Source organism: Suncus etruscus, chromosome 1 (assembly GCF_024139225.1).
Source record: "Suncus etruscus isolate mSunEtr1 chromosome 1, mSunEtr1.pri.cur, whole genome shotgun sequence".
Lineage (NCBI taxonomy): Eukaryota > Metazoa > Chordata > Mammalia > Eulipotyphla > Soricidae > Suncus > Suncus etruscus.
Window position 1 is genome coordinate 198,017,409 of NC_064848.1, and position 143,223 is coordinate 198,160,631.

Sequence of the window (143,223 nt, forward strand, 5' to 3'; positions counted from 1 at the left end):
TAGAAATCGGGGGTGGTAGTTTTGCTTTATTAAGAGCAGAATGTGAGGGACCAGAGTGATAGCACCAGCAGTAGGGCATTTGCCTTGCACATGGCTAGCCCAGGACGAAACCCAGGATTGATTCCTGGCATTCCAAATGGTCTCCAGGAACATGCAGTAGCAATTTCTGACACACAGTGTGACACAATAACAAACAAACGAAAAGTCAGAAGTGAATGGAAGAGGACACAAGGGTGGAGTTTCTAGAAATTTCTGGATCTGGGTGAGGGAGGCCAGAGCATTCTTGTTTGTAAAGAATCTTCAAGCTGTTTCCTCTTTCCCTCTCTCTCTCTCTCTTTCTCTCTCTGGGCCTCTGACTCTGTCAAGCTTCAATGAAAACGTACTTTCGCCTAAAGAACCAGCCTGGTTCAGAAATCGCACTAAGGAAAGATCACTGTTGCAGCGACACATGCGAGCTTTGATCTTTTAATAACAGTCCGACTCTTTCAAACACGATTCTCTCATGGTTGCGCCGATCTAAATTCACGTGGCAAGCTTCACTTTTCAGGAGCCGCACACGCAGCTGTGGCCTCGGGGGCCCCATGCTGGCCAGTCCTTTGTACCGACACTTCTGTTCTCATGGCCAGGCCCGCTCTGCTCAGCACCTGTGGTCCCTGGGAACCTCTCTGACTCCAGCCTAGTAGTGGGGGCCTGGTTTGGGTTGAGCAGCGGGGGCGGAAAAAGCCCTTTCCCCTGATTGACAACAGTGAAGTCTGTAGAATTCAGGACTTAGAGTCGCTTTTCATGCCATTAGATTGTTGGTTTCACTTCTCTGAGCCCCGATGTCCCTCTTACTAGACCCATTGTCAGTCATGAGGACTGACAGTATTGCTAACTTGCCAGGCAGCAGCAGAAGCATCAGCATCAGCTTTTGCTTCCCCTAGTGAATGGGAACATGCATTGGTGCTATTGATAGCCAGACGTGAAATGTCTGGAAATTTTTCAAAAAATAAGGACCATTCTGGGGCCGGAGCAGTGGCGCAGCAGTAGGGCATTTTGCCTTGCACTCGGTTCGATCCCCAGGCATCACATATGGCCCCCCAAGCCAGAAGTGATTTCTGAGCACAGAGCCAGGAGTAAGCCCTGAGCATTCCTGGGTGTGGCCTCAAAACCAAAATAATAATAATAATAATAATAATAGTAATACTAATAATAACCATTCTATTACAAAGCAAAAATGAAAAGGAAGAAGTATGAGCTATAGCCTCAGGGGGGCTGAATGTTTGCCTTGTACATATCCAACCCCAGAAATAACCTACTGCATAGTAGGTAGGGATGCTTTCCTTGCACAAGGGCTAGGGATTCGGGTTCAATTTTCAGCACCACAGTAAAAACTTTCTCCCTGCCTCTTTTGTCCCTCATTCCCTCTACAGGTCTTATGGGTCCAAACTTCCATTTCTTAGAATCCCTTGACTGTGGGGACAATTCAGATGATCCATAGCCCCTCAGAACCTTTCTGGTTGGCTCTTGAGAGAGTTACACTCAAGATTATTTTCTCTAATCCTGGCAGCAGGGATGGTCTCAGACATTTCCCCCCACCCAGGTCCCATTCAGATGCCCTCCCTCTCCTGGCCACCCTTTGGTGGGGTGTGGCTACCAGAAACTTTAGCCTCTCTTTTGTTATCTCAGCCTGAGACCTTCCTAACTTGTAAGTCCTGAGGACTCTCCTTTTCCTCAACTTTCTAGTTCTCTTTTCCACTTTTCCACTCTCTCCACCTCACATCCTTTCCCAGAGGCCACAAGCACTCCAGAGCTGATCTTTGATAAGGAGAGTGGGTGGTAAGAGTGAAAAATAGGGTCAAAGGAAATGAAGATACAAAAATATCCCTTCAGTTTTCAAAGAATTGTTCCCATACCCTGCAGGCATGTATGTACACACACATACACACACACACACACACACACACATTCCACACTCAGTCTTCTTGAACTATAGTTTCTAAATCAAGGGAATAAACTCTCTAAGCTCAGTTTCTTGATGTATAAAAAAGCAGGGCAATGCCTCACAGAACTGTTGAAAGATTAAAGAAGACAATATAGGTAAAGATATAAAGTATTCAACAAATGGACTGAAGAGAGGAGAAAGAGGAGGAGAAGAAAAAAGGAGAAGAGAAGGAAGGATTGGAGAGAAAGGAGGAAAAGGAGGATGATACAAGCTTGTGCAAGATTCCCCTCTTTTCCTTGGGTTGATTTTGTTTCAAAACAGAAATGCTGGGTTAAATGATGTTTTTAGCATCTCTAAAGTCTTTTGACAAATAATTTCATTGATGCCTCCATGCGTACAGTTTCCAGAGATTCTTTGTGGCGTAGGGGGCGCCCCTATCTCATTCTCTGCACCTTGCCTGCAAAGGGCACCCAATTGCTCTGTTCCCTAAAGCCTTGATAGGTTGCCAGAAACCTAGGAAGGGACCAGGAGGATGAGCCAGCCCCCTAGAGCAGACCCCCAGCCAATGACTAACTCGTATAGCCTTTGAAGCGCAGCTAATAGCAGGCTGGCCTAGAGTACCTCTGACTTCAAACTCCTGACTTCAAGATGGTACAATCTGGGAAGTCCCACTCAAGCAACTGAGCCCCACAGCTAGTTCAGATTAAGACCAGACTCTCACTGAGCGATAGTTCCTGCTTCCTCTCCATTTTTCAAAGTCTTTTCTCCTAAATCTTACCCCCTTACCCCAGAATCTCACGGGAAAGTTTAGCTCCTTAACTTGGCTTGAACACCAAATCTGGGAGTATCAACACCAAATGTGATTGGTGGGCCAGAGCAATCTGGCTCCTGACTTTAAAAACAAAGGGCAGGGGTCACAGTGTCCACGGAGCCAGTGTCAGAGTTTGACCACTTCGGCCATAAGGGAGTCAGGACCCTTCACACCTAAGGGAAGAACACAGACCTAAAGGGCATCTCATGCCAAAGCAAAAAGCCAGATTAAGGTCAATGGAAGCCTTTACCAATGACACTCTGGGGCTGAAGAGATAGTACAGTAGGAAGGACACTTGCCTGGCACCAACTACCAGGGTTCGATCCCTGAATCCCATATGTTCCCCTGAGGACAGCCAGGGGTAATTCCTGAGAGCAGAGTCAGAAGTAACCCCTGAGGACCATTAGGTATGGCCCCAAAGTAAAGAAAAAACAAATAAAAAAAATTGGTAAACACCAGACATGGGCCTATCCTGTCTGTGTGAGTACCTGGGACTGAATTTGGGCTAGAAACCAAACTCTGTCTCTGTCTGTCCTCTCTGTGTCTCTGTCCTCTTTGTCTCTGTCTCTCTGTTCTCTCTGTCTCTTTGTCTGTCTTCTCTGTTTCTCTGTTCCCTCTGTCTTTCTCTGTGTCTCTGTCCTCTGTCTCTCTTTCTCTGTCTTTATGTCCTCTGTCTCTCTGTCCTCTCTGTCTCTCTGTATCTGTCTTTCTTCCTCTCTGTCTCTATTCTGTCTCTCTCCTCTCAGTCTTTTCTATCTCTGACTTGCTGCCTCTGTCTCTGTCTATTTCTGTGTCTCTCTCTGTCTCCATCTCTCTCTGTCTCTCTCCCTCCCTCTGTCTCCCTCCCTCTGTCTCTGTCTCTCTGTCTCTGTCTCTCTGTCTCTCTCTGTCTCTCTCTTTCTCTCTGTCTCTCTCTCTGTCTCTCTCTGTCTCTCTCTGTCTCCCTCTGTCTCTGTCTCTCTGTCTCTGTCTCTCTGTCTCTCTCTGTCTCTCTCTCTTTCTCTCTGTCTCTCTCTGTCTCTCTCTGTCTCTCTCTCTGTCTCTCTCTGTCTCTCTGTCTCTCTCTGTCTCTCTCTGTCTCTGTCTCTGTCTCTGTCTGTCTCTGTCTGTCTCTTTCTCTCTCTCTCTCTCTCTCTCTCTCTCTCTCTCTCTCTCTCTCTCCTCCGCCCTGGGCGGCCCTGTGCCCAAAACCCCACTGGAAATGGTGACAAGACTTTGATGTTCTCCTCATTCAACAGAATGTGCTTGAGTTCAAAGTGGAGAACAGAGGCCGTTCTTTGCTTTTAAATGATTAGCTCCCTCCGTCTTCTGTAATGATCTCGTTTGACTGAAGTGTGCAGTTTATTAACTACATAAAGACGACATTATCAGAGCAGAGAAAGGCCGCAGCGAGGCTTGCCTTTCAGCCTCGCGGCGGGGGTTCTAGGTACTTTGATCTCTGTCAATGCTAAATGTCTTTGTGAGATAGAGTTGGGGGCTGAAATTATCTTTGGCGTGATGGCAGCATCAATTATTCAAGCCCTTTCCCTTCTGAATTAAAGTGTTCTTCAACTTCTAGCCCACTTGTGGGGTTGGATGGTGGTGATGTTTTTTATTTTCTTTCTTTCTTTTCTCTCTCCTCCTTTCATTGTTGCCTTTTTTCCAGTCAGAAAAGGCTCTTGGAATAAATCCCCAAGCGTTCATTCCCCCACCACCCTCCAGCTGACCTTTGAAAAGCCACATCCATGCTGCCATCATCTTCTCCTCCTCCTTCTCCTCCCCCCTGAGGCATCTCCTCACCCTCAACTCCCTGCCCTGATCCTCTCTGAGGTGACCCCAAGAACTTTCCAGAGAAAAGTGGGGGCATTGTTACCACTTGGCCTGATGCCAAAATGGCCAGCACAGGCCAGCAGAGCCGGCCCTGGACAAGAAGCGTTGACTTGAAGCTGATGTAATAAGGGGCTTCCACAGCCTGTCAGATGCCAGGCCTCCGATTTCAGCTGCTCACAGGGCTTCCCAGACCAAGATTTTGGTGATCACATAGCCCATGTGATGAAAACCAAATTCTCCAAAATAATTTGGCTCTTACTCAAGGAAGGTGGTTTCCAGGCTGCAGACTAAGAGAAGTTGTGTGAGGACAGTCCTCAGATCCTTTGAACAATCCTCTCTGGTAGAATGGACTAGAAACCATCCACTTACATTTGACACATGAGGGTGAGTAGGAGTTCTCGAAATACTTGTTTCTGGAGATGTCTTTCATATCCATAGATTATCATTACCCCCTTCTTGCCACAGAGACTCCAAGAGTGACTCTAGGCAGACTTTGAACTCAACAGCAACTTTTCTGGATTTCCAGCCTTCCTTCCTTCTCAGATTGGAAACTCACCCAATTCACCTAGCTTGGACCATCATGTAAGCCACTTGTTTAAAATCTCAATCCATATCTCTCTATCTCTCTCTCTCTTTCTCTCTCTCTCTCTCTCTTTCTCTCTCTCTCTCTCTCTATCTGTCTGTCTGTCTGTCTGTCTGTCTGTCTGTCTGCCTGCCTACTGTCTCTTTCTAACCTTGTGGTCCTGTTTCTTTAGAAATACCAGATCATGTGGGGGGTGGGGAGGAGGGAGATCTAGGAAATTGGTGGTGGGAATGTTGCACTGGTGAAGGGGGGGTGTTCTTTACATGACTGTAATCATACAACTATAATCACATTTGTGATCACGGTGTTTAAATAAAGATAATTATAAAAAAAGAAATACCAGATCAATAGCAATAGCATTCTCCTTTACACTTATCCTTTGATCCGCAGAGACCTTGGTTCCTTCACTTTGGTGGCCTAAGGCATATTTTAAAGATGCTGACAACCTGGAAAATAAGAACTTGACCATGCCCTGGTTGACTTCAAGGACTGGACCCACAAGAGAAGTGGAGCCAAACTAGAGGCTGAAGAGGGAAGGAGGATCCATCAAATCTTCCCAGAGTATTTCTTGCACAAGGGGAGTCTTGAGAAAGCAATTAGTATTAACAGGGCAGGATAGCGGTTCCAGAGCAAGAGAGAATATTGAGGGAGGATGCATTGGGTGTAGGCAACAAAACCATTGTACTAAGCATATAATTATAAAATAAAATAAAAACCATTGTACTTTACTGAATGCAGAGCTTCATAAGGTTCTACCACTTGTGGGCCCTTTAGACCCAAGAACTTTGCCAGAAACACCTTGTGTAAGGAACATACTTTGTGTTCTAACGTTGGATAGAGATATTCTTCTCATAGTAGTAGCAGTTTAGTAGAGGACTGGAATGAGCAATGGAAGCATTGATTGTCTAAAATGGGAGGTGGATCTGATTTGGCATAAATGACTGGATTACACACTTTCATGAGTAATCATACTCAATTTGAGTGGCTGAGAGAATGTTCCCTCTAAAGAGAGTCCTCAAAAAGCAACACATGGCCAACAGGCACATGAAAAAATGATCACCATATTTATCATAGGGAAATCCAAATCCAGACAAAAATTAAATATCATTTATGCCAGTGAGGATGGCACACATCAAAATTATTAAGAGCAATCTGTGTTGTCGGTGATGTCATGGAAAGGGAATTCTAACTTACTACTGGTGGGAATGTTGTCTGGTTCAACCCCTATAGAAAACAGTATGGAGAATTCTCAGTAAACTCAGAATCAACCTACCATATGACTCAGAAATTTCACTTTTGGAATTTTTTATCCCTAGGACAAAAAGACACTTGTTTGAAGTATGCACATCACTATTTATTGCATCAGTCAGTACAAGAGCTAAGAGTTGGAATCAACCTAAACGTCCAATAACAGATGAGTAGATCAGGAAGATGTGGTACATATATACAATAGAATATTACATACCTGTAAGTAATGATGCCATTTGCTGCAATATGGATAGACTGGAAGATAGCATGTTAAATGAAATAATGAAAAGAATAAATATAGGATAATATCACTTATATGTGGTATTTAAAATAACTGCAGGAAGGAATACAAATGGTTTACATTGGGGTTTTCAAGAACACTGTTGGCCCCATAGTATAGTGAAGAGAAGGAAAGAAACTGATCAGAGGAGGAGAAAGACAGATGTGAAATAATGGGGACAGAATTCAAGGTGACTCAAGCACATTGGTGGTGGTAAGGAAATGCAGACTTATATATCCAAACCATGGAGTTAACAGAACTGAAATCATGAGAACTGAACTTGAACAACTACACTTAAAAAGGTGACAGACTGGGGCAAGGCGATAGACTCTGGGAGCATTGGTGAAGGGATGATGACACTGGTGGTGGTATTGTATGTCTAAAACTGAATGATTTTGTAAATTGCAATGCTTTATTTAAATATAGATACTATATTTAATAATAAGAAAATCAAAGACTATTTAAAAATTGATCAAATTGCCAGAAAAGTTAAATAAAATAGAATTTAAATCCCTCAACAAAATTCTTCAATTTCCCTAGTAGATCTGTGGACAAGTGAGTTGAGAGGATGTTAGCATGACATGACAAGTGTCAAAGACACCAGGATAAAAATCTATACTTTTTTTTCTTCCTATATTACCCAACTTTCTCTTTCTACCAGTTGTAGGAACTGTATCTATAAGTGTCAGAAGTGGGGATAGCTCTTAAGCAAGAAACTCTATGTGATACAAGTGTATTTTGTTTTTGTTTTAAGGACATACCCAATGGTGCTCAGGTTTACTCCTAATTCTGTACTCAGGAATCACTCTTGGCTTGCTTAGGGATCACTCATGGCATGCTCAGGAGACCCTATGCAAAACAAGGGGATCAATCACATGCCAAGCAAGCACCTAACCTCTCCTGTCTCATTGGCTCCTGTAACTATTTTTATCATCTTTAGACCACAAGTCCCAAGTGCTTGGTCAGTTAACTTGTGACTTCAATAATCTGGAAAAATTGGTGTTAATTGTGATAATAGCTATGTCGCTTCATGGTAGAAAATGCCCACTAGTTTTGTATTTATCTAACTTAGTCCTATTGAAGTGATAGCAAACTGAACGAAAGAACTTTCTTGACTCACACTGCTGCTTGCAAACCAGACAAGCACAGTGGTTGAACTTAATGTCCTTTCCAAAGGTGAAAAGTTTAGTTATAAATGGAGAGAGAGAAGATTACTTACAGGGTAAATGGATAAATACATGTTTCCTAGAATGAGGGTTTATATTTATACCTCAAAAGCGGTTCAGAGCAAGAAAAGTTGCCTCTTACCTCAACGAAACCAGATGTCTGCCTTGTATAGAATGTCAAATCATTATGTTGCATGCCTAAAATTAATATCCTGTTGTATCTCATTTATACATCAATGATTTTTTATAATCTATATATACATATACAAAGCACACAATTGGCTTTGAATTTGTTGCTCACTGCATATTCAAAAATCTTTTACTGTGGCCAAATTTTTCACAACCTTCACACTCCCATCCCCTATATCCCATCATGGGTCACAATGCACAGTTTACAAAGCTGGAATCTAATAGAAAGGGTCAGAGATAATATTTTGGATCAGTGAGTGGGCAGGAGCATGCTTTGGGAGCAGTCAACCTGGGTGTTACTGCAGGACATTTAGGCCCCTACCTGTTGGCGGTATAAAACTATAAGATGATTTTCAAGACATCAAACAAATTTTCATCAAAAGATTAGTGCGTCCAGATCAGTATTTTGAAATTTATGGTGGTGGTAGCAGTTGGAAGAACTTATTTAGGAAAGGTAGAGGCAGGGGGTCCAGAAAGAGACTGAAAAGTCTGCCACAGGGAGTTAGGGTCAAAGGAAATACACTTTTTAAAGTGTTGTACCCACAGGAAGTACCAAAGGTGCACTCATGTTTCTTCTGAGAGTTTTCTCCTGAGTGACAAAGGAGCAAGAGCCTCAGAAATGTTCTTCTCATTGACATACAAACTAAAAGCACAATGGCATATGGTCTCGCAGCTGTGAGACTAGCCCATTTCACCAAGAGCAAAGAAAAGTATGGTGAAGATGTGGAGAAAAAGAAACCCTCAGATACTGTAGGGGGCGATGTCAACTGGTCTATACTCTACAGAAATAGGTATGAAGGTGTGTCAAGATACTAAGAATAGATTGGCCATAAGACCCAACAATTCCACTCCTAAATCTCTACCCTGAAAGAAAAACATAAAATATTCATCCAAAAATACATATGTAATACTAAGTTCTCTGTAGCACTGTTTATTTATAACCAAGCTCTGAAAGCTTCCTTAATGCAGTTATAGGTAGCTGAATGAAGATATGAAATATATAGGGATATAAACACATAGAGTGCTACTCAATGATAAGAAACTCTGTATTAGATTCTTAACTATTTTAATGACTGTATTTGACTACATTATTTAATTTGTACATGTTTCACCATTTTTTCAGTATCATAACTTAAGTACCACCTCTTCAAGTTATGTTTTAAAATCTACAGGTGCCAGCTCCCTGTTTTCTATTTCTTCATTCTAAGTTATTTTAGCAACACATATCTACATGCGTTCATTATCAATATGTAAAATACTTGTTTCAAAACCATTCAGCGTTAAAAATACTTTGGAATAATTAATACTCAGCAAGTTCCTCCATTCAGAAACATAAAACCTAATTTTTTTTTGTTTTGGGGCCACACAGAATGTCAGGGGTTACTCCTGGCTCTGTACTCAGAAATCAATCCTGGCAGTCTTGGGGTACCAAATGGAATGCTGGGAATCAAACTCAGGTCTATTCTGGGTTGGCCGTGTGCAAGGCAAATGCCCTACCACAGGGCTATCTCTCTGACCCAATATGACAGCTTTCAATGATTCTTTTCAATATTTTCATGTTTTAGACTACATTTTATGATAGTTTTTAAAATATTACTTTATTTAAACACATGGTTACAAGAATGTCCATAATACAGTTAGTTTTTTCCCACAAAGCTGTTCATAATTAAGTTTTAGTCATACTATGTCCAACACTCTTCACCAGTGCACATGTTCCGCCTCTAGTGTCCCCAGTTTCCTTCTCGCCACCCCATCACTGTCCTCTCCCCTGTCTGCCTCTGGGACAGACATGTTAAATGCTGGAGAATTCTTATAAATATAATCTAATCTGCTCATATAGTTTCTTACTGATGATTGCTACTTGAATTCATTCCTCTATTGTGTGATTATTCCACACAACAAAAAGGTCAACAAAAGAAACCAAAGGCTCTACACCTGTGAGCATTTATATCCACCTCCTACAGTAGGTCCAGCTGCAATTAGGTTTCTCTTTGGTGAAAGGCTTGTGTGAGCTGGACTGGGCCCCAGCTTTCAATTTAGTTAGTTACATGTACTCCATGTGACTTCATTTCCCAGACCTTGTTCAAAAATAGGGAAATCGGGGGACCGGTGAGGTGGTGTTAGAGGTAAGGTGTCTGCCTTGCAAGCGCTAGCCAAGGAAGGCCTGCGGTTCGATCCCCCGTTGTCCCATATGGTCCCCCCAACCCAGAGGCAATTTCTGAGCTCTTATCCAGGAGTAACCCCTGAGTATCAAGCGGGTGTGACCCAAAAAAACAAACAAACAAACAAACAAAAAAAAAAAGGGAAATCAGGCCAGAGAGACAGCATGGAGGTAAGGTGTTTGCCTTGCATGCAGAAGGACGGTGGTTTGAATCCTGGCATCCCATATGGTCCCCTGAGCTTGTCAGGAGCAATTTCTGAGCATAGAGCCAGGAGTAACTCCTGAGCGGTGCCAAGTGTGACTCAAAAGCCAAAATAAATAAATAAATAAATAAGTAAATAAATAAACAATCCCCCTAACGAAAAACTCCAAGGTTCCATCATTCTCTGGGGAAAAATCATTTAAATCATAGAGAATAATGGAGCAAGCCAATGTACACCCACAAATAGTAAACATGTGCCCAGTAAAGAATAGAATAAAAACTATTTAGGGTCTTTTAGATGGAGAAAGCATCTGGGTCAAATTAGAATAGGAAATTGTCACAACCAGATGCTTTAAAGGTGCCTGCTGATTGGCTGTTGAAATATGCCATCCTCTACTCAAACTATCCTAATGACTCTGTCACTTTGATAACTTATATGTTGGAAGCCAAATAGGGGATATTCTGAAAAGATAGGAAGAGCTAAGAATCGTTTATTAGAAACTATCTAATTTTCAATGAATGAAATAGGAAGACACATGAAAAAAATAAACTTACTTTTCAGGTTCCTTTTCAAAGTTTGTCTACATGGGTGGAATCCAATCATAAATTAAAAATAAGTTTTCTGGTACAAAGTTTAGGAAGCACTGAGCGACAGATGAAGCATTAATGCTCATAAATATGTATGAGGGAAGAAAAAGTCCTATTCCATGTCCCTCATTGTAGTGTTAAGTAATTAATGAGGGTGCTAGATGGAGATGGATGGATGGGAGGGACCTTTCTCTACCATCCCAGGCCATGTGGCTCTGCGACCCCCTTACAGCCTGGGTCTGGAGGTTCATGAGAGCAGCGGGTAGAAATCTCACTCACAGTCAGGCTTCAGGAAGTATCAGCTTTATTCATACCCTATCCACCACATGTGTGGCCTATATCATAACCAATTAAGCATTCAGCTATTCTTAGCTAGCCCTGCATCTTAACTCCTTTCAGCCATCTTCCCTTTGACCTCCATGCTGGCCAAAGATCAAAAGGCCTGATCCCCTGGGTCAAAGCCCTTATCTAACCTCTCCAAGACCCCTCCCAGGATATGGGAGGGTTCTAGCAGGTAAAGATAATGTAATATCTGCTTCCCAAGAACACCCTCCCTTCCCCAGAAATGGGCGGGTCTCAGGTAGATACAACACCTAAATCCAGGGTGAGTTACACCTCATTACACCAAAAGGTCAAGGAGGTGAAGTACCATGTAAAAGAAAAAGTTGTAAAAAAAAAAAAAAAAGAAAAAAGAAAGAAAAGTTGTTTAAGAATAATTATTTTTCCTGCAGAGTTCATAAGAGTGAATTTTTTTAGTATCATTTTTATTTGAACATAGTGGCTTACATATTGTTGACAATAATATTTTAGGTACATATTTACATAAAATCAGGAAGATTCCCATCACCGATTTGTCTCCCTACACCTCCGTTTTCCGTCCTACCTTCCAAATCCTCCTCCCCTCCCTCACCACTGGGCCTGCTAGAAAATGTGGGTCCCCTCTGTACCTAGTTTACTACTTAGTAGTCCTTGCACCCTGTTTGGTCTTGGTGCCTCCCTTATTTCCCACCCCTTACTGGGAGGCAGGACTAGATAGTTCAAGTTATGTGGTTTTGTTTAGAAGAAGAGTAAAGTAATAAACTGGGGTTAAAAGTCTAATATGCCAAAAATGGGGCATGAATCCTTCTAGAGGCTCTCATCATCAGTTTGAGAGATGAAGGAGCAAAAATAAGGTGAAACACCCCAAACAGTACAAAAAGAAGTGTCAAATATCAGTGAGCACTCCAACAATAACAACGATAAGCACCACAAAAATAGCCCATGGTCTTGAGAATAAAAAACATGGCAGGGGCATATAAAGAAAGAAAAGAAAGAAGGAAAAAACATACATATAAATGGGGACAAGAACTTCAATTAACCACACCAAAAACAAGGAAATCAACAAGAAATAGATAGGTAAATAAAAATAAAAAATAATAAAAAATGAGTATTTTAAAAAATAATATATATAAAAAATGTTTTGTGCTTTTTGCCCCTTTTTTTCCCTCCTGCAATGGCACAGTAAATATTGGGGGTCATTCGAAAAGGAATTCATTGGCCTAAGAGAATGGGGTTTCTCCACCCTGGAGTATATTGTCGTGGGATTAACTATAGACTTCATTCAGTTTTATTTACTCTCCCCTTGGTGCTTTCGTGGTGTTTGGAAGGCTTCTGCTCCTTCCTGGTGTGAAAAATCAGACCTCTGTATCTAGAGATTTTCAGTATCTGCACCAGGTCAGGAGTGGGATTTATGATGAAGTCTTTCTTTGTGGTTCTAGAAGTTCTGTTCCCTCAGTGTCATTTTAATCCATCTTCTGTGGTTGGTGGTCTTTGCACTGATCCTAGGATGGAACCTAGGATAGCATCTTTCATTGTGTTTCCAGAAGCCCCGTTCCGTTGTAATTGTCTCAGCCAGACCTTTGGAACTGGGGATCATGGTTGTTGTGCAGGTCGTAATTCAAACCCTAGACTGGGGCTTTTTTATTGGTCCCAAGATATATACAGTCCAGTCATGGTTCTAGTAGCCAGTCATCTGTAAATCGCGATCTTGGCTTTTGGACCGACCAAAGGGTGACAAGTCTTCTGATTTTGTCTTATCGTTAGCTGGTGAGGTAGGATAATCTGCTCTTAGGTCAAGTTGTTCCCATTTTCCTCGTTGTCAGGATATCGTATTAGAGCTGGCACTTGTTGGTGGCCCAGAAGTATTAAGGATGTACCGGTTGGGATTTGTTTCCCATAGCTGTTGTGAAGAACTTTGTCGTTTCTGGGGCCGGGCGTGGGGGTGGCGCTGGAGGTAAGGTGCCTGCCTTACCTGCGCTAGCCTAGGAGACGGACCGCGGTTTCGATCCCCCGGCGTCCCATATGGTCCCCCCAAGCCAGGAGCGACTTCTGAGCGCGATAGCCCAGGAGTAACCCCTGAGCGATACCGGGTGTGGCCCAAAAACCAAAAAAAAAAAAAAAAAAAAAAAAAGAACTTTGTCGTTTCTATGTCTGGGATCCAGGGTTCAAGGCTGGACGGGATGGTGTTTAATCACCTGGGATCTAAGTTGGGTCCGCATGATGTACTTTCAAGGTGGGAGATATCCCTGTATTGTAAACAAGTATGAGTTCTTATCCCTAGTAGATAAGAGCTCGTTTTTATATGTAGGATTTCCCCTTTTATTAGTGTGCCTTTGCAAGGAGAAATGGTGCTACATTATATTGTGGGTGCATTTGGGGGTGGACAGAGAAGAAAACAGAACCAGGTCACACACCAAAAAAGATAAAAATAGGAATAAAAATATATGTGTTCACCTATGTATATGTAGAACAAACATTTTAAAAAAAATGAAATTAACAAAGTAATTAAAGAACAAAGTGATGCAAGAGACTACTTTACTTTTGGGACTAAGCAGGTAAGGAGGTGGTGTAATACAGGTCTTATACTTATGTTGAAAGTTTAGGATTTCCCCATTGTCTTTTGGGATTTTCTTGTGGTGTGTGGGTTCCCCAGGGCACCTTTCCATCACAGCCCCTGACCTCTTTGAGATTGGTAAAGATTTGCGGCAGGGAGGTCTAGGTTATACCTTCTTTTAGGATTTGAAGCACGTGACCAGTCAGACCACCGAAGCAGCAACTGTGACGTACAGACTTATACTACAGGCCCTACTCATCGAACACAATCATGCAAACTAGCATTCCCCTTGCTATTTTCTCCTCTCTTCTCACTACTTTCTTTTATTTTTTCTTTTCTTTACCTTCTCTTTTTCCTTTTTCTTTCCTCTTCTCCCTTTCTTTCTAATGTATTTTCTCTTTTCTTCCTTCCTTACCCCTTCATATACTTTCCCCTTCCACCCCCTTTGGAAATCCAAACAATCCCTTCATCCCTCAACCCCATCCAGACCTCCTACCGTATTAAAACTCTTCACCCTCCAGTTCTTAATCCATTAGGCATCAAGACTGATCTCCTACCCCAACGAACCAGTACCCAGTACCCAGCGAAGGGACACCCAGTTAAACCCACAACCTCATCCCCTGCAAGAAAAGGCAACCCAACTCCCCCTGTGGACTCAGGCTGAGCGGCCCCTCCCTACCAACTCCCCCTAATCGTGGACTGTTACTTGAAACCGGACTTAGCTCTAAAGTATCCCCAACTGCAAGAGCTCTCTTCATAAGAGTGAATTTTAATTATGTCTTGAAAGAGAAGAAGGGGTTGAAAATCACTTGAAAAACTGTGACTTGGAGATCAAAATCCAGATCAAATATGTTCTGTGAGTCCTTCAGAGAGAATGAACTAAAGGATGTACCTGAAACCAAAGTTAACAGTGGGGCTGAGGCATTTGCCCTCTGAAAACCGGTGACTTGAACAATCTACATCTGGGAACTCAACCACTCAGAAGCCTTTAGTAGAATCTCTAGCTCTCTAACCACTGGACTCTCTACACAGCTGAGCAGCAGCCCCCGCATCATCAACCTTCCTTTGACCTATTCTCACTTCCACTTCACATTCTTCCTTTTTTGTTTTGTTTTGTTCTTTTGTTTTTTGGGTTTTGGGCCACACCTAGGTGGTGTTCAGAGGGTTTACTCCTATCCTCTGATTTCGAGAATCACTCCTGCATGGCCTTGAGGAACTAACCATATGGGATGCTGGGGATCGAATCTGGTTGACTGCATGCAAGGCAAATGCGCCTACCCCTCTATGTTATTGTTATGCCCCCTATAAGTTCTGCCTTTTTTTTTTCTTTTGGGTCACACCCTGTGATGCTAAGGGGTTACTCCTGGCTATATGCTGCTCAGAAATCGCTCCTGGCTTGGGGAACCATATGGAATGCCAAGGGATAGAACCGTGGTCTGTCCTAGGCCAGCCACAACAAGGCAAACGCCCTACTGCTGCACCATCACTCCAGCCCCATTCTACCTTTTTGAAAAATAAATGTTTTTATTGACTCATTATGAGATGCAACAATCACAAAGTTGTTCACCAATTGAGTTTGAGTCACTACAATGTCCAACACTCTTCAACCAATGCACATTTCCCACCACCAATTTCCCAGTCCCCCAGTTTCCTCCTGCCCCCCCACCCTACCCTTCCTCTATAGCAGACATCTTTCTCTCTCTTTTTCTTCCGCTCTTTTTTTTCTTGTAGATACTGGTTTAAAATATTGTGATTGAAGAGGGGACCATGCATATCACTTTATCTCCTTTCAGAACCCAGTTCTTGTCCAGTGATCATTTCCAACTTTCATTGTTCATTGTTCCTTCTCTGCTCTAACTGCACTCTTCACTCTTTGTGGCAGCTTCCTCCCCATGGATAGGACTTCCTGACCCTCATTTCTATTGTCTTTGTATATTATTACCATATTACCTTTTAAAAATATATCAAAAATGAGTGTTGATCATTCTGTCCCGCTCCCTCTGACTCATTTCACTCAGTGCAATACTCTCTGTATCCATCCATGTATATGCACATTCATGAATTTATTTTCTCTTTTTTTGGCCCTTTGGGTCAAACCCGGCAGCACTCAGGGCTTACTCCTGGCTCTTATGCTCAGAAACTCGCTTCTGCTAGGCTCAGGGGACCCATATGAGATGCCGGGATTCGAACCACCATCCTTCTGCATGCAAGGCAAACGCCTTACCTCCATGCTATCTCTCTGGTCCCCAATTCATTTTTTTTCTAACAGCTCTGTAGTATTCCATTTTGTAGATATACCACAGTGGGGGGTTTATTTGTCTTTCTATTTTCTTCACATTCTCCTTCAGTTCCAAATTTCCATCTTTATTCTACGAGAGGACATGAGTACCTGTCTGAACCTGTTTCACAGACGTCTCTCTCCACACTACTGCCTTACCCACCTCCCAGACCCTTGTAAAAGCAACTCCAAAAGGCCCCCACTGATGCCTGGATGCTCTCCTTGCCTCTGCCGTCATTGGCTCTGCTCCTTCTCCCTTCTCATATCAGAGTCCTGGGCCCTTACTATTCTTTTTTATCCCATTATCCTCACACCTGCCAGTGCCTCTACCTCTTCCATTTCATGAAGGTTTTCAAGCACTTTGTATTCCTGAGAATTCATTTTTCTTACCCATCTCGAATGCCCCATTTTCCTAAAGAACAGCTCTAGCAGCCTTCATCAGCATCAAAAGCCTCTCCTGAATCCCCTTTTTTGTTTTGTTTTTGAGCCACACTCATCAGTGCTCTGGGGTTACTCCTGGTTTTCACTCAGGAATCAATACTTGGCAGTCTATGGAAACCTTAGGGATGCTGGGGACCAAACACCAGTCAACTGCATGCAGCCAAGTGCCGTAACTGCTGGTCCTATCACTCCTGCCCCTTGTTTTTTTTTTTTTCCTTTTAGTTTGTGGGGTCACACCTACCTGTACTCAAGGCTTACCCCTGGCTCTGTACTAAGAGGACTTTTTGGGAGTACAAGAGATCAAACTTCTGGCCAGGCACATGCAAAGCAGTCCAACTTACCCTCTGCACTGCCTTTTTGCTCCCCACTATCCTATCTTCCCCTCCCCATACTACCTCCCTTTACTTCTTCAATGAACCTCTAAAATCTAATGAGGTCCACCCTAGTATATCATTATTTCTTATGATCTCTTTTTTCTAGAACACACCCCTCTATTTCCTGTCCATAAGGGTTGCCCTTGTGCCCTCCCCTCAGATGAGCATGTTTTCCTTCTCTCTGTTCATCTTCAACTTCCACTTAAAACTGCAAACATCAGGGGGTGGGATGGATAGTGCAGTAGAGGGCGTTTGCCTTTCATGTAGCTGACCCAGAATAGATCTTGGTTAGATCCCCCAGCATCCCATATGGTCCCCCAAGCCAGGATCAATTTCAGGAGCGATTTCTGAGCTCATAGTCAGGAATAACCTCTGAGCGTTGTGACTCAAAAACAAACAAAAAAACAAACAAATAAAAAACATGCAAACATCTAGACTATCTCGGGAGGGAATTCTTCCTCAGAAACTTCATATTGTCTAGAACCCTGATCGCAACCTGCTGTAGAGTTTTCTAAAGTGTTTGAGAGGAAGTGAGTAGTAGAGCCTCCCAAACAGAACACCAGTGACAATTCTCAGCCTGCTGGGCCATTGGTTCAGTGCAAGGCCTGAGGTTTCAAAATCACTCAGACCCTGCAGTACCTTGGAAACCTGATGTGGTAAAGTGAACAAAATCAAAATGGCAGCCAAGGTGGGTGGAAGAGAAAAGAGATTATTCATGCAAAACTGGACAATTTACACAAGCAAAATTGCAGTTAAGGCTACTGTGGCTTTGAAGGACAAAGGGGTCTGGCACTAAGCTAACTGTTTTTGCTTCAGTTTCTACCTCTCTGGTGATTCAGGCTTTCCTTGTGCCTCAGAATTCTTCATCACCTTCCTCCATTCTACCTTATGCCCACAATTCTCTGCCAGTTTCCCTCATATTCCCAGATTTACATCAATTTCCCTCACCCCAGGGGACACCCCCAGAAGCGTTCAGGGCCTTTAGATCTACATTAGGCTAATGCCTTTGAAGGGCCACATGATGCTGGGAATGAAATACAGATAAGCACATATCTCATCTGCACCATCTAGTGGGCCCTTAAGTGTTTGAAATGTCCTGACCAACCTGGAAAGATTTCCCTGAGACACAGTTCTTTCCCAAAACAGGTCCTGAGTAAATACTAAAAGCCACTGAGTCCCCCCTACAACTGGCCACCTCTCTTGGTTAAGGCACCAAAGCCCTGATCTAGTGACTGAAAACATTCCCAAGGGTGTCTCATTTGCTGTCTCATTTTCAAGTCCAGTGAGGCATATGCATTGCTTTCCTTTGAGGGACCTTCGTCTGCCTAAATTCACTTCACAGCACCTGAGAGTTTTAAAAACCAACTCTTGTAGACTAGAAACTTCATTTTACAAATTTACAGCTGATGGGTGAGGGCGTTGCTCTGTCTTCCTGTCCTCAGCTTCCAGCTTCTGGACAATCCGCGGGCCCCCAGAAGCGAAGCCGAAGCTTGACCCCCAAGGCAATGTCCCCCTCAGAACCAGCCAAGAAACCCCTAACACTCTCAGCATCAAAGCTCTGCGCAGCCAGATCACCAGGAGCCTATTGCCACGCTGCTATGGCAACATGAATTTTAAGCAGATGTCAGCAGGCTGAGTTGCCTTTTTTATTGCAACCACCCTAGAGTCAATTCGATCCAGGGTGGGACTCCCCTCAAGGAGGATCTAGAGTGTGTCTGCAGCACCTGAGCCATTTTTCGGGGATCAGGACAATTCAAGCAGCTAATTGACATCCTGAAGTTTGATCCTGCACAAGAGGGAAAGGAGGACATGAGGCCAATTCACGTGTATCTCCAAAGTGATCCGAAGGTAGAAAGCATTGACAGAGAAGATGACATGGGAAAAAGGCAGGCAGCCCTCCCGGCAGGACCCCCAACAAAGAAACCGAAAATAGTTCCTCCTTTCTCTTTCTCCCCTCCAGGAACTCAAGTTCTTTTCATCAGCATCCTCACAAAGATGTCAGGTGTGGTACCCAGGCTGAGGATGCTGATTCTCTCAAAGAACTACATCAATGGGCCAAAGCCATAGCACTATCAATAGGGCATGTGTCTTGCATGCGTCGGTCTGTGGTTTGATCCTCAGCATCCATATGGTCCTCTGAGCCTGCCTGGAGTAATTTCTGAGAGCAGAGCCAGGAGTGACACCTAAGCGCAGCTGGTTGTGGTTCAAAATCCCCACTCCAAAAACAAAACAAAACAAAACAAAAAGAAGACACTATAACACAGGCTGATGTTGGTACCATTAGTTTGTGACTGAATGCATAGCAAAACAGTCCCTCTTTCCTGTGGCATTATACAATGGGATGGGTGGGGGGGGGGGGAGAGGCTAGTGGTAGACTAGGTGAATGGTATGTGGAGGGTCTAATATGAAATTAGACCAAATTAATATCCAACACCCATCACCCACCCCGAGTACTCCTGGCTCTGAGAAACACTCTGACAGACCTTCACACTGAGCTATCAGGCCAACATCATTGCCAACCATCTCAGGCTGTAACCCTGAGCTCCCACATACAAATATAAATAAATGAATAATGAACTGATGGTGCCAAGAAATCTCAAACACCCACAGATCAGTGAGGCTGGGTAGGGTTGGTAGAGGCATGCTGGGTCTTAGGAGGTATATTTGGGGAAGAGGGTGCCCCACCCAATGGTGCCTAGGAATTCATGTGGTACAAAGGGTTAAATCTGAGTCTCCATATGCAAAGCATGAGCTCAACCTCTCTTTATTTATGATTTATTTTTATTTATTTATTTATTTATTTTGGTTTTTGGGTCACATCTGGCAGTGCTCAGGGGTTTACTCCTGGCTGTCTGCTCAGAAATAGCTCCTCGGCAGGCATGGGGGATCATATGGGACACCAGGATTCGAACCAACACCTTTGGTCCTGGATTGGCTGCTTACAAGGCAATTGCTGCTGTGCTATCTCTCCAGGCCCTCTTTTTTATTTTTGAAGATATCATATATCTTCATCCACTTTTATAGATAATATCTATAATGTTCTTTGGCACTTTTTTGTATATAAGCATGTTAAAGTTTTCCACTTACCACTCCACCATAAATATGCAGTCACATCTGGACCAATCATCCTTATTATCATGTCCTCTTTTCTTCAATATACTCCTTTAGGTTTTTTGTTTGTTTGTTTTTTTTTGGTTATTTTTGGGGGGGTTGATTTTTGGGTCACACCAGCAAGCACACTTGGCTCTATGCTCAGAAATTGCCCCTGGTAGGCCCGGGGGGACCATATGGGATGCTGGGATTCGAAACCAATGTCCTTCTGCATGCACTGGCCCCCATATACCCCTTTGTGTGTAAAGACCAGTCAACATTCATCAAGTATTTTAGAGGGAATTTACCTGAGCTTTTTACACAGATCATCTCATCATTTTCACACTTCTCTATGAGGTAGACATTACCCCTGATCCTCAATTATTATGGAGGTCAGAACTGATTTTTATCCTCAGTTGTTTTAAGTGGTCATGCTCTGCATTCCAAATGCATTAGGTTCTACTTCTTAGTCTAAAGCAGGATCTCAAACTCGCGGCCAAAAGGCCGTTTCGCGGCCCTCCGTACAACATTTTGTGGCCCCTGCCCCTAGAGGAATCTTTTTTTTGTTTTGTTTATTTTTAGTTGTTTGGGTCACATCCCCCAATGTTCAAGGCTTACTACTGACTTTTGCACTCAAGGATCACCCCAACTTTGCCTCCTGCGGCCCCCAGGTAAATTGAGTTTGAGGACCCCCTGGTCTAAAGGGATTGCTCACCAGGTAAACGGTGGAATTCTGGAGAGCAAATTTCATTTCATTTATGACAGCATATTCAATGCCTAATATGTCTTTTATATAATGTGGACAGTGAATGGCTGACTGACTTGATAACTGGATAGATGGAAGAATTAATAAATCGATGAGTAAAAAAGAGAATAATGGATGGATGGAAATAAGGTTGGATGGATGAAAGGGACAAATAGATGGAAGGATGAATGAATAAAGGGGTGGATAGAAGGATGTAAATAAGAAAGGGTGGATGCATAAAAAGTAGGAAGGTTGGATGGATTGATGAATGATGGATGGATAGGAAGAAGGAAGAAAAATAGGAGGGAAGGAATGAAGGAAAAAGGGGAAGGAAGGAGGAAGGGAAGCAAGGAAGAGAAGGCTGGGGGAAGGGAAAGAAGGAAAGAAGGAACAAAGGTAGGAAGAAAGAAAGGAAAGGAGGGAATAATGAAGGAAGGAGGAAGAAAGGAAGAGAAGAAAGGCAAAGGTGAATAAGATGGATAAAGAATGATTCGTGGCCACCAAGGCTGGCAATTCCTTGGAAAGATCTAAGGATATGGTGCTGCTCTGTTCTGTGGTGCCAGAGATGATAGCCTCAGTGATCAGGTGTATCATTAAGTGGTGCTCAGAGACCTCCATGGTTACGCCCATTTTCCTCAGGAGACCATGTGATGCCAGGGATCAAACTATATGCATGACATACGTTTCTCTTAACCCCTTTATCATTTCTCCAACTTAAGAGATTTCTTCAACAGCTCCAGAATATATAATCATGACTGTGTTCTACTAAAACTTACTGCACCCCAGTCTCCTTACTTAACCAGCAAGACCACCCTCCTCCCTACAACGTCACAGGGGAGAGAAGACAAGAGACAGCATTCAGAGACACACAAACTCTCCAGGACTCATCCTTGTGAAGTTGTCCATGTGCATTGTAGTCGCCAAGCTCCCTAGAGAGGAGCTGTAGTGCTGGGGGGTCACAGTGGCCCCCTGAAGGCACAGGAGAAGGAAAGAAATTGAGTGGAAAAGAAAGAAAGATGGGCAAGAAAGATGGGGACTCAGGGGCATTGGTAGTGTTAAGGAAGGATCGAACTCAATATCCAAACCTCAGAGTCAAAAGCACTAAAATCATGAGACCCAAATTTAAACAACCGAACTTAAAAACAGTGCCTGTTATGATAGCAGATTTAGAGGAAGTGGTGATGACATGGGATGGACTCTGGAACATTGATGGAGGGAGGTTGGCCCTAGTGGTGGTACTAGTACTAAGACATTATATGTCTAAAGCACAACCATGAATAATTGTAAATCACAATGCTTTAAATTTAAAAAAATTTTTAAATTACATTATAAAAATTTTTTGAGAGGCTGAGGACAGTACTCAAATTAGCAAGAGGCTTTCTATGTTTCTTCACTTAGACCAGCTCCAAGGATTATAGTGCTAAGGATTAGGGAGGACCAGAGGACAAAATATCGGGACTCTAGTTCCCACTGAAAACCCAAGCCACCAGAAAGCCTCCCCAGAGGCCCCTCCTCTGCAGCTGGAGTCTCTGTATTCCCTCAAGGGAATCTAGTGACCTGCTCTGGGGATCTGTGAACCTCCATCTCCCTCTCCTGGTGAAGGTTGAGGAACTGCCCAGAGCAGAGTGCCAGGTCTTGGGCCTGGGGTGGTGGGGAAAGGCTCTGAGAAACTGTGACACACAGACTCCTGGGCCCAAGAGCCAGTAAGGCATCCCCTCCTGAGCAGGTCCCCTGTGCCTTACTCCAAATTCTTTGCAACCCTCAACACAGGATTAGATTTTGGGGGCAAGAACAAGGTAAGAACAGAATTCCTGTACCTGTGAGCTTGCTATTGCTGGTTGATTTGATTTTGCTTTTGTTTTTAAATTTTTGAATTCAGCTGTTTTTCTCTCTCTCTCTCTCTCTTTTTTTTTTTTTTTTGGTGATGTTAGGGAGCCACTCCCATCAATGCTCAGGACTTTTATTCTGCACCCAGTAATCACTCCTGGTTCAGGGACCCTTTGGGATACTAAGGATCAATACTAGGGATCAGCCACATGTAAGTCTAACTACCTCTCTGACCATTCAGCTATTGGGGGGGGGGGTACTATTACTTTTCTTTCTTTTATTCCCTTTCTTTCTTTTATTCCCTTTCTTTCTTTCTTTCTTTCTTTCTTCTTCCTTCCTTCTTTCCGTCCTTTCTTTTTTCCTTCCTTCCTTTCATCCGTTCTTTCTTTCTTCTTTCTTCCTTCCTCCCTTTTTTCCTCCCTCCTTCCTTCCTTCCTTCCTTTTTCTTTCTTTCTTTCTTTTTCTCTTTTTTCTTTCTTTCTTTCTTTCTTTCTTTCTTTCTTTCTTTCTTTCTTTCTTTCTTTCTTTCTTTCTTTCTTTCTCTTTTTGGTTTTTGGGTCATACCCAGTGGCACTCAGGGGTTACTCCTGGCTCTGCTCACAGAAATTGCTGCTGGCAGGCTTGGGGGACCATATGGTATGCCGGGAATTAATTGGAGTCTAGTCTGTGTTGGTCGCGTGTAAGGCAAATTCTCTATCACTGTGCTACCTCTCTGGCCCCTAATATTACTTTTGAGACAGACAAATCATCATACAATGATTAGGGGATAAGTTAGCAGAAATATATTTTTTTATTTTTATTTTTTATTTTTTGGGGGGTTTTTGGGTCACACCCGGCTATGCTCAGGGGTTACTCCTGGCTCTATGCTCAGAAATTGCTCCTGGCAGGCTCGAGGGACCATATGGTATGCTGGGATTTGAACCACCATCCTTCTGCATGCAAGGCAAACACCTCACCTCCATGCTATCTTTCTGGACCCCTATTTTTACTATTTTAATAAATGTCTTATATTTTGTACTTATTTTATTATGTTTTATAATAATTGTTTTTATATTTATTATTATTATTATTATTATTATTATTATTATTATTATTTTGGTTTTGGGGTCATAGCTGGCAGCACTCAGACTTTACTCCTGACTCTGTGCTCAGAAATTGCTCCTGGCAGGCTCTGGGGACCATATGGGATACCGGGATTCAAACCACCATCCTTCTGCATGCAAGGCAAATGCCCTTCCTCTATGCTATTTCTTCGGTCCCCTATTTTTATTAGTTTTTAACATGTTTTATATTTTAATAAAATTTTTCTAAAAACTAATAATATTAGTCTCTGGATTTCTTTCTGGTGTCTTCTTGGCCTCTGCATTTGATGAATATGAAAGAGAAAAAAAAACTCCCTTTTTTGTGGGGAGAGGTACACCGGTGATGCTCAGGGATTACTCCTGGCTATGTGCTCAGAAATCGCTCCTGGCTTGGAGGACCATATGGGACGCCGGGAGATTGCACCACGGTCCTTCTTAGGTCAGCTGCATGCAAGGCAAATGCCCTACTGCTGCGCCATCGCTCCAGCTCCAAGAAACTCCCTCTTATCTCATCCCTTCAGTCTCTTCCAGTGCTCTGTTTATGCACATTATCCTGAATCTTCCCAAATCCATCAAGGAACTTGCCAGAATCGGTCACTTTTTCTCAGGGTTCATTGAGGCATGTTTATCTTTAAGACCCTAGGAAGACATCTAGAATGTCCAGAGTTGAGATGCTCCTTCTAGATATGCTGAACGGAGGCCAGAGCATGGACAGCTGGATCCTGAACCTCATTTTAGAGGTTGGGAAACACACAGGAGCTAGGGTATGTGCCTCGCATGTACCCAACCTGGGTTTGATCTCTGGCTCCACAGTCTCTCCGAGCACTGACTGAAGACTTCTGAGCATTGCTGGAGTGACTTGATGGTCACCAGCACCTCAGGGTTAGAACAGCCTAGCTCAGTCTGGCTCAGCACTGAAAGACCCACTTGCTTGTTTGAATACTGCTGGGAGGGCCCTTCCTTCCCCTGAACACCACTTCAGTCTGAAAGAACATCTAATTGACTTTAGTCTCCAGAATCCACTCCTTGGACTCCTGGGATTCATTTATCTATTAATAGAGACAAAAGAAGGATTAAGTACAGTAAGATCAGGGATACAGCCCTTCCAAAGTGGAATCACCCAACATGGAAGTCCTAGAGAAGCCCAGGGAGTGCCTGATAACCCAGATGACCAAGTTCCTGCTGGATTCAGTTTTATTTTTTGTTTTCTGTTCTGGTTTTGTTTTTGTTTTTTTTTGGGGGGGGGTGGTGGGGGTGGGGGGGAGCCATCAGCGCTCAGGGATTACTCCTGGCTCTGCACTCAGAAATCATTCCTGGAGGCTTGGGAGACCACATGGGATGCCGAGAATCTAACTAGGGTCCGTCCTGGGTTGGCTGCGTACAAAGCAAATGCCCTACCATTGAGCTATATGCTCTGGCCCCAGTCCTGTTAGATTCAGACACCATAAGAAAATCATCTCAGCACCTTCTACCTCTTTATAGTGATCAGCATTAACCAGGATTTTTTTGGAGGTAATGAGGACGGTGGGAATGCTGTCTAGTACAACCTTTATGGAAACGATATGGAGATTCCTTCACAAACTGGAAATTGAGCTTCCATACGATCCAGCTATACTACTCCTAGGAATATACTCGAGAACACAAAAATACAATACAAAAATCCCTTCCTCACACCTATATTCATTGCAGCGCTATTTATAATAGACAGACTCTGGAAACAACCAAGATGCCCTTCAACAGATGAGTGGCTAAAGAAACTGTGGTACATATACACAATGGAATACTATGCAGCCGTCAGGAGAGATGAAGTCATGAAATTTTCCTATACATGGATGTATATGGAATCTGTTGTGTATGTAAATATTTTAGGGGATTATTACGTTACTGACCCTACCCTGATCGGTGATTATGCCCTACCCTAGGGTGTGACCTGGCATTCTGCCCCCACCCTACAGTAGTACCTGATTCTGCTTCCACCATTGGGTGGTATCTGATCCCACCATTGAGTGGTACCTGATTCTGGGGAAAAAACAAGGGTCTGTGGAAGGAAAGAGGCTTTTGCAGGAACTGATGCTGAGGCTTTGGACTTCAGTCTTGTCCACCGAATAAAGCTAATATTTCCACAAGCCTGACTGTCTGCGAGCTATTTACCCGCCGCTTCACCTCAGAACCGTTGGCTAGACAGGGTGGCAGACGCGTGCTCCGAGCTGAAGGGGAAAGACCTCATCCTCCATCCCTCCATCAGTCAACCTCTTCAGGGGCTGACTTGCAACAGAATCTATTATGCTGACTGAAGTAAGTCAGAGGGAGAGAGAAAGACACAGAATGGTTTCACTCATCTATGAGTTTTTAAAAAAAAATGAAAGACATTTTTAACAGTATCTCAGAGACAAGAGAGATGAGGGCTGGTAGGTGCAGCTCATGACATGAAGCATCACACAGAGTGATGAGTGCAGTTGGAGAGATGACTACACTGAAAACTATCATAACAATGTGAATGAATGAATAAGGGAAGTAGAAAGTCTGCCTCGAGTACAGGTGTGGGGGGTGGGGAGGAGGGAGATCTGGGAAATTGGTGGTGGGAATGTTGCACTGGTGAAGGGGGGTGTTCTTTACATGACTGTAATCATACAACTATAATTATATTTGTAATCACGATGTTTAAATAATGATAATTAACAAAAAAAGAAAGAGAGAGTAATGAATTTAAGAGAGATTATGGCCTTCTCCAAAGGCAGAGAGAGCCCCAGTACACAACTTAACATGAAAGTAGGAAAGCACACACCTCAAGAGGGGAGATAAAGGTAACATGTGCTCGAGTTTCCCTGGATAGTCAAGTTAGCAAGTCCACAGCAGGACCCTGCAGTCAGAGACCACTTCTTTTGACAAAGGACTCATTATCTATGGATCAAATATGGCAGTTTATCTATCACCAGAAGCTCATGAAGGGCTCTTGACTCCTTGCTGAATTCTGAGGAACTTGGGTGTTGAGATTTGGGGCTTCCTCTCATGAGTGGCTTCTTCTCATGACTTTGCATATCACCTGAAGAATATTTCAGGCCGAATCATTAGGAAAAAAAAATGAAGTCCTGAATTTTTATGATACATGAATGGACCTGGAGAATATAGGATGAGTGAAATGGGTTAGAGGGAGAAGACAGACATAGAATGATGATACTCATTTATGAGCTAGAAAGAAACATAGTAGAAGGAAAAAATACTCTACTCATAGGAGAAAATATACTCAAAAAATACTCAAAGACAATAGAAACAAAGTCCAAGAAGACTAGTCTTTAGTAAAAAGCTTACCACATGCAGGGTAGGAAGGATTGGGGTAGAGTAGGGACCACTATGACCATGACAATGGAAAGTGACCACTCTAGACAAGAACTAAGTGCTGAAAGGAGGTAACAAGATATGTATGATACCCTTTCAGTGATAGTTTTGCAAACTACATGCCAAAAAAAAAAAGTGCCTACCATTGAACCACAATGATAATACAGGAGGTAAACATGCGGTAGACACCCCATATGGTCCCCACCAGTAGTAATTTCTGAGCATAGAGCCAGGAGTAACCCTTGAGCACTGCCAGGTATGGCCCCAAAATAAACAAAAAAGTGTCTGCCATAAAGGCAGACTGAGAGATGGGAGAGAAACCGAGGACATTGGTGAATGACAGCAGACACTGGTAATGGTCACCTTGTAGGACTATAATTCAAACATAAACAACTTTGAAACTTTATATTTCACAATGACTCGATATGTTAAAAAAAATTTTTTTTTTGAGCTACACCCCAGTGACGCTCAGGGGTTACTCCTGGCTATGCACTCAGAAATCTCTCCTGGCTTGGGGGACCATATGGAATGTCAGGGGATCGAACTGCAGTCTGTCCTGGGTCAGCCACATGCAAGGCAAACACCCTACCACTAATCAGGCCCCACATTAAAATATGTGTTAAAGGAACAAATGTTCAGGCGGAGCCATAGTATAGCAGTTAGAGTGCTAGTCTTGCATGTTGGATCCCCAATATCTAATAGGGACTCCTGAGTGATCACCACCATGAATGGTTCCTGAGTACAGAGCCAAAATTAGCCCCTGAGCATCACTGAGTGTGACCAAATAAAGAAATTTCTGTCCACTGTGGAATCCTCCCTCTCACCAAAGTCCAATTCTATTTAGAGCCCAGTAGGCCCCCGTGAGGCAACAATTCAGGACTTTGGGGAAAAAAAATAATGACAGTTTTTTTGACATTGACATTAGCGCAGTGTATTTTGTGTCAGGATCTCTCATTGGTAGTTCTGATTCTTCTGAACTGATCCCCTTCTAGGTAAATGAGGTCTGTCCAGTGCCTGGAGGGATCATCCCTGGCCATGTAGCCTTATCCCTGGTTACTAGGTGTCAGTAGATTTCCTGCCCTGTTCCAAACTATCAAACAAGCATACTAGACTCCAGTTTTCCCCAGATGAAAACCTCTGTGATGGGCAGATTGCATGAAGCCAAGGATCTTACCCACAAAGCTTCTGCAGGGCCTATAGCATGTGGCAGGACCTCAGTAACTGCTGTGGAGTGGGAGACCAGAAGAAGTGGGGGAGCATCACACTGAGGTCAGAGACCTCCAGAAGTGCCCACTGAATAGATGTAAGTGCACTACACGGAAAATGCAAGCTCAGATCTGCTGAGAAAAAGCAGACAAAGCCACCAATGCATCCAAGGTGGGGCCAGGCTTCTAATGGCTGGAGAGATAGCATGGAGGTAAGGCATTTGCCTTGCATGCAGAAGGACAGTGGTTTGAATCCCAGCATCGCATATGGTCCCCTGAGCCTGCCAGGAGTGATTTCTGAGTGTAGAACCAGGCGTAACTCCTGAGCACTGCCGGGTGTGACCCAAAAACATATATACGTATAATATATGTGTGTATATATATATGGAGAGAGAGAGAGACAGAGAGAGAGAGAGAGTTGCCTAGGGACAAGAGGCAACAGGCAAGATAAGATTAGAAAAGAAACATTGCTGAATATGACTCAAGAAGGAGCCAGAAACTGCACCCAGAATATACAAAACATAAACCTCTCTATTTTTCTGTTCTTTGTCTTAAATCTGACAAAGAGTGCTTGGCCATCTTCCTAGAAAAGAGAACATAAAAAGAGAGAAGGCTGTCCTCGTTGCTCAGGCTTCCTCCTTAAAGAGACCCCATTCCTCAGTTTCCCTGCCCTTCCATTTCTCTCCTCCAAGTTTTCTACTAAATTCAGCCAGCTTGTTTTAGCTCCTCTGCTTTCAATGTTGACTGACTGAGGACAAGAAGCTATAGACGCTATAACAACCATTTCTGTGAGAACCTCTTTGACTTGGAAAGAGATACTATTCATGGATTCTACTTGGTTTCCACAATTTCCTTTCCAATTCCCCTAACTCTGATAGAGAAAAAAAAATCTTTTGCGTTGAATACAGCTAATCACCTATATCAGTGCACTATCATAATCTTACATTTGATATTTAGCTCTTCTTTTATAAAATTAGAGCTCATAATAGCAGTATGTACAACTTCCATAATTCTGGGTTCATTAATATTATTTTTGTTTGTTGTGCACCATACCTAATGGTATTGGGTGTGTAGAGGTATAGATCAGGCTACTATCATTTCTGTGCTCTAGAGTTTTTTTTTTTTTCAGAAATTCTTGGAGAATTATTTTGTACAGGAAGTTGAACCTGGGTCTTTGAATATGCATAAGATTTTGAATATGGGGCCGGCGAGGTGGCGCTAGAGGTAAGGTGTCTGCCTTGCAAGCACTAGCCAAGGAAGGACCGCGGTTCAATCCCCTGGCGTCCCATATGGTCCCCCCAAGCCAGGGGCAATTTCTGAGCGCTTATCCAGGATTAATCCCTGAGCATCAAATGGGTGTGGCCCGAAAAAAACAAGCAAACAAACAAAAAGACTTTGAACACCTCAAAGTCTTTCTAAAGTCCACTTGCAGCTGCCACTGAGACTCTTGCTGCTGAGGTCTCCTTCCCCATGAGATGCCACATCCTCCCCTCAGAGGCCCCCTTGCCTAACTCTCTAATTTTATCCTTTAGGAATTCCCAGGTTGTCACCTGCTTCTTGTTTAATCTGAATCTCATACTTGGTCTTCTGGAAGGATGTTTTTCTCCATCTCTGCCTCCTACATGATGCAGCACCATGGAGCATGCCTTGTCCTCATCTTGGCCAGAAACTTATATACACAAACCAATTTGGTATTGAAGGTAGTTATTGAAAGTGATTCCGTGTCTCATCATCCAGAAAAGAAGTCCTCAATTTAATTTATGTATAATAGCTCAAAAATCATCAATAAAAGCAGACACACTCCTATTCCTTTTCAAGAGACTTTTAGAAGTTAACCTTTTATTGGTTTTTAAGGCAGCAAGTCAAGTCTTCTGGTTCACATGCCTTTCTTCTGCCCAAGGAAGGGGAGGCCAACAAGGGAAGGGTTGGGAGCTCAACAGGACCATTCTTCCCCATAATCCATCTCATCTTGTTTCTCTGGCCCCCCAAAAAGAATCTTAATGCACTTTGGTTTGAGAGCAAGCATATCCTATGGCCCCATGCAGCAGAGTCTGCCAGGAGCAACTTCCTGTGTAAGGCTCCTGGCTCAACCTACTTTTCCCTCTGCCAGGCTCTCCCAGGGGCAGATGACCCTCCTTCTCCATGGCCTGGTCCCCCTGATTCTCCTGTGCCAGTGTCTTCTGAGTCCACCAGACATGTCCCGCTGTCCATAGGCACATCCATTTTTATCTGGAAAAAGCTTCAGGCACAAAGGAAAGCAAGTAGGATGAGAGTAAGAGGGGCAGAAAACCCTCACTTTCCCCTGACCCCCATACAGAGTTATGCAGTTGCACTTGCTAAAAGCTGGGGGTCTCAGCCATCAACACATAGCTCCATTTTATTGATGGAGACTTGAAGTTAATTGTGTTTTGAGGGCATTCAGAAAAATGAGTTTATTTCATGACCAAAAGGCTTGGAATTTTGTGGGTTTTGATGAGTTCAGAAAATTCCTGGACAACTTTCCAGCACTTTATCCTCAACCCCTTTAAACTGATGGTGTAACACTCCCCCCAAAATAGAGTCTTTCACAAGTCCCTTGCCCACATAAGAGGTTTGATAGTGGCTGCAAAGCTAGGCGTGGCCCTCACTATAGCTGGTTGGGAAAAATCAATAGACATATCTGGATTCTGGGCCTGGAGAGATAGCACAGCGGTGTTTGCCTTGCAAGCAGCTGATCCAGGACCAAAGGTGGTTGGTTCAAATCCCGGTGTCCCATATGGTCCCCGGTGCCTGTCAGGAGCTATTTCTGAGCAGACAGCCAGGAGTAATCCCTGAGCACTGCCAGGTGTGGCCCAAAAACCAAAAAAAAGAGACATATCTGGATTCTGACTCACACTTTCTTTCCCCTGACAGAAACAGGCACGGAGGTGTTATACATTTTGTGCCCAGCTGTTCCTCAAAAATATTGCATAGCAGAAATCATATACTCAGGTACCCATAGAAACCTTGGACCTCAGCAGACACCTTCCTTCTTAAGACAGGGTAATGGGGCCGGAGAGATAGCATGGAGGTAGGGCATTTGCCTTGCATTTAGAAGGATGGTGGTTCGAATTCGGCATCCCATATGGTCCCCTGAGCCTGCCACAAGCAATTTCTGAGCTCATAGCCAGGAGTGACCCCTGATACTGCTGGGTGTGACCCCCCCAAAAAAACAAACAAACAAACAAACAAACAAAAAAGACAGGGTGTGAAGCCTCAAATCTCCATTCTCCCTAGGTAACTTGATCTTACCTGCAAGACCCCGCCCATTCCTGGGAGGGGTCTTGGAAAAGGTAGATAAAGCCTTTGACCCAGGGGATATTGCCCCCCCCCCCTGCTCTTTTGGACTTTGACCAGCATGGAGGTTAAAGGGAAGATGGAGTTAAGATGCAGGGCTAGCTAAGAATGACTGAATGCTTAAAAGGTTATGATATAGGCCACACATGTGGTGGATAGGGCATGAATAAAGCTGATGCTTCCTGATGCCTGTCTCTGGATGAGTCTGATTCCGCCGGTCACCTAAACCTGGGACCCGCCAGCTGGATGGGGGTTGTGGAGCCACGTGGCCTGGGATGGCAGAGAAAAATCCCTCCATCCATCCACCTCCATCCAGATCCATCGTTAATTATTTAATGCAACAAGGGTGAGCCAAAACCCGGAAGAAACAAAGTGGTACCAGGGTAAAGACTTCCTCCCACTGTCTTCCCTGAACCCAAATAAAGGTGGGAGTGTTTCTTTCTAGCCTTGTCTACAACTTGTGTTTCTGCCTTTGGTTTGGCAGTCACCCAGCATCTCTTGGAGCCGTTGTTGGGAACCCAGAAAGCTATACTTCAGGGCCCAGAGGTGTCAGAGTCAAACTTGCAGCCCTACCAAAATGAGACGCCACTTCTTGGCAGAGCAGATTTGCACCCTCTTCTTTTCCAGAAACTACTGCAGAAGGATTCTTCAGGTACACACACCAGAAACGCATGTACATGCCAGACTCACATGCACACTGTAGACTGATATGCACATGAGACACGCATGCACACCACACCTGTGTACCTATCCCATGTACAAGACACACATGCAGGCCCCCACCGTGCACACCACCCTGGCATGCTCTGTCTCTTACTTGGGCACTCTCCTGGACTTCAGCCTCGGAAGCTGCTGACCCACTTCCCCCAGGGGCTGCACCTTTCCGTGGGACACAGCTGGGCACTTGGGCGAGAGCCTTGCAAAGACGGGTGAGGACAAGCAGCCTCGCCTCAGAAACCGGCTGAAGCTCAGAGCCACACGGGCCTTGGAGGGGCCCCGAGCTCGGGGGCCTCCCACGGGGATGTCGCTGCCCTCACTGGCCTCTCCCTTCTGCTCCGAATCCTCCAAGGCTGCCCGGATGGGCGATGGACACACAGTGCTGCTAGGCCTCCGGATGAAACGCGCGGGCGAGGGGAAGGGCCTCCTCGGGGATCGGCAGGAAGGGGAGAGTGGAGAAGGCGAGGGGGGGCACGCAGGTGCCCGTGTATACCGTCAAATGGGGACTGGGTGCCGTGTGCTGGCCGGGCTGCAGAGAGGAGAGAACGGGTGTGAGGGGGCTGGGCACCTCAATAACGCCCCCCCCACCCAAGAGGCTGCCCAAATTCTCTGCATCACTCAGTGCTCAGAGGCCATCTGCACCCCAGTCTTGGACATGGTCACAATCGAGACAGGGGTCTCAAACTTGCGGCCCACGGGCCGTTTGAGGCCCTCCGTACAACATTTTGTGGCCCTGCCCTAGAGGAATCTTTTTTTGTTTTGTTTTGTTTTGTTTTAGTTGTTTGGGTCACACCCCCCAATGTTCAAAGCTTACTACTGACTTTGCACTCAAGGGTCATCCCGACTTTGCCTCCTGCGGCCCCCAGGTAAATTGAGTTTGAGACCCCTGGACCTGCTTGCAGACCCAGAATGCTGGGGTGGCAGAATATACCACCTATCTCCCCAACATTCATCCCTCCAGAGGCCCCTGCCCAGCCTCAGCCTCCCAACACTTTTGCATGGGACCGAGATGCGGCAGGAGGTCCCCTGGAGACCCAGATCCAACTGTATCCAAACTGACCAGGGCTGACCTCGAGATGGCCAAGCCCTGCCAGTGCCACCTCGTGTCGTGCATGGGCCAGATGTGGGCCTGGAGGTGCCGAGAAATGAGCTGAACACTGAGGTAAGGCAACATATGGAGCTTCCCCTGTTCCAATCCACCTTCCTTCCCTGTGGCCTCTGGAGCACTGGGGCAGGAGTTGAACCAAAGTCAGGACTCACAGCATAATCTGGGGTGGCCTGATAGGTCTTTTCTTCCTTCATGTCCTCCATAGACCTCAAGAACACAGCCACGGCCACCCGCAAGAACAGAGCAAAGGAGGACCTCCTGGAAAAGTGGCTGAGCCCGATCCCATCAGACAGACCCTACAATCAGAGTCTACATATCCGAGATCCAAGGCAAGATTGCAAAATAATGTTAGGGACTCATGGAGGGAGAAATTCTCCAGCATCCATTTGGAAGATAAGGAGCTGTAATTTAGGGAGCGTTTAGAAGTTGAAAGCAAGTCAAGACAATCATGAGACACTTGGTCCTACAGTGAGGAGCTGGGTGCTCTCCACAGCTTGAAGCTGGGAAGCAGATTGCTCCCAGGAAACGATCCAGGAATAGTGTGGAGACATTTTGAATGTGGGCCAATGAGCAGGGCTCCTCCCTCCAGCCAAATTTTACCTTGGCCATTGGAAGCACCTCAATGGTTATTTATACAGACTCAAGACAAGGCCAGGGACTTGCAAGAGTGACCAAGAAGGATGATGGTGTCATGTCTGAATTACCCAAAAGCCCTTCATTCTCTGATCAATGCTTCCATCCCATTGCCTGCAGGATTCAGCTAGGACTTGGGGTTCTAGAGAGTGGACTAAAACAACTAAGGTAGAAAATATAGTTTGTGAAGAGAGACATTCTTCTCCCTTAACAAACTGACCAAGAACACATACCCCCCACAATTCATGAACTTCAATGCTCCTTAGTATCTGAGAGAAATTCCTGTTCTAGTTCCCTCTTGAGAGACCAATCGAGGGCCATGGAGGCATGGCACCTTGACCAAAATCACACAAACAATGAGATCACAATCAAAACCTTACACCCCTCTAACCATCCTGAGCCCTCCTGCTCTCTGATTCTCTTCTCCCCTATATCCCCATTCTAGCATCTTCCCTTCTCTGGGATGAATCCCAGAATCATGAGAGAGGTGCTTCACTTACCTGGCCTGAGAAAAGTCTTGCTTGTGGGCAAACATCCACCACTAGCCTAATGGGCCCCAGAGCCTCTATGCAATATGTCTGCTTCCCCCTCCCTCAAGGCCCTTGGGGGGGGCAGCATACCGACCACTGGTGTGAGGAAGCAAAGCAGTGGCATGCATGACACATGGCAAAGAAATGAGACACGACAGAGACACGGTGACAACGAGCTTGGTTTGGTCTTTATTCTGCAGAAGGGCCAAGAAAAGAGAAGAACAGCATTAAATGAAACAAAAACACAGACATGAGATGATGGTCACGGGCAAAGCACCAGACACAGTGGGGAGCAGAAAGGTAGGGTCTAACATTTGGGTTCACGTGCAGGATGAGGAGTTCACAGTTCCCTCCTCCAGGACCTTCCCACTCTCCCTTTCCTGAGCACTGCCACCAAGCAGATGAGTACAATAGGCTTCATGGATCAATCAATACCCATGTGATTGGTAGAAAGGTGTCTCCAGGGGGCCGGAGAGACAGCATGGAGGTGGGGCATTTGCCTTGCATGCAGAAGGATGGTGGTTTGAATCCCAGCTTCCCATATGGTCCCCCAAGCCTGCCAGGATTGATTTCTGAGCATAGAGCCAGGAGTAATCCCTGAGCACTGCTGGGTGTGACCCAAAAACCAAAAAGAAAGAAAAGAAAGAAAAGAAAGAAAGAAAGAAAGAAAGAAAGAAAGAAGAAAGAAAGAAAGAAAGAAAGAAAGAAAGAAAGAAAGAAAGAAAGAAAGAAAGAAAGAAAGAAAGAAAGAAAGAAAGAAAGAAAGAAAGAAAGAAAGAAAGAAAGAAAGAAAGAAAGAAAGAAAGAAAGAAAGAAAGAGAAAGAAAGAAAAGAGAGAAAGAAAGAAAGAGAGGAAAAGAAAGAGAAAGAGAGAAAAAGAAAGAGAAAGAGAGAAAAAGAAAGGAAAGAAAGAAAGGAGAGAGAAAAGGAAAGGAAGGAGAAAAAAAGAAAAGAAAGAAAGAAAGAAAGAAAGAAAGAAAGAAAGAAAGAAAGAAAGAAAGAAAGAAAGAAAGAAAGAAAGAAAGAAAGAAAGAAAGAAAGAAAGAAAGAAAGAAAAAAGAAGGAAGAGAAAAAGGAAGGAAGGAAGGAAGGAAGGAAGGAAGGAAGGAAGGAAGGAAGGAAGGAAGGTAGGAAGGAAGGAAGGAAGGAAGGAGGGAAGGAGGGAGGGAGGGAGGGAAGGAAGGAAGGAAGGAAGGAAGGAAGGAAGGAAGGAAGGAAGGAAGGAAGGAAGGAAGGAAGGAAGGAAGGAAGGAAGGAAGGAAGGAAATGGAGTTTCTGGCCTTAGAGAGGATAATATAAGGAGTTAAAGAAGTTTGTAAAACTACCTGAATAAGCACTATTGTACGTTAAAGGACCGTAGCTATCCCCGCTGCTATCTTGCTCATCAGGACTCAGCTCTGACGGCGAGAGGAGGAGGCAGAATAACTCCCTGGTTTCACGCTTCTTCAACTTTCCCACAAAAGTAGGCCACACAGCGGGAGAGCCGGATAAACACTTGCTCTCTCTCCGGAGTTTGAGGGCAAAGCCTAGGCCTGCCGCCGCCAAGCATGAAATGGCTTTGATGTCTCCATTTTATCTTAAAACATTCATGGACATTTCACATTTGAATGCATCAGCTAATGTCTGATTCTTTGAGTGTGAAATCTGTTTAATTACCTAATATTCCTCCCATCCCAGATCTTCAAAAAAAAAAAAAGGGGGGGGGGTGGAGGATGTGGAGGAAGGGGGAAAGATGCTGATTCCCTCGGAGTTAAAATCTGATTTGAGAATCATGGCTTTGGTCTCAGTCCCTCAAGCCACAAACGGGAAAGCAGAGAAGTTAAGTGACAGGCTCCAGCCCACGGGGTGAGTTGCAGAAACAGAGCCAGAACCCATGGGGATTGCTTCAAACCCCAGAGTTTCTCCGTTCACTCATTCCTTAATTCACTCATCCATCAGTTCATCCATCCATCTGTCCAACTGTTGTAAAGTATGCAGAACTTTTCAGGCCTTGGTTATTAGGCTGTAAAAGTGAGTGAGAGTCTATTGACAAGGATTCCTTGCAGAGGAATACCCTGCCCTCTATAGGACTACCGTATGCTTCAAGAGTGATCATCCAAGCTTTTTTTCTGGTAGCTCATAGAACACAAGGCAGCCTGTGACTAGGGAAATGGGGACATAATGGGACCCCTTTGCTGATAGGAAAAATAGACATGAAGTCCTGAAAAGGTTCCAGAAAGTCCCAAAGACCTCACCTAGCCCAGTTTCTGTGTGTCCAACTCTCCCTTCTCCTCAGCTCCTCTGTCTTCTAATCTGCCCCATCTTCCTCTTGCAACTGTTGGGCCAGAACTTTGGGGTGCTGCGGATTGCTATGAGACTCCCAGTTCTTTTTTTTGGGGGGGGGGGGGGCCACACCCGGCATTGCTCAGGGGTTACTCCTTGGCTGTCTGCTCAGAAATAGCTCCTGGCAGACATGGGGGACCCTATGGGACACCGGAATTCGAACCAACCACCTTTGTTCCTGGATCGGCTGCTTGCAAGGCAAACGCCACTGTGCTATCTCTCCGGGCCCGAGACTCGCAGTTCTTTTCCTCTCCCTCTCTCCTGGCCTTTCATCCTCAGGCTTAAATTCTCTCTCTAAAGAGAGTATCTCTAACCTGATCCCTCCATTCCAGGCTGCATTTGCAACTGGCTTTAAACAAAAAAATCGAGCTGAAAGCAGAGTCCCAGATACATCTCAACAACTGAACCTGGGGGTCAGGGGTGCATCTTTAGGAGTCGGAGCACATGCCTGGCATGTAGGAGGTGATCCCCGAAAGCTGAGTTCCCATACTGAACCCTCATATAGCCCACACATAGCCAGAGGGATCCTGAGACTTCATTCCACTTGTCCCAGCTCCGGGCACTAATGTTAGTTCATCCAGGTAAATAGACTCACCAGGGATGATGCTACTGGCATGAGCAACAAGGCCTGACCATACTGCAGCAACAGCCTAAGAGAGTTGTGTCCACTCTATTGGGAAGGGACATATCTGTTTGATTCCCCAGTGCCCATAAGGTGCTCAGTGAGCTTGTCAAAAGAAGGGGGTCATCTTCCTGTGCAAAGGGGAATGCCTGTTCCCTGGCTTCTTGTCTTCCTGGCTTTGGTAAGTCATGTCCAGGGCAGACCAGACTCCTAGAACTCCCTGCATGGTCTCAAGGTCAGAGCAGAAACTCACCTCCCTGTACCCCTGACCATAGGGCCAGACAAGCTGGAGGGGGAAGACCAATGATGTAAGAATATTATAGAACATTCTAGAATGTTCCAGATTGTTCCCCTGGCTACTAAGCTTGCCAGTATCACCCAGAAAGGGGATCTTCAGAAGGTCATGTCATCATCCCTGAAAGTCACTGCCATGAGTCCTCCGCACACCCCAAGTATGAGGAGGGATGGGGGGACTACAAGGTGGCACCAGGCACTAAGGAACAGCTCAAGAGAAAAAGTGTGAACATGTGTCTCTTCATGTATCTATATGGGAGCCTAGAACCCCACTTCAGGGAGGGATTCCCCTAAGGGTTTAGACCTGAAGTTTCCATAGGAAAGATGAGGATACAGCTACAGGAAACAAAAGGTCCTGAAAGAAGTAGGCTTGAGGGAATCTCCTGAACCTTCCAAAGATCTAGTGGGAGCACAGAATCCAGTTCTAATGACAAGAAAACCCCACAACCACAAGAGACACTTGGCAGGACTAGGTGGGGCGATAGGAGTTCAGCACATAGGGACAATAGAACCTTCTAGAATGTTTCCCACCCTCTCTATCAAGGAGCATGCCCTGCCCAAACCCCAGGACTCTGCAGCCTTATTTTGGAGGCAGCTCTCTCTGGAGCTGGCTCCTACGGTCCAGCTTGCTCATGACCTGGGTGATGTCCACGGTGTTGGCAGCCTCACGGGCCCTGGCCTCCTCCTCCAGCTGCCGCAGGACCACGGGGCTCGGGCTGGAGCGTAGGTGGCGCCGCATGAATGGAAGACTGGAGCTGGAAGGAAGAAAGGACAGGGCAGCGGTTGGCAGTGGACATGTGGAATAACGTGGGGGAGTGGGCCAAGGTCAGGACCTGCTCTCTCCTTGTCTCTGACAAGCTGGTATGAGGACCCCAGAGTGGGGGGAAACTCAGCTCTCTTTACCCCCAAACATCAGGGAGCAAGGAAAAATGTTTGCCCACCACCATCAGATTGGGGAGGAGAGGCCACCACCAGGCCTTCCGTAGGGTTCAGGAGCCATCTTGTCACCAGAGGTACTAAAAGAAGGGAGCAAAGAGAGTTGGGGGTCTGTGCTAAGGATCCTCTGTGTCATAAAGCGTTGGCTCTGGAAACAAAGCACAGGTCTGGCCTGTCTTAGAGTTCTGAACTGGACACAGAAGGTGAGGAGAGAAGGGAATAAGGCAGACCCAGGATAGAGGCCAGAAGGGGCTCTAGGTAGGAGGAGGGATACGGGCACCCACCAGGCAAAACCCAACCAGACCCTCCATTCATGATCAGTATTATGATTGGGCAGGTTAACCCTCACAATTAGTAAGCAACACCCAAGTGCTTATAGAGCAGGCATTCTTCTGGGGATACAAGGGTTTCCATTAAGACCATCACCCCTACACGGGCATTTAGTGACTATCCTAATAACAGTCTTTGCTGGCAGAGAACTAGCTTCTTGGCATGGTCTGGCGGGGCCCAACCACTATAGCACTCACCTTCTCTTCGTGGTTTCCTGGGGCTCAATGGCTTTGGCCAGCATCTCCTTATAGATGGGGGATTTTAAATAGCGAGCATAAGAGTCCTGGGGGAGCGAGAGGAAAGCAGTTCTTAAGGGAGGGAATGAGTTTAATTAAGTGGGTTCCCTGGATGCTTTCAAGCCGTCCCTCGCAGGAGGGTGGAGAGGTAACCAGCATCAGTTTCCCTGAGCACAAGAACATATTGATGGATGTAAGGGCTTGGGACACAGTGGGAAAGTGTATGCTTGGCATACAGTTGACCTGAGTTCAATCCCCAACATCCTATATGGTCCCCCAAGCTCTAAGTGCAGAGCTAGGAGTAAGCACATCTGGTTGTGGCCCCCCAAAGAAAAATACAAAAATAAATTAAGTGGTGGTGCTCAGCTATGATTCCCAGGCTTTGGGGAAATCTGGGGAACCTCCCAAATATCTAGCAGGACCACAGTTGGCAGATGGCTTGAAAGTAGCAGGTAGGAGACAAATGACCTTGCCTGAGATCCAAAAAAAGCTGGAGCTATGTACTATGAGTTCTCCAGTCCTGCACCCCAAAAGTGACTCTATCTCCTTGGAAGAAGGGATTGGGGTGTCAAATAATGGTGTTACTGGTTTCAGATTACTTCACCCAAGACCCCTAACGTGCTCTTTTGTTTGTTTTGTTTTGGGGTCACACCCGGTGGTACTCAGGGGTTGCTCCTAGCTCTGTGCTCAAAACTCACTCCTGAAAGGCTCAGGGGACCACATGGGATGCCAGGGATCGAACCTGGGTTGGCCACATACCAGGCAAATGCCCTGCCCACTGTGCTGTCGCTCCAGTCCCCACCTCCCCTCGATATGGCTTTTGCTTGAGGAGGGTTAAGACCATTTTCTCGAGTCTGGGAGGCTTTTCGGGGAGCAGGGAAGGGAAAGGGCTTCTGGGTTCCCAGCTCAGCCCCCTTACCTTCTTCATGAGCATATAGATGTGAGTCTGAGCTGCATCCAGCACATAGCGGTGGGGGTGCCTCAGCCCCTTGACCGTGATGTCCATGGTCTTGCCATCAATGTTGATCCACCGCCGGGCTCCAGGGGCCAGGAAGAGCCTGCGTTGGAGGGTGGGGGCGACACATGAGCCAAAGAAACGTGAAACTGAGTCACTCGTGAACGTTCCCAGCTGCTTGGGAGGGACATGAGTGGGTGGGTCTGGCTCAGGTCCCCGGATGAAGGGGCCATGATTGTGCGAGCCACATCCTAGAAGCCAAGAAATAGTCTTACTGGGTCAGGATTGGGAATGTTTTATTTGGAAGTTCAGACCTCCAGGAGAGAGAGCCAAGGGTTGGAGGAAAAGGAAGCACAGTCGAATTAGGCATGACTCCACCCCCTGAGGGTCTAATCTAGTCTTCTGAGTGGGTACAATTCCAACACCACATAGTCCCTCCAAGCTTCACCTATTGTATTCCAGCACCATTGGGGGAAAGTCCAGATAACTTCAGCATGCATCTTCAGGCTCTCACATTGAAATTCTAGCCTAGTTGGCCAAGAACCCTTGGTGGAGCCCCCCCCACCCCCAGTCTCCTGAATACTGCTCGAGAGCACCCAGCATAAAGAAAAGAATTTGGGTCAGAGAGATAGCATGGAAGTAGGGTGTTTGCCTTGCATGCAGGATGGTGGTTTGAGTCCCGGCATCCCCTCTCCCCACCCCGTGCCTGCCAGGAGTGATTTCTGAGCATAGAGCCAGGAGTAACCCCTGAGCACTGCCAGGTGTGACCCAAAAACAAAAGCAAAACAAAAAGAAAATAATTTGGTTTTTGACTTAATACTACCTGCCCTATTTATTGGCAAACCAGGATCCTCTTAGAGCCATGTTGAGAAGCACCCAAACCGGTGCATTGGGGATCCCCTGCTGGCTTTTGAGCTCTGTGGGGATGTGAGCTCAGCCCCATTTCCTGAATCTGGGAGCTGTGCCATGAATTTGGGGTGCAGGAATATTTCCTAAGCACACCCACCCATCCAAGTGGGTGGGGAGTGAGAAAGGAAACGCTCACAGGAGACTTTTCCCACTGACCTTTTGAGCCTGCAGAGTCTGGAATTCAGGTGTTGGACCTATTTTGAGGGTCCAGTGAAGGGGGTGATAGGAAAGCACAGGAAATGGGGTTAAGTGCACATATGTATGGAATCAGGACAGGGTGTGTCGGATATGGCCACCTGTATAATATTCTAGGGAAAGCTGGCACAGGATCTTCCTGTACCCCTTAACCCCCTATTCTCACATCTGCTGAACAAGAACTCTGTGAGAGGGAGATGCGAAATTTTAAGAAAGCACAGGCACCCCTAAGCCTGTGGATTGAGCCTGCAAATCCTTCTCTTCCAGCACTGCTCTGAAAACTTGGGGGAATGGGGGCAGAAGAAAGCATGCAGTAAGCGCCCAATAATCCACATTTAAAAGAGAGGTCCCAGCTGATATGACCAGAGTTTAACCCAACATGTGGGCTGTAGCCAGCTCAAACCAGGCTTTGGGAATAATTCTCAGTAGTGGGAATAAAGATACTAGGCCCACCCACTGAATGGGAGAAACTATTCACCCCATACCCATCTGAAAGGGGCTAATATCTAAGATATGCAAGGTACTTGAAGAATTTAACAAGAAAAGAAACATATAACCCCATCAAAAAATGGGGAGAAGAAATCAATAGACATCTTCTCAAAGAAGAAATACATATGGCCAAAAGGCACATGAAAAAATATTCCACAGCACTAATCATCAAGGAGATGTAAATCAAAACAACAATGTGGTATTATTTCACACCACATCACAACAATAAGAACAATCAGTGCTGGTAGGAATATGTTGAGAAAGGAACTCTCATTCACTGCTGGTGGAAATGCTGTCTAGTCCAGCGTTATGGAAAACAATATGGACATTCCTCAAAAAAAAAATGGAAATTGAGCTCCCATACAATCCAGCTATACCACCTAGGATATACCCTAGGAACACAAAAACACAATACAAAAATGCCTTCTGCACATCTATATTCATTGCAGCATTATGCAATAGCCAGAATCTGGAAACAACCCAGATGCCCAGCAACAGATGAGCGACTAAAGAAACTTTGGTACATCTACACAATGGAATACTATGTAGCCATCAGGAGAAATGAAGTCATGAAATTTTCCTATACATGGACAGACATGTAAAATATTATGTTGAGTACAATAAATCAGAGGGAGAGAGATACACAGAGAATAGTCTCACTCATTTGTGGGATATAAAAAATAATAAAAGACAGAATGGTAATAATAACCAGAGATAATAGAGATGAGGGCCAGAAGGACCAGCCCATGATATGAAGCTTGCCACAAAGAATGAGTGCAGTTGGAGAAATAACTGCACTGACAACTACCATGACAATGATAGTGAGAGAAATAAAATGCCTGTCCTCAAGATAGGCAGGGGACAATTGAGGAGGGAAATGGGGGACATTAGTGTAAGGAAAGTTGCACTGCTGAAAGGTGGTGTTCATTCAATGGCTGAAACCCAACTACGGACATTTATTTAGCCATGGTCCTTAAAAAAAAATTATTAAACAAACTAACAAAAAGATGAGAGGCACTTAGGTCAGTGTGAGAATGAAGGGAGACCCATCAGGAGAATGAACCAGGCTAACCAGGAGGCCCCAAGCTAGGAGAAACACAGACCTCGGCCCTGCTCTCTGCTCACACCAGCAGCCTAACCCTATGTACCTGGGTGTTGTGCCCAGGGAAATTAGAAATGGTGGGTCCTGGGGGGTGAATAGCACAGTAAGGGATATGCAACAAATGGAAGCTTGGGCCAGGAAGAGAAAGTGAGAGATGGACTGTTTGTATCCAAACTGGGCCCCCCCCTTAGCAGTCATATGTGTGGAGTCTCCTGTTTTCCGGCGTTCACTTCTCTAAGGTGCCAGCAATCCTACTTTCCCATATCAAGAAATCTTTTTTGCTTCTTTGGGGGCATCCCAAGTATTTCTGGGTGGGTTGCAGCATGTGAGGGGCACTCGGTAAATTTTGTTCAATTGGGCAGAGGTCCAATACATATGATTGGGGTGCAGTTCTGCTTGGTCTTGGGGCATCAGGGACCACCAGGGATAGCATGGCTCTGTTAGGGAGTCTGCAGAGCTCCACCCGGCAATGCTCAGGAGGTCAAGTGGTACTGGGTTCAAACCCAGGTCAGGTGCATGCATGGAGTGTGTTTTATTGTCTGTGCTATATTTATTTTTCTTGAGGGGGCCACAACCAGCAGCACTCAGAGATTACTACTGGTTCTGCACTCAGGAATCATGCTTGGCTCAGAGACCATATGGCATGCTGGGGATTGAACCTGGATTGGCCATGTTCAAGGCAAACACCCTACCCAGTAGGGTATCACTCTGGGCCCTCACTTTTCTCTTTCTCCATGCATGTACATGTGCACATGAACACACACATACACATACAAACACACATCTCAATATCTGGGGTTTTGTCCAGCCCTTTGCACAGGAAGTCAACAACTCTTGAGACACTTGCACTCACCTATGGGGAGCCATAGGAGATGCCACAGGACTCCTCTAGCTAAGCTTCCCTTAGAGGAACCCCCTTAGAGGAACAGCCCTGTCATTGCCACAAGAAACCCACTTTCTCTTCCCCATGCACACGCAATGGATGGCAACCAGTCGTCAACCCCAACCCTGGCTCACTTGTAAATCTCCTCCGCCTTCTCCTTGACCTTGGATTGGTCTCCGTACTTCAGATCCTCACAGGCTTCCCAGAACCCCAGGTTCTCCCCTGCTCGGCAAGCCACGGGTCCCCACAGGCAGGAAGCAAAAGAGGAGAGGCAAGAAAAGGGATCAGGTGAGCTGGGCATGATCCTGTTCCGGATGCAGTGACCCTATTTCTCCTGTAAACTTGGCAGCCATGTCAACATTTCACAGCCAACCTGGTCACACGGTTACGCCCAATCCCTCTCTGGTCCTGGGAGTGTTAGCACCGGGTACATTCTTTGAAAGGAACAAGACAAACCCAAGGGGGCCAGATGATAGCCCAGCAAGGAGGGCGTTTGTCTTGCATGTGGCCGACCCGGGTTCGATCTCTGGCATCCTATATTATCCCGAGTCTGCCAAGAGTGACTTCTAAGTACTGAACTAGGAGTAAGACCTGAGCACTGCAAAATAAATAAATAAATAAATAAATAAATAAATAAATAAAGATGGGCCAAAGAGATAGCATGGAGGCAGGGTGTTTGCCTTGCATGCAGAAGGATGGTAGTTCAAATTCCAGCATCTCATATGGTCCTTTGAGCCTGCCAGAAGCAATTTCAGAGCATAGAGCCAGGAGTAACCCCTGAGCACTGCTGGGTGTGACCCAAAAACAAAACAAAAAAATATAAAAAAAAAAAATACAGGGCTGGAGTGACAGTGCTGCAGTAGGGCATTTGCCTTCCATGTGGCTGACCTAGGTCAGACCTGGGTTTGATCCCCAGCATCTCATATTGCCTGCAGAGTTTGCCAGGAGTGATTTCTGAGCACAGAGCCAGGAGTAATCCCTGAGCTCCATCAGGTATGGCCCCAAACTCCCCACCACCATCACCACCAAAAAAAAAAAAAAAAAAAAAGCAATAATAAAATAAAGGGCCAGAGAGATAGCACAGTGATAGGGTGTTTGCCTTGCACTCAGCCAATCCAGGAAGGATGATGGTTCATATCCCAGCATTCTAATTGGGACCCCATGCCTGCCAGGAGCAATTTCTGAGCACAAAGCCAGGAGTAACCTGAGTGCCACCGGGTGTGACCCCAAAAAATAAATAAAATAAAATAAAATAAAATAAACAAGCTAACAAAAAGACTTAGAGGTCTGCAGCCCAGAAAGCTCCATGCTCCTACCCCCCAGAACACACACATTGAGACTTGGCCCCACCCACAGAACTCTTCTTGCCCTGGTACTCGATGGAGTTTGCAAACTGCACTGCTAAGTCTCCTGGGAGACAGCCCCAGCTTTCTGGGGCCACACAACTTCTGCTTTCTCTGTGTAGATTCAAACCGAATCCCTGGGAGGACATCACAGGTATATTCAGCCAATGGGGCTGGCAGGCAAGTACAATGCAGACGGGAGGCTTGGCTGCCAAGGAAAGTCATGGAAGGTAATCCCAGCCCAGGAAATAGGGGAGAGGGAACAGATTTAAGGTCCCCTTAACCCTTCCTTTCTCACTACTTGCAGTTCTCTGACCAGCTCTCCATGGTATTCAGGGCTGGTGTGAAACTTGATACAGATGCACTCTGTGAAATTTTCTTTGAAAATAATAATAAGATTGTCACATCAGTACTGAGAAAATTTCTATCTGCAGGTATGTGTATGTATGTTAGTGTATATTTGTGAATACACACATCATGTGCATACATTTATGTTCATGTGTGTTTACAAAGGTCAGTGTGTGTTTGTGTGTGTGTGTGTGCAGATAACAGACTGCTGTGGTGTACTTAGATGGACAAGCACATCCCTATCCCTGCCTCTCCCCACAAAGTGCTCCCTAGAAAGCTCCCAAGTTTCTCAGACCAGAAAAGGCTGCACATTGTATAAACTTGAGAACTTTTGTCCCATAGTCCTTCACAGCCCTTCCTCTTCCACCAGGACTTCAGACCCTTCCAGCCTGTATGATCACAGGTATGAATAGGCCCGGGCACAAGCCTTGTCCATGAGTAGGAAGGGTCCATGGCATAGGATTGAAATACAACAAGCCATTTGTCACAAAATCCAATAGATGGACGATACCAGATGTCCCCCAAGGGTGAATGAATAAGCAAAAGGTACCCTCCGTGCTAGGAAAACCAAAAATTTTTTAAATTTTAAAAAAGCATAAAGGACCATTGCATGGAAAAAATGATGGAAAATGTTCAAGTAAAAAACATAGTTGTCTGTTATTAGAGTACACCCAAAACAAAGACATTTTCCCAACCTCCTCTTTCTTTTCACCAAGTCCTTTGACTTAAAAATGTTCACCTGGGGGCCTGAAGAGATAGCACAGCAATGTTTGCCTTGCAAGCAGCCGATCCAGGACCTAAGGTGGTTGGTTCAAATCCCGGTGTCCCATATGGTCCCCGTGCCTGCCAGGAGCTATTTCTGAGCATACAGCCAGGAGTAACCCCTAAGCACTGCCGGGTGTGATCCAAAAACCAAAAACCAAAAAAAAAAAAAAAAAAAAAAAAGCTCACCTGGATCTTTCTGAACCATCCTCCTCCTAGTTATTTGTACTGGTAGAATAAAAAGAGATTTCAGTTTGGCTTGGCATGGTGAAGTGAGACTATGAAGCTAGAAGCAAACTGACTCCATGATTCTCTCCTGACTAGCTTGTTTTATTAATTCTTCATGGGTACCCTGCTTCAAACTTGTTCACCAGAGTTTGGAAATAGAACATGTGGCAGGGTGATTTCACAGTCTGGGTTTGTGCCCAGAGATATCTGGAAAAGACTAGTTTATGAAGAAAGCACATTAATGGCCGCCCAGGGCAGGCCAGAAAGGGCAAAACACAGAGGAAGAAAGGTTACAGTGACCTCTGAGAACTAAAGGTTTTCTTTCTGAGGTGGTAAAATTGTCCTATAATGGCCACACATCTTTAAGAATAAAGTTCCTGAACTGTATACTTGAAAAAAGTAAACTGCATGGCATGTGATTTTTATCTTGGTCAGAAACATTTCAAACCAATTCATCCTGTTCATATATAAATCTTCAGGAGATCACTAGCAGTTCTATCATTATTATTATTTGTTGTTGTTGTTGTTTTATTCTGTTTTGGTTTGGGGGCCACATCCAGCAGCACTCAGGACTTACTCCTAGCTCAGAAATCACTACTGGCAGACTAAGAGACCCAGACAAGGAGGCCTGGGGCTGAACCCGAATTGGCCACATGCAAGGGAAATGCCCTACCCACTGTGTTGCCACTCCATCCCCTATATTATGTGTTTTTATATGATCTATTATATAAAAACGTTTTTCTAAATGGAACTTTTCAGTCAGGCGTGGGTGAGATAAATGGCAGTGCCATTTGCCATGATGCCACTAGATGGCACTCTCTCCCACTCATTTACTGGTGGCTTCCGGGGGGGTGGGGGGGGGGGGAGTGGGGGGAGGCCTAGCTCAGAGCTCTTGTCTTTCCGGTCTGTTCAGGGCTTTATTACAGGGAAGACCATTAGATTTGATTAGATAGAAGGATCTCCAGGAATCTCTATTGTAAAGTGAAGTGTTGCATTGAACAAACAGCTAATCTGTCCCATGGAGCCAACTTACAGTGAAGGAGCTCGAGGCCCTCTGAATCTCAGCCTCATAAAACTGATCCTACGTGAGTTTTTGGTTTTCCTAGCTGCTTCTTAATGTTGGATATTTCAGAAGTTGCTCGTTCAAGCACGGGGCTTGGGACACAAGCTTTAATGTGTGAGGACCCTGGATCTCTGCCAGTTCCACTGACAGCTGGAGAAAGGAGGCCAGAGCAGAGCTGGGGAGGCCCTTCATGGTATAACCAGATTACATGACCTCAGAAGCTTGCAGAACTCCAGTGATTTCATCCAAATCCGATTTAAAGGGCACCTCGGGATGGGATCCAGGTAGATGTGTTTTAAAGTAACCCCCAGATAAATGGCAGAGAAAACATGAGCTGAAGAAAAGCAGGCTAAGGAGCTGGAGAGAAATTACAGTGGGTAGGGGCCTTATCTTACATACAGCTGGACCCAAGTTAATACCTGGCACCCTGTAGGGGCCCCCGGGCCTTTCCAGGAGAGATCCCCGAGAGCAAAGCCAGAATTAAACTCTGAGTACTTCCAGGTTTGCTCCTATAAAAAAAAATAGAGAAGATGGAAAGAGAAGCAAGGAGAGGAGAGGAGAAAGGAAGGAAAGGAGGGGAGGAAAAGGAAAGGGAGAGAAGGGAGGGAAGGGGAGGACTGAGAGACAAAGGCAAACAACGTTTTATGAGATAATGCAATGACCCACCACTAAACTCTTTCTTGAGAAAGTACTGGAAGCTCTGCCGGCCCTTAGGGTCTCGGATCAACTCACTGAAGTTGAAGGCCCATCGCTCTACTCGCATCTTGGTTGGGATTTCTACCCTGCAAGGAGGAGGATTTGTCAGTGCATGAGGGACTGGCCAGGACCTAGGACTAGCAGAGTGGAAATATGTAAGTTTGGCCAGGAAAGACCAGAGAATGAGTGAGGGGTCGGTAGTGAGAGGTTTACCTCACTAAGGTAATATCCATTAGTCTTTCTAGTCCACCTACAGCCCAGACTTCCACCAAATTCTTCCTACCCACACCATCTTTCCCCCTAAACACACACACACACACACACACACACACACACACACACACACACAGCAGCCAAGTTCCAGAGGCCACACACTAAGACTCTGGCTTTCCTAAAGATGGGAAGATATTGCCCTACCTCCCTGACTTTTAGTCCTCAGGGTAAGAGAACCCCACTCCACCCTGAATCAAGAGAAAATTCCATTCCAGAACATCCTGATGACAGGTGTTGTGGCCACCCCAATTGCCTGCCCCATCCCTGAGGGAACATACCAGCACTTGTGAGAGAGGTTGTGCCACAGCCCTGAATGCCAGGTGCCCCAGGTCAAACCAATCATCACAGTACATGTATACACACATACACACACACACACACACACACACACACACACACACATTGAGCTTTCTCTAATGCCCCTTCCATCTCCATGTTTATAAAGGTCACCCTGATCTCAGGTAGACCCATCAAACAAATCTGAGGCCTAGCATTCCAGAAGACCAGAAGAATCAGTTGCTCTCCTAGAACCCTTTTAAGCTAACACAGTCCTCGGGAAACCAGATTTCCAAGTCCAGAAGCCAGCAGTAGAGAATGAGTGAATAAAGTTCATTCACATTAGCTCAGCAAAGTGAGCCTTCATAACAACAGCATCAAAGCAATGAAAATGCCAAGGAACTCTAATACAGATATAAGAACTCTCACAGAGATGCCTAAGAACCCTAACACTTAGCATCTAAGAATTTTCACAGAGAAATCTAAGAGTCCTGATACAAAACACCTAAGAACCCTAACACAGAACACCTAAGAACACCAATAGAGAAATCTAAGAACCCTCACACAGAACAGCCAAGAACCCTAACAGATATCTAAGAACCCTCAAATTTAACATCTAAGAACTTTAATGAAGAAATCTAAGAACCCTAACATAGAATACTTAAGAACCCTAAGAGAAAAATCTAAGAACTCTAACACAGAACACCTAAGAACTCTAACAGATATCTAAGAACACTCACACTTAATATCTAAGAACCATAGCCAAGTAAAGCCAGGAACCATAGGGCTGCTGGGGAACCTTTGCAAGAAACCTAAGAACTGTAACAGTGGCCATGAACATGAGCATCCCCCCTCACAAGTCTGTGCTAGAAAGACAACCCTCGGGTCCGGAGAGATAGCACAGCGGTGTTTGCCTTGCAAGCAGCCGATCCAGGACCAAAGGTGGTTGGTTCGAATCCCGGTGTCCCATATGGTCCCCCGTGCCTGCCAGGAGCTATTTCTGAGCAGACAGCCAGGAGTAACCCCTGAGCATTGCCGGGTATGGCCCAAAAACCAAATCCCTGCATTCCATATGGTCCCCCATGCCTGCCAGGGGCGATTTCTGAGCGTAGAGCCAGGAGTACCCCTGAGCACTGCCGGATGTGACACAAAAACCAAAAAAAAAAAAAAAAAAAAAAAAGAAAAGAAAGACAACCCTCCACTTCACACCACGCACTGCCCACACATCTTCGTTAGAAAGTCACACCCCTGAAATCATCATGGCCAGGCAAGTCTCAGGTCCTCAAGTCCAGGATCTTCCTTGTATACTCATCAGACAGCCAATATGCAAGGCCTATCAAGAGGACAGTCTGCTTCTTCAAAACAATATTTGTCCCCATCTGACCCAGCTGTACTGCTCCAGGAGAAATGGAAACACAAACACACACCCACACACCACTTCCCATGTAGCAACAGCATTGTAAGAATGAGCAGCAGAGCCTCAGTAAGCAAAAGCTGCAAAAAGCCCCCGCAAAATAGGATGAAAAGGGGGGTTGGGGAGAAAAAGCACAGCCGATAAGGTGTTTGCCTTACATGCTGCCAACCTAGGCTAAATCCCCAACAACCTATATGGTCCCCCGAACCTACCAGGAGTGATCCCTAAGTACAGAGCCAGGAGTAAGCCCTGAGTACAACCAAAACCAAAAAATAAACAAAAGAGACTGGGGGACTATAACAGAAGATGGCTCTAAGAGCAGAGCATATACCATGACACACAAGGCTTGGCACAACAAGGCCTCTGGAGCAACCTGGGGAGCCCTGATAGCACCCAGCATTACTGTGAGACCCACCACTCACTCAACAGAAAGGTCTGAGTTCTACTAGCAGTGGCAATATGAGCAAGCATAATATTGGGGCCAAAATCTCATAAAGAAGACACATCTGTTCTATATGTCCAAGACTTCTGGATTAGGCACATCCAGAGGGCCAGCCGGAGAGAAGTTGCACAAGACTGGAGAGCAGAGTAAAGATGAGGGGATAGGAACGGAGAGCAGGATCTCTTTGAAAGGTTATGGGGTTTCCCTATTGGGGTTACGAAAACCATATGGACTGGACTATGGAGAGGGTGGCCTAGCTCTACCAATACAGGAAGAACCTTGGAACGATGATTTGCATAGCAAATAATTTATATAGAAAAACCCCTTCCTCCCTCCACCAAAAAGAAATTCATAGAAAACATACAATTTGGCATTGAGGTCCCAGAACTGGGTGTCGTCTGTTATCCAGGGGTTGCTGGGAAGGCAGCCAGACATGATGGCGTCATTGGACGAGAACTGTTCACTGTATTTGATTATCCTAGAACAAAGGGGAAGATGGGTTCCTGAATTTTCAACACCCAAGAAGCAAAACCAACGCCAAGGTCATGGACTAACCTGGCACCCATTTCCTGCAGCATTTAGTACATATATGCTCATGGCCTCTGTCTCCATTGACCAACATCTTCTATGCTCTCTTAGGTGAACTGAGGGATGTGCCAGGCTCTGTCATAATCCTTGTCAAATGCTGTGTCTCCCTTGTCCCTTAGTGAGTCCCCTTTGCCCCCTTCACTCAAGCTCAAGCAATGTTTTATCATGCTGAGGCTAGAGATCGTTGGGCTGGGCATGTCTATGTGTCGAAGTCTTCCTGATGAAAGGAAACATAATTTGCTGTGGACTCACTGAAAGTCTGGCCCATTGTCAGAACCATGATTAGTTCGGGTCACAGAGCCCCATTTTTCTATAGAGAACACCACCCTCCCAAACATAAACATGAGTTGATCTTTGCAAAGAAGTCTTCTGAGTCACCCACTTCCTGGTCTAGGTGGCTGGGGAACCTGGAGAAGGAATCCACACACCCATGGTGTAGATATACAGCACCACAAGACAGCTACAGACTAGAACCCACCCCAAGCAGATGGCCCTGCATACTGGGTTTGCCTTTTGTACCAAATTAAACCACTACCACCACCCCAGGATGCTGTCTACCACCCCAAAGCCTCTTCTCCTTCCATCACAGCTTCACAGTGAAAAGCAGAAAGGGAGTGAAAAAAAATCAGCCCACAGGCCAAGTCCTGACAATAACAAAGCATGGTGACAGGTAGGTACAGGAGACATTTCTAAACATTTCTAGAGACCATGGAGTGAGCACAGTGGTCAAAGGCACATGACTCGTATGCACAAAGCTCGAGTTCAGCCTCCAGAGCCACCTAACTCTCCCACTAGCACCCTCATATGTGGCCCTAGTGACCCCAACACCATAGCACCTGGCCTGAGCATTGAACTGTCCCATCTGCATGGTCAAGTATGGCCAGGAGTGTCCCTCAGGCACCCTGAATACTACTTGGGAGGTTTCCCAAAAAAAACTTGGCAAGTAACTCTAAGACAAGTCCAATAGCTTTGGAAGTCTGCCAACATCTTCTTGGGTAAAATTGGGCTTCTGGAATATCAGGTTTTTCCTTTATTGCCAAGCACTGTACAGTGGGCACCCACAGTTGAGAGGCTACATGTCCCTAGGTCCCACCTCCTCTGGGATCAGGGCTCACGGGTACATTGAAGAACGTGGAAGATGCCTGGCACATCTTCTTGGGCTGCCAGTAATTTTGCCAACCAGGACTTTGGGAAGGAATAGAAGAATATCAGAAGATCCTTTCCTGAGGCTCCCCCACAAACAACAGTGGAGACTCCTAGGTCTCTCAGGTCTCCGGAGGTCACATCCAGACTCTTAGGCTGAAGAAACTGCCCTCACCTGGGACCCCCAAAATTCTCCAAGGCAGAAAGAGCATCCTAAAATATATCCCACACTTCCAAAAGATAACACAAATGGGATGAAGAGCTGGACACTTTTATGTCTGAATGTTTAATCCATCAAACATAAATCCAACATCATCTGAACTGAATTTGATTTTCACTGGGGGTTGGCATGGTTTGGGCCATGTCCTGCAGAGCTCAGGGGCTGTGGTTCTGTGGTTCTTGCTTGAGGGAGAGTGGGGTATGGATGAGGACTTATATGTGGTTCTAAAGTTTAAGCCAGAGCCAGACACATGCCAGGCAAGTGTTTGCCCTCCTATGCCATCACCTCAGGCTCCCAACTGGACATTTAAACAGAGATTGCCAATAGAGATTCCAAAGTGTGTTGAACCTGCAAACATCACCCAATACACTTCCACAGTGGCTGAATTTGCAAAATATCCCCAATATCCCTAAGAAAAGGGATGAGGGTAATTTTGGATACATATGGGGCCTAGTCTATGAACTTCTCTACCTCCTCCCACCTTTCTATCTACCTATTAATGGATTTCAAGAAAAAGGATAGATAAAGAACCCCATGTTCCCCAGCTTTGGCTCAAACCTCACCTACTCTGCTCTAGCCTGGCCCAAGGGAAAGTCTGTAAACATTCAATGGATGAAGAAGAGGTACCTCATCTCTGAAAGACTGAGTTTGTCCCTTGAGTCCTTCAAGCTCTGAAATCAGTTCATGAAAATGAAGCTGATCTGAAGGTAGATATCCCATTTCTTATCCTCTAGCGCTCAAACCTCATCAAGACTAACAGAGCAGACACTTACCCTCCCAGGGATACAGAGGACTTGACTGTAGACCTCATCAGGGCCTGCTGGTAATACATGATCTGGAAAAGACATGACTGTGAGCACACACCAAACCTGCCCGCAGGGATTCCTGACAAGGAAGCCTTTGACCTGGAACTAAATGCTGGATATCAACTCCCTACCCCTATTTTCACTCCCTCAAGTCAACTATATTAGTATCAGTGGGGCTCAGGCCCACCAGAGCGGACTGGTGACTTCGACCTCTAAATTAGAGCAGCTCATTATTGGTGCATTGGGGATAAAGTATCAACTGAAAAAGACGGGTTTTGTAAAGCACTGAACCCACAGACAGAGATTCTTAGCTTTTCTCTCCCCAGCCATCATGCCCCAGAACTCCATCTGCAATCCTGGATTCAAGATTTGCCAAATGAGGTAATGTGTCCACTGGCCATGACAGGAGCAGACTTCAGCTGGGGTATAGACCTCGTGAAGTGAACCTTTCCCAACCTACCCCAATCCTGTAGCTGTGCTCCCTGAATCCCAGCTCTCAGGTGTCACTATACACTTTACTCTTGTCTTATGAAAGCAGCTTTCTCTTCTGGGCTTTCCATGAGCTCAGGAAAGACTGAATATTACACACTGTTGATTTTTTTACAAACAACAGAGAATCAAGTCAAAGCATCCACTCTGTATTCAAGGATCTAATATCCAACTTCTGCTTTGACTGAGGCTCAGTGACAAAGTGCCTTGAAGGCAAGAGACATAAATTCAATCCCTGGCAAAGCAAGAAAGAATAAATACACACATATAAATGAATCAATTGAATGTCCCTAAAGCTGGGAAGCTAATTACCTCTTTCTTAACAGCAGTAATGGTTTGTTTCTGTAAAAACAAAGAAACAACAAAAAAAAATTACCATTGAAAATCATGACAGTTCAAATAAACATTTGAAAAAAATAAAATCTTTCCTTGGGAGAAAACTGTCCATTTCTTTTTATTTACAATTTCTCCTTCTTTCTCAGCTCTGCCCTTTCTCACCTCTACACAACCACTGGAGGATCCAGTCAGCTAAGAAGTCTGATGAGGAAAGGGGTGTGATTTGGTGTCTAACTTTATCTGACACTGTGAAAAATCCAGGTTCATGAAAAACTGTATTTGGGATGGGTTCCAGTTAACCATTTCTGCTTAAAAATCATTTTTTTAAATGAAGCAAGATAGTTTTTATTAACCCAAAACCTGCTTAGAAAGACATGAGAGGAAAGGTAGGTGAAATTTGTGCTCAAGAAAAAACACAAGGGCTAGAAAGATTGTACAATGGGTAGAGCACTTGCCTAGCACACAACTGACCTAGATTCAATCCCTGACCTAAGCACCGCAAGGAGTAATTCCTGAGTGCAAAACCCAGGAATAAACCCTGAGCACTATCCAGAGTAATTCTGAGTTCAGAGCCCATGAGTAAACCTTGAATATCATGAGGTGTAGCTCACACACACACACACACACACACACACACACACACACACACACACACACACACACACATCTCCAGAATGGGGCCTGGAAAGATAGCACAGCGGCGTTTGCCTTGCAAGCAGCCGATCCAGGACCAAAGGTGGTTGGTTCAAATCCCGGTGTCCCATAGGGTCCCCCGTGCCTGCCAGGAGCTATTTCTGAGCAGACAGCCAGGAGTGAACCCTGAGCACTGCCGGGTGTGGCCCAAAAAACAAAAAAACAAAAACAAAAAAACAAAAAAACTCCAGAATGGAAATATAAGCTAGCAAAGAACAGACAAGCAAACAAGATATGTGTTCCAGGGAGAATGATCTTAAAAGGGCAGAAAGAGGTACATGAAGGGAAAAACTTTGGGGTCTCCCTATAGGAGAACTCTATATGGACAATGATATGGGGTCCTCAGTTAACAACTCAATGTCACAAGTTGGGGAAAACCTCCCCTTGCCACACATACAGCTCACAATGACAAGACTGAAGATCTGTCTCATGGAATGCCCAGAATGGATCTATCTCTGGAAGATTCTATCAGAATCTCCACCCTCTCTCTGAAACTGCAAGACCATGTGCAGGTAAGTTGCTTCTCTTTCTGGACTGAGTTTTGAAGGGGATGCTTCGAAGAGAGGCCTGATGCTTAGACATCTGGAAACCATTCAGACTTGGTTCCTTCTAGAATCTTCTATCTGACTTGCCCCTTTGAATGCCTCTTTGGGCCCCATGCAGCCTTAGGAAGAAACAGGACAGAATGACAGGATGCATTTCCTCATTTGGGTCCCATCCTGGACTGCCTACGTGCTTTATCTTCCAGCAGGACTTCTTGACCTCCTAACTGTTCATATCCACAACTTCTTTGGTACCACCGAGTCTTCATGCCAGAAGACAGAATTTCCCTTTGCTGGTTTTCAAATCAGGCCTGGCTCAGGGCCACAGACAAGAAATGAAGGAAGTGTCCAAATAGGATCACAAATTGGACAAAAGCCCTTAGAATCCAAGCTAGTTTCATTTCTTTTGTGAGATGGCTTTGTGACCATTGCATTTGAAATCTCATTTCCTGGGTGGGGCAGTGGTTATCTCAGACAGGTAAAGCTCAGGTAAGAATCTCTGGGACTCTCCCAAGTCTGACTTCCTCTTTTCATGATGCTCATCATAATGGTAATGACATATTTGTCAGGGAGACTGCTTATGCCACCCACAAAGACCATTAAGGGCAAGAAGACCCTATCTCCTTTCTCTAGAACAATTTCTGGGACCAGGGAGTCACTCAACAAATGTGAGGACAGCTGATGGCCTAGATGTTCTTTGGGACTTAGAATAAAAAAATAAATAAAACAGGAGCTGCATTCTAATCTCAATAGAATATGCTTCTGTCAGAACACTGGACAAACATTTCATTTCTCAAAAGAATCAGATATTTTGGCCATCACAGTGGTTCTTTGTACCCCATATAAGGCAGTTTTTAAGATCACCCATTTCAGGCAGAAAAGGAGGCTGGAGTCAGAGTGGATTTGCATTGAAACCTGAGAGACTCCAGGAAGAATCCTGCAGATATGGCTCAACTACTGATATGTCTTGGGTCGAAGTGGAAGCCAGACTTCCCTGCAGTGAAAACCATCCAAGGGGCCAGAGAGATAGTACAGTAGGTAGAGCATTTGCCTTGCAGGCGTGTGACCCGGGTTTGAGGCCAGGCATTCCCTGAGACCTCCAGGAGTAATTTCTGAGTGTAGTCAGGAGTAACCCCTGAGCACAGCTGGCTGTGGCAAAAGAAAAAAAAACACACACACCCACTGGGTCACACCATTCACACCTCTCTGAGCCCTCCCAAAATTTAAGGAGATTTTATGGTTCTGATTTTCATCCAAGGAAACGGAGGCTTTGAGAGGTGATGGGCAAGTCCTGGTTGGCAGTTGACTGAAGCAGGATTTGGTTTGAAGTCCACCCTTTGGGGAGACCTGAGGGGTGATCATGAGAAACAGACAAGAGCCCCTCCTTTCCTTCCTTCCCTGCCCTGAAGCTGAAGGTGCCATCCAATAGGGTATCTCTGTCCAGACACTTAATTTCAAAATCCACCAAAACAGAGAGCTCCAGTTGCTATCACGAGATAAGAACATCCGTACAGGCTACGCCCTTTAATTAACACACATGATGGCAAAGCAACCTTCTGACTCTTAAGATAAACATGATTTATGGAGGCCACACAGAGAAAGGAGGAGATGGCTAACAACACCAGATTACAGACTTACCTGAGAGCTAGTCAGAGAACAGATCTTAAATGTGATCACATGCACAAAAACACAATAACTAGGTGAGAGAACTGAAGTGCTAACAGACCTTCCAGGGTCATTTGACAAAGGACACACACCCCTAATCATCACATTGTACAGCTGAAACTCAGTTGTCACATGTCATAATATAGCAATAAAACTAGGGAACCACTAATGACAATAAGATTGTCTCAGCAGGCAACATGGTGAACACCCCTCCGTGTACTCTGGGCCCTGATTCTGGAAGATGTAACTTCGGGGAGTGGTGGGAATCGCTGCATTTGTTCATGGCTCCTGACAGAGAGACCCAGGAAATAAGACAAATTCTCAGCCTGCCCTTCTGTTCTCTGAGCCCCTGGAATTTTCTTTCAAGTCAGCCACACACACACACATATATATATACACACACACATACTCACCTACACATTCACGTTCTCACAGATTCTTAAACTCACTCACAAACACACACATATTCTCACACTCATTCATATATTCCTAGACTTCCTCACTCACACATATACGGCCGACCTAGGACAGATGGTGTTTTAAATCCCGGCATCCCATATGGTCCCCCGTGCCTGCCAGGGGTGATTTCTGAGTGCAGAGCCAGGAGTAACCCCTGAGTGCTGCCGGGTGTGACCCAACCCCCCCCCTCACCAAAATTGTGGTCCATATTTCTGGGACCGCAAAGAAAGACTTTCTCTTAGGCTTCATTCTAGGATCTGTGCAAAAACCAAGATCTCCAATTACAGAAGACTGATTTTGACAACACAACTGAGCAGAACTTTTTCTGGCACCATAAAGAGACCTTGGGGTTGGACAACCAACATGTCCAGAGCCTGTAGTCAGTCTTTTGACAGTATGTTTTATGGGTGGAGACACCCTGTATCTCTTATGTCAATAAAATTTTCTTTCTAATTTCCCCAACATTTGTTGTGCCTATACAAAAAAAAAAAAAAAAAAGCCACATCTGTTCCTTTCCCTCCTTTTGTTTTCTTTCCTTAGTTTAATTTTTTTAATATTCTAGATAGGGGCTCCCGCCTTTTTCATAGAACCTTAGAACTTGAATCATTTTGTTCTGCCTCATATTTCTTCTTGTCTTCCTACAAATTGAGAAAAGAAAAAAAAAAGTGAATGGGGTCCAGAAGCCAAGTGGTCTCAAGAGCATTGAGTGAAAAAAAAAATGGTCAGATCTAAATACCCAAACCAAAGTCAATGACAATATAATTAAAAGACCCAGATTATAATAAGCAAAACACAAAATGGACCTGTTATACTAGTAGTCCTAGGGGTTAGTGGTGGAAGTATGGGATGCATGTTGGAAACTCCAATGAAGGGAAGTCAACATTGGTGGTGGGAATGGCACTAATTCTCTGTCACTAAATGCCTGAAATACAACTATGAAAGACTTGTAACTCACAATGGTGTCAATAAAAAAAAATTTTTTTAAGTGGTCCAAAATTCAGCATTTTCCAGATGGACAGACTGAATATCTCTGGCTTTGGAGCTGGAGAAGGGGGAGTGTTGGATGATATGGCAGAAGATTCTAGACTCTTATAAAAGAGAGGGTAAATTTTCTCCTGGAAGATAGAGACAAGAGGTGGCAGTGACTTGGGAAATGCAGTAAGGGGTCAGAACAAGATCAAAATGCTGGCGCTATTATTAAACGCATTTGTGAACATCTCAAAGCCTCTTTCCTTGTTTTATCAAAGGGGACGAAAACAAAGGCACATTCAGTGAGCTAGAGAGCCTAGAGGCTGTCATGCATTTGCAGCTAGTGGCTAGTAAAGAAGCACAACCCTGCATCCCCTGACCACCAAATGAGACCTGGGGTGCCTCTCATTGTTGATAAAGTTACTCACTGTTTATCTGAAACTCAGGTAGAACTGGGCGTCCTCTATTTCTGCTAAAACCCCACAAACCTACTCAATATCTTTATGATTCAGCCCAAGACCTGAGATACTTAAATATTTAAAAAAAAAAAAAAAAAGTGAGGTTATTTTTAAACATAAACAACTCACATTTCTAAGTGATTCTCCTTAGGACAAGCAAAGCAGGAAGTGCTTTTTGACCCTAGAGCTCAGGCACAAACCCCGGATCCTGGGGCCCTGCTTCCTCCCTGTGACAGTGATATCATTCCTGTGCACCGATCTCGGGGACCCGCTTGGCTACAGTCAGAATTCTTGGCCTCAGGAGTCCTCAAATGCTCCACATTCCTGGAATTCTCAGTCACTATTTTTTCCCCTTGCAGAGCTGTCCAAATAGGGTTACATGGAGGATGTGTGGACAATAGTATCTGGCCAGCTTGCTGGACCTCAAATCTAGACACAGCTGCAGCCAGGGCTAGGGGTGTGGTCCAGACCACTGGGGGTCTCAAACCATTGCAGACAGGAATGTGGGGACATCCAACAGAGGGAGGTCAGGAGCTTGCCCTTAAACCACCAGGCTGGAGCCAGTACAGAGAGACAGAGATGAGGGAGGGTCAGGCAAGCCATGGACTGAGATGCAAAATGAGAGACGTGATGAAAATTTGAGGGAGACCATGAGAATCAAGAGATTCAAAGAGATAGGACAGTGGGGAAGGCATTTGTCTTGTATGCAGCTGACTCTAGTTAAATTCATGGTGCCACCTATGGTTCCCCCAAGAACTTCTTGGGTTCACTCCTGAGGATAGAGCCAAGAGTAAGTTCTGAACACCACTGGGTGTGGACCCTAAACTGAAAAAACTGATCATTTTTGTGGTTGTTTTCTTTTGGGCCACACCCAACAGTGCTCAGAGGTTATTGCTGGCTCTGCACTCAGGAACCACTTCTGGCTGTCTCAGAGAACCTATGGGAAGCCAAAGATTGAACCCTGAGTTGGCCATGTGTAAGGCTGGTGCTCTATCCACTGTGCTATCTCTCAGGCCCCAATAATAATAAATTAAGAGGATGAAGTCAGAACCTTAGAGCAAATGCAAGATGCACTGCCTAGCTGGACAATGGGCCTCCAATTGGTCTAACAGCAAAGATATGAATGAGGTTGGAAGCCTAGAAAGGGGCAACCTGTATCCTGCCAGCAGGGACCAGGTATTCTCTCTCTGTCTCTTCACGTCTATCTTTCTGTCTGCCTGGCTGCCTGCCTGCCTGTCAGCCTGTCTGTCTCTATCACTTTGCCTGGATTAGATGCAAGCCACCCCACTCTCTTCCCCAGGCTGCATGGAAGACCAGAGTACTCTAGCCACCAGCTTCTAGAAGGCTCTAAGCAGACAGCAGACATTTGAACAGGCCAGGAGATGGGCTGAAGTCTTCTCTCCTGGGCCCCCAGGTTCCAAGTTTCTGGGCTGCATGTCTCCACTACACCATCTGACACTTCCCTCTGAAGCTGCTGAGTCTTAACTGGGCTCCCTTGGGAGCTCTAGACCCCAAAATGACAATTGTGACCCTGTCAGGATTGGGGAGCAATGGCTTTGCTGCCACCACACTGTCAATGATATCCTATCACCTATCACAAGCGTCTCCTCCCTCAGAGCCAAACTGTCTCTCAAAAAGGGAAGGGGTGCCATGGGATTCCCCTACACTGATCTAGCATTGGGGTTACTTTCTCTGTATAAAAGAAAACATGGGGAGTCTGGCAAGGCAGATGCCTTTCTTCCAAGCTGCTTCAGAGGCTCCTGATTGGGGGGGGGGGGGGTGCCTGGAAGCCTTGGAGACCCTCAGGGTCCCACCTTCCCCACCCCACCCATCAGGCAGACCAGCAAGGAAGGTCCCCGGGTCTGAGTGTAGGAACTCCAGTAAGCCTGAAATTTAGTTCTCCCAGCCCCCCACAGAGGATCTGAGAGGTGCCCCCCAGGCTCAGCGGACACTGGTTGTTCCTGGATCTTCTCAGTCAGCCACAGGCAGGAAAAAGAGAGCTGGAGAGAAAGACAGAGACACCGATCAGGGTAATGAGAGGGAACACTCACCTGCCTGCCCCTCTGTCTGCCTCACATGTACAAGGTAGCCAGCCTGCACCAGCTAGAAATGGCAAAAGCACATCCCCATCAATATGACCTCCAAGACTCTGGGTTCATGATCCAATTTCTGCAAAAAGCTGACTGCACACCTCAGGGGTGACCCCAATATAGCATGGGGGAGGGCAGGAGTGGCTACCTATTCTTGCGCCCTTAATTCTCCATCAACACACACAGAAATGAGCCAAGTCCCTGAGGGGCTGGTGAAATTAAAGGGTGCATGTTCCCTCCCCATCCCCCATACCTTGCCCACCCACCAGAAAGACTCTGGAGCTGCCAGTTCTTAAAGAAAACCAAGAAAGTGGCTTCCGTCGGGTTCCTGACATTGTGTTTCCACAGCAACCAAGTCTGCACGCCCGGAAGGAAGGCTGATGATGGCTGAGGGGGAGGCATGAAGTCCTGTGGGCACATGGGTTTGGGGTATGTGGCGTGTGTGTGTGTGTGTGTGTGTGTGTGTGTGTGTGTGTATTGTGGGTGTCTGTGTGTCTGGTGTGTGTATTTATAGCATGCAGCATACATATGTTTTATGTGTATGGCGTAAGTGTGTAGGGGTATGTATACATATGTGTGGTTTGTCTATGTAGGGTTTATGTGTCTATGTGTGTGCTTGTTTGTGTGCAGAGACCTTACACATCACCCCAGACACTGCCTCCTGGGACCCAGCTTCCTCCCAACAGAACACCCTCTCTCAACCTGTGGTCCCAGTCCCATGAACAGGTATGCAACAATCTTTTCCCACCTCCCTGTGCCCCTAACACTTTTCACTACTTCCTCACTCTCTCCCTTCCTCCTCCTTCCTGACATTCCTCCTCTCAGGCCATCAGGCTATTAGAGACCCTCTAGGTTGCATTTCTTTCCCTGGGCCACATGGGATATTCCATGGGGATATGGGGAACCATGGTATGAGACTAGGGAGCCAAGCAGTAGGTGGGGGGGGGGGGAGGTTTCCACAGGAAGGAAACAGGGTCAGGATGGGGCCACCAAGGAACAGAGGTCAGTGAATTAAGTTAAGGAGACCCCTGGGGCTGTTATGGGGAAGCAGAGACCGGAAGCAGCAACCATGCCAGGCTTGCTTAGTGAGATTTAGGCTTCCGGGGGACAGAGGGCCCCAAAAGGGTTGCCTCTTTCCCCAGGGTATGCATATGGCCACCACTACCAGGATAGACAAAGACACTACTGGCATCATAGGGCCGAGGGCTGGGATGCTGTCAGACAGACCAGCCTGTGTCCCCCTCCAAGGACAAGTTCCCGTCTATAGAATCATTCGGCTCCAGGATCACTAGTGCTGCCACAGATCCCCCTGATGTGGATGTTCACTGTCTCCACCACACAGGGATTGTGACAAGACAAGCCTTGCCAGCCAGCATGAACGGTGGCCCATCTGAAGGGAAAGGGTCCTTCTCAAACAGATACCAGAGGCCCAGAGAGTTAGAAAAGCAGGGGTGAGTGATCCCTGAGCACAGAGCCAGGAGGACTCCCTGAGTACAAGTGGGATGCTATCACACACAAAAACAACAAATTACAGAAAACTAAGAGCCCAGGAGAATCTCAGCAAATTTAAAGCCAAAGCTGACTAGAGGGTTTAAAATCTGGGGTAGGGTGGAGGGTAGCTAGAGACACCAGGGAGTCAGGAATTGGGTGAAATTGCATGTAGATTGCAAAGTGTGGTGGAACCAGTTCGTCATTATCATCAGATTCCAAAATCTAAAAGCAGCCATCCATACCCCCTTGACCTTCAACTTGCCATTCTTGACCCAGCACCCTTGGCACAACCTTCCCTATGTCTCTTCTCTGACCCTGATGCCATAGAGCCTATGGTCTTCTCTCTTAGACAATATCCACAGAAAGAAATGATTGTTCTGACAGACACATATAAACCATGGAGACTTTCTTGACTATGAGCCTGATCTGGGTCTGTTCAAGGTATGAATCAGAAACCTACCTGGTTTACCTGAACTTCGTTTGGGTTTGTCACTCGATCCAGTCCATAGTCCAGCACATTATTCATTCCTGGCTGAATGGTAAATAAAATAAAAATCACTACAGGGGATGACACCATTTTTAACAACTTTGGGTTTTGGCCAAGATGTTAATTATTAAAGGTTTGTGGTCTAGAACATAAGGCACTATGAAAGTGTGTTATGCTCTCTGAATAAGATGATAAGTTTCACAGGATCAAGTGAGCTTCTAGGGGCATTCCAATAATTTAAAATGAGATAATGGATGAGTGCAAGGATGGGGTAGGTGGATGAATTGATAGAAGGCTGACAAGGATGGATGGATGGATGGATGGATGGACAGATGAATGGATGGATAAAGGGGGTGGGGTGGATGAATGGGGAGGGAAGTAGATGGATAGATGGATAGATGAATGGATGGTGGATAGATGGATGGATGGGTGGGTGGGTGGATGGATAGATGGGTTAATAGGTAAACATATAAATGGAGGGAATGGGTAGATAAGTGTGGGTCAATGGGTGGGTGGATAGATGAATGGACAATAGATGAATGGGTAGATAAATAAATGCACAGATGGACTGTAACAAGCTAACCACAAAATGGACCTATTATACTGGTAGACCAGGGAGCTAAAGGTGGAGTTATAGGATGCATGCTGGGAACTCTGGTGGAGGGAGGTCAGCACTGGTAGTGGAATGACTCTAACTTACTGTCACTATATGTCTGAAATACAGCTATAAAAAAACTTGTCATTCACAATGGTCTCAATAAACATTAAAACAAAGATGCACAGATGGAGAGGCAAGTAGATGGATGGATAAATGGATAAGTTGGGTGAATGGATGGGTCAATAGATGGATGGATGCTGAATAAGCCAATGGAGTGAATGGATAAATGGGCAGGTGAGTAGATGAGTTGTGGGTCAATTGGTGGGTGGGTATATGGATGGAGGATGGATGGATTGGTGGAATGGTAGGTGAATGTATGGGTAAAGAGTGAATGAAGGATGAATGAGTAAATGGACAGTGGTAGGTGGATGAATAGATAATATGAGGTCCAGATAGCTTGCTGAGATTAGGACACAGAAATCTCAATCCTACTCTAGGGTGCCTTCCCTACCCTACAATGCAGTGCTGTGGGGAGTCTCAATTAGGCCTCAATCAGGCAACCCAGGAATACAATCCTGAGGAGGTTCCCTCCTGTGAAGAATATTTTGGAAACTCCTCCTCTTCCTTCCTTCTCTATACTGACTACACCTTCTGAGAAATGGAGATGATCCTTACACACACACCTTGTGAGGTTCTTATGAGGATTTAACAAAAGGGGCTGTGCAACTCACAACAGAGGGTATCTATCTATTCCAGAGCCAAGGAATGGCATTCACTCTAATATTAGGTAAAACTGGTCCAAAATTGGGTCTTAGTCCTTAGCAGTTCCCTTTTGTGTCAGAGAGCCCAACTCTCCAACCCATCTTTCTTGGTCTCTCTCAATTCCATGAGGCAGCAATTTGGGTCTTCCACTGGTCTCTCTGTGACTCTGGATCCAAGAACCCAGCAAAAACTCAACACAAGTGATGAATCAAAGTAGAGAAAGGAACAACAGGGCTCCCCACCTCAACCCATCAGATCCTGTGTGAGGGAAACACCACATTTTTAGCTCAGAGGGGTTAGGCTGTCAAATAAATTATAGCATTCCCAGTTAGATTTGACTTCCAAATGAACAAATAATTTCAGTATAGAATTTGACAGGAAAAAATAGATCCCATATGTCTTTATCATAAACACACAATCAACATAAAAACATTGGAACATGAATCATTTGCTGTTTACCTAAAGTTCACTTTTATCTTGGCATCGTCTTTGATTGGCTAAATATGGCAATCTAGCTCTGTGGGCCCCCATGAAGGCAAATACTGGGCATGTCACTCAGCAAAAAAGGGGAGAAAGAACAGGGAAATAAGACAGGAGGAAGGAAGCACTATCCAATACCTCACTGTCAAAACTTTGACAAACACTATCAGGAATGTCTTATAGTGGTCATTGTGTTCAGCTCAGGTTCCTTCCTGCCTGTATGCCTGTCTACCCATCAGTCACTTTCAGAACCTTGGAGGAGAGACACAGAAGAGAAATCACACCTGGGACAGTGCAATTTTAGTTGTGAGATTGTGTGGTTGGGGAGTGGAGAGGGATTTTGATGGGCTAGAGCTCATGCTTCGTTTATGTAAGTTCTGAGTGTGATCCATAACAAGGTATGGACCCCTCTCCTGGAGCAAACTCAAGCACAGAGCCAGGAATAGTCCAACAATGCCATGTGTGGCTGTAAAACAAAAACAACAACAACAAACCTTCAATGGGATGTCACTGAGTACAGGGTTGGAGAGCACTGGAGAATCAGTGTTTTGACCTAAATGAAGGCTCAAATAATGAATGGCTCATTTAGCTTGTAGAAAGAAAACCCTCTGTTTTTTTTTTTCTCAAATTGTTTCTTCAATTGAAGAAACAGAAACATTCCCGAGCAGTTTCTATGAAAATTACATCACCCTGATACCAAAACTGACAGACATCACAAAAATAATTATAAGCCAATATTCTTTTTTTTTTCCAGCCCATTTGATGCTCAGGGGTTACTCCTGGCTAAGCGCTCAGAAATTGCCCCTGGCTTGGAGGGACCATATGGGACGCCGGGGGATTGAACCGCAGTCCTTCCTTGGCTAGGGCTTGCGAGGCAGACACCTTACCTCTAGTGCCACCTCACCGGCCCCAAGCCAATATTCTTAATTAACACAGATACAAAGATCCTCGACAGGGGCCAGAGAGATAGCATGGAGGTAAGGCGTTTGCCCTTCATGCAGGAGATCATCGGTTCGAATCCCGGCACCCCATATGGTCCCCTGTGCCTGCCAGGAGCAATTTCTGAGCATGGAGCCAGGAATAACCCCTGAGCACTGCCGGGTGTGACCCAAAAACCACACACACACACACACACACACACACACACACACACACACACACACACAAAAGATCCTCGACAAAATACTAGCAGGGGCCAGAGCTATAGCACAGCAGGAAGGACGTTTGCCTTGTATGTGGCCAACCTGGGACAGACCCAGGTTCGATCCCCAGATCCCATATGGTCCTCCAAGCCTGACAGGAGCTATTTCTGAACACAGAGCCAGGAGTAACCCCTGAGTACTGCTGTGTGTGGTCCAAAACAAAATGAGACTAAACAAAAAAAAAAAAGGCAAAACAAAATACTAGCAAATAGAACCCAAAAAGTTATCAAATAGGACCGCAAGAATCAGTGCCTTCTAGCTTGCCTGGAGCCTAGAGTTGGTCTTGTGCCAGGAAACTTCAGGGGTCGGGTCTCTTTGTATTTAGGCCAAGGTTATTTCTTTCCATGTCCCTCATATTTTTGGTGGGCCTATGCAAACAACAATTGCCACTCTAACACCATTTTTATTGTGCTCCTTTGACTCTAATCCTTAAACTCACTTAAAATTTGAGGTTAACTTAAGCTAATATGCATGTATATGGAAATGTAAGAAAATACTATGCCTGTAATGTTTAAGGAGTTACGTAAGTTTTATGGCTTTGGATTGCCTTGTGTGCTGTTAAGAAATATTATAATGTGTTATAATCTGGGGACTTGAGGGACAAAGTAATTGTACATGGATTCTGTCTTATTTATCTTAATGTTCTTTGGCTGAAATTTCAAAGTTAAGATATCAGCAAGGGGACTTCTGAGAATTATGTTATGGGTGATTGTCCTTCCACTGTAACTTTACCTTGTCCTCTTTCTTTGCATCCTTGTTCTCATAATTAAAAATAAAAATTAAAAAAAAAAAAGAATCAGTGCCTATCTGCTCAAGATGGGCCCATGCTGCTGGAGTCCACTGGGCCTTGCAAATGAGACTCTGACAAATATCACAGTATTATTTATTAGAGAAGCCCAGTGACCTCTGACAAACCCCAAGGCCAGGAGAGAGATAAAGAAGGAAAGAGAGCTAGGTTTGGGACCATTCAATTGTCTCCTCCAACTGCCAACAAACTCTCCAACTGTCTCCTCCAACTGCCTTCAACTCTCCTCTTGTTTTTCCAACTGCCACCAAACTCTGTTTCTTCTAACTACCATCCAATCTCTCAACTATCTCTCCTTCAACTGCCAACCAACTCTCCAACTGTATCTCCTAACTGTCAACCCTGGGGAGGGTTTTATAGAGTCAGCAGCCAATCACGATTAGAGTCTTATTCAAAGGGGTAGTGTCTTATCTAAAGAGGTGGACCCCTCTTATGGCTGGCTGGTGCTAGACCTTACAACTAGCTAGACCCATTGACAACCTCCCCGCCAGCCTGGGGGCTGTGGTGTCAAGGAGCAACTTGCACTAGAGACACTTGGCTAAGTTCTTAAAATTCAGATTTTGGTTTTGTTTGTTTGTTTTTGCTCTTCTTGTTTTTGTTTTGGGGACCACACATGGTGGTGTTCAGGGGTTACTTTTGTCTCTGCATTCAGAAATTATTCCTGGTAGTGCTCTGGGGATCATATGGGATGCTGGAGATCGAACCCAGATAAATGCAAGGCAAATGCCCTACTCGCTGTGCTATCACTCCAGCCCCTGAAATCCTGAATCTTTGGACAAAACTAATCAGAGAGGAGAGAGGGAAGTGGACTCAGCATGCTGCATTCAGAGGCTCAGAGCTCTGACAATCCCAAACAGATCCAATGTGTCCTCCAGGTGGTAAGCTCATAGGTTTCGCCCATCCCTCCAGGTCATGCCAAATCCCCAAGTCAGAAAAGCCAGGCCAGATGCCTATGCACTGAGCCTGCTTTCTCTTCTGCCTGGAGTGACCTGGAAGAGAAAATGTTCATGGGCTAGGAGGTTTCTTCTCTCCAGAACTTTGCTTTTCAGGAGTTCTGGTGGTTTCCTGGGAGGTCATTTCTAAGGTATCCATGGGCCAGAAAATATCTATGTAAAAGTCCCAAGCCCTCCTACAAGACAACACTTTTGGGTCAGATAGCACAGCAGGTAGGGTGTTTGCCTTGGATGCAGGTGACCCAGGTTTGATCTTCAGCATCCCATATGAATGATTCGTGAGCCCACCAGGAATGATTCGTGAGCACAGAGCTAGGAGTAACCCCTGAGTACTGCTGAGTATGTCCCAGAAACAAACAAGCAAACAAAAAAGATAAACTATCCTTAAGTGATTTCATCAAGCCCCAATTCTATAGAGCAGTAAAGTCCCAAAAAGCTACCTCTTTTCCTTTACCCAAGAGATGCTTCCCACTCCCCATAAGGCTCCTGGGTTCTTGCTATTGATGGGGGCCCCTGACAGGGAGGAGGTGCAGGAGAACAGGAAGTGGGAAGTCATGCTTACTCACAGGGCAGCGGTGCACCAGCCAGTATGCCTTCTCTTGGCAATCCAGTGCATACCTGTCTGCCTTGGGCCTTTCTTTTCCAGTCCTGCAAAGAAAAAGTGATGGGAAAGAGTGCTGAGATTCCGCATCCTTAGCAACACAGAGTATGATGGACCCCATTCCTAAAGACCCAGATCTCTCCCACAACTGACCAAATGTTGTGCGTTAACCTTAAAAAAAAAATAACAAAAATGGGAGCCAGAGTGATAGTACAGTGGGTAGGGCATTTGCCTTGCACATAGCCAACTCAGATTTGATCACCAGCATCCCATATGGTCCCTTAAGCCTGCCAGCAGTAATTTCTGAGTGTAGAGCCAGGACTAACTCCTAAGTGCCACTGGGTGTGACCCAAACACAAAAATAAATATAATGAGGACAGACATGCTATCCACAATGTATTTTCAAACTGTATGCAACCCATATACCCTGCCAGGTGCAAGCCCTCAAGGCCCCCAAGCATGGCCAGGGTAGTCTGAGTCATCCTTATATTTCTAACCTAGAGCTGTTAGCCTATTTGGCCAGAATCACTGGAAGAGGACCCAGATCTCCTGAGCACTGCTTGGAAATGACCACTTACCCACCCAAAAAAGAACCAATACTAACATCACCCAGATGTTCAAGGTCAACCCATGCTCAAAAAACTCAAGAACAAAGGGAAACTAAGCATGTCCTTCCCACCAACTCTCCACATTCATCAAATGGCCAAAATGGCACCTGAGATTGAAGGGAGCCCAGCGTTCAGCATCCAGCTTTTCTGGGCCACAGACGAGGGGAGTTCAGCAGTGCTCCGTAGGATTAGCCTCAGAGTATTTGTTCTGGATGGGGGGTTGGAGCTGACATTTGGACATTTGGGGCCTTTGTTTTTCTCTGCCTCCAACCCACAATCCCAGTCATAAATCCTATTGAAATGAGTTTGGACCCAAAAAAAATAATGCAGAAATGCCCTCTGCATGTCTATGTTCATCACAACACTATATGCAATAGACAGAATCTGGAAACTACCCAAATGCCTGAGAACAGATGAGTGGATAAAGAAATTGTGGTACATCTACACAATGGAATATTATACAGCTATTAGGAAATTTGGAATCATGAAATTTGCTTATACAAGTATTAATATAAAAAGTATTATGCTGGGCCCCGAGAGATAGCACAGCGGCGTTTGCCTTGCAAGCAGCCGATCCAGGACCAAAGGTGATTAGTTCGAATCCCAGTGTCCCATATGGTCCCCCATGCCTGCCAGGAGCTATTTCTGAGCAGACAGCCAGGAATAACCCCTGAGCACCACCGGGTGTGACCCAAAATCCAAAAAAAAAAAAAGGTATTATGCTGAGAAAAATGAAAGGGAGAGGGATAGAGATAGAATAATTATAGTCATTTGTGGGATATTAAAAATAAGATAATATGGTAATAATATCCAAAGACAATAGAGAGCAAGGCCAGGAGGACCAGTCCATGGTGTAAAGTTTTCCACAGAGAACAGGGGAAGGTAATTAGGACAGAGAAGGGACCACTATAACAACTAGAGTTGGAAATGCTCACTCTGAACAAGAATTTGGTTCTGAAAGGAGGTATAATTATGTATGATACCCCTTCAGTAATAATATTGCAAATTATGATGGTTAGAAGGGAAGAAAGGAAGAAGAAGAAAAAGAAGATGATGATGATGATGATGATGATGATGGAGAGGGAGAAAGAGAAAAGAAGGATGAGGAGGAGAGGAGAAAATGAGGAGGGGAAGAATGAGGAGGAAAAGAGGAGAAAAAAGAAAAAAAGAAAAGAGAAAAGAGGAGGAAGAAGAAAGATGAAGAGAGGAAAAGAAGAGAAGAGGAAGGAGAAGAAAGAGGAGGAGAAGAGGAAAGAGAAGAAGAGAAAAAAGGAGAAGAGGAGGAAGAAGGAAGAAGAAAAGAAGAAAAGAAGAAAGAAGAAAAGAAAAGAAGAAGGATGAAAGAAGAAGAAGAAGAGGAAGAAGAAGAAGAAGAAGAAGAAGAAGAAGAAGAAGAAGAAGAAGAAGAAGAAGAAGAAGAAGAAGAAGAAGAAGAAGAAGAAGAAGAAGAAGAAGAAGAAGAAGAAGAAGAAACTGGACATTGGTGGTGGCAAATGTGCACTGCTAGAGGGTGTTGTAAATTGACTGACTGAAACTCAACCATGAACAGCTTTGGATCTGTGAGAAAAAAAAACACAACAACCATCATAAACAACCTTGTAACCATGGTGCTTAAATGAAGTCATTTTAAAAAATGACATTGGAGATCTCGAGAGAGCTACACATATCTGCAGAACCCCAGTTGCAGTGGAAGTTCCAGGCTCACCAAAATGGGAAGCCTCCAGCAGTTCTGAGGGGTTGCTTTGAGCCTGGGAAAGTTCAAGTGGGTCTCAGGAAGATCTTGCATTATCACACACACACACACACACACACACACACACACACACACACACACACACACACACACACACACCCTTTTCTGTGTTTGCAATCTTGCAATCCACCCCCTTTTTCTGGTTGGAAAAATGGGGTGCTTTAGTTTGAGGCCCACAGCAAACAGTTCTGGACAAAACCTGACAGCAGGCAAGACCTTAACAGGTGACTGGGAGAGGCAGGCCCAGGGAGAAGGGGCAGGAAGGGGCCCTTTGTCCCTCGCATCACATCCATTCTGTCTTTTGTAAACTGAGCTCCATCACAGCCTGGTCTCCCGCACTTTCCTTCCTGACAGAGGAAATGAGGGGGCGCTTCGGAGCAGGGAACAAGGTACCCTTCATTATCCTGCCCGACGCCACAAAGCCCTATTACCAGGGTGACCTGCACTCACGCCACTAATGACTGTTTCCCACAGTGACGCACATGACACAAAGCCCTCAGCAAGACCGCCTGCCTGGCATATCTCTACCCCGTAATGTAATGGAATAACATCCCAGCAGCCTGGGGAGGGGGGAACAGAGCTACACCATCTGCCCCTGGAAATGCAACAGAACTGGCTGTTGGCCCAATGTCCAGGGCTACCAAAGCAGGTCTTCTAGCAATTCACTTAGTTCGAGGTTTAGAGAGGGCAGGCTGGACGGGGCTTGAGGGCAGGTACTATGTCCAGCAGGCCTTGGTGTGGAGTCCACAACTCAGTTTGGGTTATTGTGTTGCTTTCTGCTTGTTTGGGGGCCACACCCAACAATTCTCAGGGATTACTCCTGGCTCTGCACTCAGAAATCACTCCTGGAAGGCTTGAGGGACCCTATGAGATGCTGGGGATGGAACCTGGGTCGGCTGCATGCAAAACAAAAGCCCTCCCCTCTGTGCTAGCGCTCCAGCCCCCAAGACCCCAAAGAACCATCCTGGCTTTGCTCTGCTCTTTTTTGGGGGGCGGGGGAATCACACCCGGCAGCACTCAGGGGTTACTCCTGGCTCTACACTCAGAAATTGCTCCTGGCAGGCTCGGGGGGGCTATATGGGATGCTGGGATTCGAACCATCGACCTTCTGCGTGCAAGGCAAAGGCCTTATCTCTGTGCTATCTCTTCAGCCCCTTTGCTCTGCTCTTGACTGAGAAGCCTGACTGGAGGCAAGTCAAGCTGAAAGGCTTTTGAGAGACAGGTACTCGCTTGTGTCCTGGGATGGTTTTTTGGTCCATAAGCCTTTTCTCATTTGTTTTGCATATTCATTCATTTACCCACTTCTTTATCTCCCCTGCTGTGCTCTAACTCCAAGATAATAGGGCCAGAGAGATAGCATGGAGGTAGGGCATTTGCCTTGCATGCAGAAGGATGGTGGTTCGAATCCCAGCATCCGACATGGTCCCCTGAGCCTGCCAGGGTCGATTTCTGAGTGTAGAGCCAGGAGGAACCCCTGAGCGCTGCCGGGTGTGACCCTAAATAAATAAATTAAATAAATAAATAAATAAAACCAACAAATAACACTAGGATAATGAACTAGTTTAAGCACCAGGACTAAGCAGTATAGATAGTCCCTTCATATTCCCTCCAATGACTACATTGAAGCTGATTCCAGCTACCAGGAACTCTCTTCTGCCTCCCCCCAACCCTGACTCTATTTCTGTCTTCTTTTATTTGGGTCACACCCGGTGTCTTTCAGGGGTTACTCCTGGCTCTGCACTCAGAAATCACTCCTGGCAGGCTTAGGGGACCATATGGGATGCCAGGAATCAAACCCTAGTCTGTCCAAGGTTGGCAGAGAGCAAGGCAAATGCCCAACCACTGTGCTATCACTTCAGCTGTCTTCTTAGAATATCCTTCCTGACTTCTCTCCTGGCCCTGGGCAAACTTCAGCCCAGCATCTCTCCTCCAGCTTCTGCTGCAAATTCCAGATGCAATTCCTACTGTACTGCCCCCTCTTAGCTGTCCTGTCCCCTCTTAGCTGTCCTGTCCAGCTGATCTGGCCCACCAGACTGGGACTTCCTCTCCCCTAGACCCATCCCAATGTTGGCCACATGCATGCCCAATAAATGTTTCTTTTACTAAGAGGAGAAAAGGAAGGAAGTGGGGAATGGATGGGCTCCAGAAAACCAAGGGCAGTTCACACTTACCTGTATTGTTCCTTGGCCTGCATGATGACAAAGTCCCACTTGTAGTTAATCTTTTTGTTCAGGAAATCGTAATTTTCCTAGAGGAGGAAATTAAAATGTGAGCACTGAGTCCCCGAGACAGGGGCTTAGAGCAGAGAGTGCTAACTCAAAGAGGGTTGATATATCCCTGGCTCTGTGGCAGCTGAAGGCCCAGCAAAAAGATTTGTCTCCCAGACCGGCAAAGCTAGGCTTTTCCATTGTACTGAATTCTCCCAAAGCCCAGGCAACAGAGCTGTAATTTGGATTGGATCATTTTAATAAGCCATATCCTGAATCTGATTAGAACAAGGGCATGTGGTAATACAAAACTGAACAGCACAGAACATCAAAAATTCATAAAGAGAAACCCTTAACCTTCTCAAAATATGTTTTTTAAGAACAATAACAAACACACAAAGAAAAAACCAGCAGAGCCATTTGCATCAATCTAGAAATGTAGCCTTTTGAGAGTTAGGGTGAGTTCTTTGAGAATGATGACTCATCTAGCCGCTTAGGAAAGTCTATACTATTGTTTTTCCATCACAAATTCAAGTTCAAGTGTTAAATAGGAAATATCTATGATCATTAAGATAAATTAATTAGTTGTTTTGGAACAACAAAAGGAAATTGATAACCACGATGCCTCCAAAAGGGACTGGGGCAAAGGTTTATGGTAGAGCTGGAGAAACTAAGGCTTGACTTGGGGAAAAGAATTTACATGAGAGCTGCTTCTTGGATGGATGGATGGAGGGAGGAAGGGAGGCAAAGAGGGAAGGAGGGAGGGAAGAAAGGAGGGAGAGAGAAAGGAAAGAAGGTAGGAAGGGAGGAGTAAAAGAATGAATAGATAGATGAATGAATGGAAAGAGGGATGGAGGAATGGATAAGTGGATGACTAGATAGAAGAATAAATGAATGGATGGAGGAATGGAGGAAGAGATATAGATATGGAGGAAGGCAAGAAAGGAGGGAGTGCTAGAAGGAGGGGGGAGGGAAAGCTGGGTGAGTGGATAGAGGGAGGGATGGAGGGAGGAATTAATGGGTGATAAGTAGTGGATAGATGAATTAAGGAATGGGTGGAAGGCTGGAGAGATAGCACAGAAGTAGGGCATTTGCCTTGCAGCTGACCCAGAAGGAAGCCAGTTCCAATTCCTGGCATCTCATATGGTCCACCAGCCTACCAGGGGCAATTTCTGAGTGCAGAACCAGGAGGACCCCTGAGCTCTGTGACCCAAAAACCAATCAATAAATCAATAAATTAATCAAAAAATTTTAAAGAAAGAAATGGGTAGATAGAGGTATGGGTAATGGTTGAATTGATGAATGAATGGGTAGAGAGATGAACAGATGATGGACAGGTAGATGGGCAGGTGGATGCTATAGTTCAGTGGGTGGGAAATAAAAAATGGGTGATTTGAAGGATGGGAACTTGATGGGTAATTGAATGGTAAAGGTAGTGATGGGGAATTCTTTTTTGCTCTGTTTTGGGGCCACACCCAGCAGTGCTCAGGGCTGACTCCTGGCTCTGCACTCAGGAATTATTCCTGGTGGGCTCAGGGAACTATTTGGAATGCTGGGATCAACCCCTACCCACTGTTCTATAACTCTGGTCCTGGAACAAGTATTTTATTGTTTTGTTTTGTTTTATTTTAAAAAGCTCATGACTACATTCCACTCAATTCTAGCCCAGAAATCCTCTCTGTACCTTTTCATAATCTTCCAAAATGCCTTTCTTCTTGATATTCCGCTTGGCTAGATAGATGGCTGGAAAAGAAAAAAAAACAATATTTTCCACCATCATCATATTTTAAGACCATATTCATTCAGACCATGCTTCTGTTGACGCATGAGGCTGCTGTTCAGGCCTTTATGGGGCGAGTCATCAGCAGAGTCTGCCACTTCCCCCAGCATCACTCCCCACACAGAGGTGATCCATCAGAAAGGTCACAGTGACAGCAAGACAAATGTCACCCACATTATCGGGTAAACAAGCATGTTAAGCACAAAAGGCATGAGGACAGGAATGTTACCATAGTCTGTGTCTTCAGCAGGCCACTGCTGGGTGGGCCAAAAATAGGGTGTCTGCAAAGAAACCAAAAACCAGGCTAAGACAAAGGGCTGGAACACCCAGGTCCTATGACCCCATGACTTAAAGAGAATGTCATGGGGTCTCTTAAAGGTCCCCTTGGTCTTCTTCTCTGTCTCTAAACCTTGATGTGGACACATATGAAAACAACAACTGGAAGCCAGAGTGATGTCACAGCTGTAAGGCTTTTGCCTTGCATGCAGCCGACCTGAGATGGACCTGAGTTTAAAACCCCAGCATCCCATATGGCCCCTGGAGGCTGCAGGAGTGATTTCTGAACACACAGTCAAGAGTAAACCCTGAGCACCACTGGGTGTGCTCCCCCAACATAAAACTCACAACTTTGTTTTCAGATGACAGGAAAATCCCACAGGAACCCCCGCGCCCTCCCCCCCCATCAGGCCCATGCTCACCTGGAATCGGTAGAGGCTGTTATCAGGCTTCAGGATGAGATTCTTGGGGTCCTGAAGTGGGTAAATGTAGCCATACTTGACAATGAAGTTGCCCAAGTTCTGGGCCTCTGGGAAGAAGAGGGTGAGATGAGAGAATTAAAGGCAGAGCTCTTGGGAAGAAGCTCTGTTTGGTCTCTAGCACTGCACCCCAAAAGTGCAAGAGTGGTGGGGCCGGGCGGTGGCGCTAAAGGTAAGGTGCCTGCCTTGCCTGCGCTAGCCTTGGACGGACTGCGGTTCGATCCCCCGGTGTCCCATATGGTCCCCCAAGCCAGGAGCAACTTCTGAGCACATAGCCAGGAGTAACCCCTGAGCGTTACCGGGTGTGGCCCAAAAACCAAAAAAAAAAAAAATAAAGTGCAAGAGTGGTGCCTCCATCCTAGCAGTGTTTCACCCAGCATGATAGGACAGTGGACAAGTATTGGGAGATAAGCATGCTGCAAGGGTTTCCAGCCTGACCATTGACATAACAAAACAAGTACCACCTCCTGTAGAAAGCCACTTTTTTTTTTTTTGGTTTTTGGGCCACACCCATTTGATGCTCAGGGGTTACTCCTGTCTTTGCACTCAGAAATCGCTCCTGGCTTGGGGGGACCATATGGGACGCCGGGGGATGGAAGCGTGTTCCGTCCTACGCTAGCGCTTGCAAGGCAGACACCTTACCTCTAGCGCCACCTCTCCAGCCCAGAAAGCCACTCTTGACTGACTCCTTCCCAGTGAACCATCAGTGACAGGTATTCAATATTTAAGATGAGACAACACAAAGGATTCTGTCCCCCCAATTGTCCTGCCTTCCAATTAGATGCATATTACATAGGGAAACTTTGTCTCCTGGTTTAAAGGTCAGATTCTCAGAGACATAGGCTGTGTCCCTCTGTTTCAGGCCTTTCAGAGCATTCTGTGGAATGGCTGCAGAGCTGTGCTCAGTGACAGGGGCTGGAGGAGGACTCACCGAGGTTGGAGACCCAAAGCCTCTGAACGATCCATTGCAGAACATCGCTCCCTGCAAGGAGAAGGTCTTTGTGAGTCTCCCAACACCTCCATTCCCCTCCATGTGGTTACCCAACTATTCAACTGTGACTTCATCCTCTTCTGGCCAAAATTTTCAGGCCCCTCCCCAACCACCACAAAATTCAATCCCAACTTTATAGCTCAGGACCATCCTTATCATGGCCAAATTTCTTTCTTACCCTCCCCGTCCCCAATAATACAGTATTTCCCCCAGCAATATCTCCAGGGAGATATGTAACAGTTATTTGAAATTGACCTTTGTTGATCTAAGCTCTGGGAATTCTATTTGCCTTTGTACCATAACAAATATTATGAGGCAAAATTTTTGTGCCTGCAGGGGAGCAAGCTAGAGTGGTGGGTGGGAGATTAGGGACACTGGTGGTGGGATGGGTGTTGGAACATTCAATATCTGAAATGACTGTAGTATGAACAATTTGGCAAATCATGGTATTATAATGTAACATTTTTTTTAATTAGAACACTATTTGAGTGTTTTTTTAATGCAGTGGCAGCCAGGGGGAATAGCAGAGTTGGAGAGAGAAATGTACTATTTCCAATTCATGTTCCAGGGATGTTGATGACCCAAGAATTAAGGCAACCCAAGACCCAAACACAGAATTGAGAGTCACTGCAGGACCCCCTGCACCTGTCCAATAAATTGGTGTCCCTCCTCTCTCCAGCCCTCCAACCTGTGTCCCTCAGTCCCAGACACAGAAGGAAGAAGAGGACAACATATCAGAAGGAAGGCAAGTTGTTCTGGAACCAAGACGCCACCTCCACAGGTACCCCCAACTCAAACACCACATCCTATAAGAATCCTAACTCTGACAGCACCAACTATATGTATAGATAGATAGATAGATAGATAGATAGATAGATTTCATCTCCAAATATCCAGCTCAGACACCACCTTGCAATGCCCACAGCCATGTCTCTTGGTTTGGTTTCAGTGCCACACCCAGCATTGTTAAGGACTTAGTCCTTGCACCTTGCTTAGGAATTATTCCTGGCAGGGTCCAGAGGACCAACTAGGGTGCCAGGGATTGAATCAGGGTCACCTGCTACATGCAAAGCAAGCTCCTTCCCCCAATATACTGTCTCTCCAGTCCCCCAACAGCCAATTTCAAAACCACTTTAGCCTGATTTACAAAGGCGGAGCTGGGTGTTCTGCCTCCAGGGGCACAGATCATAAAAAGCAGCCATTGGGGGGAGAATCAGGGTCTAAGTCAAGATTGTCTTAAAATGGGGCCAGAGCAATGGCACAGCAGTAGGGCATTTGCCTCGAAAGCAGCTGACCTAGGACAGACCATGGTTTGATCCCTTGGTATCCCATATGGTCCCCCAAGCCAGGAGCGATTTCTGAGCGCATAGCTAGGAGTAACTCCTGAGCGTCACTGGGTGTGGCCCATAAACAAACAAACGAAGAGATTGTCTTAAGACCTTTGAACTCTCAAGGACACTCCAAGGAGGACCATCATGAGGGCGCTTCTCCTGTTGGCCTATAGGGGGAGCCCTTCAGACCCACTCACACTATCTTGGGCCTTAACCAACTATTCCCCACACCCAGGAGTCAAGGGCTTTCTCCTGCCCTCTGCTGCTTCCAGAAATAGACCAAATGAGATTACCCGCCTGCCAGCCTCCTCACCATATGGTCTGTGCTGACGCCTGGACCCTGCTCAGGATTCCCATTAGCCCCCTCAGTCTCCAGAAATTCTGGGTCTGAGAAATAACCCAATTAGCTGTCCTGAGCGCCAGTGCCATGGAGTTGGGCCACTCCCAGCTTCTGATTCCTGGTCACTCCTATGCCAACCCACCTCTGCACTGGAGGAACAAGGGGGAAATGGCAGTGGGGGGCAGCCTTACCCCCACCCACACGCAAGTACACCACCTGTTCAAGCAAAGAAAGTTCATACTCAGGATAGTGAACTAGGCTGTGACTACCAGATTCACAAGTGGTTGGACCCCAAAAGGCCACACAAGAAAGAACTCCTGAAGGTTTGGGGGTGCTGGTAGCCCTGGATCAACTCAGGAACCTGCTGCTGTCTCTTCTCGTCTGCACAGAGAGGGTGCACATGGGATCCCAGCTCTCCTGGGGGTGCTCTCTGACAGTGCTCCCTGCATGTTGACCATAGGTCCAGTGTGAATGCACTTTATCCTGGCCATTAACTGCATGAACAGAAAATGCTTGTCCTGTTTGTTCAGATTTTGGTTTGGTTTTTGGGGGTCACACGGGGCAGTGCCCTGGGATGACTCCTGGCTCTGTGCTCAGAGATCTCTGCTGGCAGGGCTCAGGGAATGCAAAAGCTTTCAGGCCTGCGTTTAATAAAGAAACTAAATCTAGAGGCCGGAGAGATAGCATAGAGGTAAGGTGTTTGCCTTGCATGCAGAAGGTTGGTGGTTCAAATCCCAGCATCCCTTATGGTCCCCTGAGCCTGCCAGGGGTGATTTCTGAGCATAGAGCCAAGAGTAGCCCCTAAGTGCTGTCGGGTGTGACCCAAAAAAAAAAAAAGGAAACTAAATCTAGATCCTCCAACATGAGCCCCCACCCCTTCCTGTTACTGATTGACCATTTGAAGCCCTGGACATGGCACCAGACCAAGACTGGCTCACATGGTCCATGAACATATATGGCCCCTTGCCTGTCTCCACAGCTCTGCTAAGCAATAGGGGTGAGTCAGAGGAGGCTGAAGAGAGGTCTCCCTGACGGGATAGCCGACCCAGTAAAAATTCAGGCCTGGTGGCACAGCGGGAGAGCATTTGTCTTGCATGCTGCCAACTTGGGTTCAATCCCTGGCATACCATAGGGTCCCCTGAGACTGCCAGGAGTAATTTCTGAGCCCAGAACTAGGAGTAATCCCTGAGCATCACTGGATGCTCCCCCAAAAAATGTTTTCAGGCTAGAATAACTGTGGGGGCAAGAGAGACAATACAGTGGGTGCAGGGTTTGCCTTGCACCCAGCCAACCAGGGTTTGACCTCCAGCATCTCATAAGCTCCCTTGAACTTCACCAGGAATAATTCCTGAGTGCAGAACCAGAGCTAAATCCTGAGCACTGCCAGGTGGGGCCCCAAAACCAAAAAAGATAACATATGTTTTACCTTTTAATAAGTAATTTATTTATTAAAAAAATAAAATAGTGGGGCCGGAGAGATAGCACAGCGGTAGGGCTTTTTTTTTTGTGTGTGTGTGTGGTTTTTGGGTCACACCCGGCAGTGCTCAGGGGTTATTCCTGGCTCCAGGCTCAGAAATTGCTCCTGGCAGGCACGGGGGGGGGGGGGGGGGGGGGCCCATATGGGGCGCCGGGATTCGAACCGATGACCTCCTGCATGAAAGGCAAACGCCTTACCTCCATGCTATCTCTCCGGCCCCCACAGGGGTAGGGCTTTTGCCTTGCACATGGCCAACCCAAGATAGGTCTGGGTTTGATCCTCAGCATCCCATATGATCCCCAGAGCCTTCCAGGAGTGATTTCTGAGTGCAGAGCCTAGAGTAACCCCTGAGCACTGCCAGATGTAGCCCCAAAACAAAACAAAACCAAAAAAGAATTAAATGAATGTCAACCTAGAGATGTGGGGTCAGGGGAAGAGAGATGTCCCTGCTGTTCCTCCCTGCCTCTTGGGAGGCACTGGCTTCCGGAAGCTGCCCTGGACCATTCCAGCAATTCTGCTTTTGCTCCAAGTAGGAAATAGGGCTCCTAGTTTGTATGCCAACTCCCTGAGACCTGAGAGGCACATACCTTTCTCCTTCAAGAAGTGGGGAGGGAGACAGCCAGCCTGCCTCTGCAAAGTCAGGGCGCCCTGCGTGGGAAATGGAGTGGGTGTAGTCAAAAATAAGGCTCCCTAGGTGCAGAGCAGAGGCAGCCCGAGGCACCAGCATGGAGAAGCTGTCTGCTCTACAAGTCAAAGCTTAGTCTTGAAAACAAAGATGAGGGATCGCATCTGTGTTTACTAAAACTCATTCTGGGGTCTCCATCATCCAGGTCCTCCAAAAACTGTTTGCAAGCTCTTTGCCCATGCCCAAGATGGGTGGTTTTGAGGGTCTGAGTTTTCAGAATTAGAAGGTCAGGAAGAGTCTGGCAGACAAAAGTCAATTTTTTTTCTTCCAAATAGTATCTTTTTATTTTTTTTTTTTAATTTGAGTCATACCCTGTGGTGCTCAGGAGTTACTCCTGGTTTTGAGCTCAGAAATCACTCTTGGCATGGGGGACCGTAGGGGATGCTGCGATTAAAACCACCGTCCGTACTGGATCTGCTGCACGCAAGGCAAATGCCTACCACTGTGCTATCTCTCTGGCCCCAAATAGTATCTTTTCACGGAATCTAATGCTTTTAAAATAAAAACAAGACTCCTGAAAAGAAGCAAAGTGATATGTATGATACCCTTTCAATAACACTATTGCAAACCACAGTGCCTAAAAGGAGAGAGAGAGAGAGAGAGAGAGAGAGAGAGAGAGAGAGAGAGAGAGAGAGAGAGAGAGAGAGAGAGAGAGAGAGAAAGAGAGAAGTATCCACCATAGTGGCAGGCTGTAGAAAAGGAAAGGAAACTGGGGATATCAGAGGTGGAATATATGCACTGGCGAAGTTGGAACATTGTATGACTGACATTCAACTATGAATAACTTTGTAATTTCAGTGATTCAATAAAGATTATAATAATAATAATTAAGTAATAAATAAAATAACATAAAAGCAAACAAATACAAAAAGGACAGCAGTTTTTGAAAGAACCGTGGGAGAAATGGCTTCACCAAGTGACCTAGTTCTTTTTCCTTTATTTATTTTTGTTTTCATTGGGAGCCATCCCCGGCAGTGCTCAGGCCTTATTCTTGGCTCTGTGATCAGGATTCACTCCTGCTGGTACTCAGGGGGTCACAATTTGATACCAGGGATTAACCATTGTACTATCTCTCCCTTCCTTTCTGATCTCAGAAGGAGCCTATAGTCCTAGGATCACTAAATTGAGTCTTCAAACGACAAGAACACCAACAGCTTCAGCTTTAAGTGCCCAGAACAATCTTGGAACGAGGCTGGGCTGAAAGAACCAGAAGTAGCTCCTTCATAGACACCTGGCTTTTCAACCACACTTCACTTGGCAATAGAGGCTATAGGCCAAACTGCATTTGACATTTGTCACTCATCACACATAGCGGGCTCTGGATCATGACTCGGTCTTGTGCTCCAATACCTGTAATGGCATGAGGGACGCTGGTGACCAGGACCTTCTGATTCTGCATTCGGACACCCGAGTCTGGGTTCTGCATGTCCTTCACCAGAGCTTCAATCTGAAAGACAGAACCAAGAAAGCTGCTGGACAGAAGCCCATAAAACACTGCTAAAACATGAGGGAGCATGTTCATGGAGAAAGAAATACCAGGAACAGTTGATAGCCTCTGCTTGAGCTAAGAGGTCATAGCTCTCAGCCAGCTGCAGGGAGCCTACTGGAGATTCTGCAGAGATTGAAGGACAACAGGAAGCTCCATTTGCAGGGGCTTTGCAGGACAAGAAAAAGCAAAGAAGGGCACCGGGACCCCCAGTGAGAGGGGACAGGCAGAAAGAGCAATCAAAGCCAGTTCCCCCAAGGATCTCAAATATCACTGCCAGAGACTGGGGCTGGTTTCAGCACCTCTTTCCAGAGTCCTATTTTGCAATGAGGCCCAATACAGAGACTAGAGAGCAGGCTGAAGAAGGAAGTTGGTCCCCAGAGCCATAGCACAGCAGGTGGGGCATTTTGCCTTGCATGCAGCTGACCCAGGTTCGATTCCTCACATCCCATATGGTCCCCCTCACCTGCTAGGAACAATTTCTGAACGTAGAGCTAGGAATAACCCCTGAGAGCCACCGGGTATGACCCAAAAACTAAAAAAGAAGAAAATTGGCCCCACCTAGGAAAAAGTTGGGGAGACCCTTTAAAGCTCTTGCAATGAACAAGGCCAGAAAGAACAAGGTTTCCACACTGGTATCAATAGCCCCATGACTCAGCCCAGTAGATATTCATTGTCTACTCCTGAGGTCCAGACAGATGTGAGACCCTCAGAGAGAAGGGGTCCCTCAAGTTCCACCTCCCAGCCACTGCAACAGCCCACCCATGTTCCCTCACTTGTCTCACTGCTGATCTCCTCCCTGGCCTGGCCCTCTCCAGTCTACAAAGTCCTTGTATCATGAGCACATGTTTAGGGGCCAAAGGAAAAGAACCCCAGATTCTCAGCCCTCAGTTGGGGTGTCCTTGCTCCACCAAAAGTTGGAACTGGGGTGTGCTTCACTTTACCCTTTATTAAAAAAATTTTTTTATTGATTGTTTTTTGGGCCACACACGGTGGTGCCCAGAGGTTACTCCTGGCTCTGCACTCAGAAATTACCCCTGGCAGGCTGGAGGACCATATGGGATGCCAGGAATCGAACCAGGTTCCTCCTGGGTTGACCTCATGCAAGGCAAACGTCCCACTGCTGTACTAATCTATCTGGCCCCCACTTTACCTGTGGGGGTCCCCACTTTACCTGCATGAGGACAAGAAGAGGGTTGACCATCCAAAAGGATCTGCTTCTATAATCTCTTAGAAGCACAGAGGTTTTAAGGCTAGTTTCATGTGCTAGATGCACAGAGAAAGAAGAAAGGAACAAAATATCTGCTGAGATCTTGGAGGAAAAAAGATTCATTTCATAGAATTGGACCCTCAGGGGACACCAGTGCAAGAGATATTTATAAGGAAGCCTCTCCAGGGAGGATTTCATAAGTAGAAAGCATGCCTCTGTGGAAGTGACTTTGCTCTCCATGAAAACCTCCCTACCCAAACCTCTGTTGCCTTCCTTTGGTCCTCTGAGTTAGGGAAGTTATTTAAAGGTGACAGCTGAGACAGCATAGAGACTCCACTTTAGCTGGGTCTCTCCAGGCCTGTTATGAATAAGCCCCCTCCCCATTTGCCTCATTCTTGTTTGGTAATTTGTCCAACCTCTGCAGCACCCAGAGGTACCATATGATTCATTATGATCTCAACAATAAATAAGTATTAAAATACATGCTTTAGGGGCCAGAGCAATAGCACAGTGGATAGAGCATTTGTCTTGCATGCAGCTTATCCAAAGTTGATCCCTGGCATTCCATATGAGCTCCTGAGACTGCCAGAAGTGATCTCTAAGTACAGAGCCAGGAGTAAGCCCTGAGCAGCACTGGGTGTGAAGTAAAAAGGCCAAAACAGGGGCCAAAACAGTGGCGCAAGTGTTAAGGCATCTGCCTTGCCTGTGCTTGCCTAGGACTGATGGCGGTTCAATCCCCTGGCGTCCCATATGGTTCCTCAAGCCAGGAGCAATTTCTGAGCACATAGCCAGTAGTAACCCCTGAGTGTCATCGGGTGTGGCCCAAAAACCAAAAACAAACAAACAAAAAGCCAAAACAACAACTTCTTTTTTTTTTTTTTTTTTTTTTTTTGGTTTTTGGGCCACACCCAGCAGTGCTCAGGGGTTACTCCTGGCTGTCTGCTCAGAAGTAGCTCCTGGCAGGCACGGGGGATCATATGGGACATGGGATTCGAACCAACTACCTTTAGTCCTGGATCGGCTGTTTGCAAGGCAAACACCGCTGTGCTATATCTCCGGGCCCAAAACAACAACTTCTAAGGAGAGATGTCATGGATCTGATGGAGTCATTAATACTGGCCCAGGTCACTTCTATACAATCAGTGAATCTTCTAAACCAGGGGTCTCAAACTCAACTTACCTGGGGGTCGCAGAAGGCAAAGTTGGGGTGATCCTTGAGTGCAAAGTCAGTAGTAAGCCTTGAACATTGGGGGTGTGTGACCCAAACAACTAAAACAAAACAAAACAAAAAAGATTCCTCTAGGGCAGGGCCACAAAATGTTGTACGGAGGGCCACTTTGCATGCCAGGCTGAGTGGAGAGTCCAAGGAACAAAAAACTCACTCAACCAAATACAAGAAGTTCCTGAACCCAGAGGAAGTGCTAGGCACAATGGAAGATATGAGTTTGGTTTGGTTCAATTTGTGCATGGGGCCATGGCCAGCAGTGCTCAAAGCTAACTCCTAGGCTCTGTATTTAGGGATAACTCCTGGAGGTGCTAGAGGAACTGCCTAGGATTCTGGGGAGCAAACTTGAGCCTGCCGTGTACAAGGCAAGATCATACCCACTGCAAGTAAATCAGGAGATTAAGGAACAAAGGGCCCTTTCTTTTATGCTGATCCCAAGCACTGGGGACATGAAAAGTGGCTTATAGAGGCTGGGGGCACAGGGAAATGCTGAAAACAGGCAAGAAATTGTCCCTAAGCAGGATGAGGAAATGCTACCACTCTGCTTCAACCCAGGTGTGTGGAAAACATTTCTTTTTACACCCATACAGCACTAAGAGATAAGTTCTAGTGTGAAACAACAATAGCCAAGTTTTGGGGGGACTGGAGGAATAGCATAGTAGTAGGGCATTTGCCTTGCTTGCGACCAACATGGGACAGACCTGGGTTTGATCCCCAGCATCCCATATGGTCCTCTGCACCTGCCAGGAGCAATTTCTGAGTACAGAGCCAGGAGTAACCCCTGTGTGCTGCTGAGTATGGCTCAAAAAAAATTTTTTTTGATAGAAACCCCAGCTGCATTTGAGGTGAGGGGATCACCAGGAGGGGGACAGTTCCACCTGTTTCTCCTGGTTCCAACAGCTGGAAATCTCCACCTGGCCCAGAAGTAGACGGAGAAGAGGGAACTGCTTCCTAAATCAATGCCCAGGGCAGGGATGTCCAATTTCGGCATTGGCAGCAGAACCAGTCTGGAGAAATAGGCCCCTCAAGTGTGTGGGTGGTGCCACTGTGAGCACTGCTGGGCATTGGGCCAGCACACAGGAGCATCTGAGGCCCAGACAGTGGCCGGGGCGTCTGGGCACCACTGACTCGGAGCTTTATCTACAGTGACAGTTTCCTGGCTCACACGTTGCTCAGGATCAGATCTGACGCACCTCGGCTCCTCTCTGGCCTAGGCATATCAGCCCCTAGAGTGAGTCAGGGGTGATTGGGGAGTTGGGAGGTGCCCCCATTCTCCTGAGCAACCTCAGATTGCAGAGCTGCTCAGAGGGAATGTGAGCTGCAGGCTCTGTCCCACTCCAAGCAGAACCGACCTGATCACAGATGAAGCCAGGGCTCCCCAATCCCCAGGTGTCCCTAAAATTTCCTTCCTTCACACAGCAGCGTTTCATGGCAACTGGGGGCCCAGAAAGCGGACACGAAGCAGAAACCCACCCACGTCCCAAGTCAGAGACCTGAGCAGATCTGATGCCTTCTCGCATGAAAAATGAAGGGCGGGGGGAGTTCTAAAGAATTTGAAAATAACCTTCCGAGGAGGAATAATGAGGGTTATTTTTGAAACACAATGAGGAGTCATGGAGCTTTCGAGGAGAGAAGGTGAAGTCCCGGGGGGCTAGGGGGGCTTTGGAGCCTCACACAGACCTCACATAGCAATGTGGGGGTCCAGTCCCGGGGGTTCCCATTCACTTAACCCAGTGCTTTCCTCATTTCCGTTTCTTCTAGGGTTTCTCCCAGCCCCCCAACAAGGAGAGACTTGAGGGATGCTTGGGGACTGAGCTAAGTAAGCCTCACCACCCGCAAAACAGAAACCAAGTCCAGACCCCAGTCCTTTGGGATCTTTCAAGAGGCCATGGAATTGGTGTCCTAAGTGATAGCACAGCGGGGAGGGTGGTGGACAACCCAGGTTCAATTCTCAGCATCCCATATGGTACCCGGGAGCCTGCCAGGAATGACTTTTGAGGGCAGAGCCAGGAGGAACCCCTGATCGCCACCATGTTTGACCCCAAAATCAAAATTTTAAAAAAAGAGGTCATGGAGTTAAAGTGAGGGGAGTGGACCAGTCCCCAACCCAGCAAAATTGGGGCTCTCTCCAGAAGCAACCCAAGACACTTAGCACGGAGAGGGAAGGCAGAAGGGGATGGAGAGTTATCTGCACCCTCCAGATAGAGGCCTCAGGACATGCCCCCCATGAGCACACATACAGGAAATCAGAAACCTCAGAAATGTTGCCTCATAAATCAAATAGGGCTTATGTCTTTCCCTCAGAACCGGATAGAGGACTGACTAGGCCCCAGATCCCCAAGTTCTGTGAGGAGCCAGAGCCCCTGCCTTTCTGCTGCTAATGGCCAATCCTCCTCCACTCACACCAGCCTCCTCCAGTCCATCCCCACCCACAAATGTCATCACCCACCAGCCACTACCTTCCTGCTACCCAGACAACAGAAGCCTGAGCCCCCCTGACCCAGTGCTGGGGAGAAGGGGGCAGAGATAGGGCACCGCAGCATGACTGTGGGTGTCTCAGGGAACCCGACATGGGAAAATAGAGATAACACCCCCCAGCCTACGCTGCACACCCACCCACCCCACCAGTGCTGTCATTCCTTCCCTGCCTCCCTCATTCCTCCACTCCCTCATTCACTCACTCCCCAAGGCTTATCTGGAGGGTGGAATTTTCCTTGAGGTCTAGAAGCTCCCCCCAAGGGATGATAACCTCCAGCCCTGCTCTATCCAAATCTGGGTGACAAGGCCCGGTGTGACCTTGGTACAGCCAAGAAGAGGTTCCTGAAACAGGAAGCACCTCTTCCCCATGGCCCCCTCACACCCAAGCTCTGTGCTGTCCTTCCCTCCCAAAACCTGGGAAAAAGTCCTGAGATCTTCTAAATGACCCCAATCCTGGGGTCTTCACTTTATTTTTTGTTTGTTTGTTTTGGGACCATACCTGGCAGTGCTCAGGGGTTCCTCCTGGCTCTATGCTCAGGAAGAATTCCTGGCAGTGCTCAGGGGTCCACATAGGATACCAGGTATCAAACCCTGGTCTGCCATGTGCAAGACAAATGTCCTGCCAGCTGTGCTATTGCTTGGCTCCCACTTTATTTTTATGTCTCCCCTCCTCTCTGCCCACAGTCAATTCAGGGGGCCCTTTGACCCCCTTCCTGTGCCTGCAGGGCTCAGCTTCCCTGGCTGCTACCTATCCCTCAGAAGTCCTGCAGCTTCAGGCTCCCTCGAGCCCAGGTTTCTCCACCAGAGATATTTCGGGGCACAGTCACAACTGAGTAAAGGGCAGGAGAGCTGTCCAGTGCACTGCCAGAGGCCTAGATAGCAATACTTCTGTTCTACTGACTCAAGAATGGGTTACCCCAGACCTCACCATAACAGCCTTGAACCTCTAATACTTTGCCCAAACCTTCCAGGGCCTCTCATCCGGGTTATGCATTGGGAGCAGCTGGAAGCTTTTGCAAGAACTCACAGCACACATAAGCACCCCCACGTAATTACTTAATTGCCTCTTAGGGAACCCAGAAAGTGCAGAGATGATTGATACCGACAGTTTTCAAGGTACAGCAGAGGTAGAGATGCACCCGACCCTCTCCCCCGACCCAACCCACACCCCAGCCTCTGCTCTGACCCACTTTTCCAGCAGGAAAGTCGCCCCATTTCTTCATCCCCACCTAAAAACACCAAATGCACCCAGCATTGAGCAGACTACATCGAAGCCCCCATTTCTGGAAACTTCTGCTCATGACCATCAACCAACCAGCCTGCCTGCTCCAGGTCACCTGGCCCACCCCCTAACAAGTCCCCCCACACCCTGCTTTTCACACATCCGATTTGTCCATGCTGGAAATAACCCGCCTCTTCCCACCCTCTGGGCCAAAGGAATAGGGGATTTTTTTTTTTAATCCCTGCTTGTGGCTGTGAACCTCAGGCCCTGAGAAATGGGAAGGCCTTGCCAGCCAGGAAGAATAAATTCACCCCAAAACAACACACCCAAACTTCTCTGGGGCTGAGAGCCCATCTCTCTCTCTCTCTCTCTCTCTCTCTCTCTCTCTCTCTCTCTCTCTCTCTCTCTCTCTCTCTCTCTCAAGTTGGGGTGGGTGGGTGGGGAGCCTGTGATTTATTCCCACAGGCACCACCTCCACACAGTGCCTGCAAGTCCAGTGGATGAAAGGCACAATGGAATCTACCAATGTCCACCTGACCTTCTCCTATCTGCATTTTTTTGCCCTTTGCAAGCCCAGGAAAATACCAGAAGCCACCACTGGGAAAGCAGAGGTCGACCAGAAGGCTTCTGAATGTGGTTCGCACTAATGTCAGTCCTGGGGAGAAAGTCAAGAGTAGTGGTCATGGGAAAAAATGGTGAATAACCTAGAACTGATGGAGCAGGGTGGACATTAAGTGTGGAGATTAATCACAGGGGGTTCAATCATGCCATCAGCAGACCCCTATACCCTACTAAATCAGCCTCTGGTAGGCAAACTCTCCAACCTACCAACATACTTGACAAGCCCAGGCAAGGTGGGTAAAATGGCTGCTCAACTAGGGACTGTCTCAGGGGTGTAATGAAGACCAGACTGGGTTCTTTCTTAACCATAGGAAAGCCCAGAGCCAGCCCTGCAGGTGGCTGGGTTTCTGAGCACAAGAAAATTCTGGAGCACTATTATCCATTACCCTCATACCAGTACTTCTTTTAGTTTAGTTTAGTTTAGTTTAGTTTAGTTTAGTTTTGCTTAGGGGTGACATCCAGCGAGTAAAATCACCCCACACACCATATTTCCAACCCCAGGAGAATGGTTCTGAAGTAGATAGCTGCGAAGAATTAATTAATAAGTCAAACCAGTCAGAAGAGAATCACGGAGTCAGTGGCTTCTTGCCTCATGGTCTCTCTTTGCACACTAAGCCAAACTGATCTTTCTTTATTAAACCAGTACAAATGCACCAAGAGACAGAGGATCCGAGTAAGAAACAAAAGGACCTATCCAGGTGGACAAGTCAAAGGGCTTGGTAAAAAGAAAAAAGAAATTGGGGGAATGTCTTTGTTTTGGGTAATAACTGGGTGTCAACTAACATGAGAAGCAAACTGACTCCATGTTTCTCTCCTGACTGGCTTGGTTTATTAATTCTTTGTGACTACCCTTCTTCAGATTTGTCCACCTGGGATTGGAAATATGGTGAGTGGGGTGATTTTACAAAGTGGAGAGTTATTTTAAAATTGGTGTTCAGAAGGAACTCCTGGCTCTGTGCTCATAATTCCTAGCAAAAGTTAAGAGACCTATGGGATACCGGGTATCTACCCAGGTTAGCCACATGCAAGGCAAGCACCTTCCTTGCTGTGCTATCACTCCGGCCCTCCTGTGCTCTTTTTAATCTGTAAATCTTTAGTGACACACAGTTATTCCAAAAGAATCAGCAACTCTCTAGGAATACTATCAAACCACTGCAAAGGTTTCCAAGAGTCTGAGGATCCAGCCACCACCCCCAGCCTCTGCTTGAAAGCACTTCAAACACCATCTTTACTGATGCTGCCCCAGGCCTTTCCCTCTGTCTTGCATATCTGTCTTTCCTCTGAGCCTTGAGCCCCCATTTATCCTTCCATTTGGGGGCCCTAGACCCATAGAACAAACCTTCCCAAACCCCTGGCCCATTCTGAATCACAAGTTCCCAGAGAGTAGAACTACACTAAAAGAAAGTGGTGAGTCTCCTGGTTTTCTGCTGTTGCCACACAGAGGCTGTGTGATGGGGGGCAGGTGACATGACCTCTTTGGGCTTCACCCAGACATGGCCACATGTACCTCTGCTATGTGGAACAGGTGAGCTCGAGCTGCCTGTACCATGGGACATATAATCCTTCATGAATAAATATCCTGGGATATACTTAATATTGGGGGAAGGAGGAACAGGCACCCTGGCCATATTCCTTTGGTGGGGCACTCCACCACTAGACAGAAGGCTCTAAGGACTCACCAGAAAGGTCCTCAAGATTCTACACTTATTCCTGCCCCTTTGTGGCTTGAGTAAAGGCCTGGATATGCAAGGGGGACCGCACCAGGATAGGGGAGGCATCACTTGGGGTACAGGAAGGTAACTGCTGCATCACAGAGCTAAGGGAGTATGCTTGGGGGTGATGGGCAGGCTTTCTGCTAAGGGGATTTAGAAGAGGACAGCATCCCCGCCCAGCTCCAAGCAGATCACCTCATGGGTTTTCCTGGGGTCATATATGAAAGGTGTGGGGTGATCAGGGGAGATGGGCTGGTCTTGGGGCCCTTTGTGAAGGCAGTATCTAATCCTGGGGGAAAGAGGTACCAGAGGAGGGACTCAGAGGAGAACCTCCACCCTAGGTTCATAACAGGAGCCCCATTTTTTTTTTTTGGTTTTTGGGCCACACCCGGCGGTGCTCAGAGGTTACTTCTGGCTGTGTGCTCAGAAATAGCTCCTGGCAGGCATGGGGGACCATATGGGACACCGGGATTCGAACCAACCACCTTTGGTCCTGGATCAGCTGCTTGCAAGGCAAACGCGCTGTGCTATCTCTCCGGGCCCAGCCCCATTTCTTTATTAAGGATTTTGTGGAACACAGAATTGGGGAAGAACAGATAGCATGGGAAGAGGACACTGAGTTACAGAAGGGGACATTGGGGTGATGGGAGATTCTGAGGTGATGGGGATTCTGGAGTGACAGGAATTCTGGGGTGATGAAGATTCTGGGGTTATGAGGGATTATAAAGTTACAGGAGATTCTGGGGTGATGGGGGACTCTGGAATGACGGGGATTCTGGTGTGACAGGATTCTGGGCTGGTGGGGATTCTGGTTTGATGAGGAATTCAGGGCTGATGGGGATTCTGGAGTGATGGGAGATTATGAGCTATGGAGATTCTGGGGTGATGGGGGATTCTGGTTTAATAAGGAATTCTGGAATAATGGGGGATTCTATGGCAATGAGGATTCTGAGGTGACAGGAATTCTGGGGGTGATGAGGATTCTGGGGTGACAGGGTTTCTGGGGTGATGAGGATTCTGGATGACAGGGATTCTGGAATGATGGAGATTTGGGGGTAAAAGGGACTCTGGGGTGATGGGGCATTCTAGGGTGACCAGGGATTCTGGGGTGATGAGGGATTTGAGGATTATGGGATATTCTGGGGTAACAAGGATGCTAAAGGAAGATCAAGAAGGGGTGAGGAGGAGAGTGGGCCCTAGCCCCTATCCATATAGCAAAACAGGGGGAATGTCTCAGCAGAAGAGATGGGCCGAGCTTCTGAAGTGAATGTCGGGAGACAGGACAGGGGGCTTCGTGTTGGGCTTTTTGGCCTCATGGGGGACAAGAGTCTGCTTCTGGACACCAAGACTTTCTGAGCAGGACAATGCCCCTTGCTGATGCCCCTGGTGCCCCTCAGACTGCTGTCTGGTCCAGGAGATCAAATTCCAGGTCAGTAGACAGCGGAGGGCCACCATTCCCTCTTAGTCTGGGAATGCCCAGTGTAACTTGGGGACAACATGAGCTTGTGGGGCTCGGGCCTGCCACTGGGCATTCAGCTAATTCTCTGAACCCTGTGCTGGAAAAGGAGACTGAGAAAAGGGGGGACACAGGGGAACCGAGGAGGACGGAGTACCAGGACCCAATCCCCACCCTCCATCCACACTGCTCAGCTTAGACCCCAGAACAGAAGAAACCGCTTTCTCTGCGCCCCCTCCCCACAAATTCTCTGCCGCCCACCTGTGCACAGGGGGGGTCCCACCCCCACAAAGGGAGGAAGCTTCTGCTTCTGCTCCAGAAAGAAGAGGTTCTACCCAGCTGCCAGCAGACAAGAGCCATAAACAGACATAAATATGAACAAGTATAGGCGCGCTGGACCAGGGGCTCCTTTTTATCCTCGGGATGACATTATCTTCAGGGCGGTCTTTGCATACAAGCTCAGCCACACACCCACTTACTTTAAAATACTGGAGTTTGGGCCCAGGGCTGAAAAAAAATTGAACATCTGGGCGCTGGAGAGCGACATCAGGCGAGTGTGTCCCTGTCGGGGGTGGGGGGGGAGGCAGACGGGAAGGGGGCGCCTCCCCACTCCATCCTCCCCATTCCATCCTCCCGCTCCCTCCTAGTTACAGGTTGTTCTCAGCCTCCAGCCAACGGGTGGCCCTGGAGCTCTGGTCCCCGCCGAGCTAGGAACAGGTGTCATGGAAACCCTGTCATTGTTATCTTTGCAAAAGAAGAGAAAAACACGCACAGCCTAAAGTCTCCATGGAGCGGCTCTTGGGGGTCCCCCTCCTGCTCACACAAGCCCCCCAGCATCTCTTCCAACACTTGCCAGAGTTGGGGGCCCTGCACGCCTCCCAGGGCCCAGATCCAGAGACACCCCTCTATTCCCTCCTAACCCCCCGAACCCGCAGCTCACCTTCTGCAGAAATGCCATCCTGGGCCTGTACTGCTGCCCTTGGTGCCGGATAGTCATCTTGGATCCTGGATGAATTCAGCACCCGAGCTCAGAAACCCGCCAGCGCGGCCCGCACACGCCCTGGCGTGCAGAAGGAGGCGCGGGGACCGGTCCGGCTCTGCTGCCTGCGGGGCCCTTTACTCGAGCCCGGTACCCGCCCCTAGGAAAGCCGCCGGATCCGCGCCGGCCAATCAGCGAGCCGCATCCCGGCCTCGAGAGCATCCTTGCGCTGGCGCCCAGCTGCCGTTAGGAGGCGGCATCGGGCTCCTTGGGTACCACCAAGGATAGCCGGGCGAGATCCACGAAGGGGCAGGCCCATCACCGGCTGGAAGCCCGGAACCCCACGATGGGTTTAGGGACCGTAGTGAGCCCCAACAGCCTGCCAAGGCAGGTTTTCCAACTGCCAGCTTGCCAGCTGGGACATCTTAAAACCTCTACGCCTCGATTTCTTTTTTTTTATTTTTAAGCTACAAGAGGGAAAAATAAAAAGAAAGTAAAAAATATCCAACAGGGGTTGGAGCTATAGTATAGCAGGTAGGGCGCTCGTGTAAGCTTGGATCTCCCCCGGCATCCCATATGGTTCCTCAAACACTGCCAGGACTGATTCCTGAGAGCAGAGCCAGGAGGACCCTCTGAGCACCACCACCAGGTGTGCATCTAAAAACAAACAAAGAAACATAGCAAAAACAAACCAACATAAGTATTGCTCTACCATTTGGAGCAGAAATGTGGGACACAATTTTGGTCCACAATAAGTTATATGAGGTGTTGTTAATAACAACAAGTGGAATTGGTGAGGTGTTTCAAAGAACCTGGAAGGAAAGGGGGCAGTCTGGATAACCTGCTTGCTATTTCTCTCGTTCTCAGCATTTCCATGGCTTAGGAAATGAGCCTAAGTTGTGGTCAGGACAAGTTTTTCTACAGCTGGTTGGTTTGGAATTGCAGCAGATAAATGCTTTGGGAGAAAACAAAGAGGAGGTTTCTCTGGCTGAAGCACAGTCAAGCCATGTCCCTTCCAAGCAGCAGCTGCAGCCAGAGGGGTTGATCGCACTGAGTTGTAAGAATAGTATGAACAGGAAACTGAGAGATAGTAGAATAGGGAGGGCATTTACCTTTTATGTGACTGACCCAGGTTCAATCCGCGGGCATCCCATATGGTCCCCAGAGCACAAGAGTGATTTTTTTTTCAGAGTGCAGAACTAGGAGAAACACCTAAGCACTGCTGGGTATGGCCCTCTCCACCAACAAATAGAAAAAAAAATCTGATAAGTCACCATGTCTACACCTAGACAGCTTTATAGACTCACTGTTCTCTAAAAAGATGTAAATCAGGGGCTGGAAAGAGAGCACAGTGGTAGGGCACTTGCCTAGCAAGCGGCTGATTCAGGATGGATGGTGATTCGAATCCTGGCATCCCATATGGTCCCCCATGCCTACCTGGAGCAATTTCTGAGCACAGAGCCAGGAGTAACACCCCCCCCAAAAAAAAAGAGAGTGAGAGAAAGAGATGTGTAAATGAAGTCATGGAAAAATTGCAGCTGAATGCTGACAATTTCAGCAGAAGGCAGGCCAAATCCTCACACTGCAGAAACCACAGCAGCGGAACCCATCACCCACAAGTGTCGCTTTACCAATGGTCCAGCTTCACCACTCACTATGGCTCTCTGCAGAAACATCAATCTGACCAGAACTCCACGTATGTCAATATTTGGGCTAACATGACCAAGACATTTTTGGAGAGGGTGCGGGCACCCCTCCCTTATCAACTTCTTATACTTCCGGAAGTCTTGGCAGCCAAAAGCATGCCCCACAAAAGCCTCGGTATCAGCATTGGTGTTAGGAATTCCTGGACCACATAGCAGCCTTCATTAGCTATGTGACAATTTCAATGTTTTTAATACTGCAGGAACACACAGAAAAAAAATACTGTAGGAACACACCAATTTAAATGCCATTGTGTATCTAAAGCCACCTAATACCCAGAAACAAAAGAAGTAAAAAAATGATCAACTAGCAGAGGCGTTTACAAATAACTTGACAATGAGTTAATGGCCTTGTTGAGAGATACAATAATTTTCACTAATTTTCTTTATTTTTCCTTTCCTGTCTTTTTGTTTCTCTTTTTTAATAAGTCACTCCCACTTACCTGGAAACAAATGTATTATGTCAACTAATGTGATACATGGTCTTTAAGTAATTTATACATCTGACAAATGCTATGGTTTCTCTTTCTTTGGGACAGTGGAGGTGATACATCAATGGGCTGAGTGTATGCTTGGCATGCAGAAGCTCTGGGTTGATACCCTTCAAGAACAGTCCCCAGAACACCTGTGAGTGATGCCTCAGCACAGAGCCAGGAGCACCTGAGCACCCAGGGTATGAGCAAAAATGGACAAGAAAAGGACATATGCTTTTGTGTGCACACACAGAGAGAGACATACAGACATTCCAACACTGGTGCAGGTCTACTGTTCCAAAGGGTATGTAGCTAATTCATCCAAAGCCTTTCTCAGAAGTGTGGCTCAGAGCAACAACCCCCCAAATACCCCACTTTTTTGAGAGGGTCTTACAGAAAACCACCTTCTAAGCAAAGAGGCTACAGTAGAAGTACAGGTCCCCTGTGAGCTGAGTCCAAACAAAGGGCTAAGATCTTCTAAACTTATCTTTCCTGGTTTATCTTTCAGAGCCTGTGTTACACAGAACACATTCTGGAACATTCATGAAGATGAACTATGCTTTTCCATCAAACTTCAACACTCCTTCATGCTAACAACCCTCAACGGAGAGACAGTGACTGTCCTAAGATAAAGAATGACAAAACAAATTAAAATCATAAGAAGGGGCCAAAGAGATAACACAGCAGTCAGGAGTTTGCCTTGCTTGCAGCCGACCCAAGATAGACCTGGATTCAATCCCCGGCATCCCATATGGTCCCTTGAGCCTGCCAGGAGTGATTTCTGAGTGCAGAGGAGGAGTAACCCCTGAGCGCCACCGGGTGTGGCGGAAAAAAAAGGAATGAGAGAGGGAGATCCACATGGGTGGTTGCTTGGTTACATACACACACACACACACACACACACACACACACACATTCATTGGAGCCAGATGAAGACCCAGATGCCCATGAGATCAGAAAGTTTAAATGAACTGTGTAGGTTATGTAGGTTATTACCTTTATGAATGTCAATGGGAGACAGTAGGAAGTAAAGCAAGTGAAGCTGAGGCCATAAGCAGGTTGGGGCTTGGAGGAAGAAGATATTAAAGGCCCTGAGAGCCCAGTAGAGACCAAGCAAACAGCCACACAGTCAGACTACAGGAGGCGCCAGAGCCCAGAGGAGCCCCCTGGTAAACCCATACTCTCTTCCAAAGACACCAAGCCTGGCTCCTTTGCATATCCTCCATTTAGCTTGTCTTTATTTCTTGCACACCAAAGGGACTGGCATTTATTTCATCTTTCATTTACTTATCTTCATAGATATCTCATGGGGCAAGGCTAGAGGGCCACCAGGATTACAGCTAAAGGTACTTGTATATGATGAGAGGAAGGAACAGAGCATGTCTAGGTACTAAACTGAGAGCTTCACATGTGCTAGCCTTGTGCTCTGCCACTTAAACTATATATCTCCAGCTCAGGGCCTGGCTTCTGTAATCAAGTAGTGTTACAAGTTTAGCATGATGAGATTCACCCACCCATCTAAACAACCACCACTGCATGCTGGGTATTGTACTAGCCAGGAGTTCAAAGTCAGAAATGACATAGTCCCTGCCTCAAGGAGCTTCCAAGTTAGAATGAAAAATAAAATAAAAATATGGGCCAGAGCAATCATACAGTTGGTTGATAAGGCACTTGCCTTGCATACAGCTGACCTAGGTTCAATCCTTGGCATCCCACATGGTGCCTTAGCCCACCAGGATTGATTCCTGAACTCAGAGTCAAGACTAGACCTTGGGGCCGGGCGGTGGCGCTGGAGGTAAGGTGCCTGCCTTGCCTGCGCTAGCCTAGGACGGACCACGGTTCGATCCCCCGGCGTCCCATATGGTCCCCATATGTTGCCAGGAGCAACTTCTGAGTGCATAGCCAGGAGTAACCCCTGAGCGTCACAGGGTGTGGCCCAAAAACCAAAAAAAAAAAAAAAAAAAAAAAAAGACTAGACCTTACGAATCACTGGATATGGCCCAAAACCAAAAGAGGAGAGAGAGAAACCTGAGGAAGAAATTTTATATTATGGGCCCAGAGAGATAGCACAGAGGTGTTTGCCTTGCAAGCAGCCGATTCAGGACCAAAGGTGGTTGGTTTGAATCCTGGTGTCCCATAGGGTCCCCCGTGCCTGCCAGGAGCTATTTCTGAGCAGACAGCCAGAAGTAACCCCTGAGCACCACCAGGTGTGGCCCAAAAACCAAAAAAAAAAAATTTATATTGGCAAAAATGCTATATTGATATAGATATAGTGGGACTCAATCACCACAGTACAGAACTTTGTAAAAGTGTACCTTATGGACCCAGAGAGATAGTACAGTGGTAGGGTGTTTGCCTTGCATGCAGCCAATCCAGGACAGTCAATAGTTCTAATGCTGGCATCCCATATGGCACCCCGTGTCTGCTAGGAGTGATTTCTCAGTGCAGAGCCAGGAGTGCCATCATGTGCAAGCCAAAAATCAAAAAAAAAAAAGTGCCTTACCCAGCCTTTATGAAAGAAAAGATGAAGGCAACTTCCTGGAGAATTATTTTGCTTGTTTGTTTTCGGGTTTGGGACAACCCCGGAAGTTCTCAGAGTTTATTTTGGCTCTATACTCTTGGTGGTGCTCAGGGAATCATATGGGATGCCGAGGATTAAACTTGGGTCCGCTGCATGCAAGCCAAATGTCTTTCCCACAGTATTATTTCTTTAGCCCTGAGAAGTAATTATTTTAAGCAACAAATAAATCCCATCACCCTTTCTTACATTCTTTTACATTCTTGTGGCCTTTTTGACCACTCCACAGTCTTTCTCTCTGGTAAAGGCCTCTCTCCGCCCTTTTGTGTAGAGAGGAGTGAAATTATGCAACATTTGTCTTTTTCCTTATGGCTCATTTTATTTCACTTCATCTCCTTGAGTTCCTTTCATTTCTCTGCACATGGCAAAATTCTCTCTTAGTTCCTGAGTGGTGTTCTATTGTATGATCACAGGTCCAGCATCCCGTCATTGATCCACAGGTATTCTAGTTCATGCCATAACTCCACAGCTGCAAATAATGCTCAATACACATTAAGTGGAGAGAGCTTTTCATGATAATGTTTTCATGTCTTCAAGCTGGAAGTGGGATTGCCATTCCTTCCATGGGCGTGTTCACACCTGCCTGAAGATGCCACATGCTTTCTTTCAAGAATGCTGTACCAGTACACATCCCTCTCCCCAATATTTATGTTCCCTTTTTTCTCCATTATAGACAGCATTTATCTTGCCTTTGGATAGAAGCCCTTCTCCTGGTGTGAGGTGGAAATCTCAGTGTAACTTGGATTTGCATTTCCTTGATAATAAATGATACCAAAATTTTTTCATGAATCTATTGGGCATTGTTTGGTCCTCTTTGGAGTAGTGACCATTTAAGAATACTACCCCTTTGTTGTTGTTGTGGTGGTGGTGGTGGTGGTGGTGGTGGTAGTTTGGTCATACCCAGCTGTGTTTACTCCTGGATGTATCTATATTCAGGTATCAGCCCTGGAAGGGCTCAGGAGAATCATCTGGGGTATCATAAACTGCATGTAAGGCAAGTGCTCTACTGTACTATCTCTCTGAGCCTCCATTGTCCATTTTTCATTGGGATAATTGGTTTGTTGCTATTGAATTTTGTGCAATCTTTATCAATCTTGGGGATTAAATCTTTATCACAGGTATGATATACAAATCTCTTCTCCCATTCATTAGGCTGTCTTTTCATTCTATTTGAATTTTCTTTTGCCTACCAAAGTTTTTCAAGTTTTATGTAGTCCCTGATAGCTTATCTTTTGGCAAAGTCCTAAAGGAACTTCAATGGAGTCAAGAAATGAAAGCAGGCATGTCATAGAGAACAGAGCAAGTTTTGACTTAGAATAAGGATCATTATAAGAGTGGTTACAAGGAATTTCCAGGACACAAGGTCATGAGAGATTAGAGAGGTTGGAAGGATCAACCACCAGTTGTCCTTTATGCTAGAGTGGTTTTTAGAGTTCAGATTAGAGACTTAGTGGGAAAAAAGGCACAAGAAAGCTTTTTGAGGTGATAAAAATGTCCCAAAACATGAAGGAGATGGTGGTCATATAGATAGCTAAGCTCTTTCTTATCCTAAATTCTTGGACATTCATGTCAAAAGCCATCCAACTTTACTTTTATTTTATAATTTCTAGGGAAGTCTCATAAGCATTGCTCAAGTCATTCCAAGGACCACTCCTTATGGCACTTAACCTGATGATTCTGAGATAAGAAATGTTGGGGACCATGGGACTCATGAAATACTAGGGTACCAGGAGTCAATTCTGGGATTCTGATTGTGATACAAGCACTCCAGTCCTTTGGACCATCTACCCTGGCTGCCAGCTATAAATCCAAATTAGAGCACCACAATTTATATAAAGTATATCTCAACAGAAGTATCATTAATTCTTAGGCAGTATGACAAGACATTGTTGTAAAAAGAAATTGGGTAAATAGATATTCAGCATTGTCTCCATCTTCACTACATTCATCCAAAAAGGGCATGTTCCAGGCTCTCAGTTGGGGGTCAGGCTACCCAGAGAAACAGTCACTATGATCTTCAAAGGCTTGGAGCTTCTCTCCTACAGGATCAGCTTCATCTGGGCATATAAATAGAACCAATGCACAGCAGTGCCCTTTATAGCCTAGTTTTAAGTCTCAGCTTAATTACAGTGATATGACCCAATATGTCTGGGTAAATCAACAAATTCCATTCAGTCTCTGTGTGAAGAGCTGAGGAGATAAAGTAAAACAAGACAAGTTCAGCCCCAGGTATCTGCCTTTCACATGAGAATGATACTGGAGTCCCCAGCAGCTCCGTCCAACAAGATAGGTAGATCAGACTTCCCACCGGCACAGAGTTAGGGATGGCATCTTTTTAGAAGTGAAGCAGAGCAAAGGAAACAACTTAAGAAAGTAGAAATGGGCCCGGAGAGATAGTACAGCGGTTTTTGCCTTGCAAGCAGCTGATCCAGGACCTAAGGTGGTTGGTTCGAATCCCGGTGTCCCATATGGTCCCCCGTGCCTGCCGGGAGCTATTTCTGAGCAGACAGCCAGGAGTAACTCCTGAGCACTGCCGGGTGTGGCCCAAAAACCAAAAAAAAAAAAAAAAAAAAAAAAGAAAAGAAAAGAAAGTAGAAATGAGGGGCCGGGCGGTGGCGCTAGAGGTAAGGTGCCTGCCTTGCCTGCGCTAGCCTAGGACGGACCGCGGTTCGATCCCCCGGCGTCCCATATGGTCCCCCAAGCCAGGAGCGACTTCTTAGCGCATAGCCAGGAGTAACCCCTGAGCATCACCGGGTGTGGCCCAAAAACCAAAAAAAAAAAAAAAAAAAAAAAAAAAAAAGAAAGTAGAAATGGAACCTGGCCAATAGTACAGTGAGTAGGGCATTTGCTAGCCCATGTTTGATCACTGGCATCCCATATGGTTCCCGAGCGTGCCAGGAGTTATTTTTGAGCACAGAGCCAAGAGCATCATCAGCTGTGACCCAATCCCCCCCCCAAATGTGGAAGTGCCCAGAAGACTGCATTCACCAGAAGCCCAGGGTCCAAAGGGGTGGAAAGCCACAGTCTTGATTGAGAGATGACATTGCAGGAAAATCGCCATTGCTGGGAAGGAAAGGATAACAGAGAATATACACCCAACTCTCTGCTCTTTGTCCTTTCTTTTTTGGTTTTTGGGTCACACCCGGCAGTGCTCACTTAGAAATCATTCCTGGCAGGCTCAGAGGACCATATGGAATGCCGGGATTCGAACCACTGTCCTTCTGCATGCATGGCAAACACCCTACTTCCATGCTATCTCTCCGGCCCCTGCTCTTTGTCTCTTTTTAGTCATTCACATGCTTCAATCCTACCGCAAGCCAGAGGGCATAGCCTCCTAGAGCAGAAACTGGGCAAAAGGGAAAGGATTCAGGGTGGGAGGGACGGGGGCAGGACACAGAGCAGACAGGAGCAGCACAATAAGCTCTTTGTCCCAAACAGCGCGAATGTCCAGAAAGATGGTATCAGAGTTGATACTGCGACCATAAGAGCTTCAGACTTCCCCTCACTTCCCATGCTCTGTGCACCGTCTGCATTTGCTATGATTCTATCTTGTCTGCCTATGTGGCAGGGTTACATTTGCAGTTCTGAGCAAAACTACAGTTTTGGTCTATTTTTGGGGGGTGGGTACACTTGGCAGTACTCAGGGATTACTCCTGGCTCTATGCTCAGAAATTGCTCCTGTCAGGTTCTGGGGACCATATGGTTTGCCAAGATTCAAACCACCATCCTTCTGCATCTAAGGCAAACGCCCTACCACTGTGCTATCTCTCCAGCCCCAAAACTACAGTTTTGAGGGGGAAATCAACTTGGCGGCACTAGCTCCTGTTCCAAGACAAACATGTATTTTAGTTGGGAAAAGCTATTGGCCAGGCAGGGAATTAATTTCTCCTTCATCAGCATCAAGTCAACTGGAAGGAATATGAAATAAAGCTTACATCCTATCACCCTGGACTTTCATCTTCTCCACAAAGACTCAACAGACCTCTACAGGGAAGAAGCCTGTCTGACTAGGGAGAGCAGAAGCAAACAAAGTACAAGTTTATTATTAAAAATCCCATCCTTGGGCCCGGGCGGTGGCGCTAAAGGTAAGGTGCCTGCCTTGCCTGCGCTAGCCTTGGACGGACTGCGGTTCGATCCCCCGGTGTCCCATATGGTCCCCCAAGCCAGGAGCAACTTCTGAGCACATAGCCAGGAGTAACCCCTGAGCGTTACCGGGTGTGGCCCAAAAACCAAAAAAAAAAAAAAAAAAAAAAAAAAAAATCCCATCCTTGGGGCCAGAATGATAGCACAATGTGTAGGGCATTTGCCTTCCATCTGGCCAACCCTGGTACTCTATGTGGTACCCCTAGTCTGTTAGGAGTAATTTTTGAGTGTAGAGCCAGAAGTAACCCCTGAGCATTGCCAGATGTGTCCTACCCCCAAAAAGTTCTTTTTTTCTTATCCTAAGTTCCTTGGACATCAAGGATGATCTTGTCACAAGCATGGCCAGAGATAAACACCAGGAAACAAACAAAACAGTGTTTTCTCAGTCCATCCCTTCCCTCCCTCCAGCCCCACAGGGGGGTGGGGGTAGGCAAGTCTATTTTCTTTTTTTTTTTTCCTTTTTTTGGTTTTTGGGCCACACCCGACGTTGCTCAGGGGTTACTCCTGGCTGTCTGCTCAGAAATAGCTCCTGGCAGGCACGGGGGACCACATGGGACACCAGGATTCGAACCAACCACCTTCAGTCCTGGATCGGCTGCTTGCAAGGCAAACGCCTCCGTGCTATCTCTCCGGGCCCAAGTCTTTTTCAGACCAGATCAAACTGAAACTGTCAATGTCCCCTATCATTTCTTAAGGGAGTTATTATATTTTATCATGTAAATGTTAGACTGCAGAGTTTAAATGGCATAATGGGAAAAGGCATTTTAGGGCTTGAAATAGTCTTTGGTTGAAAAAGAGTAGAGGATTCTAGATGTTTTCTTTCTTCTTTACTCTGCCTCTAACTTTTTTTAAATATCTTCATGATAGGTAAGTCCATTACTAAGTAGCATATATTGGATGGATATAGTTTAGTAAGTTTTTGCTCTTTTATACCCAAGATAGAACACTGATGATCAAAATAGGGAATCCACCATTCTTTGCCCCCCCCCCATGTGTCCTCATGCGCACTAAGATGTCTCCCTTTAAAGTCCCTGGACCAGTACTGATCAGCATTGTCACTGTGCATTAGTGCAGAGACAAGAGAGTAATTTAATCAAAAATCTTTAAAAAAATTTTTTTTTGGTTTTTGGGTCACATCTGGCAATGTTCAGTGGTTACTCCTGGCTCTACACTCAGAAATTGCTCCTGGTAAGCTCAGGGGACTATATGGGATGCCAGGATTCGAACCACTATCCTTGCAGAACGCATGCAAGGTAAACACCCTATCTCCATGCTATCTTTCTAGCCCTTTTTTTTTTTTTAATTTTTTGGGGCCACACCGATTTGATCTCAGGGGTTACTCCTGGCTAAGCACTCAGAAATCGCCCCTGGCTTGGGGGGACCATATGGGAGGCCAGGGGATCGAACCTCGGTCCTTCCTTGGCTAGCGCTTGCAAGGCAGACACCTTACCTCTAGGACCACCTCGCTGGCAATTTTTAAACTTGATTGATTGATTGATTGATTGGCTTCCAGGCCACACCCAGTAGAGCTTAGGGATCACTCCTAGCTCTGCACTCAGAAATCGCCCCTGGCAGGCTGGGGCCCATATGGGATGCCAGAAATCAAACCTTCCTAGGTTGGCTGCATGCAAGGCAAACACCAAGTTTCCTCATGCCCTTTGCTATCCTTCCAGCCCTAATCAAAAACCTTAATCTCTCTGATTCTCTAGTTTTTCAATTGTAGTAAGAAGACATCAGACTTGATACAACTTCAGTCAAAACTCTGCTTCCATTTTGTTGTTATTTGTGGTCCATACCTGGTGATGCTTAGGGGTTAATCCTGCACATCGGGATCACTTCTGGTGGTGCTCTGGGGACCATATGGAATGCCAGGGATCAAACCTGGGTCAGCCACATGCAAGGCAAATACCCTACCACTGTGTCATGGCTCTGGCCCCCAATTCAATTTTAAAATCACATGACTTTGGGCCAGAGAGAAAATACCCAGGGCTGAACACATACTTCTCACTGTGGAGGTCCTGGTTCTAACCCTAGCACTACACAGTCTCCTGAGCATTGCCAGGAGGAAACCCTGAGCATAGAACCAAAAGAAGCATCTGGATGTGCTAAATGCACCCCCTTCCAAAAAAAATAATAAAAAAGCACTGGCATATGGGACAATGAGAAATGAGACAATGAAACACTCTAAATGCTGAAGGTACACCTTGCATACAAGACCCCAGTTTAGGATTCTCCAGTGATAATTAGTCACCCCTCTTTAACTGTATAGGGTTCCCCAACACCTCCTTTGGCTTCCAGCCATGCCCTTTACTCTTTATGCGAAGCCCATGAGACAACAAAAGCAAGAGTCTTGATAAAGGCTTAGAGGCCAGAACAATAGCATAGTGAGTAGGCTAATTGCTTTGTACACAGCCAGCCCAGGTTCAACCCCAGGTATCCTCTATGGTTTCCAGAGCCTTCCAGGAGTATTTTCTGGGTGCAGAGACAGGAGTAATCCCTGAGCACTGACAAACTAAAACCCAAACTAAAACCAAGAAAGAAAAAGTCTTGCACTTCTCTTTCTTTGTTCCCCTGGAGTTCCCCAGAAATGTCTGGGAGGGTACAGAAAGTTGATGGGTAAAGAAGATGCAAAGGAAAGAATGCATTGAGCCCTACAAGAGTTCATCTGTAACCCCCCTTGACTTTCTCTGCACCCATGCACCCATCTATACTGGCACTGGCTGTGCCCACGTTCCACAGCAGCTGATTCAACCAACTGCCAGTCAAACCCACCTACAGCAGGTCCTCGAATAACGCTGCATTTCTTTCGGTGTCATTCCCTTATAACAGTGATGAGCAAAAATATCCCAGTCTACAATTGAATAAGACGGTGCTAATCAAGAACATGCTTTCTGAGGGAGTCATTTTGCTGCAAGTCTGTTTCCAAGATTTGATTGAGTCCTGAGGAAAGGAATAATTCAGAGGGAGAAGGAGAAACATAGAATAATCTCACTCATCTGTGGGATATAAGAAAATGAAAGACAGTATGGTGATAATATCCAGAGACAATAGAGATGAGGATCATGAGGACTAGTCCATGGTGGAAGCTTACCACACAGAGCGGTGAGTGTAGTTTAAGGTAGTGAACGGTCCAAGGTGACATCGATAGTTGGAACTGATCAGTCTGAACAAGAACTGGGTGCTGATAAAGGGATAAAATGACATGCATGGCACCTCTTCATGAAAAATAGTGCAAACCACAGTGTCGAAAAAGGTGAGAGAGAGAGAGAGAGAGAGAGAGAGAGAGAGAGAGAGAGAGAGAGAGAGAGTAAAATGTCTGCCCCAGAGGCAGGCAGGAGAGGGTGAATGGGAGGGAAACTGAGAACATTAGTGGCAGGAAATATGCACTGTACTGCAAAGCAAAGTGTCTAAAATGGGGAGCGGGGTGGAAGAGAAAGAGAGATAGAAAGAAGACAAATGTATGCCCCAGAGACAAGAAGGGGAGAGGGCATCAGGGAGAGTGACAGAGAAACTGGGGACATTGGTGGTGGGAAATGTGCACTGGTGAAGGGTGTTGGTCATTGTATGACTAACTCAATCAGGAACAACTTTATCTGTGAAAAAGATTATTATGAACAACCTTTTGTTTGTGGTTGTTTTCCTTGTTGTTGTTTGGATCATACCTGGTGATGCCCGGTGGTTACTCCTGGCTCTGTGCTCAGAAATCACTCCTGGCAGGCTCTGGGGACCATATGAGATGCCGGGGATGAAACCCAAATCAGTCCCACTTGCAAGGCAAATGCCCTACCACTGTGCTGTTGTTCTGGCCCCATGAACAACCTTTTAACCATGGTGTTTACATAAGAGAGAGAGAGAGAGAGAGAGAGAGAGAGAGAGAGAGGACTAATTGACTAATTTACTGTCCTTAAACTTATTCCTTTGGCAGTGGTTTCTACATTGAGCATGCGTATATACCCTCTTCTCTTCCTATTCCCTAAACGATCCAGGATAAACATCACTAAATCACATTCACATTGTTTTCGGTATTACAAATAGTCTGGAGATGATATAAAGCAGGGCTTCTTGAACTTCTTTCACTCTTGATCCCCTTGGGCCTGAGAAATTTGGGGCCACCCCAGTATGCAAATATGGGAGCTATATAAACCAAATATTAGCTTCTCATAAGTCATAAAGGATTTATTTTTAATTTTGGAGAGTTGTGAAAATTTATTACAGTAGCAGCCCAAGCGGGAGGAAGAGAAAGAAGTAACAACCAAGTGTCTTGTTATTCATGCCTGAAGTTTGAAGCCTGCCACTGCCCAGGGGATTTTTTGAGAAAGAGAGAGGTAGAAATTCACTGGCCAGAAGGGGAGGCCTGTAGATCTGGGTTTGAGAGAGACAAGAAAAGAAAAGGTAGACAGACAGGCAACATCTCGTTGATGGTTTATCTCCAGCCTCCCATGGATTGGCTGACACTGCTCTGGTCACTAATTTGGGCCAACCCACCCTCAATTGTCCAAGTTTTTATTTTTATACCCAGTGTGACATGAAGAATGTCCAAAGGGGTGTATCCAAGTTCAACTGTCATTACATCAACATATTACTACTGTGCTTTCGTCATCAAAACTTAGAATCTTAGGAGCAGAAGTGATAACACAACAGGCTCATCTTGCCTTGCATGCAGCCGACCTGGGTTTGATTCCCAGCAACCCATATGGTCCCCAGATTCCCCAGGAGTGATTCCTGAGAGTGATTCCTAAGTCACAAGTAAGCCCTGCGTGCTGGGTGTGGCCTTAAAACAAACTAAAAGAATTTAGGATGTTGGTCTTTCCTTCATGCCTTTGTACAAGATCAAAAGATACATTGGCTACTTTGACAACCTTAATGAGGGCTGTAGAAATGTCACCAACAGCATGCCCTTTGCAACCAAATCCAGCAACCCAAACATCATTGTTTTCCTCAACAAAGCTGTAATTTGTGAGGGGCACTTCTGATCAGCTGAACTCAGACACATTTCCTCTGAGCAGAATTTGGCTGTTCAGCCTAATCTCCAATTTTCTCCTAGTGTCCTTTGTGTAGGATGTGCCTCTGAAAACGTTTGCCTCCAGGTCAATCCGAATGCACTTTCTTTCTTTTATGTTTTTGATTTTTATTTTTTAGTCACTGTCAAAGTATCAAGTTATTTGTTTTTGGGTTTCAGGAATACAATGTCTCAACACCTATCCCTTCACTTGTGTCCACTTCCCTCCACAATGCCTGCGACCCCCATTTCTCTCTTTGTCTTTCTCACTTTCTCCCCCATCTCTCTCTCTCGTTTTAGGCACTGTGGTTTGCAAAACTGTTACTGCATATAACTTTTCTTCCTTTCAAGTCAAATGTACTTTTCTGTATTGTTTATCAAGCCATTTTTTATCTCAATGGTGACTGTGGGCACTAGGAAGGTCATATCACCTACTCATTCTGCTGGTAGTATGGACCTGAGCAAAAAAAAATTTTTTTTCAACTTTAAATATTTTTTAATGATCTCTGCATTCAGTTTCATGATTCCCCACATATGAGTTCATGACCCCAATTTAAGAAGCCCGGATGTAAGATCTATACAGAGATACTCAAATACTTTAGTCTTATATAAAGCAACCAAGACTTTGGTATTAGGGGGTGGGTATGGATCCCATATACATGTTCTATGGAGACCAAATGACAGCTATATTGCTTTCATTTCTCCTCTCCTCTCCTCTTCCTCCCTCCCTCTTCCCATGTCCTCTGTCCTCTCTCCTGTTTTTTGTTTTGAGTACCCTATTCAAACCTTGAAAAATCCAGTTCTTCCTCTTTCACAGTCCTTTCACAGTCTTCTGGGTCCCAAGTTCTAAGCATATAATTTGCCTACAAAACATTCCATGCGGGCTGGAGAGATGGCAAAGCGGTAGGGCATTTGCCTTACATGTAGCCAGTCCAGGATGGACGATGATTCTAATCCTGGCATCCCACATGGTCCCTTGTGCCTGTCAGGAGCGATTTCTGAGCACAAAGCCAGGAGTTAACCCCTGAGCACTGCCGGGTATGACCCCCCCCCCCCCGAAAAAAAATATTCAATGTGGAGTTTCATGAAAGAACCAAGCCTTATGCACACAAAGAATGCTATAGAGTAGAAGGGTGATGAAGAAGTTCTAGAGCCTGATGATTTTTCAACCTGGTGATATTTGTCTGACTCCCATATCAACCCCTATTTCCAGATCAGTATTAGTAGTCCCTCGGCATGTCAGTGCAAGTTCTTAGCCACTTTTGTGCTAACTTTTCCTTCTTTGAGGTTCCAACACCATCTTGACCAGCCTCATTGAGGTCCATTTATCTTTAATCCAAATTTTATTCCTTTTAGCTCCATCCCAGAACTTGAGCATCTATCCATCCTCTCTTACCATCAATGTGGACAATTTCAGGTTTCTAGTATCTTATATGTCCTTGACCCCTACTCTTTCAGTGACCTTTGCTCCTACTTTCATTTATCTGTCCACTTCCATGGCCACATTTCTGTTGTTACCTAAATGGGACCGTCTTTAAAAACGTGCCCACCTCTGTCTAACCCTTTTAAGTGCAGTGTATTATAAGCTAAAAATTTTTAAATAAATACATTCTTGACTTGAATCATGGTGAGCTAGTTACAAAGTTGTTCATGATTGAGTTTCAGCTTTCCAATATCCAACATCCATTCCTTCACCAGTGTACATTTCCTGCCACCAATGTCCCTAGTTTTCTTCCACCCTCCCCACTATCCTCCTTCCTGCCTGCCTCTGTGGCAGATAAAATAAAGTTATCAAAATGTTTTAAAACTAAAAACCTCCAAAAAATGCACATGCTATTTCAAGCAAAACTATAATTATCTTACATTTTCATGCAAGAAGTAATGCATATAGTAACTATAACAAAATTTAAATTAGGAATTGGAGAGCTAAAACAGCCTTGCACACAGCCACACCCTGGTTCTATCCCGGTTATCTCATATGGTATCTGGAGCACCACTAAGAGTAATTTTGGGGTGCAGGGCCAGGAAAATCACCGTGTGCAGCCCCCAAACCAAAAAATGGTAATTAAAAAATAAAGGGTTAAGAGGACTTTTAAAAGAAGACTATACAAAAATTGGTTAAAATGTGAGTCCAATGGGGCCGGGTAGGTGGCGCTGGAGGTAAGGTGTCTGCCTTGCAAGCGCTAGCCAAGGAAGGACCGCGGTTCGATCCCCCGGCGTCCCATATGGTCCCCCCCAAGCCAGGGGCGATTTCTGAGCACATAGCCAGGAGTAACCCCTGAGCATCAAACGGGTGTGGCCCAAAAACCAAAAAAAAAAAAAAAAAAAAAATGTGAGTCCAGGGGCGGTGGCGCTAAAGGTAAGGTCCCTGCCTTGCCTGCGCTAGCCTTGGACGGACCGCGGTTCGATTCCCCGGTGTCCCATATGGTCCCCCAAGCCAGGAGCAACTTCTGAGCACATAGCCAGGAGTAACCCCTGAGCGTTACCGGGTGTGGCCCAAAAACCAAAAAAAAAAAAAAAAAAGTGAGTCCAGAGAGAGGTGAAGGACAAAGCGATATTCACCTGTGCAGTATATGAAGGGTCAAAAAGCTAAGTCTGTAATAAGACTTAAAGGCGGTAGATTCAGCTCAGCCTGGTCTAGTTCAAATGAAACCTAATTCAAATGTAAACTTTGCCATTTTAATTAAATGACTTCTAATCTAGGGTCACTTCAGTTGTTAATGTGTTAAATCCCATCTCAAAAAATTAAAAGGTATGTGCACAGTCAGTAATAAAAGAACATCTGCGAAAATACTGGAATTTTAGGATGCCTGTTGCTTTCCAGCACATTTCACTTCTTTCTATGGAGCCCTCCGAGCTGCCAAGTGCTGCCAGGTAGGAAAGGGACCGGAAGCGGTCAGCGGACGCTCTAGGCCGTCCGACCGCCGACGCCTCCTTTCCTTCTCTCCTTGTTTCTTTGAACAGACCATGGAGGTGCAAATACCTCCAAATTCCTAGAGAAGAAACCTGGGAGGCCAACTTCCGCCAGGCCACTTCCGGTCTCCCGCCTCAGGCATCAGGGCGCGGGAATTTTACGTCTCTGAGTGCTCAACCCACTCTTTGGGATTAGGGGTGTGGGTAAACTCACCCCAAAGCCTGATCAGGCGGCAAGTGACGCCTTCACGCCGCAGAGTTGCAGGGCGGGGAAGAAAACTTACCAAGGGACCACTTGGAAGCCTTGACACCTGGGTCCATTTCCCTATAGTGTTTAAAGTTTTATTTTTAGATATAAAAGTAAATATTAATCACAAGCTCTAAAACTTAGAGAGCCCAGTGTCTTCTGGTTCCGTCCCCCCTTTCTCAGAGAACTCTTTTTCATATGTGTGTGTATGTATGTATATACATATATAAAATCTTTATTTAAGCAGCATGATTACAAACATGTTTGTAGTTGGGTGTCAGTTACAGAAAAGAACACCCTCCCTTCACCAGTGCAACTTTCCCATCACCAATGCCCCCCATTTCCCTCCTCCCTCATCCCCTGCCTATACTCGAGACATTCTATTTCTCTCACTATCATTGTCATGGTAATTGTCAGTGTAGTCATTTCTCTAACTGAACTCACCACTCTTTGTGGTAAGCTTCATCTTGTAGGCAGGTCCTTCCAGCCCTCATCTCTATTGTCTCTGGGTATTATTACAATACTGTCTTTTCACAAAATAGTCCCACCTAGGGGTTTTAAGAAAAATTAAAGACATTATTGTAATAAGATTCAGAGACAATAGAATTAAGGGCTGGAAGGACCAACTCACAATATGAAGCTCACCACAAAGAGTGGTGAATGCTGTTAGGGAAATAACTACACTAACAACTGGGTTGACAATGTTAATGAATGAGAGAAGTAGAATGCCTATCTCGAATATTTGCAGGGGTGGAGGAGGAGGGTAGTGGGCATTGGTGGTGGGAAGATTGCACTGGTGAAGGGCAGTGTCCTATTTATGACTGAATCCCAAGTACAATCATGCTTGTAATTATGGTGCTTAAATAAAATTTTATAAAAGAAAAATAAACCAATACTTTCTGTCTTTTCTTTTTCTTAAATCCCACAGATGAGTGAGACTATTCTGTGTCTCTCTCCCTCTGACATTTCATTCGGCATAATAGTTTCCATGTTCATCCATGTATAGGAAAATTTCATGACTTCATTTTTCCAGACAGCTGCATAGTACGTGATACAGTTTCTTTAGCCACTCATCTTTGTAGAGCATCTGGGTTGTTTTCAGATTCTGGCTATTGTAAATAGCACTGCAATGACTGTAAGTGTGCAGAGGTCATTTTTGTATTATGGTTTTGTGTTCTTAGGATACATCCCTAGGAGTGGTATAATTGGATCATTTGGAAGCTCAATTTCCAGTGTTTTCAGGAATCTCCATATTGTTTCTCATAAAGGATGGACTAGACTGCATTTCCACTAGCAGTGAATAAGTGCTCTTTTCTCTCACATCCCCGCCAGCACTGATTGTTCTTGGTTTTTTGTGATGTGTGTCAGTCTCTGTGGCATGAGATAGTACTTCATTGTTTTGATTTGCATCTTGGTGATGATTAGTGATGTGGAAAATTTTTTCATGTGCCTTTTGGCCATTTGTATTTCTTCTTTGAGGAAGTGTCTATTCATATCTTCTCCCTATTTTTTTATTGGGTTAGATGTGTTTTCTTGTTAAGTTCTGTCAGTACTGGGGCCAGAGAGATAGCATGGAGGTAAGGTGTTTGCCTTTCATGCAGGAGGTCATCGGTTCGAATCCCAGTGTCCCATATGGTCCCCCGTGTCTGCCAGGGCAATTTCTGAACCTGGAGCCAGGAATAACCCCTGAGTACTGCCGGGTGTGACCCAAAACCACACATAAAAAAAAAAGTTCTGTCAGTACTTTGTAGATCATAGATATTAGCCTCTTCTCTGATGGGTATTGGGTGAATAATTTCTCCCATTCTGTGAATTTGTTTGCTAGTCTTTTTTCTTTTAGGTACAGAAGCTTCTCAGCTTAATATAGTCCCATTTGTTTATCTCTGCTTCCACATTTTTGGAGAGTGCTGTTTCCTCTTTAAAGATTCATTTCATCTCAATGTCATGGAGTGTTTTACCTATATACCTTATGGTTCTGGGTCTATATCAAGGTTTTTAATCCATTTGGGTTTGACCTCTGTGCATGGTATTAGATGGAGGGTCCAAAAGTTCACTTTTTTATATGTGGTTGACCAGTTGTCCCAACACCATTTGTTTAAGAGGATTTCCTTGCTTCATTTTGCATTTATTGCCCCTTTATCAAAGATTAATTGTTTGTATTTCTAGGAGTGTTAAAAGTTTTGACATTTATCAACCACTCCAGTAAGTCAAGCTGGACTCTGAATTTAAAGTAATGCCATCTTAGAGTTTATTCTCATGCATCTTGTTATTTCTTTTTTTTCCCACTGAACATCTTGTTATTTCTTGACAGCCAGAAAGGGGAGAGGAACAAGGGTAGATGGATAGGAGCCACAGCATGAAGCGTGGGAGGACCCTAGGTGCAATGCCCCCTCTATTGAAGAGAAGGGTGAAGGCTTTGAGTCTGGTTCCTACTGAGGAGGAAACTTTCACGACTTTAGATAACTATAAAAAATTTAACCTGAACCAAAAAAAAAAAAAAAGAAATTTTAACCTGGACAGCACGTGGCACAGGCACTCACTGGCTAAACCCAGTGACCACAATTGCCCATTACTTCCCACAGAAGATAACATTTTCCCTGTCTGTTAAAAACAAAAAAAGTAGTCTGGCCCAGTGAAAAGGACTCCCCATCGCTAAGTGTCCAAACCTTTTGCCAGTAAGAGAACTTTTGCTACAATGGGTTGGGGTGGGGATAGAGGGAGGAGAGAAAATGGATTAGATAGAGATTGGGCAGTTATTTTTTCAGATCTGAACCAAAGTCTCTCAATACAGTTAACTGTTAAATTGTTAACTTGTTCGGACAGTTATATTGTTCACAGAGGGGGCCAGAGAGATAGCACAGCGGTAAGGCATTTGCGTTGCATGCAGCTGACCCAGGGTGGACCCGAGTTCGATTCCCAGCATCCCATATGGCCCCCCAGCCTGCCAAGAGAGATTTCTGAGTTCAGAACCAGGAGTAACCCCTGAGCGCCACTGGGTGTAGCCCAAAAACCAAGAAAGAAAAGAAAGGAAGGAAGGAAGGAAGGAAGGAAGGAAGGAAGGAAGGAAGGAAGGAAGGAAGGAAGGAAGAAGGAAGGAAGGAAGGAAGGAAGGAAGGAAGGAAGGAGTAGGAAGGAAAGAAGAAGAAGAAGAGAGAGAAAGAAAGAAAAGAAAAGAAAGAAAGAAAGAAAGAAAGAAAGAAAGAAAGAAAGAAAGAAGAAAGAAAGAAAGAAAGAAAGAAAGAGAAGAAGAAGGAAAGGAAGGAAGGAAGGAAGGAAGGAAGGAAGGAAGGAAGGAAAGGAAGGAAGGAAGAAGAGAGGAAAGAAAGGAAGAAGAAAAGAAAGAAAGAAAGAAAGAAGAAAGAAAGAAAGAAAGAAAGAAAGAAAAGAAAGAAAGAAAGAAAGAAAGAAAGAAAAGAAAGAAAAGAAAGAAAGAAAGAAAGAAAGAAAGAAAGCAAGAAAGAAAGAAAGAAAGAAAGAAAGAAAGAAAGCGGGGTTGGAGAGTAGCACAGTGCCGTTTGCCACATGCAGCCGACCTAGGACCTAAGGTGGTTGGTTCGAATCCCGGCGTCCCATATGGTCCCCGGTGTCTGCCAGGAACTATTTCTGAGCAGATAGCCAGGAGTGACCCCTGAGCGCCACTGGGTGTGACCTAAACACCAAAAAAAAAAAAAGAAAGAAAGAAAGAAAAGGAAGGAAGGAAGGAAGGAAGGAAGGAAGGAAGGAAGGAAGGAAGGAAGGAAGGAAGGAAGGAGGGAGGGAAGGAGGGAGAGGGAGGGAGGGAGGGAGGGAGGGAGGGAGGGAGGGAGGGAGGGAGGGGAGGGAGGGAAGGAGGGAGGGAGGGAGGGAGGGAGGGAGGGGTGGGAGGGAGGGAGGGAGGAAGGAAGGAAGGAAGGAAGGAAGGAAGGAAGGAAGGAAGGAAGGAAGGAAGGAAGGAAGGAAGGAAGGAAGGAAGTTAAAAACTAGGAGCCGGAGGGCCCGGAGAGATAGCACAGCGGCATTTGCCTTGCAAGCAGCCGATCCAAGACCAAAGGTGGTTTGGTTAGAATCCCGGTGTCCCATATGGTCCCCCGTGCCTGCCAAGAGCTATTTCTGAGCAAACAGCCAGGAGTAACCCCTGAGCACTGCCGGGTGTGGCCCAAAAACCAAAAAAAAAAAAAAAAAAAAAAAAAAAGGAGCCGGAGAGATAGCATGGAGGTAGGGCATTTGCGTTACATGCAGAAGGATGGTGGTTCAAATCCCGGCATCCCATATGTCTCCCATGCCTGCCAGGGGTGATTTCTGAGTGCAGAGCCAGGAGTAACCCCTGAGCACTGCTGGGTGTGACCTAAAAACCAAAATATAAAATAAAATAAAGTAAAATGTTCACAGAAACCCTGCTGTAATATTGTATCTTAAGCACAGAAACTTTTGGAGTGATAACCTATTACTATCTCTCCAGTTCGATGTTTTCCCTGAGCACGTGCTGGTAAGTGCTGACAGTCACCTGGGCACAGGTCAGCTCTATTGATATTCTCCTCAAAGACAGTACAGGGGTGAAGGGGACCCTCGAGCCATAGAACAACAGCTAAGGTGCTTTCCCTACTCACAGCACAACAAGGTTCCATCCCAACACCCCATATGGTCCAACCTGCCCTCCAGGAGTGATATCTGAGTGCTTAGCCAGTAGTATGCTCTGAACACCATTGGGTGTGATCCCATAACAAAAAGACACTTGCAGAACCAGTAAAAGAGATAGTAATGTAGGCCACAGAACCAACCTAAGTTCCATCCAGAACCACATTTTGGTTCCCTGAGTCTCTGCCAGGAGTGATTTTTGATCATAAGTAAATCCTATGCATCACTCTGTGTGGCCCCAAAACAAACAAAAACCACTTGCAGAACTTCTTTTATTTGGAGGGGGAGTCACACCCTGAAGCGCTCAGGGGTTATTCCTGGCTCTACACTCAGAAATCTCTCCTGGCAGGCTCAGGGGACCATATGGGATGCCGGGATTCGAGCCACCATTCTTCTGCATGCAAGGCAAACACCCTACCTCTATGCTATCTCTCTGGCCCCTCACTGCAGAACTTCTTTCTGAAAACTGTCTCACTGGATTCCAGTATCAGTTTTTTAAGCGTTTGAGAAAATTTTTCATGTGAATGAACAGTGTGGAACATTTGGAAAAATAAGTGAAACCTGTCCTTCCTCCTGTATACTTAATAGGTGATTAGTAGCATCTTAAAGTTTTCAAGAGCGAAAATGATCCATTTGATTTCTTTCTAAAACAGTTATTTGGGAAAATATGACTGGTTTCTAGTGGAATTTCTGTCATTCAGGGGTGATTCATGAGTAAACTAGGAAATTTGCTTAAGGATTCCTGGAAGGATCTACTTTAATAAGATACCATTGCTCCTTTATTTTCTCTAGTGAATACTGTGTAGCTCTTTGTGAGATGAAGTGTGATGGATGTGTGTTTTCGCAGGAATCGCTCCCCTATGGGATGAATAAAATTTACTACTGGGACCAGAACAATAATGCAGTGAGTAGGGGATCTGCCTTGCACATGACTAATAGGGGTTCAATCTTTGGCATTCCATATAGTCCCTTAAGCATCACAGAAGTAATTTCTGAGTGTAGAGCCAGAAATAACCCCTGAGCACCATCAGTTGTGACTTAAAAAATAATTAGTGTTCAAAGGATGCCTTGAACTTTAGGGTATCACCAAGTCAAGAAACAGGAGAAGTTCTTGATGGTAATGCCAGAAGTTGGGTACAAATATTCATCAAAAAAAGCTTTATTCTGCCTTCCATTATTTGTTACTAAACTTGCAGTTTCAAGCAGGACCTGCATGTTACTGACTGTAACAAAATCTTGTTCTAGTGTCTGGGCTTTCACTATATAGGGCCTGAAACTTAGATTCATTCATTCACACAGAGGACAAATGGCTCCAGAATATAGTCGTCAAACTCAAGGGAATGAGTTCATTTCTCCAAGAATAGCAGTCACTAGAATAGGTCAGTCACTGCTGATCACTGTGTTTACCAATGGTGTGTTCCTTCTAGAAGACTCTGAAGGGTTATATTAGAGTCACAGAGCACAGAATCAGATAAAGAAAATCATTGCCAAACTCAAAGGCATTCAATGACTCCTTTCTGTAATCTACTCGATCAGGTAGCTAGACTCTCCTAATCCTGGGATAAAATTCTCTTGGGCTGGAAAGATAGCTCAGGGGGCTGAGTCCATCCTTCAATCTCTGGTATTGGGCGATAGCCATAGCACAGAGCCAGGAGTAGCATCTGAGTCCCTCCAGCAGTACCTCTTGGCTCCATAGTCAACATCCCATTCTTTCATGTAGAATCATGGGAGTTATTTTGGTAACCTGGTTTCTATATCTAGCAGCAATGTCCATTGATGACTGGCTTGGTGTATCTTGTACATGCTCCTAACATCCATTGTCATTTATATCAGTAATCATTTACCTTGCTTAAAGAATGAGCTTGCAAAAGGCATCACCAGAAAGGCATCACCAGAAATTCAAAATGCTGGGGGGGGGGGGGTGTGAATGATAGCACAGCTGGTAGAGCATATGGCTTACACACAGCCAACCTAGGTTCAATCCCTGGCATCCCATATGGTCCCTCGAAACTGCCAAGAGCAATTTCTGAACACAGAGCCAGGAGTAAACCCTGAGCACCACCAAGTGTTACCCCCTAAAATTATTTGTTAATGCTCCTAGGGCCTAGATCCCCCTGTGATGACTGAATCCTTGAAAGGTCCAAAAACCTAGGAACAGAGTTCTTCCCATGCTCCATCTGAGCAATAGGAGCCCAGGATTGAGAAGGCAGAAAAAGAAGACAACCGAGGGCAGAAAGGCAGCCAAGCAAAAATCACCAGCCAAGAGCTCAGCGCTTGAGGAATTTTCACACCCAGCAATGCCAACCACCGGGGAGATTTTGAGTTGCCTCCAAGAGCTTGTCCTGAAAGGCGGAGTTCAGACACTTAGACTAAAAAGCCAGATAGTGTAGATACTCACACAGTTGTGGCTGCCTACAGTTCTGCCAGAGGTGGCCAGGATATCATTTAGCAAAATCAGAGGAGGGTGTGACTGAGTTGGAATCTTAAGATGCTGGAGGATGCAGGAGATGGGGCGGGGAGCAGGGAAGGTAGGAGTGGGGAGAGGTGGGCATATGTAGCTTTTGGAGCATATGCAGAGTTGTGAGGAGGGAAGACTGTGGGTGTTACCTATCAAGCTAGAGCTAAGGCCAGAGTCTTAAGGGTAGGAGGGAAAATGCTAAAACTGGTCTTCTCTGGGCTGGCCTGAAAATATCCTCTCTGCTCTAACTCCCCCAGAGCTTGCTTCACATTCTGTGTTCTCAGAAGCGAAAGGAGACCCCATCTTCATTTTCTCTTCTCAAAGCTCCATGGAGAGACTCTTCTTTCAAGGTTTTCTCTACATCTCCTCATAAGTTCTTTTATTTTTTTTGGGGGGGGGGGAGTCACACCCGGCAGTGCTCAAGGGTTACTCCTGGCTCCACACTCAGAAATCGCTCCTGGCAGACACGGGGGACCATATGGAATGCCGGGATTTAAACCAATGACCTTCTGTATGAAAGGCAAACACCTTACCTCCATGCTATCTCTCCGGCCTCCTTCATGAGTTCTTTTACCAGCCCAGCATCCCCTGTACTTACAGACCCTCTTGTGTATGGACAAAGAAGCTGTAAATTGGAGCAGGAGGAAGAGGACTGGAGATATTGGTGGCAGGAAATGTGCACTGGTGAAGGATGTTGTCCATCGTATAACTGAAAATCAATCATGAACAACTTTGTAACTGAAGAAAAACCCACAACTGTATTATGAACAACCTTGTAACTATGGTATTTAAACAAAGTAAAAATTTATTTTAAAAGAAGTTGTAGCAAAAGAAGGAGGAGGAGGAGGAAGAAGAAAATAACAAAAAAGAAGAAAAGAAGAAAAAGAAGAAGAGAAAAAGAAAAAGAGAAGAAGAAGTAGGAAGAAGAAGAAGAAGAAGGAAGAAGAAGAAGAAGAAGAAGGAAGAAGAAGAAGAAGAAGAAAAAGAAGAAGAGAAAAAGAAAAAGAGAAGAAGAAGTAGGAAGAAGAAGAAGAAGAAGAAGAAGAAGAAGAAGAAGAAGAAGAAGAAGAAGAAGAAGAAGAAGAAGAAGAAGAAGAAGAAGAAGTTGTAGTTTGGGGGCCAGTAATAGAACAGCGGTAGGGTGTTTGCTTTGCAGACAGCCAACAGCCAAGCTGGGATGGACCTGGGTTCGATCCCTGACATCTCATATGGTCCCCCGAGCCTGCCAGGAGTGATTTCTGAGCACAGAGCCAAGAGTAACCCCTAAGTGCTGCCAGGTGTGGCTCAAACAAAACAAAACAAAAATAAAAGAAATTGTAGCTTGTGGAAAAGTTTGATTCATCACCCAAGTGCGTGTCCCAAGCCAGTGGAAATAGGAATTTTGGTCCTGAAATTTCTCTACGTCTATCTAAACTCTTCAGATCAGAAGCAGATACAGCTGTGAGAGGAGAGGAAAGGTAATAAGTCCTGCATCTGGGGCCAGAGCAGTGACGCAAGCAGTAGGGCATTTGCCTTGCAGTGCACATCTAACCTAGGACAGACTGTGTTTCGATCTCCTGTTGTCCCATATGGTCCCTCCAAGCCAGGAGTAATTTCTGAGTGCACAACCAGGAGTAACCAACCCCTGAACATCACCAGGTGTGGCTTACTTCCAGAAGCCCTAGCAGCCGAAAACATACCCCACAAAAGCCACAGTATCAGCAGTAGTACTTGGAATTCAGGACCATGATAACCTCATTTTTGTTTGGTAGTGTCATCTCCATAGGAACACACCAATTTAAACACCACTGTGTATCTAAAGCTACCTAATATTTAGAAATAAATGAAACAACAAATGGTTAACTAGCAACCAGAGCTTACTGAACCTGAGAATGACTAAATGACCTCATTAGAAAAACAATAGTTTTCACAAATTTTCTTGTTACCGTATTTTTCCCCTTTTCCTTCTTTTTATTTCTCTCTCTCTCTCTCTCTCTCTCTCTCTCTCTCTCTCTCTCTCTCTCTCTCTCTCTCTCTCTCTCTTTGGCTTTTGGTTTTGAGGCCACACCCATTGATGCTCAGGGGTTATTCCTGGCTCTGCACTCAGCAACTGCTCCTGGCAGGCTCAGGGGACCATATGGGATGCCAGGGATCGAACCCAGGTCTGCCCTGGGTCAGCATCATGCAAGGCAAATGCCCTACTACTATGCTATCGCCCTGGCCCTTCCTTTCTTTTTAAAATAATTTTGCTCTCATTTACCTGGAAACAAGTGTATTATGATCAACTATGTCAACTATGATATATGTTCTTTAAATAAAGTAAATTAAAATTTAAAAATAAATTAATTTGGGGCCAGAGAGATGGCATGGAGGTAAGGCATTTGCCTTGCATGCAAAAGGACCATGGTTCGAACCCTGGCATCCCCTATGGTCCTCCGAGCTTGCCAGAAGCGATTTCTGAGTGTAGAGCCAGGAGTAACCCCTGAGCACTGCCGAGTGTGACCCAAAAAACAAAATTAATTAATTAATTAAAAATACTTCGAGTAGCAGGAGCAATAGTACAGAGGTAAGGCATTTGCCTTGCATGCTGCCAATTAGGGATGTACTCGGGTTCAATTCCTGGCATCCCATATAATCCCCCAAGCCCAGAGCCAGGAATAACCCCTGAGCGCTGCCGGATGTGGCCAGAAAAACAAAAAAAGAAAAATACTTCGAGGACAGGAGCAATAGCACAGCACAGAAGGCATTTGCCTTGCACGCAGCCTACCTGGAACAGAGTGTGTGGGAGCGCTGGGTGGTGGCCCCACTTCTCCTGGGTGTGGCCAGAGTATGGAAGTCACAAGCTTTGAGAGTCATTCCAGGTGGCAGCCAGCTGTCTGTTCTTCCTCAACACCCCAACACACACACACACACTCACATATACACATATACACAGATATATGCATACACAAACACACACCTACATCCTATCTTCTAGACCAGTGGTCGGCAACCTTTTTTTCAACTGAGCCAAGTCTTGCCAAAACCACGATTGAAATTTATTTTGAGAGCCACACAGGGCACGCACTGACAGAGGCTAGGAGCAGAGTCCTGACTCCTGGAGCAGCGCTGGCACACAGAAGAGCCAAATTAAAAGTGTAAAGTGTCACATGTGGCTCGCGAGCCGCAGGTTGCCGACCACTGTTCTACACTATTCTCTGATGACAGGGCTTAAAGCTTTTGCATTGCATTCACAACTGCCAGGTTATAACGAACTTCTACTGAAAACCTGTCTTTCACAAGCTTTACCTATAGCTTCCTCCTGGAGAGTCAAGGAACCCAATAGTGAATGGAGACAATCTAGTACCGCCAGTTAAAAATATATAAATATCAATATATATATGTGTATATATATATATATATATATTCAGTTCTCGGCATCCCATATAGTCTCCTAAACCTGCCAGGAGCGATATCTGAGTGAAGAGCCAGGTGTAACCCCTGAGTGCCTCCGAGTATGGGCCGAAGCCCCCAACCCACAAAAAGAAAAGAAATAAAGACTTCTGGAAATCCTACAGCGAGAATTCACAGAATCTATGAGTAAGTGCACATCAGGCCACAGGGTGTGGGGGTCTCAATCTCATCCATTGCTCCTCCAACATTTGCCAGAGTCAGGGTTCCACACCATTCTCTTGAAGTCAGGTGCAGGGACCACCTCCCCGTTCTCGTGTCTCCCGTTTTGCAGAAATGCCCAGCTGGGCCAGTAACTGATGTTCATGGTACTCAGTAACCATCCTAGACCCTGGATGAATTGAGCACTGAAAACACAGACTTGGGAAGGAAAGGCAAGCGTCTCCATGCCACACCCCTAGGGAGAGAAGTCCCTTGGTGCAAAGTAGTGCTTCTCAATTATTCTGTCATGGCCCCCTAGGAAGAAGAAAACATTTTTCGCACCCCCGTGCGACTGTAAATAGTATCTTCATTTAAAAGAACTTTTAGGGCCCGGAGAGATAGCACAGCGTTGTTTACCTTGCAAGCAGCTGATCCAGGACCAAAGGTGGTTGGTTCGAATCCCAGTGTCCCACATGGTCCCCCGTTCCTGCCAGGAGCTATTTCTGAGCAGACAGCCAGGAGTAACCCCTGATCACCGCCGGATGTGGCCCAAAAACAAAAAAAATAAATAAAGAAAAGAAAAGAAAAGAACTTTAACCTGCAAAACAAAAATATATAAAATAATTTGAGCTGATTTTTTTTTTTTTTTTTGGTTTTTGGGCCACACCTGTTTGACGCTCAGGGGTTACTCCTGGCTAGGCGCTCAGAAATCACCCCTGGCTTGGGGGGGACCATATGGGACGCCTAGCGCTTGCAAGGCAGACACCTTACCTCTAGCGCCACCTTCCCGGCCCGGAGCTGATTTTTTAATCAGAGGTGCTGTCTGTATTAGTGGTTCCAATGAGCACGTTTTGCAATGCATAGCTTTTCGAAGCGGGGTTTGAAGCAGGACACAGCGACTCTCAGCTCCAGAGATATACAGAGACATAGACACGGGGCTTAGCTTGTTAAGACAGTGTTTGCCGAGGTCCAACGCGAGAAGCACTGGTGCAAAGCAAGGTGCGCGGGGGCCAGCAGCCCATTGACTCGCTCTTGACTCGCGCATCCTTAGGAAAGAAAGCCCCTGCATCCGCGTCGACCAATCAGAGAGCTGCGTTGCGAGTTTGGGAGCTTGCTCTGCTCTGGCTCCCTCTGACCGCCAGGGGGCGATGTGGCGGTGTCCGGCTCCCGGGATCCGAACACGCAGCAGGAGGGATCCCTGCACCCTGTTATTGGGCCCCTGAGTCAGTGGGTGGGTCTGTTGGAGCTGAGTTTGGCACCGCAGCGCAGCAATCTGCGGGATAGAACGGGTTGAAACCTCAGACTTAGTGTCCCTGCTTAGCCTGCTACTGAGTCACTGGCAGAATCTTAGCAAGTTCCTGCAACTTTCTTTTTTTTGTTTGTTTTTTGTTTTGGTTTTGGTTTTTTTTTTTTTTTTTGGTCACACCCAGTGATGCTCAGGAGTTACTCATGGCTCTGCGCTCAGAAATCGCTCCTGACTTGGGGGGACTATATGGGACGCCGGGGGATCGAACCCCTGTCTGTCCTAGGTCAGTATGTGCAAGGCAAACGCCCTACCACTTGTGCCACCACTCCGGCCCCATCCTGCAACTTTTTTTTTTTTTTTTTTTTTGTGGTTTTTGGGTCAAACCCGGCAGCACTCAGGGGCCATTCCTGGCTCCAGGCTCAGAAATTGCTCCTGGCAGGCACGGGGGACCATATGGGGCACCAGGATTTGAACAGATGACCTCCTGCATGAAAGGCAAACGCCTTACCTCCATGCTATCTCTCCGGCCCCCCCCATCCTGCAACTTTCTAAGCATTGGTTTCCTGATCTTCGCGGAGACACGCCCTGGAATGCTTAGGAAATGACACTTGTCAGGGGCCCTGAGCTCGGAATGATGCAGGTGGGAAGCTCTCAACTCCCTAGTTACCATTTGTTGCAGCATCTCAGTGAGTGACAAAACCTCTCTGGTCTGTTCTCCATCCAAGAGGATCCCCCACTTTTCTTGTGTATAATTGTCAGTTGTGGGTGGTCGAACTGGGCACTGTTGGGAACTTTTATTGTTGTTGTTAATAATAATTGTTAATAATAATGTTTTTGAGCCAGTGGCACTCAGGGATTACTTCTGGCTCTGCACTCAAGAATTACTCCTGGGGCCAGAGAGATAGCATGGAGATAGAGTGTTTGCCTTGCATGCAGAGGACGGTGGTTTGAATCCCGGCATCCCATATGGTCCCCCCCGAGCCTGCCAGGAGCGATTTCTGAGCTTAGAGCCAGTAGGAACCCCAAAGCGCTGCCGGGTGTGACCCAAAAACCAAAAAAAGAAAGAAAGAATTACCCCTGGGGCCAGAATGAGAGTACAGTAGTAAGGCTTGCACGTGGCCAACCCAGACAGACTTAGGTTCGATTTCCGGTGTCCCATATAGTCCCCAAGCCTGCCATGAGCGATTTCAGTGCACAGAGCCAGGAATAACCCCTTAATGTTGCCAGGTGTGGGCCAAAAACAAGCAAACAAAACCAAAAAAATAATAATTTCTTCTGATGGGCTGGGAAGACTATATGGGAGGCCAGAGATTGAACCTGAGTGGGTCAGTTTATGCAAGGCAAACGCCCTACATGCTGTGCTATCACTCTTGCCCCTGTTGGGATTTTGGTTGCTAAGATTACAGAGTTAACACATGTAAAAGCACTCAGGGCTGTGACATGGGTCAAAGTTGAGTAAAATGTAGTTGTACACATCTCTTGGGACTCTCTTTAGAATAGCCAGCTATGATCAGAGAGATGAGGCAGGAACATGGCACTTGTCTTGCAAGAGGTAGACCCTGGTTGGATCCCAGGCACCACATAGGGTCCCCAAAACATGGTCAGGAGTGATCTCAGAGCGCAAAGCCAGGAGTAAGCCCTGAGTACCTCTGAATGTAGTCCTCCAAACCAATTTTCTTTTCTGCCTCTCTCTCTCTCTCTCTCTCTCTCTCTCTCTCTCTCTCTCTCTCTCTCTCTCTCTCTCTCTCTTCCTCCCTCCTTCCCATCTTCTCTGTCTCTCTGTCTCTCACTACAAACCTAAAAGAAAATAGCCAGGCCAACTGACTCCAGCCTGGACACAGTTTAATAGACACATAGAATCTCAGAAGAAGGGCCAGAGTGATAGCACAGCGGTAGGGTATTTGCCTTGCACACAGACCATCTGGGACAGACCCAGGTTCGATCCCCAGCATTCCATATGGTCCCCCGAGTCTGTCAGGAGCAATTTCTGAGCATCTGAGTGTAGAGCTAAGAGTAACCCCCGAGTGCCTGTGGCCCCAAAACAAAACAAACAAAAAATCTCAGAAGAAGATAAGAATTTAGGGCTGGGGCCCGAAGAGATAGCATAGAGGTGTTTGCCTTGAAAGCAGCCGATCCAGGACCAAAGGTGGTTGGTTCAAATCCCGGTGTCCCATATGGTCCCCCCTGCCTGCCAGGAGATATTTCTGAGCAGACAGCCAGGAGTAACCCTTGAGCACCACCGGGTGTGACCCAAAAAAAAAAAAAAAAAAGTATTTAGGGCTTTGCCATCAGGCTGCTTAGGGCTGCAGTGTGTATCTTACCATCTAGCTGTGTGACTTTATGCAAGTGACTGTGCTTCCATTACTGTAAAATGGGGTGATGTTATGACTCCCTGCTTCCTAGGCTGCTTCAGGAAGGACTGGATTAAAAAATTCTGGACACACCAGAGGCTGTTGCCTAATTCCAATTAAGGTCGTTAAAGAGAGTGTAATTCAAAGAATATCATTACTCAAATTAGAGTCATTAAAGAGAATAGTAACACAAAGACGATGCAAACTGCTATTTAGCCTCTCACTCCCTGAAAGAGGTGGGAGGCAAAAAAAAAAAAAACAAAAAAAAAAACCCCACCTGCTTGTAGCCACAATGTTTAAATAAAGTACTGTTTTTTTTTTTTTGGGGGGGGGTCACACTCAGCAGTGCTCAGGGGTTACTCCTGGCTCTAGGCTCAGAAATCGCCCCTGGCAAGCTTGGAGGACCATATGGGATACCAGATTCAAACCACCCTCCTTCTGTATGCAAGGCAAATGCCTTACCTCCATACTATCTCTCCTGCCCCTAAATAAAGTACTGTATTTTTTGTACCATAAGACACACCTGTACCCCACACACACAAAAGATGAGGGAAAATGTCTGTGCATCTTATGGAGTGAATAGCTATTTGATCGCTGCTGCGACTTTTTTTTTTATTAATGAAAAAGTATTTAGGGCCCGGAGAGATAGCACAGCGGCGTTTGCCTTGCAAGCAGCCGATCCAGAACCTAAGGTGGTTGGTTCAAATCCCGGTGTCCCATATGATCCTCCGTGCCTGCCAGGAGCTATTTCTTTTTTTTTTTTTTTTTTTTTTTTGGTTTTTGGGCCACACCCGGTAACGCTCAGGGGTTACTCCTGGCTATGCGCTCAGAAGTCGCTCCTGGCTTGGGGGACCATATGGGACGCCGGGGGATCGAACCGCGGTCCGTCTCCTAGGCTAGCGCAGGTAAGGCAGGCACCTTACCTCCAGCGCCACCGCCCGGCCCCAGGAGCTATTTCTGAGCAGACAGACAGGAGTAATCCCTGAGCACCGCTGGGTGTGGCCCAAAAACAAACAAAAAAAAAAGTATTTAAAAAAAATTTTTCTGATGTAAAGAAAAAAATCAGGTAAATGTGTTTAACCAGCTGTGGACGGTGTATTGTAAATATACTTCAGCCTCGTAGGCTGGTTGTTCCCAACTGCTGTCTCTTGAAGTCTCTTATTTTCCTCATCTAAAACATATGTGCATCTTATGGTCAGGTGCATCTTATAGAGTGAGAAATACCGTAATTTTTTTTTAACAAAAGAAGAAATACTTGCTGCAAGTTAAGTCTTCCCAAGTCCCTCCAGGCTCTCAGGATCATTCAGGCTCCTTTGTGGTTACTAAAGCCATCTGATGACCAGAGCAGAGCTGATTTGTGCTGATGTCACAGGGGCAGCTGGGTTTTTGAACTTCCCAATAAGGACCGTGGCTACCAGCTCCTGGGCAATCTGGTCCCTGTCCTGAAGCAAGTCTTGTCCCTCCTCACTGTGAGTTAAAATCCTGAACTACAGTTTCAGAAACTCAACTGTGCATCTGGGTGACTCAGAGGGAAGTGACTTGGAAGAAAGCCCTGACCTTGGACCTGCCAAGCTGCGACCAGGATTCTGCCCATGGGGAAACCGCTCATTTCTCTCTGGCTTTCAGCCTTCAGGATGGGATGCACAAACTCCTTTTCTCTTCTGTTATCTTTCATACTCCCCCTTCTCCTGTGGATTTGGCTTTCTGCCTCTCTCTCTCTCTCTTTCTCTCGATTAGGTCAGACAGTGACTTATTTATTATCAGAATGTGTTTCATGTACTTGAGAGCTCTTTTTTTATTTAAAAATGAGAACTTCGAGACCAGAGGGACTGGAGAGAGAGAGAAAGTACAGAGATAGTAGGGCACTTGCCTTCCATGTTTTTCACCTTTTTTTTTTCTTTTTGGGCCACACCCTGTGACGCTCAGGGTTTACTCCTTGCTATGCTCTCAGATATGGCTCCTGGCTTGGGGGATTATATGGGTGCCAGGGTTCAAATCCAGGTTCTTCTTGGATCAGCCACGCGCAAGACAAATAAATGCCCTACCATTGTGCTATTGCTCCGGCCCACTTGCCTTGCATGTGTTGGACCTGGGATCCACCCAGCATCTCATTTGGTCTTCTGAGCACAGCCAGGAGTAATTACTGAGTGCAGAGCTAAAGCATAAGCCCGAGCATAGTCAGATTGTGGGGGGAAAAAAGAAAGAGACGGGGGGAAGGAAGGAAGGAAGGAAGGAAGGAAGGAAGGAAGGAAGGAAGGAAGGAAGGAAGGAAGGAAGGAAGGAAGGAAGGAAGGAAGGAAGGAAGGAGGGAGGGAGGGAGGGAGGAAGGGGTGAGGGAGAAAGGGGTGAGGGAGGGTGGGAGGGAGGGAGGAAGGAAGGAAGGAAGGAAGGAAGGAAGGAAGGAAGGAAGGAAGGAGGGAGGGAGGGAGGGAGGGAGGGAAGGAGGGGAGGAGGGAGGGAGGAAACAAAACTAAACTAAACTTTGGGACTAAAGAGAAAACTCAATAAAGCAAATGTTTACATGTAAGGGTCTTGGGTTCAATTCCAGTATTGGCAGGAACAACATCCAAACTGCAAAATCCCCTAAGAAGCAGCTAGTATGGCCCAGACACCACTCCCAAATTAGTGAGAATGTTCTGGAAAGAGGAAACAGCCCGAGGTGTAGAAGAATAACCATAGCCACCCATTTGCCATGATACCCATTTCTCTGAAGTAGTTGCAGCACCCAGGGCTAACTCCTAGCTGTGTGTTCAGAATGACTCCTGGCAGGCTCGGGAGACCAAACAGGATGCCAGGGATCAAACCCAGGTTGACTGTGTGCAAGGTAATTGCCCTACCCACTGTTTTATTGCTCAGGGCCCTGTTAAGGAGCTTCTTACATACCCCAAAGTGATTGCTCAATCCTTGTTTACCTAATCACTTATTAATTTACTGCTATAAATAATCTAATCACTGCCCCCCTCAAAGACGGGAGCAACTCTGAGGTGGGGGATCAATGAAGATTAGAGCTGGAGACTGTAGATATCTGCCTGACCAGGTTGCCCACATTCAAGCCTGTGGACCACTTCTCACTCACCTGCCCCCGGGCCTCTTATTTAAATGTTTATTCTGGTCCAAAGTGATAGTACAGGGCTAGAATGATAGCATGGTGATAGAGTGTTTGCTGTGCACTTGACCGACCTGGGATGAACCCGGGTTTGGTTCCCAGCATCCCACATGGTTCCCCAAGCCTGCCAGGACCGATTTCTGAGTGCAGAGCTACGAGTAACCTCTGAGTACCGCCAGGTGAGTCCCCAAAACCAACCAAACAAACAAACAAACAAAATGAGAGTACAGCAGAGCCAGACACAAGTCCAGTGTCCCACTAGCTGTGGTCCCCAAACACAAAACAAACAAATACAAATCAGCATTGCTCATTCTGATGGGGAGGGGCCCCACAACTACTGATCTGAGGATGCAAAATTCTCAGGAGCTACTCCTGGCTCTTTGCCCAAGGATCACTCCTGATGGTTCAGGAATGAAAGCTAGTTGGCCATATAAAGGTATGCACCGTCCCTGCTGTGCTATTTCTCCAGCCCCTCTAAAGTGCTTTTCCACAGAGTCAATGGGACATGTTGCTTTTTGTTTTTTTTGTTTTTGTTTTTATTTTTGGGCCACACCCAGTGGTGCTCAGGGGTTACTCCTGGCTGTCTGCTCAGAAATAGCTCCTGGCAGGCACGGGGGACCCTATGGGACACCGGGATTGAACCAACCACCTTTGGTCCTGGATAGGCTGCTTGCAAGGCAAACGCCGCTGTGCTATCTCTCCAGGCCCTTGTTATTTTTCTTAAGGGAAGATAAAATTCTGAAATACATTCAGAAATTCACTTTTTTTTTGTTTGTTTATGGACCACACCCGGTGATGCCCATAGCCACACCTTGACTATGCACTAAGAAATCACTCCTGGCTTGGGAGACCATATGGGATGCAGGGGGATCGAACTGTGGTCTGTCTTAGATCAGAACATGCAAGGCAAATGCCCTACTGCTTGTGCCACCACTCTGGCCCCAGAGGTTCACTTTTTTGTGTCTTATTTATGTTGATGTTTAGGCACATCAGCAACATTCTCAGAGATCACTCCTGAAGTGCTTAGGGGAGCAACCAAATGGGGTGTCAAAGTTCCAACCTGGGTCAGCTGTGGGCAAGGGAAGCACAGACCCATGGTACTATCATTCTGGTCCAATTTGGAATACATAAAAGGGTCATTGCTGTTGTTGCTGCTGTGGTTTTGTTTTTGTCTTTTGCTGCAGGCCTTTTTGTTTGATTGGTTGGTTTTTGGGTTTTTTTTTTGGGGGGGGGGTGCCACACCCGGCAGCATTCAAGGGTTACTCCTGGCTCTGCACTCAGAAATCACTCCTGGGCCCGAAGAGATAGCACAGCGGCGTTTGCCTTGCAAGCAGCCGATCCAGGACCAAAGGTAGTTGGTTCGAATCCCGGTGTCCCATATGGTCCCCTGTGCCTGCCAGGAGCTATTTCTAAGCAGACAGCCAGGAGTAACCCCTGAGCATCGCCCAGTGCGGCCCAAAAAAAAAAAAAATCACTCCTGGCAGGCACTCAGGGGAGGGATCAAATGGGATGCCTGGATTCGAACCACTGTCTGTCCTGGATCGGCTGCGTGCAAGGCAAATACCCTACTGCTGTGCTATATCTTCTGCCCCTTGCTGCAGTTCTTTCTAAAATCAGGAAGCTTGCCATGAAAATTATGTGAATAACTTTCAGAAAGAGTTTTTTGATAAAAGACCATGTCAGCAGGGCAGTTGGCATTCCCACATTCCTGCTCAGTCACTGTCCCCAAAGAAAAGGCTAGTCTAAGGGCCGGGAAGATGGCGCTAGAGGTAAGGTGTCTACCTTGCAAGCGCTAGCGTAGGACAGACCTCGGTTCGATCCCCTGGCGTCCCATATGGTCCCCCCAAGCCAGGAGCGATTTCTGAGCACATAGCCAGGAGTAACCCCTGAGCGTCAAACAGGTGTGGCCCAAAAACCAAAAAGAAAAAAAAAAGAAAAGGCTAGTCTAGGGGCAGGAGAGACATGCCTGCCAGGAGCAATTTCTGAGCACGGAGCCAGGAATAACCCCTGAGCACTGCCGGGTGTGACCCAGAAACCACAAAGAAAAGAAAAGAAAAGAAAAGAAAAGAAAAGAAAAGAAAAGAAAAGAAAAGAAAAGAAAAGAAAAGAAAAGAAAAGAAAAGAAAAGAAAAGAAAAGAAAAGAAAAGAAAAGAAAAGAAAAGAAAAGAAAAGAAAAGAAAAGGCTAGTCTAGCATGACTGACCTGAAGGAACCCTCCATGCAAGAAAATACAGTTGGGTAGAAGACTGGTTGCTTGGCCTAGCTCACCAGTTCATGAAGGGGCTAACAACCATTTTCACAGGGCCACCCCCAACCCCCTGCAAAAGAGTGAACTGGCAAAGTCAGCCATCATTAGCATCTTAGAGGTAGCTCCTGAGCTGGCTAGAGAGGTGGTCAGACCTGAGAAGGCCCCAGCTAGGCAAGGGCTGGCCCAGGAGGTGAGAAATCTGTAGGTGGGGATCAACTCCAAAACCCTGGGTTGAGTTTAGCAAGCAATGTAGAGATGAACCAGAGACAGTACAGAGATAAACTGAGAGACAGTGCAGAGATAGATGGAGATGCAGAGATAACCCAACAGACAATACAGAGGTGACCCAAGATATAATGCAGAGATAATCCTAGAATAGGGCAGAGATAATACAGAGATAATACAAGAGCTAATACAGAGATAGATGCAGAGAAACCCATGAGATAATATAGAGATAACTGAGATGCCCTTAGAAATTCCAAGTGGAGTGCCTGAGCATAACAGGCAGGACATTTACTTTGCATACAGCCAACCCAAGCTCAATTTTTGGTATTTCATATTGTTCACCCAAGCACCACCAGCAGTGATTTCTGAGTGAAGAGCTGTGAGTAACCCCTGAGCATCACCAAGTGTGACCCAAAAGCTAAAAAAGAGGGGCTAGAGAGGTAGCACAGCTGTAGGGCATTTGCCTTGCAAGCGGCCAACGCAAGACCAATGGTGGTTTGAATCCCAGCATCCCATATGTCCCTTGTGCCTGCCAGGAACGATTTCTGAGCAGAGAGCCAGGAGCAACCTCTGAGCACTGCCAGGTGTGGCTCAAAAAACAAAAACAAGAAACAAAAACAAAAAAAGAAAGGAAAAAAACTAAAAAATAAAAGAAATAAAACAAAATGGCCAGAGCAGTGGCACAAGTGGTAGGGCATTTACCTTGCACACACTGACTTAAAACAGACTGTGGTTCAATCTCCTGGCATCCCATATGGTCCTCTAAGCCAGGAGCAATTTCTGAGCGCATAGCCAGGAGTAACCCTTGAGTGTCACTGGGTGTGGCCCAAAAATGAAAAGAAAAAAGAGAAAAAGAAAAGAAATTCTTGGGTCACTCAAGTGAGTTGGATCCCCTTTCGGTTATGCTTCCTTGTTGGGAATGTGTCCCAGATGAAGGGATGGATGAGAACAAGGTAGAATACATTTTAATAAGCCCATGTGTGGAAAGAGGGGAGAGTGTAAACTTGGCCTCCTCTCTTCCAAGAAGTCCAAAATAAATTGGCAACAGAGGACTCAACAGCCCTTATCTCTACATTCTCTCCAATCTCTTCCCATACCCATTCTGGACTCCTTCAGTATTTTTCCTTGTCCTGATTTTTTTACATGGGTAGAAGTTGTTGAGCCACACCCAAAAGTGTCTCAAGAGTGACTCTTATGTCTTGCCCATGGTGGACTACATGCAAGACAAGAACCCTGAACTATCTTTCCAGCTCTAGCCCTGACCTGTTTCTCCAGCCTTAGCCCAGAGCGACCTTTCCAGCCCCTACCTCTGTTTTAGTTTGGTTTGGGGACCATACCCAGCGGTGATCGGGGGTTACTCCTCGTTCTGCTCTCAGAAATTGCTCCTGGCAGGCTCAAGGAATTATATGGGATACTGGGAATGGAACTCGGGTTCACCCTGGGTCGACCATGTATAAGACAAATGCCCTACTGCTGTGCTATCACTCCAGCCCCTTACTTGTTTATTTTTTTTCTGTGTACTTTATTGTTCTACAACAGACACTACTTATGTGCTGCATTAATTCAATTATGGAAAGAAATGCTTCTACATACATACTCAGATATGAAGTACTCATGACTCAGTATTCACATTTTTTGGGGGGGGTTGTTTGTTTGTTGGTTTGGTTTTTGGGCCACATCTGGTGATGCTCAGGGGTTACTCCTGGCATACACTCAGAAATCGTCCTGGCTTGGGGAACCATATGGGATGCTGGGAGATCGAACCGCGGTTCATCTTAGGCTAGCACGTGCAAGGCAAATGCCTTATGCCCTGCGCCACCACTCTGGCCCCAATATTGACAGTTTTTAAATAAATTAATTTATTTGTTAGTTTGGTGCTCAGCAGCACTCAGGTTTTACTCCTGCTTCAGCATTAAAAAATCACTCCTGAAGAGCTCTAGGGACCATATGAGATGCTGGGGATTAAACCCCAGTCAGCTATATGCCAGATAAATGCCCTATTCACTGTATTATCACTCTGGCCCCCAGAAATCATATTTCTTTCTAATAGACAACATCTGTCATCCCATGTTTTATTCAAAATTGGATTCTGCTTGGCAAAAAAACATGATGTGGGCCCAAGAGACAGTATAGCAAATAAGTTTGTCTTGCATGAGATCAACCCAGGTTTAATCCCCAGCATCCCTTATGATTCCCTGAGTCCCACCAGGAGCCAGAATTAAGCCCTGAACATCGATGGGTATCTCACACACACACACACACACACACACACACACACACACACACACACACACACACACACACACACCATGATGCATGGTGGGCTGGCATATTGTGTCATCCAGCTCAGTTGATTATCAGGATGAATAATCCCTATGCACTGCTTGGAACACCCCCTCCAAGAAAACCCCTAACTGTTTGGATGATAACATGGATGACTCTGGGGTTACCTTTCCAAATATAGATGCCAAATGAAGGAGTGACTCATACACTCAAAAATAGCACTTGTGTCCACAACTTCTCAGCAGTCAGAAGTTGTCCCGGTGTCCTTTCTAGCACTGATTTAGTCTCCACCAAAGCAGCATCTCCAGGCGAATCTTGACATCAGGTTTCTAATGAGACCCAAAGTCACAACTAGAACAGACACATCCATTTCTTTGGGGATCTAGGTAATAATGTACTTGAGTCCAAAAGCTATTATCATTCTATCTCTCCACTTTGTATCTCCGGAGACATAGATATTTCTTTCAAAGTTCACTAGCATAAGATGCCTGGTATCTCACTAACAAACAAAATAAAGCAAAATAAACATGCGAAACCAAAGACAAAGCTTCCCTTTTCCTGTGAAGAGATGTGTATCCTATCTCCACTTGCAGCCAGACCTAAGACACGTTCAAATCTGGTATTTGATTTTGTGGACCAGCTTGAAGAACTATTTGGCTTCTCACTTTTTCTTCACACTATCTTGTTATTTGAACTCAGTTATTTTTTTTTCATCTTTGAACAAATATGGGCATGAATTAAGGTAAACATAGAACCTAATTGGCGGGTGGGGTGGGAGAGGCTGCATGAAAGAACAGAGGTGGGAGATGAAAAGTTCCAATGAACAGTGTCAAGTAGATAAGTCTGGGGCCTGAGCACAGCAGGTAGGACATGGGCCTTGCATGTGACCCAGGTTTGATCCCCAGGATCCCATATGGTCCCCCAACCTTGCCAGAAATGATTCCTGAGTGCTGAGTCTGGAGTAATCCCTGAGCATTGCTGGGTGTGGCCCCAAAACAAAACAAAACAAAAAAAAGTAGATAAGTAGGTTTATCAAAACAAATGTTTGAGTTTATTTATTTTCATCCAGGCTGCCTGCCAGAGGGTGAGTACATATTTGAATTTGATGAAAATCTCCTTCTCAGACAATGATTTGAGTATCCCTGTCCACCCAGAGAAGTGGCTCACGCAGAAATGAAAAGAATGTCTCCTCTTCCTAGCTGCCCCATCATTTTTATATGGGATGGGTGAAGGAAGATGAAGAAAGGTTGAAGTGGGAGTGGGGGGAGGGATTGTGTGGGTGTTTCCCATAGAATGAGCTGACCTAATGGGGGAAATCAGGTGGCCTCTTGTCATCCACAGTATGGCACCCTTAAGAATGAATATTCCCAGGTCAGAGAGCATAGTAGGTAAGATGCTTCCTGGGTTTGATTCCCAGCATCCCCATGTACCACCAAGAGTGACTCCTGAATGAAGAGTTAGAAGTAACTTCTGAGCATCACCAGCTGTGGCCCCCAAATAAAAGAATGATCTCCTCAACCCTTTCCACCTTAATAACTGGTATTCTCGAGCACTAAGGCCTGGTGAAAACTTACTGAACCTCATCAAAGACCTTCATGAACCAAACTATCTTATCTTCTGCCCCATCAGTGGCCTCTCTTAAGTGGTTCCTCCTTATTAATGCTCATGGCTTTGTTTTATTTTTAATTCATTTATTCTTTGTTTCATGGCTTGAACCCAAGACCCCATACATGCAAAGCATGTGCCCAGTGAACCGCATCCCCGGTCACATATTTGTTCTCACAATACAGAGGCCAACTCCAAAAAGTTAAAGGCTTTTTTTGTTAATTGTTAAGAACAAGGAGTCGGGGCCGGAGAGATAGCATGGAGGTAAGGCGTTTGCCTTTCATGCAGGAGGTCATCGGTTCGAATCCCGGCATCCCATATGGTCCCCCGTGCCTGCCAGGAACAATTTCTGAGCCTGGAGCCAGGAATAATCCCTGAGCACTGCCGGGTGTGACCCAAAAACCACAAAACAAAAAAAAAAAAAAAAAAGAAGAAGAAGAAGAAGAAGAAGAACAAGGAGTCTAAGACCGGAAGTTGGAACATGTTGAAATTGACCACCTGCAGGACAGGTTCCATCTCGGATTTGGTTCCCAGCTGGGCTCTAAGTAACAGCCAAGGAACAAGTCTGGGTTTGGGGACATATCTTAGAAGATCTTTTTGTCATTGTCACTGGAAAAGGTGGGTGAGGCTACCCCTTACCCCTGCCTGAGCCCACATTTCGGAAGTGTGGCTCCCCTAACTGGACTTTGCCCTTTCACCTGGAAATGTTTCACCTTTACTTTTCACCCTTCACCTTTTTTTTTTTTTTTTTTTTTTGGGTTTTTTTGGGCCACACCCGTTCGACGCTCAGGGGTTACTCCTGGCTATGTGCTCAGAAATCGCCCCTGGCTTGGGGGGACCATATGGGACGCCGGGGGATCGAACCGCGGTCCTGATCCTTGGCTAGCGCTTGCAAGGCAGACACCTTACCTCCAGCGCCACCTACCCGGCCCCTCACCCTTCACCTTTTACCTGTAGAGAGTGCCTCCCTGTGCTGATGAGTCTGAGATTGTGGCTCCACTCAGCCCACCTACCTTCCAGTCATCTCTCAGGGCACCTAAGTCCCATGTCCTGTCACTAAATCTCCCCATGGTCTTTCAGTTCCTAACCTGGTCATCACATCCCAAAGGAAGCCAGTCTTCTCTTAGCATCTCTGGCTTCTTCTGCCTGCATTGGTTCCTGCCACAACAAGGAATTCAGCCGGCCTCACACCTTGCCAGACTTTCTCCGGACTTTTGTCACAAAATGGGTCATGGGGTTCTGTGAACTCCAGCTGCTCCAGGATTATTTCAGAAACCTATTTCTCACACCTCTGTTACACCAGCTCCACACTTACTTCTTGGCAACCACAGTGGTGCCAAATGGGGTACCACTGCCCTCACCACAATCCAGAGTACAAAGCCTTTCTCCCATTGGTGGAAAGAGTAATGTTCAAACTCTTTGGACCCTTCACTTCCCTGCTCAGCCTTCTTCAGTCCATCAAACGTTCCCCTGAACAATCCAGGGGCAATAAATCCCACAGGGTCATCACGGACCTCAATTTCTCTTCATCTTCATATAATACCCCCCCACACACACACACCAATCACAGGGCCCCCTTTTCATTCTTTAAAGAGAAATCCTATGCGGCCAAACCTATTCTTCACTTCCTTTGTACTCAGTTGACTTCTTGACCTTTCCTGCCCACCCATATGTCTCTTATGCAGGTGGCAATTGTACCCCCTAGACCCTCTTTTCTGGCTGGGTTTGCTCCATATGTTATACCTTCTCCGGGTCATTTAACCTCCTTCCACCTCTCCAGGCCTCTCAGATTCTTATCAGGGTCAGACAATGATCAACACTAGGCCATCAGCCTGGTCTGAGCAGGGTCTGCAGGAAGTATCAGACAAGCCACCAAGTCCCCACTTTTCAGATGGGAGTTGGGGGGGGCCCTGGTACATTGCAGGGAACCAGGAATAGCAGTTTATCATCTAATCCTGGCAGGCATCCAGCCCTAGATTGGGGCTGCTGAGTATCCCTTATCTGAGCCCCTCATGAGCATCTGGGGAGTAAAGGTCTTGATGGGGAAGGTTCACTGGGTCCCCTTGAGATGCTTACTCTAGGAGCCTGCTCCTCCTCACCCCTGCCTCTCCTGCTGTTACCCCTCCAAGTTGGCTCAGCCCTTAACTTTCGAGGTCCTGGGGGAGGTGAGTGACTTGGCAGATGAAGAAGAACTATAACCTCCTTTTTCTTGCGCATTCCTCTTCCTGCAGCATTTTTCAGTGCTCAGTCCTCAATGTGTGTCTTTGTTCATTTGTCCCGGTGTTTCCAACCAAAGGCTGATGATGCAGTTGCAAATCTTTAGTTCAACAATGATCTGATATATAAACATCTGAAATTTTGAAATTCACACGATTTCCCATCCATGTTTTAAATACCGAGCTAAAACAGCCCTCTTCCTGACCAATTATTAGGTTTCCTGTTTATTCCCCTTTACATCCAAACTTTCGTTTTCTTATATTTTGTTTCTGTGCCACACACACACCCAGGTGCTCAGGGATTATTTCTGGTTCTGCATTCAGGGCGTTATTCTTGGCTTGCTCGGGGGATCCCCCATAAGGAATCTAAAATTGAACCTGAGGGTGATTGCATGCAACTGCCCTACTGACTGTTTTATCACTCCAGCTCTTGTACATCCAAACTTTAAAAAAAATTACTGTGGAGTGGTGGCACAAGCGGTAAGGCATCTACCTTGCCTGTGCTAGCCTAGGATGGATCCTGGTTCTATCCCCCGGCGTCCCATATGGTCCCCTGAGCCAGGAGTGATTTCTGAGTGCATAGCCAGGAGTAACCCCTGAGCATCACCTATGTGGCCCAAAAAGCAAACAAAAAAAAATTACTATGGAGGGGACAGCCTTGCACATGGCTGGCCCAGGACAGACCCAGGTTTGATGCCTGGCATCCCATATGATCCCCCAAGCCTGCCAGGAGTGATTTCTGAGTGCAGAGCCAGGAGTGACCCCTGAGCGCTGCCAGATTTGGCCCCAAAACAAAAATACTATAGAGTGGGTCAAATGTTGAGCAGGAATTAATGCACTTGCCTTGCAGTTGCTTACCTCAGTTTGGTCCCCAGCACCACACAGAGTCCCCAAGTTCTGCTAGGAGTGATCCCTTGAGCACAGAGCCCGGAGTAAGCCTTAAGCACAGCAGGGTGTGGCCCAAGAGTGAAATAATGAACAGAATATTACATAGAAGGGATACATTGAGATTTAAAAGCCTGGAGGGGTTTGAAGAAATACATACTACAGTAAAAATAAACATTTACCATGCACACAGCTGACCAGGATTTCGATCCTAGCATCCTATATTGTCCCCTGTGTACAACCAGGAATGATTCCTGAGCACAGAGCCAGGGGTTGTTGTTCAAACCAAGCAAACAAATGACAAGTCTGGAGGAGTCAGATCCCCAAATGTTGCACTCAGCAGAGAAGATCTCAGCTGAGGGGAAGACAGACGTGCCTGCGTTGCCCCACTTGGATGACCTGTGACCTAATGGGAAATCCCAGGCGGAATTTCCCGGGGGCTCCCCATGCAGACAGTGGCCCCAGCTGCACCCCCCTCCTGATCATATGCAGTGGGGTACAGACCAGGAAGTGCCTCATTCTTCACCTCCCAGCTGCCTGCTGCCACTGTACCCCCTTCTCTCTGCATTTTAAGACAGAGCTAGGACTGGAGAGATAACACAGCAAGAAAGACATTTACCTTGCACATGGATGATCAGGGTTCTATCCCCTGCATCCCCTAGGGTACCCTGAGCTCACCAGGAGTGATTCCTGAGTGCAAAGCCAGGAGAAAGCCTTTAGTATTGCTGGGTGTGAGCTAACCCACCACCACCCCACAATACTAAAACAGAAACTCTGTCTTTCTTAAGAGTTCTGGGGTGCTTACCTCCTCATCTTTCTTTTTTTTTTTCTACCCCGCCCATCACCTCCTCATCTTTCAATGCATATCACCTTCACATGACTTGGGGTATCAATGGTTATGATCCCCTTAGCTAGTCTTTCCAGGTTGTGCATGTGACCTTGCCTGATAAGTGGCAGAGATGGGCCTTCATGCCAACAGCTGCTGGAGCAAGTCTGTCCTCTGTTGCTTTGCTACCAGCCCAAGGGGACAGAGCCTCTGCTAGTGGATTAATGGGGGGCATCCATGAGGTTCTAACATGGAGCACCCATAAGATTCTAACTCACAGGTGTGTCTTCGTCTCTTGGTCCATCCCAATTCCCCCACTTGACTCTCTTGGTTCCCTCCCGGCTTCCCCCTACTTAGTAGTAGGGCCTACTACATCAATATCATGGCAGAAAGATCAATCTCTGGCAGAAATAAAGAGAAAGGAAGGAAGGAGGGAAGGGAAGAAGAAAAGAAGGAAGAAAGGAAGGCAAGAAGGAAGGAAGAAAGGAAGGAAGGAAGGAAGGAAGGAAGGAAGGAAGGAAGGAAGGAAGGAAAAAAAGGAAGAAAGAGAGGGAGGAAGGAAGGATGGGAGGGAGAGAAGAAGGAAGGAAAAGAAGAAGGAAGGATGAATGGGAGGGAGGAGGAAAGGATGGGAGGAAGAGATGGAGGGATGGATGAAGGATGGGAGGGAGGGCGGGGAAGGAAGGAAGGAAAGGAGGGAAGAAGGTAGGAAGGATGGATGGAAGGGAGGAAGAAAGGATTGGAGGGAGGGAGGAAGGATGGGAGAGAGGGAGGATAAGAGAAGGGAGGGAAGGAGGAAGGATGGGAGGAAGGAAGGAAAGAAGAAAGAAAGGAGAGAAGGGGGCCGGGCGGTGGCGCTAGAGGTAAGGTGCCTGCCTTGCCTGCGCTAGCCTAGGACGGACCGCGGTTCGATCCCCCGGTGTCCCATATGGTCCCCCAAGCCAGGAGCGACTTCTGAGCTCATAGCCAGGAGTAACCCCTGAGCGTCACCGGGTGTGGCCCAAGAAAACCAAAAAAAAAAAAAAAAAAAAGAAAGGAGAGAAGGAAGGATGCGAAGGAGGAAGGAAGGGAGGGAGGGAAGGAGGAATGAAGGGAGGGAGAGAGAGGGAGGAAGGAAGGAAGGAAGGAAGGAAGGAAGGAAGGAAGGAAGGAAGGAAGGAAGGAAGGAAGGGAGGAAGGAAGGGAGGGAGGGAGGGAGGAAGAGAAGGAGGGAGGAAGGAGGGAGGGAGGAAGGAAGGAAGGAAGGAAGGAAGGAAGGAAGAAGGGAGGAAGGAAGAAGGGAGGGAGGGAGGAAGGAAGGAGGGAGGGAGGAAGGAAGGAAGGGAGGGAGAGAGAGAGGAGGGAGGAAGGAAGGAAGGAAGGAAGGAAGGAAGGAGGAAGGAAGGAAGGAAGGAAGGAAGGAAGGAAGGAAGGAAGGAAGGAAGGAAGGAAGGAAAAGAGGGAAGGGAGGGAGGGAGAGAGGGAGAGAAGATGAACAAGCTGTTTCCAGAGACTTGGCTGTGTTCTCTCCCCCCTCTATGACTCACTCGAATGCAGGTGTGTTTTGGGATTTTTGTTTGTTGTTTGTTTGTTTGTTTTGGCCACACCCAGCAGCACTCAGGGGTTTCTCCTGGCTCTGTGCTCAGAAATTGCTTCTGGCAGACTCCGGGGACCATATGAGATGTCAGGAATGAAACCTGGAACCTTCTGGGGTTGGTTGTGTGCAAGGCAAACACCCTACAGCTGTGTTATTGCTCCGGGCCCCCTGCAGGTATGTTGATACTGACCTCAGTTTCATCCCCTCACAATCAGTGGAATGGCAGGGTGGTGCTTAAGTGTCCTCACAGTATGCCACCTCTGGGAACGAAGAGATAGCATGGAGGTAAGATGTTTCCCTTTCATGCAGAAGGACAGTGGTTCAAATCCTGGCATCCCATATGGACCCCTGTGCCTGCCGGGGGCGTTTCTTTTTTTTTTTTTTTTTGGTTTTTGGGCCACACCCGGTAACACTCAGGGGTTACTCCTGGCTATGCGCTCAGAAGTTGCTCCTGGCTTGGGGGACCATATGGGACACCGGGGGATTGAACCGCGGTCCATCCAAGGCTAGCGCAGGCAAGGCAGGTGCACCTTACCTTTAGCGCCACTGCCCGGCCCCAGGGGCGATTTCTGAGCATAGATCTGGGTGTGACCTAAAAAACAAAAAACAAAAAACAATAAAAAAAAAAAAAACAATATGGCCACCTCTTCTCCACACCAAGTCACTTAAGAGTGTAGAGCTAAATGTTACAATGGTAGGCATCCTGAATGTTGGCAACAAGTGCCAACCAAGAGGTTGATATTCTGAGTTTCATGGGAGTTCAGAGAAAGAAACATAGGGAAGGTTAAGCCAGAACAAGGAATGTCTAGGTTTGTGTGTGTGAATGTTTTAGATAAAGCCTGATGTATGTCCCTCACTCTCCCTATTTCCTCATCCCTTACTTCCGTAGTACTTGGAAAGAGAGAAGGGAAGATTTTCACAACCAAAATAGCAAGCAGGAAGCAGGAAGAATATGAGATAATGTATAGAAGTGAGAAGAATAGGGCCGGAGAGATAGTGTGGAGGTAGGGCGTTTGCCTTGCATGCAGAAGGACGATGGTTCGAATCCCGGCATCCCATATGGTTCCCCTGAGCCTGCCATGAGCAATTTCTGAGTGGAGAGCTAGGAGTAACCCTTGAGCGCTTCTGGGTGTGATCCAAAAAAAACAAAAACAAAAAAAGAAGTGAGAAGAATACGTCTGAAAGATGGTAGAGGAGAGACCGAAAGAGGAAGGAAAGAAAAGTCTAGAAATAGGAGTAAGAGGAGGCTTGGGCCTTCTCAAGGAGACACCTTCCCCTCACATACATCCAGTCAAGCTTAAATCTCTTGAAACCCCTGGAGTAGACAGAAAAGTTTGAGGGAACGAAGCTTTGGCTAAACACATTTTCAACGTTCCCTCAAGCTTCTGGGGTTTGCGACTGGACAACTATTTTTTTTTTTTTTTTTTTTTGCAGGGAGGTGGAAAAGATTCTCCTCTGAGGAGAATCTGCCTCCTCTGCCTCCCACACAAGCCTGTCCTGGAGGTCAAGGCAAACGTCAGGAAGCGAACTTTAATAGCTTCCTTATATCAGGGTAGGAAGCCAAGTTGATAAGAAAGTTGGAATCGAGGATCCCAGTTGGAGGAGGGCCCTCCCCAGAGGAAACACTGGAAGGGGAGATAGGCGGTGTTTACACAGCGAGCTGAAGATGGCCACAGTTTACACACACTACATCCTTGCCACAGACCTGGAAAAGCCCATGACTGGTGCCCAGCCAGCTCTGAGAAGAAGCGTCTGCCTAGGCCCACCCTGCCAGGGCATTCTGAGCTGCTGAAACGTGTATGCTGCTACCATGACACTAGGTACAGGCTACAGCAGTCATGTAGTTGTCCCCTTCACATCCTGCCTTGCACCAGTCTTTGGACTTTTCTAGTTATCTCGAGTAGACCTCAGAATGCCCTTTGGTCCACTCATTCTATGACAACATCATATTTCAAGATTAGCTTGGAGTCCCCATGATCTCCTTGCAGGACATGGGTCTTGCAGACCCCCAGAGTGCTTTGCTCTATGCTGCTGAGAGGAAAAACAGAAGTCAGGGATTTCTGACTTTGCTCAGCACCATCCCTGAAAGTGACCTTGGCAAGAGCTTTCACTTTTTCTCCCTAAAAAATGGGGAGAAGGCTAGCATTGAGCAGCCCAGGTGTCATATGAAGCACATAGTCATCTCAAATCATGATCATCTCATTAATCATTCCATGCCTCTGAGTCTTCTTCTGGATAGAAACTCCCTCCCTGGGACCAGAGTAGTGGTACAAGTGGTAGGGCGTTTGCCTTGCACCCGGCTGACCTAGGACCGTGGTTTGATCCTCTGGCATCCCATATGGCCTCCAAGCCAGGAGCAATTTCTGAGTGCATAGGCAGGAGTAATCCCTGAGGGTCACCGGGTGTGGCTCAAAAAAAAATAAAATAAAAAAATAAAGAAAAAAAAAAGAAAAGAAGAAGAAACCCCCTCCCTGAATGGTCCACACTTTCCCATTTTGCCTCATGCCCTTTTGCCTTTCAACACTCCTCTCTAACCCTTGGACTCCGGCTTTGAGGGAACCTCCGCCCCACCTGTCTCTGCCTGGGGAATTCCCAGGCTAAGTACGAGTTTAACTGTCCAGCTTCCAAACTCTAGCACAGAACTCTTGGCACAGACATAAGCTGGTTGACCAGTTGGCCCACTGTCAAACCCTCCCCCCCTCCACACTCATTCCCCTTTGCACTTTACAACATGTGGCTCAGTGCCCCACCCGAACTGACACTCCCCACACATGCAGACAAAGCAGTTATGAATTGGTTTCAGAGTCCATAGGTCCAGAAGGGGTGCAGGAAGTCCCAGGAGGTTTTGCATTTCACCTGGACTGTCTGTATATACAGATTAGAGATTATCATGACCTATGCTACTGCAGGCTCAGGGGAGCCAGGAAGGAAAAAGGGGGTGTCTCTTGCAGCAAAGTTCTCCCCTTCCATCACAGTCAAGCCTAAATTGATATTAGAAGTAATGATTTTCCCAGGAGTTAAAGGCATTAGAAAGCTAGCGAGGGAACAGGGGGACTTCAGGACACACTTCTTCCACTTTGGAAACATCCTTAAAAGGGGCTCCGGCTGGATCTAGTGCTTTGAGGAGTTCTGTGGGAGCTTATAAGTAAGGAGTGTCTGTCTCACAATCTAGGAACTCAGAGCAAAGTCCAGGGTCACTGAGTGATTCAGAGGGCAGAGCCGGTGTTATAAATTATACATTTGCTTTTTTTTTTTTTTAATCTATTCTAGAAACAATCTTCAGGGCCTGGACTTGACTCTCTGAAGGAAGTTGAGTTGTAGAAGCACCTGGTTCCTCAAAGTTTCCTGTGTCAACTGTTCCCCTCTAACCCAGGACACACAGCTCTGCGCCTCATGGCCCCTCGCCTCACTTTCCAGGACCTCACCACTTTCTAAGTTTGGTATTGGAAAGCCTGGAAGGTTCTCTTTGTTGTCTGTCTAGCCAGGGGTTATCACTGCAGCTGTCTCCACACTGCTTTCCTGGTGACTGTCTCTCCTCCCTCCTTCCTTCCACTCCAGCAGATAAGAAGTCTTAAAACTGCGCCCTGTGTCACCCATCCTCTGCTCGCAAACAGGCCAGTGCCTCCTATTTGGCAACAGAAGCCAAAGCTCCACATCTTACTAAGGAAACAAACTCCTCTTATTCTGATCCCACTTGCATCCTCACTCTCAAATAGAAAATTCTGGTGAAGCCACAGTTAGGGACACACACCAGAAGCATGATCTCCTATTTCTCAGATTTCTCCCCCTTCCCGCAAGGCCCTCACTCCATTCCTCTGACCAGACTTTTAAGGCTTCTGTTTGCTTCCCATGGATGACCCAGGAATCAATGGCTCCTAAAACACCTGAAATGGGATGAGGAACATGGAAGAGCTTAATATTTATTTGGGGGTCACACCTGACTGTGCTCAGGGCTCTCTCTTGGTGGGGCTCAGAGGACTCTATGCATTGGTGGGGATCAAACTGGGGCTGGTTGTGTGTAAGGCAAGAGTCTTAAACTCTATTTCTCCAGTCCCCAAATGAACTTGGTGATTGCACTTATCTTGGATTCATTTAAACAGACTTATTTTCCACTCAATTGGCAAACATTTGAATGGGTGTGCAATCATTTGAACTGGTGAATCTGTCCTTTTG

At 46.1% G+C, this 143,223-nt stretch overlaps 1 protein-coding gene across 1 annotated transcript; it reads right to left on the bottom strand.

The window, feature by feature from the left end:
* Positions 1-30,021: 30,021 nt before the first annotated feature.
* On the bottom strand, positions 30,022-92,900 carry RGS9 (regulator of G protein signaling 9). The gene is given in 21 exon segments (XM_049781734.1): positions 30,022-30,366; positions 30,369-30,450; positions 32,344-32,714; positions 32,716-32,772; positions 38,390-38,507; positions 39,216-39,301; positions 40,174-40,312; positions 43,922-44,009; positions 48,198-48,313; positions 50,997-51,110; positions 53,357-53,418; positions 54,191-54,220; positions 63,051-63,113; positions 68,435-68,516; positions 73,002-73,078; positions 74,722-74,780; positions 75,047-75,098; positions 75,516-75,622; positions 76,504-76,554; positions 81,747-81,843; positions 92,747-92,900. Coding segments are annotated over 21 exon segments (1,977 nt in total). The 5' UTR covers positions 92,804-92,900; the 3' UTR covers positions 30,022-30,297.
* Positions 92,901-143,223: the final 50,323 nt, after the last annotated feature.